Raw genomic sequence first — 144179 nt, 5'->3', positions numbered from 1 at the left:
AAATGTGATGGGCGGCGTGATCCTAATGCAGACCCAAACACTTTGTCCACAAGGCTGTACCCAAGGAGAATACACACCTGTGGGCCATGACAGATCAGAGGAGTTGAAAAGGAGCTCCTGAAGAGCCAGCAACGTGCCTCAGTCATCATTGCAGGGCTAAGCTTCCCACAAAGATTTCCAAAACATTCAGCCTCCCCATAGAATAAAAAAATAGTAAGGCAGAAGAAAACAACCATTCTAAAATACAAGCACTATTAAACATTTAAATTTTCCTTTTAAATACATCTGATTCTGTTTTTGTAGCCAGGACGTGTGTTCTCAGTGCCTAATTTTATCTCAGGAGACTTGGTCGCCTAAATCAATATTTACTGCGGTGATTCAGTGAAACCACTCAATAAGACAGAGCTATAGAATCACAGCATCTTAATATTTTATTTTAAAAGAGGCCAGTTCTAAGAACTGGGATGTAAGAAATGTAACTCTGAAACTGCCCACCCTGATTTAAGTGCACTAGGCAAAGTTTACTACAATAAATGAATGCCAGCAAAGTAATACCACCACAGTATTTTTAGCATTCCTTTAAATCACATTAGATTAACAACATCTTAGGAATCATTCACCACTTGTCATCTAGTAATATGTTTTTTTAGGTTATGTGAAAAAGAGGAGAAATATCACCGACGTTATCCGCATGATGTATGCCTTATGCCATCAGCTCTCCATTATCTAGGACTACCTGGGCCCGAGAGACACCATGGCCAGGAAAACCCAGTGCCAGTTGCAGATCTAAGAGTCACTCTGGCATCTCCATACCACATTCCAGTTTCTGCAAATGCTCATTAGTTGAGCTGGCTCCTCACAGATAAGATACAAAAATATGACTGTACCAGTGACGCAGTCTACTCATGTCTGAATAATCTTCCCACAGGCTTTGGGGAGTGAGTGATCTTAGCAGTTGGACTCTTAATTTTTGAAGTCTTAGTCAATGTTCTTGACAAGGTAGCCTCCTTGTCAACATGTAAGATAAGCCAACCCTTTATTTTCTAATAATTTTCTTTATTTTGCTGCTTTTTCCAGTGTTACATTTTAAATTGGCCTCTAAGTTATGTATACAGCAGCATGTATGCAGCACATATACAGCTGTATAGGGGTTGGCGTGGCAAGGTTTTGGTAGTGGGGAGGCTGCAGTGGGGGTTTGTGTGAGAAGCTGCCAGAAGCTTCCCCCAGGTCTGACAGAGCCCATACCAGCTGGCTCCAAGATGGCCCCGCCACTGCCCAAGGCCGAACAGTGGTAGCGCCACTGGGATAACACAGTTAAGAAGAAAAAAAACACTAGTGGCAGCTTTTTGCCACCAAAGAATGGAGAAGATGTAAAGGACTTTGCAGAGACCAAGATCAGTGAAGAAGGAGGGGCAGGAGGTGCTGGAGTAGAGATTTCCCCGCAGCTCATGGAGAAGACCATGGTGAAGCAGGCTGTCACCATGCATCCCATGGAAGATGATGGAGAGTAGAGGTTCCACCTGCAGCCCATGGGACCCCATGCTCGAGGAGGTGGAGGCACCTAAAGGAGGCTCTGACCACCGTGGGAAGCCTGTGCTATGGCAAGCTCCTGGCAGGACCTGTGGCTCCATAGAGAGAGGAGCCCATGCTGGACCAGGTTTGCTGGCAGGACTTGTGATCCCATGGGGGACTGCACTGGAGAAGTCTGTTCCTGAAGGTCTGCACACCATGGAAGGTCCCACGCTGGGGCAGTTTGTGAAGAACTGCAGCCACTGGGAAGGGCTCAGGTTGGAGAAGTTCATGGAAGACTGTCTCCTGTGGGAGGGACCCCAGACTGGAGCAGGGGAAGACTGTGAAGAGACCTACCCCTGAGAAAGAAGAAGCAGCAGAGATGATGTGTGATGAACTGACCCCAACCCCTATTCCTTGTCCTCCTGTGCTGTTCAGGGGGGAGGAGGTGGAGAAATCAGGAGTGAAGTTGAACCCAGGAAGAACGGACGAGTGAGGGGGTGTTTTAAGATTTGCTTTTATTTCTCATTATCCTTCTCTGTTTTGCTTGGGTAACAGATTAATTTTGTTGTTGAGTCCGTTTTGCCCATGACAGTAACTGGTGAAGGATTTCTCCCTCTCCTTATCTCGACTCATGAGCCTTTTGTTAGATTTTCTCTCCCCTTTCCAGTTGAGGAGGGCAGTGATAGAGCAGCTTCGGTGGGCACCTGGCCTCCAGCCAGCGTCAACCCACCACAAGCTGCTTACATAACTGGCATACAGCAGCCATCCTAGAAGCAAATAATGAATCCAGCCTGCGATTTTTCTTATTTTAATTATTGTTTGATTTTGATTTTCATGATCTGTTTGGTTTACATTTGTTGAGGACCACTTAAATTATTGTTTAAGCTGGAAGGCGTTCCTAACGTGGCATAAAATATTAAAGATGTTTATATTTGCATAACATGATACACATCTCCTTTCCAAGCCAGATTCCATCTGTTAAGATAACTTCTTAGATATTTCAAATACACACCTACTTTCAAATTAGGATAATCAGAAATTGCTAGTCCTACCCCAGCACGAGGAGGCAATGGGCAGCTTCATGTTTTAGTATGGAATTTTTAAAACAATTGAGAGAATTCATGTACTTTGATTTCCCATGGGTTTGTGTCCTTCATCTTTAGGTCCTCTCTCACTGAGATAACCTCAGGTGGGTAGTCCTCTGGTCTATACATCATCTCCTAAAGGGACCCCGTTGATTCACCCTAAAGAAACTGCCACACTCCCCAGCTGATGGCTGAGCAGTGAGCCTGGGTGCAAGCCATCGATGGCCATCATCCAGGCCAGGCATGACATCTCCTTTCCTCCCCTCCCCTCCCCTCCAATGCTGAGCCGGTCACTCCCTCCTACCCAAACATTCATGACATCTGCAGGAACAAGGTATCTTCCTGACCTCTTTGGGCCATGGGTTTCAAACACATCTGAGGGAGCTGGGGACGAACAGAGCAGGTATCTGAGTTCCTTAGAAAATGCAAATAAAATTAATAAAGATGGAAAGGAACTTTGTCACCCTGAAGCCTTAAATCAGAAAAATACAAGAGACCCCCCGCCCCTGGCTGTGCCACTCCTCACAAAATCAGGCAACACGTTAATGATAATCTTACTAACATATGCTTTTCTTTTGGCTTTTCCTGTATTAGTGAAGGTCAAGGAGATTTTAGAACAAATGACTTCTTTTTTGTGTGCTTGTTTGCTATTTGGTTTCTTCCCAGTACGTACATTTTGAGCTTTTATATTTTAAGTGAGGTAATTTTGTCATCTGGAAGCTCATCACATGAATGCTTTCATTAATAAAAAGGCAAAACCTGATGCATTTCCTTTCATGTTTTTTGAAGTGATTTCTCCAGGATGAAACCTTCTTGCTGGTCGCATTAGCAGTATTTACTCTTTGCATTTGTCATTGATTATAACCTTTTCTCCGGCATTATCTCATTTCTTATTAGAAATGCACATTTTTTTTATGATAGATACTGTTCCTCATAACTGCATTTTATTGCTGGCAAAAATATATCAGGAGGGCAGCTGGTAGAATTCTGCTGTCCTGGAGCCACCATTTAGGTTTTTTAATCAAACCTGTTGCTTTTTCTTTCATCCTTCTGCAGAAATAGATTTTTAAAGTAATAACTGTTGTTTGGCAGAGACACTCGAGCACAGAATCACAGAATCACAGAACTGTAGGGGTTGGAAGGGACCTCCAGAGAGCATCGAGTCCAACCCCCCTGCCAAAGCAGGTTCCCTAGGACAGGTCACACAGGGAGGCATCCAGGCGGGTCTTGAGTATCTCCAGAGAAGGAGACTCCACACCCCCCTGGGCAGCCTGTCCCAGGGCTCTGTCACCCTCACTGTGAAAAAGTTCTTCCGTATGTTGGTGCGGAACTTCCTGTGCTCCAACTTGAAGCCATCAGCCCTTGTTCTGTCCCCACTGACCACAGAAAAGAGCACAACGTGGGGAGTTCCTTTTGGTGATACACGTCTGACCGTGGCGTACCATGCTGCCTTGTCCTCCACACAGAATATCGTGAAATCCTTACATTCCACACAGGAGAGGATTTTACTTGGCCAGATGGACAGAGCTGACCATCCTGGCCTGCAAACCATGCTGCAGTCCCACCAAGTCTGTGATCAGAAGCCAACTCCTTGCGGTCTGAAGTATACCTCTCAGGTCTGCAACGCACCTACTCGATGCAAAAGCTGGCAGCTCTTGTCCATCACCACTGCAGAGGAAGTACCGACCACAGCAGAACAACCCCGGACGCTGACGCTGAGTGCCCAGGAATGCAGAATACTTCACACGGTGCGTGACAGCGAGCAAAGGAAAGTAAATAACCACCATGCCCCAGGAAGAATTCACACAAGACACCTCTGGAGGAAGAAACACTTAACTTGCCTGTGGATGAATGTTTCTCACAAAAAGGGCATTTCATCCTAATCCTGCGGTCCTGACCCTCAGGAGAGAGCTCCTGAAGATGAGCCTGGTAATTATGGGCTTCTTCATAACTCTGCACAATCACAGAAGCCAGAGATTTAAGAGACATATATTTTGGACATTTTATAAACTCTCTTCTCCACAGTTAACCTCTCTGCGTTCCACAGGTTATAAAGTATGAGTCTCTCTTTTTCCCTGAGGAGACAGAAAACCATCTCTTATGCATTTCCCCCTCTCCTGCAGAACAGCCCACGCTTCACAGGTAAAAATCACCTTTATTTTAAAGTGATGATCTAATTGGTACATAACCAGCTAAACTCTGAGCAACCATTCTCAATTCATGTTTATTTTATAGACTCATAGAGTCATTGAATCGCTTCAGTTGAAAAGAATCTTTAAAGACCATCCCTTTCAACCCCCAGATCTTTGAAATCTGTTGCTTTTGTTTCAGTCCTGAAGAATGGCTTTGTGTGTCTGAAAGCTCATCTGAATTCTTCAACTGTGACAGTTGGCATGTTAAAAAAAATATTTCCTCTTCCTACAGGCCTCATAGCTGTGGCAAAATATTCTATCATCTTTATTTGATATTCCATGAGCAGTATCTCCATGCATTGTTAGGGTGCTAGAAAAGCCACACTATACTTTTAAATTAGTTTTCTCTTCATAATTAAGCACGCACAGTATGTAACAGTTGTGGAGTCTCCTTCTCTGGAGATATTCAAGACCCGTCTGGATGCCTCCCTGTGTGATCTGTCCTAGGGAGCTGCTTTGGCAGGGGGGTTGGACCCGATGATCTCTGGAGGTCCCTTCCAACCCCTATGATTCTGTGATTCTGTGATTGATACATGACATACACGTGTATGACAGAGATGGTCTTAAGGCCATGTATTTTCACATTTAATCCTGTGAACAGCTGTGTAGTTGTACCATCACATGATACATTATGTATTTATTTAGTACTTCTAATAAAATTGACACTGATAGCTCATATTTTGATTAGCATGGGATAGATCTTTTAATTTGCCTAAGTTAAACACATAACCCATTTTTACTGTACAAAATAATGGGATTTCATCTTGCAGCTCTAGGGATAGCTATGAAATCAAAGGAAGTTCTCTGTGTACATGGAAGGAATAGCAAGTCAAAGCTAATTAGTGTGGTGAGAACCTGGGAGGAGAATTTGCTTACTGTCTTTGAAATTTTCAACATCTTGGGTGAGCTGACCAAGCAATAAGTAGTTTGCGACAAGCTGCAAGGTTGATTATACACTTAAAAAAAAAAAAAAATTAAATACTACTTCCATTATAATATGCAGCAGTTTCCTAAGTGAATATGCAGTCTTTACTTAGGCAGGAATAATATTTTTTTCTTATTTACAAGACAGTTGGTTTTAAAATTTTATGTAATGCACTCAACAGTAAGTAATTTTTTGGCCTTTTACTGTTTTAGGGGGAGAAACTTTCCCTGAGAGATACATATCAGAAGAGATAAAAATGTGCTGGTGTACAATAGCGATGTGGGAAACAATTGGATAGGCTATTGTAATATTTATTAAGCCTAAGCTTTTTTAAAACTAAAACTTTTAGCTTGTATTTTAGCAAGAATAACAGAGCTTTCTTCATGTCCAGCATGTTTCTATCATGTCCAGCATGTTGTGTTCTTCTGTACCAAACAAGACTGTGGGATGACAGAATCCAAGCAATATTAATTGAAAATAAGCAATTTATTCTTCCTGTATGGGTTTTTTTTTTCCTGTCCAGCCAATATGAGAACAAACACTATCAATCCAAAATTTAGATGGGTCTTTTATGAACGCATGAAAGAAAGATGAGGAAAGGGAACAGCACATTTGCTGTTGTTTGTCTGCTTCTGTTGCCCTTTCTCTGCATAAGATGAAGACAATCTGAAGTTTGTAACTGCGCCCCAAGGTAAATTCAATACTGCTACAAAAGTAATCTTAAATTTCTGAGCTACCTTTTTGGTCTTTAACTAGGAGATTATAAAGTTAGAAAACAATATTCCTTCCAGAAAATTAAGAAATGGAGTTTGAGAAAATCTTTTCCAGATGGTTTTGAATTAATCATGTAGTTATCCCAGAAAGTAAGAAGTACTGATATGACTTAAAATAGATGATAATACATTTTTGCTATTGAGGGCATCTATATGGCTTTTGAGGATGACCATTGCTCACCATTAAAAGTAAATGGAAAAAAAGTATCAGCTACATGTAGAAATTGATACACCCCCCCCCCCCAAGTATAATCTTAGTTGATTCTTCATATTTTTGAGACTGAGCTAGCCTGTCGTGTTGGTTCTTGGAAGCACCATCAGCATCTAATTCAGCACCCTTAACGCAACTCCAAGATGCCAGGTCTGAAAAATGTGTATAAACCCCAGATTCCCCGAGCCCAGTTTACAATTTTAAAAGAATTATCTGGAGAATAAACTTATGTGTGGCTCCCAAGAAGTTTTGTATGGACCCAAAGCTTTCAATCCACACATGAAACAATGGTCATCTTGTAATTTCTACTCCCTGATACAATGAATTAAGCCTTTCAAGGAGGGAAATGAGGAATGACGCTTGACTGAAGTCGAACAGCTAGCATCTTCATGTGCAGGACAGATACTCACTTAGAAGTTCATCTGTTTCCTGAAGAGCTGACCAAAGCTTGAATCATACAAATGTCCATGAACACTAAGCAAAGGGCATAAATGTAGTTGAATCAAACAGCTGTTTGCTATTAGAATGAGTGTTCTCGAGTACTACGTAGGTAATATTCGGACAGTGTATCCTATTGTTTAGGACAAGTTAAAGTAACCGTTCTCTGGAAATAATTGTTTCTGGTCAGACTCCCACTATCGCACCTCTTTTCTCACCCTATCTTTCTCTCCCATTAGCTGCCATGGCACCTCATCTATGTCTGGTAAAACAGATAAGCAGTTGTCATCAACCCCGCTACATGAATTACTCATTGTATCTGCACTCTAAATACTTCAGATGCTCTAAGCAGCACATTTCTCTTCCTCTGACCCAGGCAGTTTGTAATCCACTTGCAGACTGTGTGCTGACTCAGGGAAACTGAGTCTCAGTGTTCCTCCTGGCCCCGACCACGGGTGCTGGCTTGTCGGGGGCTCCTTGCTCAGCTGGCTTACAGCTGCAGAACTTGCTTCAGGGTAGGCACCTCCCTGGTTGAGAACCGAAATTTTCAATCACCTAATGCTGGCAGGTAGCCACTCATACCTTCTCCACAGCTATGAGAGAAGGGAAAGCAGCTCTGGAGGGCGATGGTGGAGTGGAGTGAGTCGTGCTAGGGGAGTGCCTGCCTTTCCCATGGGCAGCACAGGGACACCGGGTAGTCACTTCCAACAGGGTGCCCCATTTGTAGGTGGTTACAACCTGGTGAGATGTATCCAGCTGAAAGGACTATTATTTACAATGTTAGGAGCCTCATTCTCCTTTGAAATAGAGATGGGTTTATGATGGATGTAGCCCACAAAGTAGGAGCTAGATCTGTGCTAAACTGAACTTGGCCGCAGTCTTTCACTCACATGTTTTTGATACTCGTAACATTCCTTGAATTAGGGTTCAAGGAAAACTTCAAAGTCTGCTATTGCTTGGTGAAATGAATACTACTAAAGGCATTAATCATAGAATCATAGAATGGTCTGGGTTGGAAGGGACCCCAAGGATCATAGAGTTCCATCCCCCCTGCCACAGGCAGGAACACCAACCTCCAGGCCTGGATCTACACAAGGTTGCCCAGGGCCCCATCCAACCTGGCCTTGAACACCTCCAGGGACGGGGCATCCACCACCTCTCTGGGCAGCCCGTTCCAGCACCTCACCACTCTCTCTGTAAAAAACTTGCCCCTAATATCTAATCTAAACCTTCCCTCCTTTAGATTTAATCCATTCCCCCTTGTCCTGCCATTATCTACCCTTTTAAAAAGTTGATTCCCCTCCTGTTTGTACGCTCCATGGACTTCAGTTGGACTCTCCACTTGAGAAGAGTAAGGAATTAGTCTTCTGTAATCATATATAGTTACAAATTCAAAATCCTAAGAACTGCTCAAATTTAATACAATCATGCAATCACAGAACAGTTTGAGCTGAAGATCATCTAGTTCCACCCTCCTGCCATCGGCAGGGACACCCTCCACTAGCCCAGGTTGCCCAAAGCCCCATCCAGCCTGGCCTTGAACACTGCCAGGGAGGGGGCAGCCACAGCTTCTCTGGGCAGCCTGTGCCAGGGCCTCACCGCCCTCACAGGGAAGAATTTCTTCCTAAAATCTAATCTACATCTACCCTCATTCCATTTAAAGCCACTGACCCTTGTCAATGCCTTGTAAAGGGCATTGTGGTTCACCTACTAAAATTCTTGTTCAAAGAAAAGAAAAGGAACCCAGCACAAAACATGGATGATTTAAGATTTTTTTCCCTGTCATTTTGGAAAATAAGAGTAAGCATTTTTTCTCTGGGAAGTTAAAATATCTTATTTTGTTCATTTTCATTTCGTATTTTCTGTTAAAGATTTAGAAATATAGATGAACATCTAAACATGCATTACTAGGTGTGTATATAAAAGCACAAACATGAAGAGGGGTAAAACAGCTGAAGGGACATCACAATCTGAAATTTTAATATCATCTTAATTTAGGAAATAACACGATAAGTTTAAAAGCAGACAAACTACAGAATTCTAGTAGTTAAGATTACAAAAATTAACTTGTTAGTATCAGATTGGTCCATTTGGCATCAATTTGTAACCGAGAGCAGTGCAAAAGACAGAAGTAATAAGTCAACTGGACTTTTTAAAGTGTGTTCTGCTTAATAGTCAAAAAAGGCAAAATGGAGAAATAAACTTGTGTTTAAAACATAAACTTCAGCTTTTGTCCCTTGATGTTATTTCTGTGTATTTAGATCCTGAATTGTATTTACCTTCCCAAATCAATGGGATAAAAAAACAAATGGAAAAGAATTACTGTGCTGAGAAAAAGCAGATTGCCTCTGGATGACAAAGGATCTAGTTACCTATTGTTTCAATAGACCAACTGATACGTCTAGTAAAAACAGACAAGCTTTGATGCATACAAGCCTGTTTCCAGATCTAATAAAAGATATTACCTCTCCTTACAAGTTCTGGCTTGCTCATCGCTTTGTTCCATTCTGGCTACGAAGACAGTGCTGTTGCTCAAACATTATTACTACTACTAACCTCCCAGCTAAAATAACGCTACTACCACAAAGCATGAGTTACTCTGTATTTATCAAACATACTTTTAATGTATGTAAGCTCTCAGAAAGGCTACAGGGCTACATAAAATACAATGTGGCATAAAGTTGATCTGCGTTATGTTCTGCTGTGACCTGTCACAGTGAGATGATGGAACAGTGGTATAATGGCAGTTATCAAAATTCAGTCTTTAGAAATCAGCAATGTAAACTGACATTTGCTTACTACACCATTTCATGGAGAGAGAAATTATGATTTTATTTTTTACAGAACTTTTTGACAATGAGAATTATTTTTGCAGGTAGCTGGCAATAAAATATAGAGAGCAAAAAAGAAAAGAGTGGAGTGACAAACACGTAACTAAGGATTCCCAAATGCTACTACTCTGCATGCTGCGCTGTTAAATGCTGCTTTAGGCTGAAAAAAATATTAAAAAATATAAATTAATCTGCAATGCCAAACAAGAAGAAGAAAACTGGCTTTACAAAATAACAAACTTCCTTCCTGTACATATTTTAGATTTAAGCCTTTCTGACCAACTCTGTTATAAAGCCTGGATAGAACTATTGATACAAGACCTGAAACAGAGCTACGCTTTTGTTCAAACCATGTTAGCATGTTAGTTTAAAAGTTTTGGTTTACTCTTAAATAGGCTTTAGCTATTGTTTCTTTCTGATCACACCTCTGTCTTTTTTTTTTTCCCCCTTCTCATTTCAAAACTGCGGTAGTAATATTTCTCCTGCAACATCACCCTCTCTTGAAAGGTTCCATGGTTTCTTAATGACACTGGTTTCACACGAGCCTGTCGTCTAGCTGTCCCTATCAGGTCCCCTTGAGCCTCTCAGACAATTTCAGTACATGTTGAGTGAAAGATAAGGGCTTTCAAAGAGATGGTATTTTCTACAGATTTTGAAAGAAATGCCAGAGAAGTGCCCACCATTGGAAAGGCAAGTGCATTTCAGTTATTTTACTTCCTGCTTGCTATTAGCTGATTAAGCTCCTGACCAGTCCAGCATATTTAACATAAAACAAGCACTTTAGCACGTGAGGGATGTAATTCAAGGTTGGAGGCAGATCGGGATTGAAAGGGTGCAAGATGCTCAGCCTTAGGAAAATAAGCTGCTTCGGTTCTTCTGTGCACACTGCAGCTCTTGTGTTTAGAAACCCCATGTAAGTGTAAACTACCATCGCATAATTTACAACAGGTATAATTTGTGAACAACAATCCCCCATCAAGTTTATACTGGTGCGATGACAAACACTTTGCTGCATTCAGAAAAATGGAGGAAATGGCAGCAGTTTGCGAGTCTGCAGAATTTCTTGCAGCTTTCTGACGACGTTCTCATCTCACACCGTGCTTCGGAATAAGAGTAACATCGACAAGTTTTAAGAACAGTTCCCTTCTTCCCTCACTCTACTCCTAAGGCTGGGAAGAAAGTCAGACTTCTTCAAGGTTCATGTGGATGAAGAGGACCATATGGTTGTCAAATCGATTTGTTGAACTCTGTCCAAATCCTACGAGACGGATGCTTTTCACATGGACACCACATGGTTTATCCGAGGACAGTTCAGCAAGGAATGAACTAGACAGGAAAAATAAAGTATTCTGAATTGCTGCTTCTCCAAAAGATGGATGAGATACACTTTTGGGCCTGTAAATAGACATTTTCACAACCAGTCTCTGCGATATCTTCTGAGTATTTGGTAGACATATAATTTCTGTTTATGCTGTTCATTTAGGCCTTATTTGAACAACTAAATGAGTAACAGAATCACAGAATCGTAGGGGTTGGAAGGGACTTCAAGAGATCGTTGGGTCCAACCCCCCTGCCAAAGCAGGCAAAAAAAGAAGAAAAAAGCCACATCGTATTTTACTTATAAAAAATGTTCCTTATCAGATATCATTCTTCCAATGTAAGAGAGCTCAAGCCCCTACAAAATCTTTTTTAAATTGAATTTCTATGATTTGTACCAAAGCACGCATTCTTTTGTACCCCTAATTATGGAGCCTATATTTGGTTTAACTGCTTCTATGAGTCTTTCAATAGTGACATTATGCTCATTCCAACATCACTGTTAACATCTCATACAACCAGAAATCAAAACTGGAAAGACAGAAAACTATGACTACCAAGAAAAGTCTTACATTGATGTGAGGAATGGTAATTAAAGCAGCCATCTCAGGAGAGTCACAGAACAACAGGGGCTAGAAGGGACATCAGGAGATCATCTAGTCCAAACTCCCTGCTAAAGCAGGATCACCTAGAGCATGTTGCACAGGATTGTGTCCAGGTGGGTTTTTTCCAGAGAGGAGACTCCACAACCTCTCTGGGCAGCCTGTTCCAGTGCTCTGTCACCCTCACAATGAAAAAGTTTTTCCCCATATTCAGACAGCGTTTCCTGTGCCTGTTGCCCCTTGTGCTGTCAATGGGCACCATTGAGAAAGAGTCTGGCCCCATCCCCTTGGCACCCACACTTTAGATATTTATACACATTGACAAGATCTCCCCCCAGCCTTCTCCAGCCTAAATAGTCCCAGCTCACTCAGCCTTTCCTTGTATGAGAGATGCTCCAGTCCCCTCATCATCTTCGTAGCCCTTCGCTGGACTCTCCAGTAGTTCCTTGTCTTTCCTGAACTGGGGATCCCAGAACTGGACACAGCACTCCAGATGAGTCCTCACCAGGGCAGAGAGAAGGGGAGGACAACCTCCCTTGACCTGCTGACCTGCTGGCCAGGCTCTTCTTAAATGACACCAAAATGAAATGTCCATACTTGACCATTATTTGTAACGCAGAAGAGATACAGCATCACTCTAGAACAATTTATTTCAACTTATTGATACATTACTTCTAGGGATTTTTTTTTTCCCTAACTTTGAATGTTAATTTACATGTACAGTAAGTACTGGCTGATACCTCATGGCCACCCCCCTGAGTTTATTAAACTCAGGATAGGATGGAAGGCAGAGGTTACAGCTGAGTTTTGGAATACATACACAATAGCTAAATTTCTACATTTACTGCATTTGGACTCTAGCTTTGTTCCATATAGAAAAGTCTAAATATATGGTGTCAGATATAGTAATTATATGCTAAAGACTTTAAACTCATTGCAGTTATCTGTTATTGGAGTAAGGTTATTGTGTTTTGCTTAGCAATTTAAAGGATACAGAGGGCAAAGTTCTCACTGAGCTGCTTGGCATTTTCCCATCAGCTACACTTATCACCTGCCACGTCGGCTAGACAATACAGATGTATCACAGTCCTGAGATCACATCCTGTGATGCCCCTGTGCCCCTGCCCAGGACCCCATTTCAGCCCAGCCAAGTAGGAAGGTGGCCAATGCCCCAATGCTGGGGCTGCTCCCAGCTAGGTGTGGGATGGGCCTAGGCTGCCAGGGCCTCCTTGGACGACCTGGGGAACCCATGGTGCTCCTGGCCCCTGGCGAAAAGCTGGTCCCTGGGGTGCCCTGATGAAACCTTTTTTTCATCAGGAACCTCTTTGCACATCTCTAGAACTGTCTTTCATTTTTGGCAGGCCTGACCCAAACAATGGTACACAACGTGTGCTGAGTATAAAAATGCCAGACACTGTCCACTACTCGTGTGTTGTATTTGGGGATTGTTATTATTCCCAGGATGACAATAGCATTTAATCATCTATGTAATGTTCTAGGATATAATTATGCTTTACATTACAAACGACAATTGTGAGACGTGGGAGTTCTTTTCTGAAAGGGATGACATCCTGCAATTCAACGTTGCACAAAATGACCATTTGGCACACCTTTACTGCCAAAATACTGTCCAAAATACATGCTGCACAAAACAAAGACTCAGGCAAGCGCGAAGTTCTCTTGCCCTTACTGGCACTCAACACTCAGGCTTAAATAAGTCAATGAAAAATTATGTAAACCAAGAGCACTGGTCATGTGCCTAAGTGATTTACTGGACTGGGCCCAGAACTATTGAAAATGTTGCAAGATTGATCCTTGATGTGATCCTTTACAGCAAAACTTAATGTCCAGGTAGTAGCTTGATTGATTTTCAAGCAGTTTAAGCATAGGCTACTCTGTCTTCCTTGTGTTCTGAGGGTTGGCAGATACTATGTAATGCAGCACCTAAGGGGCTGAACCCAAAGGAAAAAATTATCTTCCACGGGTCTGGGGAAAAACTCTGCTTTCTCTCTTCTGTTATTGAGCTTTTATTGCCAGCCAGTTGCAAAGCTCCATAGCATTACTCTGCGTCAGCAACACTAGACATTTCATTTTTGTCTAAAGAACAGAGAAGCATCAATCAGAGTTTAAGAACTGGGGATAAATGCAATGCATCTATTAACACAGAGATTTTCTAAATTCGGAAGCATTCCCTCACCAAAATGTTTCCCTTTTTGGTTGCTTTGGGTTAGTCAAGGAACAACATAATGAGCCAGTTCGCAACCGGTTTCACAAGAGCACGTGAGCTGGGAAGCCTGCAAGGAGAGGCTTCCGTTCACATTTTCACTCTGAATTAAAAACGTTGCTACAGCACTTCTAATCGTACCAGTGCTTGCGTGTGGAGGGGAATTAACCAGGAGGACTGCTGAAGAATAGGTCAGTCTGTCACAGTTCTCTGCGTGGACCCTTGTTTGAGAACAATTACTGAGTTCTGTGGGTGCCTACTGACTTCTGTACCGTACTAGGGATGCTCTTCAATCAGCAACTTCCCTCACTCGTACACCCTTCTGTTCCCACAGCTGCTGCACCAAGACAAACTGGTAATGTGCATTTGTAAATGGGGGGTGTGGGGGAAGGGAGGAAGTGACAACTTTCTCCGAAGTTGCACAAAATGAGCCACGGCAATGTCCCCAGGGAACTCTGGAAGCTGGAGCGAAGAAAGACAGGAATAGATTCTGTGTCTGGGAGAAGAGGAAGAACTCCCCGGCGAGAAGACTGGTGTGTGCACTTTGCTTGCTCAGTAACGACAAAGTGCCGTTGCCGTCCCAATATCTTCTTTTATTCGGTGCCATAAATAGCTGTCTACTTCAGCCTATCGTGACCTTTGATTAGCTCAGCTACAAGCAACTGCTGGTCTGTTAAAGCACTTCAGAATATAGTTCTGAAACTTGAAGGAGGTCAAACATTAAAACAAGAGAATAAACATGAAGCCATGAATTTCCCCCCCCCCCCCAGAAGTGCAAATCTCCTCTTAGATCTCATTATGCTTCTGTAAACTGTACATAAAGTAGAATCTAAAATCAGAAACCACCACCAAAGGTCCCGGAAAGCCGAAAAGGAATGGGTTCTTATTTTGTTCCAAACCTAAGGTTGCAATTAAATTAACCAGAGCTTCCACTCTTACGCTCGGCTGAAGGAACTTGCTACAAGTTGTACCAGTACTGTTTCTACAAGTATTGTTAGTATATTGTTAGTATTTCTTTATGTTGACTTTTATGTGAACTGACAGTCAATTTCTTGGTGGACGATTGCCCACATTATAAAAATCCACTGATGTGTCACTGTTGGGCTCTGCCAAAAAAGCCACAGTAGTTAGAGAGAACGCTGTATTTGGCTCATCATTAAAACAAGGCTCTTTTTAATAAAAATAAATTAAGATCAGTGTAACACAGTAGTTTATAAGGACATGAAGTGTCAAAAACAACGCAGTTGCCTGAGGCACCGTTGTGCCTCTGTCAGTCATCTTACAAACGGCGGAACACTCGGTGCGTCCTAGGTGCAGTGATTTTTAAACACTTTCCCAGGAGAACAAACTGGAGAAATTGGAAACAGGAGGCAAAGCCCCAAGTTAATTGGCAAGGGACAAAAAAAGGAGAAAGGTGGCCACAACAGCATGCTCAGCGGCATGAGAATCACTGAAAGGGCTGCTCTTTCTGTGATTACCTGTACTTCTAACCCAAACGTGAATAGGCTTATGCTTACACAGATTTTTCACCAGGGTTATGGCTTGTTTTTGTTGTTGGTGAAGAAAATGCACATAAAAACCGATTCTTTCGGTAAACAAACTCTTGCATTTGTACAGTGACGAAGCAGCTGCATCCTTTGTTTACTGAGGGGTTTAATGCAGAGACATCCTTCAGATTTCCTTCCCAAACAACGTAACAGCAATTAGCAAAAAAAAAAAAGAAAGAAAAAAAAAGACTCTCAACTCTGTTAAAATAGGAAATAACAGTAGATATCACCACTTGGTTTTAAGCTCCAGCTTTTTACAGAAAAAACACCCACCCACAGCTCCCACAACGAGCAACTGGTATTTTAGTCTTCGTCACTGCACGCGGTCCAAAAGATAAACATTTTGCACAAGAGTTAAGGCTGTTAGCCCTAGCCTCTTGAGCAAATTCCAACCCATGCGACCTAAATTCCTCCTGTGTTTTCAGCTGGATACTGGGTTGGTTTTTTTTTTTTTTTTCACTTCCGGCTCTGAAATTCTTGAATGATGTCGTTAAAAATGAGACTTTGACTTTGGAAGACAGACAAACAAAACAAAAAATTAAGCACCATTCCAGGTACTCTCTTGAGACCCAGGTTCCCCATGTCTGCCAAATTTTTGTCCTTCCATGAGGCGCGCTCCCCCCCCCCGCCCCCCAGCCTGGTCTTAAATGCAAGTTTAAAGCTATATAAAGCGCCCACACCGACTGGGATTCTACTGACTTCGCACCCTGAAGGATCCGTGCACACAGAAGGCGCAGGAACAACAAAAGACCCGCGTGGTTTTTTTATAAAACGCCGGTCTCCCCAAAGCAGCTCCCTGTTCCGCGGGAGGCAGCGGTTCGGTGAGGAACGAAGTCACCCCTGCGTGCACGGACGTCATCTTCCAAGGCCCAGCCCAAAGCCCGCTGCCAGACGGCGGGCCCGCGGCCTAGAGGTGGGTCGGGGCCCGAGGGAAGGCCCGGCTCAACCTGACCGATGCGAGAGCCGCGCACGCACCGGGCAAACCCGCCTCTCCCCGTGCCGGTTCCTGGCCCCCAGCGGTGACGGAGCACGCCGTAACCGGCAGCACCGCCCGCCCCCCTCCGCCAGCTTTGTCCGTCCGTCGGTCCGTCCGTCCGTCGGTCCGCCCGCCCGCCCGGCGACACGAGGGCGGCGCCGCACCGCCCACCGCCGCTCAAAGGCCACCCCCACCCCCGGCACCGTCAGGCCTGAGGGGACGCGCCGCCGGAGCGGACCCCCAGGGCTGCTGCCCCCCGCCCGGCCGCGACGGCGAGCCGGGCCCAGAAGGCAGCGACTGCGCTGACGTCATTATCCGGGCTCTCCGCGCGGTTCGCCCGGCGGGTCACAATAGAACCCGCTGGAGCCCAACCGACGTGAAACGGGCGCGCGCGCGCGCACACGCGCCCCCGCCGCCTTCCTCGCGCGCGCGCTCCTTCGCCGTCACACACTGGGGTGGGGGCAGGCGGGCCGCGGCCCGGGCTCGGTCGCTGCGGCGTGAGTGACGGCCCGGGGAGGGGGAGGGGAGCGCGTCACGCCGCTCGAGTGGCGGAGCCGCCGCCGCCGCTGCGCTGGGTCGGGGCCTGCGGCGCGGGCCGAGCGCGGAAGGCTCTGCCGGGGCCGCCATCTTGCCCAGGGCCCCGCCAGACGGAGGTGCGCCGCCGGGAGCGCGAGGAGCCGCCGCCGCGTCTCGCCTCGCTCCCTCCTCCCTCCCCCGCCCTCCCCTCCCCCCGCACGCACGGAGCCGTCAGCACAGAGCGCTCCAGCCGCCCGGGCCGGCCCCTCCGCTGCCACCTTCCTGCCCGCCTGCCCCCGCACGCAGCGGCCGCTGCCGCCCAGCCGAGCTCCGGGCCCCGGCGAGAGGTGCAGGGTGCGTGTGCGCCCCCCTCCCCCGCGTGCGCCCGGTCCCCGGACGGGGCGGAGCGGAACGCGCAGGCCCCGGCCAAGCCCCAGCCGGAGCTGAAGCCCAGGGCCGCCGGGCAGGAGCTGGTGACGCAGGAAAAACGCCCCGGCGGTGCCGCCGGCACCGGAGAGAGCGGAGCGGCCAGGGCCGGGGTTTGAAGCGCGGGCAGCGGCGGCAGCTTTGCCTTCCCTCTTCCCGTCGCAGTACTGAGGCGCCAGCCCGGGGAGGGGGGGGACAGGGAAAGCGGAGCCGCCCCCTCAGCCGGCTGCACGCTCGGGATCGCGGGGCCTGGCATGAGACTCTGCCCTGCTGGCTGCTTGGGATGAGGCAGTCGCCGGCCGCGCTCCTTCGGCAGCACTCAGGAGGGCACCGGGCCGTCGCAGCAGCAGCCGCGGGACAAGGGGAAGCCGTGCGGGGGTGAGTGGGGGAGCGCTGTGCCCGGGCGGGGCCGGGGCTTGGAGGCCGAGGCCGGGACGCGGCGAGGCGAAGCGGCTGAGCGGGGGCAGCTGTTTGTGCTGCAGCCGGCCGCCGCCGTCCGGAGCGGAGGGAGGCGCTCCCCGGGGATGGGGCTCCCTGGGTCGGGGTGCGGGACGGCGGGGTGCGGCGGGGAAGAGGGGGCGAGCCGGGCCCCGCGGGGCGGGGAGCGTGGGTGGGGGGGTGGGGATAACGGGCGGCGGGTGGCGGCAGCGCCTCCTTCGCAGCCCCCGGCGTGTGGCCCTGCATCGCTGGTGTTTTGGAGGGCAAGGGAAAATGGCTGACGGCTCCTCATCCTCTCGCCGGCTGCCGGGGGGGGTGGAAGTGCTCCGAGCCTCTTGGGGGGCTCTGCCCGCCGCCGGGCGGCCCCTCCCGCCGTCTCCCCCCGGTGCCGCCGGGTGCCCGGTGGCTCCCCGCAGCGCTGCACCCAGCTTTGCCTCCCCTGGTTCTCGCTTCCCTTCGCAGTGAACGCCATTACTGAGGTGGAGTGATTGGAGCCGTGTAGGCCCGGGCGACGCCTGGAAATAAGGCCCTGCCGAGGCGCTTTTCCTACAGTCTCAATGAAAAGCACCAGCTCGTTCATGCCTGCTGTAAACATTATTAACACGTAGGCCACTCCTCTAGTCTCGGCTTCCATCAGCCCTTTTTCGATGCAGAAAAAATGTTTGTGGCTTTTCCCACCTTCTTCCTGTAGTGTACCCTGCTGCTTCGCGAAGTTATGTCTTCGGGCTGGTCTGCTGCGATTTATTTTAGGCAGTGTAAGCCCTCTCCACTTGCCGGAGGTGTGCAGCACGGGTACTTGCGTGCAGTTTGGCCACGGTTATTCTCTGTTATTGTCTTAAAGAAAAGGGAGGATTTCACCAGTGGGGATGGGTTGCTGGGGTTTCTTTCTACGGGTTGGTAATCGCTCGTTTACAGTGTGCTGTCCCACTTTGTGCTGCGTTGTTCGTATACAGAGAGAACAGCTTTTTAAAATTATTTATCTTGTTCTTAAGTGATACCGATCTCATAGAAGCATAGAAAAACGTTGAAGTGGCTTTTGAGATGTCGTATTTCATTTTCAGGTTTCTTCCTCAGAAATTCAGTTAAGTGTTTTGAAGGTGTATAATAGCACACACAACATACAACTGTACAGCGGGGAAAAATCTTCCAAAAAAGAACTGTTCTAATTACATGTTCAAAGAAGTCCCAGGCTCACTGTAGACATATTGTGTCTGTCTTGGCTGTCTTAGTGTTGTCTGTACAGCCTGATTTATATTCCCAGTTTTGCAATTTGTGTTCTTATCACCGGACGTTTGTATCGGCCCAAAGACCATCTGAAGTCACAGGCTCAGAGCTAGTACAAGGCCCACTTTTGCTGACCCAGTTGCAGAACTGGGGCCTGTATTTTTAAAAAGTTGTTGATTTTAGATATTAATATGTAAAGTATACTAGTGGCAACACTTGTTATGACAGACGGACTAGGTAATCGGTGTTTTCCCGCAGGCTTCTCAAATGCCTGACAAATGGATACTAAGATTGTTATGTTTAGGAAGGGACTGTTGATGGGTATTTGGGGGATTGACCTTTATTATGGAATTGAAATGGTGTCTCTAGTCAGAAAGATTTAGGAGTGACTGAAACATGTGGGCAGCTAACTTTTATTCTTGTTCTTTTAAGGTTTTACTTTGAGAAATTGGCAGGACTCCTCACCATAAATGTTCCTGATCAAGTAACATATTTATTTCAGCAAAATATAAGTCATGCATGAGGGTGTTGGGTGGTTTGGTTTCTTTTTGTTTGCATGCTTGTTTGTTGTTGTGGTCTTAGGGTTTCTTTTTTTTGTTTGCTTGTTTAAATAACGCTTTTGATTCTGAAGAATTTAATATTTATTCTTTGAGCTAGCAAAGTATGCTAGCTAATATGAAGAATTTGGGGAAGCAAATAAAATACATGTATTGATTATTCTGTTGCAATACACTGGATAACAGTGATGTTAATGATAGCTTTGAGTGAAAAACATAAACATAATCATAAAGCTGCAGGGGAAGAAACTTAAGTATCAGCATTTTTTTTGGGGAGGATCCAGCTAAAAATAAATATAGGGTTGTATCACAGTAACCTGTTAAGTTTGTTTTTTTTTTTCCCTCTTTCTTTGATATCTTCCATACTTTTGTATAGGTTTTCGTAATGGTATTTCTTTTGGGTAGCCTCTCTCTTAATCTTTCCAGGCTGCCGCTGTCTTACAGAATTTGCCCTTGTGGTGATACTTCTGCCCATTGAATTGACAGGAAGACTGCACCTGGAGGTGGATAAGGATAGTGGTAGCAAAACCATTTACTCCTTCTGTATCCGTGGACCACTGTCACCCTTACATAAACATTTTATTTCCCACATTGTGGTGCATTTTTACTCAGACAGGTGCAACTATTCTCTGCTCTAAATGGGTGCTTTGGGGTTTGTGCATTTTATTATGGAATTCTTACAGGTAGACTCAGGATAAACAAAAATAGTGGATTAGTGTCTAATCAACAAAATTAAATAGAATTTAATAAAGTAAAAGTAACTGTAGTACCTTTGTTCCAAGGCATCTTACATTTTAAATTGAAATTTGTTTAGGAGTTTACAGTATGAATACAATTTTTGGTAAAAATAGGAATTCAGTTATGAGTTGAACACATTACTTCTAAATGGCTTTAAAGTTCTGTTACTGTCAGGTGTGTATTGAAAATATATTAAATTCCATGGGTAATATTACTGTCCTTCCTGCTGCTGTTGAGAAATAAGTTTAGAACTTACTTCAGGTGTTTGAATGGCAGGCACTTTTGTGTTAGGCAGTACTCCTGAGTGTGTGTGGGGGGGTTTTTTTCAGAAATACTATCCTAAGCGACCTAAAAACTCTCATGTTTATTTTGAAAACATCCTAAGTAGGATAACATCATCTGTGAAGTAAACAAATCAAAGGTGTCCCCTACTGTTTTTCACTTAAAACATAATTTTTATTTTTCTTAAATAGCAAGCTGACCCCCAAAACTTTCAAAACCTTTTCCTTGTAATCACTGACATTGTTTAATCAAACCAATAGTCATGCTTATCCAAGACTTGCAGAGAGCAGTGTAAAGCAGCTGTCTGAAGATGTAAGAAACTTTACTGGATTTTCTGTTCGTTTGAGGAGTGGTACATGTGAAGCTGCCTGTGTCCTGTAGAAAATTGTTTCCTGGATGTGTTAGCATTAGTATTAATCTGAATGAGTGGATGTGTTTTTTCTTGGTCAGCTATCCTGAGTTTTTCTTACAACATGGATATGTCTCCTCTTGAAACTCTCCAGTTTTATTATCTATTATCAGCCTTCTTTAAAATCAGAATTCAGAATTGAAAGTTGTACTTGAGGGTATGTTTTGAGAACACAGCTTGATACTGTCTATCTTCATGTTACAGTACCTTGCCTTCTGCTAAGGTAGCAATCCAGTGTGTGCTGTTGCTGTAGGCTTGTCTTATGCCATCCACAATGTTTGTGGTATATAAATATACAACTCTCCCCATCCCACAGTAACTGACTGTTGTTATGCATGCTGTCTCACTGACAAAAAGGTAATGAAAAAAAGAATTTAAAATTCTGCTATACCTGCCCTTTACCATCAGTGTAGAACATTCACCACAATCTTTATTTTGCTTCATTTTTCTTACGAGGTTTTCATCCTGCAGTATCTAGTAGTGAGGAGTGTCAGTTGTTTAGTGGTCATGCCAAGTAGTTGGTTATGTTTAGGAAGAGCAGTTTGGTAAACCTTTGTATTGCAGAATGGTAGTTAAAGGAGACAATCTTTCCATTGCAGAGGCAAGGGATGCAAAGGAGGCGTTTCGTAAGCATATGTTTGTGTGCAGTGAGACTTGAATTTTTCTACCTGGGAAGTTTGAGCTGCTTTGGATTAATGTGTTAGAAAAATGCAGTGACTTTTTTCATGTATTAACTGTAGGCTTTGTTTTTTATTAATGTAGGAACATCTTAAAGTTCTTGCACCATTACAATGAATTACAGTTTCATACTGAGTTGAGATAATTTTTAAAAACAGGTACGTTGTATTGGGTGTCTCTGTTATGCTTAAGGCAGTGTTATGACTTGGGGATATGGTTAGCAGAGTTTCCCTCTGCACTTTGAGAGAATCATGTTTTGACTTAGATTGTCTTGTTTAGAGTCTTGAAGAGACACAGAGCTAGAAAGCTGTTCTGTTGTGACTTTGCACCCTCCCATGTCAATTACTGCATTTCCAAGATAGTACGGTGTCTTCTTGAGCCCATTGTGTGCATTGAGGACTCTCTGTAGACCTGGTTTAGTAAAATCATTTAAAATACTGAGTGCTGGTAAGCTTATGTGAGAGCTGGTAATGCCTTTCCTTACAGTAAAGGAGAGGAGGAAAGTAAGGTCTTTTAAAGTAGCTAGTTGCTATTTAGTGTAATATTTTGCTGCATTTTTTTTTTCTTAAGGGAGCTTACCCACACTGGCAGTTCCTTTTGCATTTTCTGTTGGCAATTTTACGATATTTTCCTCACTTTTATAAGAAGCCATTAGTTACTCATTTTACTTGAGAGTTGAATTATGTCTGCTCGATACCAAAGCTTTTTGTTTGCCAGCTTCTGATTTGTTTTCAAATAAAAAATAAAATGCTGGGAATAAAAACCATTGTGATACATCAGTGTTCACAGGCTTGCTTTCTAAAGGAAATATTACTGATGTTAATATTAACTGTGAAAGTGATTGCTTGCTTTTGGTTAACTACTTTTTGTTAGAACACCTCCAAAAAAGGTTCATGGGATGTAGATTTAACATTTGGTAATGTTTGGAATGTTGGTGTTTTCAACTTTTTTCGTGAAATTTAAATGAAGACTGCTTTAGAAGTAATGGATAGCTATCAGGAATGTTATCATGGGTAACTTCTGTTTGTAGCATCCTTGATCAGCTTATAAACCCAGTATGAACCTTGTTTTGTGATTTAGTTTTCCTTACACATGTAACTGCCAACAGAAAAAATGTGATATTCTTGTGTGTAGATCTTTGCATGGATGTCTTAGCAAATCGTACTGTTTGGTTGTTAGCATTTAGCCATGAATTCACTCATAGGAGGGGAATTCCACATTGCATCATTCCTTAAAGATTTACATCTGTAAATGGAGAACTCTGACAGAAGAAATCTTTTTTTCAAAATTTGCAAGCACAGGAGGGAATTTCAGGGCTAACTTTTCATTAAGCTTTCATGTGAAATATCCAAAGCTCGAGTAATAGAAAATTGTCCCTAGAAGAGCCTTTAAGACAAGTAACACTTTTTTTTTTGGGTAACAGTTAAGTGGTAACATGCAATTAGATGAAAATGTACATTATAAATTCCGTAGGCTTCAATTCTTAAGCCACTCAATTGCTGCTTAACTTTTTGTCTAGCTTTGGTGGGACTAGGGGTGTGTGTGTGGGGGGGGGTGCGGGGGGGGGGGAAGGTAGCGTTTTGCATTAGGGTGGTCTTGTCTATAATGCTCTGAAAGAATGAAAGAAGAAGGGGTTTCAGAAATATGTTTAGTAAAGAAAAAAACAGTAATGATGTAGGCCAGGTAGGGTTGCTCTGTTACCAGGCAGGCTTTTTTGGTTGGAGGGGAGTGTCCTTCCTAGCACTGTGATGTGGGACAGTGGTGACAGGCCTGTATTTGCTGTATAGGTGGAACACAAGTTTCACTGTCCAGAAATGAAATTCGACAGTGAGGGGAAGAGAATTCACTTTGCTGTTATAGGATGGGAATGAGCATTGTTGTCAAAATATATTGGTATTTCAGTAGAGCCTTACATCTTTTGGTGTTTAATATCTCTTCCATCTTAGCAGTGAAGTACTAAAGTGTATTTTGGAGTAAGTTTCAACAGAGTAAGTCCATAGATTTTAAAGTTAAGTAAGAAAGTTGGATCTGCTTAGCTTTTTTTTTTTTAGGTGAATGGGTTGGTGAAAGATCAAAACTCCGATTAACTAAAAGCTTAAGCTATACTTTAAACTATATTTTATATCAGACTTTATATATTACTAATTTAGAAATAAAATACGAATTGTTTTGCAGTTTCTAATGTTTCCTTGTAATGCATTTTCCTGAATCCTTTAGCTGTGAGGATTTCCTTCCTTCCTTTTTTGCAAAGTGTGGCATACATTCTTTGGAGCTTGAATGTGAAAACCAGTAACTTGTTCTGCAGTTTCAGGATCCAGTTTTGCAGAGCCCTCCATATGCCTTGACCTGTCTTCCAGACAGTGCTTTATTAATCACAGCAGGACCTTAAAATTCCAGGTGCTTTTCCTTGCTGCTCATAATTATCTGTGTGTATATATAGATACACACACACGTGCATGCGCACATATGGATGTGCAATGGGACATTCTTATGAGATGATGTACTGACTTCTTTCCCCCCCATGTGAAGTAGTAATGTCAGATTTTTTAAGTGCTTTATAGGTCTCTTGCTGTGTCAGTTTCTTCGTGATAGTTCTGGTTATCAGACAGGAAGATAACTTCCAGATTGCCTGAAAATTCTTTCTGTTCTTATGCTTGTAGCAGTTTGGCCAGATTGCTGTGGTTGACAGTTTGTAACGTGTCTAGTGAATATGTAACTTAAAACATGGATTCTCCTTATGGCATTTGAGAAACCATTAATTCCTTTCCCTTTCCTTCCACGTTGTAGGATTGGGAAAACCAGATAATTTTTCATAAAATGCAAAGCTTTGGGAGGGAAATGAAAAGCCTTGTTGTGATCAGTGACAACAGACACAGTGAGGTTTGCACAGTGGTAGTGAAACCTTGCAGTAAGCTAATGTGTCTTCAGCTGTGCAAAAGCACCCTGTGCGATCAGTATCAGCCTCTGTTTGGCAGGTGTAAGACTGAAGTTTTTCACCTAGCTGCACCATCCTAAGAGTTTGGTAATGCATCCTGTCATTAGTTCTCATTTTTCTGGTAATGCAATGAATATTTAGAACCAGTAGCAACTTCTGGATGTGGTGCCTGGAGACAGCTGGATGAGGATAGTCGGTGACCAACATGATGCTAGTTTAGTTTCGTTGCTGGCAAGTAGTGGCCAAAATGGGAGTTTGATTTGGGGAATCAAATGCACTGTGTTGATCCATCCCTAGTCGGTTCTTCAGGAGGTAGTATCTTTCTGCAGTTGAAGTTGTACTCAATGTGATTTTTATTTACATGCTTCATATTTCCTTAGGTACTGGTATCCCATAGACAGGTTGAGATGTAGACACACGTTATCTGGCCCAGCAGCAAATGACTAAGAGCTGAGAGCAGAGAATCCAGATCTCTCATGTGAAGGCTGCTTCGTGCTTTTAAGTATGCGCTTACACTATGCTACACCTAAAATACACTTTAGAGGGGTTTTCTATGTTGATGTGCTTCTTCATGGATCTGAAAATATGATATATAGTAGTAATTGACACTTAGAATGAAGACTAACCCTTTGGTTCTACTTTTGATTATTCTAACAGCAGAATTTTGCTTTAAATGTGAGTTTATCATAGTATGTTGTTTAACTTCCAAGTGCCAGTTGTCCACTAGAATTCTTTATTCCATGTCTCTTTAACATCATCAGCTTCTCTAGTGTATTTGACAAACTTATTTTCTCAGAACCTCTGTGGCAGAAATGGAGGGGAGAAGTGTTAACAACCATGTTGATAGTTAAACAGTTCAAGTGTATTTTTCCATTTACAGAAATTTTGAAGACATTATTTTGGGGGTACCTTTCTGTAGACTGGTACATAGAAAATAACTTTGCTTCTTTCACAAGCTCTGGAAGTGTTTGTTTTCTCTTAAGATACTTCCATGATTTTTAAGATGTTCTCTCTTAAATTAGGATAATTTTTGTTTAAATTTTTGGAGTTTGCTCCTACTTGCCTGCTTGGTCTGTTGTTGCTAGTCTGCCTTAAATCCTATGGTAGAATTTTACTGCTCTGACAAAATGAGTGTCTCTGAATTTACCTTTTTGATGTTCTTCCCTGAGTATCTTCTGATCAATTAATTCTGTTTTCTCATGCCATTTTTCCTTGAAAATGTTACTTTGAATTTGGAGTGCCCCGTTGTTTTTGTGGCTGTCTTCCTTTACACCCTACCATACCTGCCCACCCCACCCCCCCCCCCCCCCCCCCAGTTTTGTGAAGCCTGTGTTTCTGGATAGCTAATGTTTTGTTTCACCAAAATTGGTGAGGTTAGCTCTATATACTTTCTTGCTGGGAAGAAAGTGTCTTTACAGACAACGACTTGTCACAGGGTGTGAGTATGATGAGTTGGTTTTTCCTTTGCTTTGCTGAACTTGTAAATATGAGGTTGATGTTTGATGTACCTTAGTTTTACTCAAATGCTTGATATGTGCAAGTGAAAAGTTTGATCCCCACCCCCCCCCAAGTTAAAACTTAAATTTAATTTGGATAGTAGCATTACTTACTTTCTCCAGCTGTAGTACCTATTATTTCATCAGGACTTGAGGTTTGTAGTATTGCATAGTGGATTCCTCAGCAGAACTAAAAGCTTGATTTTTAAAATGCTTCAATTATTCTTTTTTTCAGTTGAATTATCAGATGGCTCAATGAAGTTACTTAAAAATTGTGTGCAGTGAAAAATAAATAATGCAAAGAGCCCTGGAAAAAGTGCACAAGTCGTCATGTATTGAAGCATTTTACCATTTAAGGGGGATGTTTTCACTTGAGCCATGGGTAATTTAAGAAGATTCCTCTTAAGTTTACGTAAAAGTGGAAAATGGGGAAATATGACAATTCATAGAATCATAGGGGTTGGAAGGGACCTCAAGAGATCATCGGGTCCAACCCCCCTGCCAAAGCAGCTCCCTAGGACATATCACTCAGATAGGCGTCCAGACGGGTCTTGAATATCTCCAGAGAAGGAGACTCCACACCCCCCTGGGCAGCCTGTCCCAGGGCTCTGTCACCCTCACTGTGAAAAAGTTCTGCCACATGTTGGTGCGGAACTTCCTGTGCTCCAACTTGCAGCCATTGCCCCTTGTCCTGTCCCCACAGACCATTGAAAAGGGGCTGGCTGATTCCCCCTGCATCCTCTGCTTCAGATAATTATAAACTTTGATTAGGTCCCCCCTTAGTCTTCTCTTCTCAAGGCTGAAGAGTCCTAGCTTACTCAGCATATCCTCATAGGGGAGATGCTCCAGGCCCTTAATCATCTTCGTGGCCCTTCTTTGGACTCTCTCCAGGAGATCCCTGTCCTTTCTAAACCAAGGAGCCCAGAACTGGACACAATACTCCAGGTGGGGCCTGACCAGGGCAGAGTAGAGGGGGAGGATCACCTCCTTTGACCTGCTGGCTACACTCCTCCTGATGCACCCCAGGATCCCATTGGCTCTCTTAGCCACCGAGGCACACTGCTGGCTCATGGCCAACCTGTCACCAACCAGGACCCCCAGGTCCTTCTCCACAGAGCTCTTCTCCAGCAGGTCATCCCCCAGCCTGTACTGATACAAATGGTTGTTCCTTCCCAGGTGCAAGACTTTACACTTGCTTTTGTTGAACTTCATCTGGTTTCTAACTGCCCAGCTCTCCAGCCTGTCCAGGTGTCTCTGGATGGCAGCGCAGTGTTCATGCGTGCCAGCCACTCCTCCCAGCTTTGTATCATCAGTGTACTTGCTGAGGGTGGATGCTATTCCCTCATCAAGGTCGCCAATGAAGATATTAAACAGGACTGGACCCAACACTGAGCCCTGGGGAATACCGCTAGTAACAGGCCTTCAACTTGTCATTAAACCACTGGTAGTCCATGTCCATTCCCAACCCAATGCCTCCCAACTACGAACAGTTTGGAAGATGGATTGTATTGGTTTGTCACTCCATATTTTATCTTTGGAATTTTTTTTTTATATGCCTGTGTTCTATCTGTGTAAATGCCATACTGAATGGAAATATTGCTCTGCTGATAAACTTGATAGGTGCTTTTCACTTTCAGCCTGTTTGTTTCCCAAACATTAACATTATTATTTCTTACATCACTGTGAATTAAAAGGCTTGTGTTCTTTTGTTTTATTGAAGAATTGAGACACAGAGGCTGTAAGCTTCAGAAGCACCTCCTGTCATAACTTTTCATTGGCTTTATTTCTTATGTTCAGGTGTTACACACACATCTAGGAAGTTCCGCAGCAACATGCGGAAGAACTTTTTCACAGTGAGGGTGTCAGAGCCCTGGGACAGGCTGCCCAGGGGGGTTGTGGAGTCTCCTCATCTGAGTGATATGTCGTAGGGAGCCTGCTCTGGCAGGGGGGTTGGACCCAATGATCTCTCGAGGTCCCTTTCAACCCTTATGATTCTGTGATTCTATGATCTTAGGTTGGCTTAAGTTGCTGTTGTTCTGTCTCCCTCTTCATCAGTTTTCCCTTTACCTTGTTGCCCAGAAAAACAGGAGGAGAATGTGAAGGTTAATCTGAAAAATCTGATTTCTCCAGCAACATATGTGAACAGAATTAACTCTCTAGGGTTCTAGATAGCTGCTTTATAACCCAGAGACTTCCCATTGACTTAAGCAGTTCTGTTTCTTTCTTTTTTTTTTTTTTTTTTTTTTTTTTGAAACATGATTTAACTTCTGTGACAAATAAGGTATGGACAATTTTTCTTCCTGGTGCCTTAGTTGATTACTGTCTACCCAGGGGACTTAGTTTGATGGAAATGAAATTACAGTGAAAACCAGATAACTTTGAAAATCCCAAATTATGTAGGAGAAAAATGACAAATCGAGCCTTTGACAAATTTAGAGAGCATGTTCTCTCTGTCTTTCACACAGACGCAAAATTCTATGTGAAAATTTATTTTGCTAAAAAGTAGTAAGACATTGACTGTCATAGTGGATACAGCTGTTATGTGCAGTTACTCCTACTCTGTCATTTCTAATTCGAGTTTTTTTGACCTGAATTTCCAGATAATACTTGAGTTTTGCAGTCTTGTTTACCGTTTCATAACTCTGGCTTTTTCTTTTTCTTCCTGTCAGCAGAGCAAAATTTTTGCCAGCTTCTGTTTTACATCATCTGCATTACCTGCTGTAGCTTTGTCGCTGATTTATGTACTTGTGGTCAGGTTATTCCAAGTGTTACTGCTAAATTAATTTTCCCAACTCACTGTGATCTGTTAAGTATTCCCCTGGTTTTATTATCATTTCCAGGGCAAAGACAGTTTTTTGCCTTCACCTTCTTAGACTCCTCACACTTAGCCTTATTTGCTCCAGCTACTTAATATTTCTTTCATGACTGAACTTGTGCTGTTCATGAACTGACATTCCTGGCATTTATCATGTACAAAACTGCTTTCTCTGTGTGCATTTTCCTGTGATTCTCATTATGCTTCAGAAAAATTTTGGTCTTTGTGACACTTCTGTGTTGTCAAGACTAATCTCAGCTCTGATGTATGCGAACCTTGGTTGCTATCGTGGCTAGATATGTGCTAAGTATTATCCACATTCTGCTTGCTTTATTTCTCATCTTTCAGTGTGTATTTCGCAATAGATTTGCACTGAGGTTAAAAGGGTTGGTTCTATCCGTGGTTATATATCCTGCCTGTTTCTCATGCCATTGTTAGTGTTCACATGGCATGTGATGCAGCTGAGAATAAAATGATTTTCATTCCTGTCACCCCTGGTTACCTTTCAGCCAGATCGGCTTCTTGATCTGGCTGACTATGTGGTGATGCAAGGGCTAACACTAGTGGTGAGGAGGTGGTTAGAATGAACATGAGCATGGTCGCTCTCCACAGTGGAGACTTACCTGGTTTCAGACTGGGAAGTTGTGCCTTCAGCTAGGGCTTGTCCACATGCAGAAATACAACGAAAACTTCTGTTCTAAAATTCACCAGGATGTAATAACCTTACCTGGGGAGTAAGATTGCTGAGCTTCCAACAGTGGAAGCAGAAAAGATTCCCATATATGCGGTGGTGGCAAAACTACCTAATGAGAGTTCCATTGCTTCACTTTGTGCTAATTTAGCCCCTGTCCCTAAAAAGAACAGTTACGACATTCTTCTTGTCTCACTGGGCCTTTTGGTGGGTTCAGCTGAAAACCAGTATCTTTACAGTCTGTTTTGTGTACCAGAGGTGCTCTTCAGCAAAGGGGTTTATGGGATTTAGCAGTTACGTTCCTGCACTGAAGATGTTTTAGTAGTAACATGTGTTTTGGGTTGTGTTTTTGTGTGGTGAGTTGTTTCTTTTTCTGAATGACTTTTTGGTTTTTAGACATAGTTGCAACAGAGTTTTTTAAACCCATTTGCAGTTCTTAGGATGTGGTAGTAGTTGATTTTTATCTCCTGTATTTCTCAATAAAGAGGGTTATGATGTGCTTTTTCATAGGTTTTATAGGGATAGGAATATTAAGTCTCTGGGGCAGTGAAGTCAGTTTCTGGTTCTGTGCAAAGTGAGTGTAGCGGAAATAACTCCTGTATCCAACCCTGCTTGGTTCTTAATGTACTTTAAAGGGGCTTCCTTACTTCTTCCTGTGCTATTTACCTGTCTGTATTTCTATCAAACTATGGTCTCTTCTGCTGGCAGAAGGAGCATTAAGACAGAAAACAAAACTTCTGTTCCTTTTGTCACTTCTTATTTCCCTGTGGAGAGGCCAGAAGTTTTAAGGGGAGCCGTTACACAACTTCTGTGGAGCAGATAGATCGCTTTCTTGAGAATTCAGTCTGCTTAGGCATATGGCTTGTATGAGTTTAGCTGGAATGGAGCACGTTCGGAGCAGACAGTCTTAAAAAAAATTTAGCTATCAGCTTATAACACCTCTAGTAAACTTGTGCAAGCATGATTTTTTCAAAGCAAGTATCTTTGAACTAAAACGGTTGTAGGGCAACAGGAAATGGCAAAATGTTTACTTGCAGATAGCTAGCATGGAACTGCAAAAATGTGCAGGCTGAGTTAGGCAGTTGGAACATTGAAAATGAGTTGGAAGTTTGGCTACTTTTGTTAAGCAGCTATGAAGAAGCTTATTGAAACATGAATTTTAATGCAGATAGAACTTTCTTCTGTATCTGAAACATTTAATAATTATGCTTCATGATGATGGTAGTGTCTGAGTTCCTGTGCTTAGTTTGTTCCTTCTGCTTGAACATTGCAAAGAATCATAGAATCATTTATGTTGGAAAAGACCATTGACCAATTGCAAACCTAGCACTGCCAAGTCTACCACTAAACCATGTCCTTAAGCACCACATCTGTACCAGTCTTCTAAATACCTCCAGGGATGGTGACTCAACCACTTCCCTGGGCAGCCTGTTCCGATGATTGCAAACACTTTCGGTGAAGATATTTTTCCTAATGTCCAATTTGAACTTCCCCTGGCAGAATTTGAGGTCATTTCGTTTTGTCCTATTGCTTCTTACTTGGGATAAGAGACCAACACCCACCTGGCTACAGCCTCCTTTGAGGTAGTTGCAGAGAGCCATAAGGTCTCCCCTCAGTCTCCTGTTCTTCTGGCTAAACAACCCCAGTTCCCTCAGCTGCTCCTCATAAGTCTTGTGCTCTAGACCCTTCACCAGCTTCACTGCTGTTCTTCGGATGTGCTCCAGCACCTTAATGTCTTTCGTGTTGGGAGGGACACAAAACTGAACACAGTACTGGAGGTGTGGCCTCACCAGTGCTGAGTACAGGACAGTTAATTCACTAGTCATGCTGGCCACATTGTCTGATACAAGCCAGGATGCCACTGGCCGCCTTGTCCACCTGGGCACACTACTGGCAGAGTCAAGGGAAAAAAAAAAAGTTAAAGCCACTGCAATAATAGGAATTTTTGAAGTATTTCAAAATATCTAGGTATTTGACAAAAGTTAATTTTGTCATAATTCAAAAATGGAACATACTTCCAACTCACCACCTGGTTTAGATGCTGTATCATGCTTTAATTACTTGCAGTTAACCAAGCAGTAAGTTATGCTAATTTTATACTTTGAGGGGATTTTTCTATAATCATAGAATATCAGACTGGTTTGGGTCAGAAGGGACCTCAAAGATCATCTAGTTCCAAGCCCCCTGCTACGGGCAGGGACACCCTTCACCAGACCAGGTTGCCCAAAGCCCCATCCAACCTGGCCTTGAACACTGCCAGGGAGGGGGCAGCCACAGCTTCTCTGAGCAGCCTGTGCCAGGGCCTCAGCACCCTTATAGTAAAGAATATCTTCCTAAAATCTAATCTACATCTACCCTTGTTCCCTTTAAAGCCATTGCCCCTTGTCCTATCACTACAAACCCTGATGAACAGTCCCTTGTGATGATAATATCACAGGTATCAGAAGTGTAGACTTATTTTTTTTTCTTTAGTGTAATGTAATAGTTTAGAGAAGCCTTTAAATTCTCCATAGAAAATTCAGATTCAGATTTTTGCAAGTTCGCTTTAAACTTCATTTTTCTAACAGGGTCTTTCAGTATTGCAATAGTGGCATTGGGTGCTGCACACTATGGTGATAATGTCAGGTGCTGTGTATAAGCATGATTTAACAAAGAATAATGCTCAAGTAAAATGTAGAAATAAGGTAGTAATATGCATAATTCATTGGCTGAATGGCTTTATAGTGCTGATTTTTGCAAAGCCTTAAATGTGGCATCTGGTACATAATTTCATGTTTTAAGGCCACAAGTGGAATGGACCTGGAAGGTGCCATTAAGCTTCCTTTCAGATACTCAAGAAAGAATGAAGGTAGCAGAAGCCATTCAGCACTCAACAGTACGAAACCCAGCAGAAACAACAGCAGCCCACTATGTGTTTCTGTGTCTCTGTGGGAAACCAAGGGTATGGATGCCCCTGAATGTGAGACACGATCATTTGTACGATTTGGTAGGATCTTCCAGGGATGGAGCATTTAACTGTTACTTCCGTTTTTGCTCTGTTCCCTAGGAAGAATTAAAGTTGAGTCGTATTAAATGGCTCTGGTACAGCAGATCAAAGGGAATGCTTTTGATTTAAATGTTGTTCGTTAAGCTTTTAAATTTTTGTCTGCAGTTCACTTTCTCTCTTGTTCTTAGCCAGTTGCACTAGATGATCAGTGTAGGTCCCCTCCAACTGAAAAACTCTCCATTCTTAAATATGCTATCTTATTCATTGGAGGGGCAGATACTTCATAATTTAAGCTTCATCAATCCTGCCTACAAAATTGTGCTAAAAAAGAAAAAAAAAGAGATTTCTTTCTGAGCCCTGCAGCAGCAGAAGAATGCAACATCTAAGGAAGTTTCAAAGGTCAGCAGGGTTAGCTGAACTCAACTCCCCAGATGAAGTGAGAGGTTTTTGGAATGTTTTTTTGAATTTACAAAACTGATGTCCTTCTCTGTTTAACTGTAGGACCTGATTTTAGAGAGAAATTAAGAATCTAATGCAACCTAAAGTAACAGTAAAAACTTCCCACATAAGTTCAAGAACTACAGTTCTGGATATATATCAGTGGTTTCACTGCTGCCCTCACAGTATCAGGTACAAGCCCCAGAACCTCCATGAAGTTAAAAGTCTGAGAATTGAATCGTGAAAGAAGAAAAGATTATCCCATCCTTCCTGGAGGTGGAATTGAAGGAGCTTCTGAAGTGGTTAACACATGGAAGTTAGCAGTTTGGATGAAAAATCTGTGTAGATGCATCTTGGTTTATTTTTGTCAACCTGAATGTGAATATCGCAGACAACTTCTGGCGTATCTGAACAAAACAATGAAAAAATTCTTTGCTGTGAAATGATGTAATGTCCAAACACAAAATCAAGTAGGCTTTCACTACTGCAGAGTGTCATTTTGATGACATTCATCTCACAAAAGGGGAAAAAAAAGCGAGACTGACAGCTTTTTACAAACACAGTTCTTGGCCTTGTTTTAATTTGCTTTACTACTTTAAAAATGGGTACTGCTTGACTCGAAACCAGAAATGTAATAGATCATCTTCTTATGTTAGCTGAGTTGCGTAAAAGGTTACATGTTAACAAAGTCAGTTTTTTTTTGTTTGTTCTAACATTACCTTGGAGAGGCTAGTATTCTTCCTGGGCTGTACAAATGGACTTCCTTGTTGAGCTCTTCCTTTGAGAAAACTAGACTTTGGTAAAAATGGTGTTTACTGGTTTTTCTCTGTCATGATTTAGCTCTTTTAAGTGCATTTTGCTCAATTGCTTTTATGGCTTTGGTTTTTAATGCTGAAGGCGTAGTGGTATTCTTTCTTGTGTGTAGCTGGCTGTAATTTTTTACACCCTGCTATTGTTGATTTTTTTTTCAAAACCTATTAAACCTAGGCCTTCCTCCCCATTTAGTGCTGTATTTTGCCTATATTTTATATCTGCTGTCTGCTTTAATTTCCAGTGCAAAACCCTGACAGTGTCATGGTACTTGGTTCCTCCTGTGTTGGAGCATATCATTCCTAACCTCGCTCAGTGGGAGAATCGCCATGGATGGGAATACTACTACAGTGTTCCCTGGCATTCTGGAAACACATTCGGCATCCTGCCCTTCTTGCTTGATAAAAGGACTGGTGTTACAGAATATATTACTCCTTTTCATTTACACTTTACAAGTTACATTTAAAGGTGGCTTCTGTATGTGGATATTATTTTTAATTGAAAGGGTAGCTATATATAGTTGATAGTGATATCAGCTGGTTGTCTTAGCTCTGTGTGCTATTTCAGACAGCCAAGAAGAGATGTTTTCTTGCATGACTAGCCAAAGATTTGCAAAACACACATTTTAGATGTATTGGTTCTGTTCTTGAAGCTTACAGCTCAAAAGCACTTAGCATGAAATAATACCTTACAATATTTATAACTTCGAGCTACACAACTGAAAAGGAAATACTGTGTTGTATATAGAGAATTGTGCAGCTCTTCTCAAAAGTAGTAGTGAAAAGGCAGGTCCTCTCTGCTTTTACTGGTTTTGTGTGTTTGATTGGCAATGATTGCTTTCTTAGAAAGGAAAATGTCAGAAATACAGTCTGTACAGTACTTGCCTGCTGGCTTCTTGGTTCTTTTTCTCCTTTGATAGGCCCAAAAGTTGAAGGTAGTAGGAATAGTCTTGAAAGGACATCTTTATTCCCTTACTGCAAGGGAATAAGGTAAATAATAGTTGGAAACTCTGGAACAACTAGGCTGCCTTGGAAGTTGGTGGTCTCTGGAGTTCTGAGGCCAGTCCTGTAAATGACATTGGATATTTGATTCATGATTTGACACTTCCATCTCCCTTGGGCAGCTAAATGGTGTGGAGGTGATCTTTGTTGCTATTTAGGTTTTTTCCTAGATGTAAAAGGCGATTCACAAGTTTATCAGTTCTGTGACCAAAACCGTATGGTTCTGTTAAAAAGACAACAGTCCTGAGATTTATTCTTGCTACAAATGTGCAATTGCAGTGTTCATACACAGTTCCTTTACTAGAAAAATCATGCTTTAGAGATGTTTTCCAGTATATGCAAAGCTTTCTCTAGGTCTTCACCCCCTCTGCCCCAGGTAAATGACCAGACGCTTGGCTACATCAGTGCACATTTTAGTGTGCCAAGCTTACTGGATGATCCAAATTACTCTGTGACATGTTCTTACTGTTTATCAGCCCATTAGCTTGTATGCCATGTATAGAATTTATTAGTAACTTTATTGGTTTGTCTGTGTTATTGGTAATGTTGAAAAGTATGGAGTTGGGAATTGATACATGAAGGGTTCAGCTGGGAATGTTGTCCCCATTTGTTAAAATGGTGGTGTTGATTCCAATTTCAGTAAGTGGATTTTTTTTTTTAATAACTGTTTTGTTTATTGTGAACTCATTCATACAACTCTGTAAAAATGCTGTAGAGAAAGTCGTGTAGTCTCTAACATCATTCATATTTACAATAAAAATATAAAATTGATGTTATTTATTAGACTGTAGGAAGTTGCATTAGTAATCATGAGTTTCACCAAATAAGTTTATGTCCAGAGGTGGTAGTTTGATTTCTTCTCTCCATTCCCACTGCTCCTCCCCCACTTCTTCCCTTTCTGTGCTATTTTGAACTGCATCCTGTTTTTCATGATCTACTAGAAGCTGTGTCTGTAGATTTCTCTGGATTCTTGATTATCTTGTAAAACTCTCGGATTTTCTTTATTTTTTTCTTCTTATTTTCTTATTTTAAAATGTTTAGTATAAGTTGTTATATTATAAATATTGGAAACAGTTTTTTGTTATGGCATTGGTGGATCCTTTGTGTTTAGATTCAGAGTAGAAATATGACAATATCATGGCAGAAGAGGCGGAGGTGTTTAATGACCTTCGGTGGTGGCTGTTGGGGTGTTTTAAATGTATTAATTGGATAAATAAGGATAATCAATTAGAATAAATTTGGAGACCATGTATTAAATTAATTGCATCAAGAAAAATATTTTATGATACATCATTCTGTGTTGTTAATAGATTGCAGTATGTTTATTCAAAACTAAAATTTAAGTGTAAGAAAAATCAGGTGTCTTTTACCTGCATTAGTATACAAAGCTAGATGTTCTCCTGAAACAGCTTCAACAACTCATTCCACTAGAAAAGTGAACCTGGTGCTATCACTTCCCTCTTCACTGAATCACTGCTAGGTACTGATATAACTAAAAACTTCCAATGCCAGCACAGAAACACAGTTCACGTCTGTGTGCTCTTAGGAAGAATATGAATTGGCAAGAATTGTAGGCTGTATTGTGTGTGTCCTCATTCAGAGAAAACATGGAGAGGAGACACTGCTGTGTAAACTTAGGTGTCTGATCTGTTGCCTCTTACAGGCTTTGTAATAGATCCCATTCTGTACATTCCCAAAGCTTTTCATTCCCCTTTTTACAGTGTACCTCAGCGACTAGTAGTAAGCCATTGATGCTCAGGAATTTTAAATTTTCCTCAATACCCTAGTGCTTTGCTGTAAAAAATCATGTCTTGCTGAGAAAAGCCTTTATTACCTAAGTGAAATGAAGCCTGTATTTGTTGCTACCCATAATACTGAGAACATACTTTGATTTTTTTTTTCCATTGGCTTTTGAGCATCTGCTAATAATGCCCTATGTAGCAAATAGGCAGAACAGTTAAGTTGAATATCAAATAACATTAAAAGTTAATTATTCCTTTCTAAAAATGAAGTAAAATAAAAATCTTTCTTATGAAGTCTAATAGTGCAACATCTTGCTGTTACTAGCATTTTGATTAATGCTTTCAGGAACAAACGAGGTTCTTGAAGTGTTCTGGACAGTGAACTTTGCAACATAGCTTGGAGAGGTGTAATTATTGCATGCATTTTAGAATTGGTGATGGAAATACAGATTTGATAATCAGAAATAAGGAACCAACATCATTTAATCAGTCTTTGCTGCAAACATTAGGCATACTGTTTCCTTGAAGTAGTGATAAGTAGATATGATGTAGTAGTAATTACTCCATAGATGATAGAGCATCAACTGTGAATGTGTGCATTCCTTTTAATCTAGAAAATTATGTAGATGTAAACACTAGACTATGATTTGTCTTTGCTTGTAGTGTTCTACTGCTTCCTGTAAAGGACTGAGGTTGCAGTTTGACCTACAGTATCAACCTAATCCTAATTTGCTCTGTTGCCAAAAACACATCTTCTGGGTTGCAGAAGAGCAGCCTCCTCCGCAAATAATCTGTAGCATAATTGGAAAAAATATACTACTATAGCACAGTGTTGCTTAGCAATGAGATTATATCTGAGTCCGTCTGAAAAAATGTGTATACTAAAATTATTGGATTTGTTTTTGTCTTTTAACTTTAGTTTTGAGGCTCTTTTAGTGCAAGGGGAAAGGAAGTCTTGCCCATGTCTTTGCATGTTCATTCTAAAAGCAAGAAAAGGGCTGCATAGTAAGTGAAAGTCATAGTTCAGAATACTTAAGCAGTTTTAAAAATGGATTATAGTTTTCCAGGTAGAAGGGACTTGGTAAGTTTTCTGATCTTAGGTTATAATGCATGTATATACTGGTGCTTTTTTTGTATTCACTTGACTTTACTCCATTCTTGGAAAGTCTGGTTTGTTTTACTGTTGTGAACAACATCCTCATCTCCAGCATAAAACCCCACATTATCTGTCTACTTAACAGCACCTTCGATGTAGTTTCCTAATCACTTGAAAATGTTTAAAACAAGAATTTAAATAACAAATCAGAGGTGCTATAAATTGTATGTCCCACCTCCTTCAGTCGTTCAGGTAGATTGAATATCATCGAGGGTGCAGCTTCGCACCAGTGGAACTAGTGTAACTCCCACTGAAAGCTCCCGAGAGCGAAGGAGTGGTTGTACGTAGGGGTAAGAGGGGTGAGAGGCCGGGTCTGGCTCAGCACTCCATCCCTGACAGCAGCCTGAAGCCTGTGCCTGCAGAACAGCCCGGCAGCAAAGGGGCAGCTCGGGGAAGGCAGCACGGCTCATTGGCTGCGTTTGCTTGTTCTGTGCGCGAAGTGTTGACCGGTTGCTTTCTTGGGGCTGTGTCTTTGGCCTTCTCCTCTATTTACTGTCACGTGAGCAGAATGGGAACTGAAGTTGGCTTTTCTTGGTCTGGTTTGGTAGCCAGAACTAAGCATATGACCTGACCTCTTGTTACATTATTTGGGAAAACACATCATGTACCTTAAGTAACCAGTGGCATGCTACTTAACCCTTAAGTGCATCAGGAATTGCTGGCAAGTGAAATGTCCTCTGAAAGACACTTGCTGCTGTCCAGCTCGCTTTCAGAGCCTTCATCAATTACTGCCTTGAAGATGGGCAGTCTTTTGATGGGTGTAAAGGATTTCTTTGGCTTTTTTGTTAAAGTGGGATTTTGGGGGGAAGTTATTCCATGTGGAAACAAGAAGTTAAATATGTTTTGAGTATGTCTGGGTTCTCATCCTTAGCTTGAATACAGTTCACTTTGGTTTAGGATTTCTTGGGCTCCAACCGTAGCATTTCAGCGAGAATTTTGTATTAAGACTGAAAAGCTTTTTTTGGGGGGAGGTTGTGGTGGTGTGTGTGTCAGCTTCAGCCAGAGAAGCCTGGGAATTGAGGCTTTAGTTCTAAATACCTGGAAAGGGAATCTGAGAACCGTAAGCTTAGGCTACGTGTTACACCTGAAACAGTTAAATGTAGTCAGATTCTGATCTTCATCAGTATGTCTCAGTGACGGTTATATGAGAAACCAGTACCATTGTCTGTGTTTTCTGCTTAGAATTTTTTTCAAAAAGTAAGTAATCCCGTGTGGTTTTGCTGTAACAACTATATTTTTAAAAAGTGCTCTCTGTATCACTAAGTCTTCCATGTCTAGCTGTTTGGGTTTGTTTTGGTGGGTTTTTTTTAATAGTGATGAGAGAAATACTGAGTTTTCTGTCCCTGTTCTTGAATTATGCCATATGTTATGAGTATTTTAGTTCTCTTAAGACAGGGTATAAATAAGGAATTTTCCTTTCTTGGAGGAGGAAGGATTGGCATTAAGGCATTAATTGCTCGTTTGGCATTGGCATTAAGTCTTCAGTTTTTGTCCTCAGAACTTTAATTTTTAACTAAATATCTGTGTAAGTTCCCTGGTTCTCTAAAATATGGAAAACAATAGGATCAGTCTGTCACACCTGTAAGTGTATAATACAGGTGATACTCATGTATGTTGCTCAGGGAGGAGGATGCATCATTGCTTAAAACTACCATTGTTGGCAAGGTTCCTTTGCAGCCTCTTTAGCATCATGTAGCTGGTACTTGAAGGTTTGAATGCGTTTAGATTACACCTTTGAGGTCGTATTTCTGGGATTGAGACTTGTGGTCCCTCTGCCTTGCCCTTGACCTGACAATAAGTGATAAGGCTTTCTTTCTGGAACTACACTTTCTATACTTGTTTTGCTTGCTTAAACTTACATGAATGGTGTGTGTCATTAAGTAGATGTAGCTCAGCTGCACTTAGTCTCAACACTAAGCTTTGAAATAAAAAAAAACCCAAAACAAAACCTGAAAGAACTGAAGTGTGTTTCAGGTCATCCCTCTTCATTTTGTTACATGATATTGAGGGAAACAGAATTGTGTGTTTGCATGGTAGGTTTCCTAGAAACTTAGGCTGCCATGTATATTAAGTTCAGACAAGTGATGTGGAAATAGCAACAAAAACTATGTGAAGCAAAGTGTTCTGCAGTGAGAACGGTTTTGGTCTGTAGCAATTGTAGTTACTCAAAATCTGTCTTCTACTGTGTCACTCCAGAAATTTATTGCTTTGAAATAACATATTGGAGCCGTACAGTTGACATTCCCATGTGCCCTCACTTCTTTACTGGGAGAAGGAATCCAAATTAATTGTCTTTATTTCAAATAGTTTCTATTACAACCTTTTCTCTGGTTGTTACATACCAGATATTCTTGAAATATTCAAAGTTAGACACTTTTTGCTGTACTGAATAGTAGCTTAATGTCAAGTTTTTCAGTAATCATTGAACACATTTCAATTTTACTGAATGTCAGTGTTAATGAGCAAATTGCTGGGACCACCAGTTTTCTATTCTGATTGTATAAATAATTTCCTCCTTCCTAAAAGACACAAGGCAGAGAAGAGAGAAAATGATAAGTGTGTGGGGGTGTGTATAGATTGTAACTACTGAATTAGGTCAGTGTTACAGTTTTGGGGGAAGTGTTTCTAGAGAAGAAGGCGTTTTGATTGAAATAAAGTAATAGGGTAGAAGGTTAGATTCTTGAGAATTTTTAGACTAGAATCATGTCATAATGCTTGTGATGAGTCAGTACTTATTAGGGTTTTAAGCAGGCAGTCTTTAGAATCCTGAATGAAACAATCCTGTGATACCTTTCTTCCTGAAACCTGAATTGCTGCAGCTAGGCTTTTTTGCAGTACAGCACTTACGATGAAAAAAAATGGAAATCTCGTTAAGATAGGAACATAATTCTGTAACTTTCTGGGTTCATTTTCTTAGCATAGCTGATTTTTGTAAAGCCCTGCTCTTCTGTGTTGAATAGACTAATATCCTGGCATATATTATCACCACGCTGTGGGGTGGGTTTTGTGGCTTGTTATCCTCACTTGTATAGAACCAGAAAACTGTATTTAAAGGGAAAGCAGGTCTGTGTCCCTAGGTAGGACTTAGGCAATGTATGTGAACAATAAGTTGTATTTTGAGGTCTGCTGCTGTCATCTGTCACCTTGTATTTGCTTCTTTTTCTTTTTTTTGAGAGTCTATATTATAAGTAGCTAATTTAGGAGTTATGCTGGATGTATTTGGGTATTTCGGTTACTTTTGAGGAGGTGACTTTGAGAAACTTAGATGAAAGCTGTTCTAGAAATCAGCTGTCTTAGAAAATTACATATGTTCCTTGACCATTATAGGCTAAAATGCCATCCTTTGTATTTGCTATTACATGCTATCCTCTAACTAATATGTATATATAAGTACATTTGTTTCTTATCTAGCATCTATGCAAGAACCGATATCTGATGTCTTTTTCCTGATTGTTTTGAAAAGGTGCTTGCTTTGGTCCCGTGTCGTCGTTGTGTCCGTCCCCGTCCGTCCCCCCCCAAAAAAAAAACCCAACCTATTCTGCCACACAGGTGAGGTTGCTGGCTGAAGAAGTTGAGGTGTGAGGCTCAGGTGTGCAGCTATACTCAGTGTCTGAGCCTGGAAGCAGAGGCCCTTCCTGGAGGACAGTATGGTGGCCATGGCTGGCATCCTCTGTGCAGTCTGCTGGAATGCTACTTGCAGTGGGCAGTGTCATTTTCTAAATGGGGGAGCATGCAGAGTCAAAAATCTTATAGCTGTCTCTTACTGGTGTTGGTGACAAGGAGGCAGGTGAAACAAAAGTTGACTTTCACCTATAATTTAGTGATAGATCAGGGTGACAAGGAGATGGAAAAAGCATGGCAAGATGGAATTTGCTTAGTTGACAATCAAAAGGAGATGTCAGGGGGGTTCATTTGACTCAGTCTTCATAGTTTTGTACATTGCGTGATTAACAATGGAGTAGTGAGTTTGTCATTTAATAGACGTCTGTCTCCACCTTGACACTGCATCAAAACACCCATTCAGAGCTTTGGGGGAAGGGTGATAATCTTTTTTTTAACATGGCTTAGTGTGCCGAATCCAAAGTCAGATACAATAGAAATGAGACACATAAAAATTGATATAGAGTCTCTGTTAGAATTCAGCTGGATGCAGCAGTTGGAATTGTTTCTGTCGGGCTGCGTGCATACTTAAACCCAAAGTGTCACTGCATCAGTTCGCACTTGTTTATAAATAATCAAATTAATTCTAAATAGGTGTAAAAGCTACTCTTGAGCTGAGTCAAACCGGGCCTCCGTGAGTTTTAACTCTAGAAAGTAGTGATGGGAATTTGAAATTTCATGGCTAATGAGTTCTAGAGAGATTAAAGCAGTAGTGTGTTCTCTGTGGGCATGCAGTTGGATTTCTCTAAAATGTAAATGGTTACATCAGTGACTGAAACAAGGACTGGTAAATTACTTTCTTCTAAAACTGTTTCAAATGCAGAAATTGGGTGATGATTGTGCTTATAAAAATATTTTTGTATACTCTCTGTAATTAGAAGGAAAATACCTGAACAAGGATACCCTTGCAATTTAGAATATGCAAATACTACAAGAGGCAATCAGACCATTTATTGGAGATGGAGTGGTTTTAGTTAGCTTCAGCATGATTTGAAGTTACTTTTCTATCTCTGAGGACATCACACAAATGGCATGGGTGGAAGCAGTGAATGTGCTTAATACGTTGGCCTTGTCTTATGCACATGGCCAAGCCGGGTGAAGTTCTCTGGGGGTCCTGGAATACACTTTTCTGGGAATATAATTTAAGTAATATACATAGAGTATCGTGATTAAAGTCTTAAGCAAACGGTCACTAAGTAAAAGGAAGAAAAATATATTTAAGTGGTCTGTATTTATTACTGTCTACCATATTCTGTATAATTTGTTACAGTCTGTGTTTTTTGTCTGAATTTATAGGATTTGGAATAGCTTGGTTATTTCAGTAGTAATTTTCTTATAAATCCTAGTTAAATTATGTTGCCTTGAGCAGAAATGAGTTTAAAAGAATGATCTGTCAGGACCCTTCAGCTAAACACAGAGGCAAAATCTGAGGGCAAATGTGTTCTAGCATGAGCCGGTGTCACAGGAGAGCTGCTCCTGGCTCCCTGTCCGGCATTAGGATGAATACTCTGTGGCCCTGCAGAATGCCAGTTCAGGTAATTCAAGAAACTAAAAAAATAATCACAGTCTTTGCAAGATTTGGGATTTCTTTATTGTTCTTTCCTTCAGTGAACTGGCTCACCTCATAATAGTTCAGCTGAAAGCTGAATTAAGTTGAGGAAGAGGATGAAGCAGTTTGCCCTTATTCTAAGTTAGTGTGGACCCACAGCTGCCAGTGGCCACATCTTTCTGCAGTTCAAGCCAGCCCTGATCAGGATTGCTGCTGAGAGGAGCTGTTTCAGCATTTTCCTGCTTCTTTGCTACCTCTCTCCTTGTGCCAGCACAAGTGTTTGTGAGACCATATTATGAACCAGGCCTGTTAAGGAATAATGGTGGTGATCAAGGAAAGTGCATTGTATTGGTGGAGTTTAGGGCTGTTGTAACGTACCTTTTTAAGTTGGCAGAACTTGAATTTCATTGGTTTATGCAAGCGGTTGGAAGCCTCAGTCAGGCTGTGCTGGGGGACTGACTGTGTTGACTGCTGTAGACTATGGGGCGGGGGTGTGTGTGTGGAGTATATATATGGTAGGAAACTTGGTCTTGCTAACAATTTCTGTTTAGTGATCTTGCTATATGTAAGTAGAAAACAATTAAATATGCAATGAGGATGGCATTTAAAAAGAGCACCAAGTAAGTAAGGCAGTTTTAGAAATTGCATTTTTTCATAAAGAAAATTTGAGTTGTTAATGCCTTTGTTATGAACTTAGAGGCTTGATAAACCTGATGGATGTGAGTCCTAAAGGGTGGGGATGGATTACAACTGACTATGCAGAGAATACGGTTTGTTCAAAAGTGAACGTTACATTGGTTGTCAGTATTAGAGATCTCTGTATTTGTTGGTGCTGTTGATATTGGAGACGGGGAAGGGGAGGAATAGCATATTAAGTCAAAATTTTCATTGTATTTATAATTAGGCTTGCAAGTTTGCACAATTAAGGAAAGGATGTTAAAGTATCTTGGAGGAAGATAGCATTGGAAGTGAATTTGAGATGAGGCAGCATAATAAACCAGTTGCAGATATGCATAGTGTTACAGCAGAAATTTCACTCTAATTTGTTAACTTGAAGCTTTTGCTGATGGAATCAGGAACTTAGCACTGTGAAATGAATCTTGCTGAAAGCTCATACAATTCCTTCTGCCACCCTACTTGGCTTTTGAACTTTCTGAGCATTGTTGTTTGTTTCTGTAGTGCTTGGAAGACTGAGTTGTTCTGGAAAATTATGTTTCATCTTCTGTGGTTATACTGTGCCCTGTGGTACAGAGTGGAATTGCTGGTATAACTTAATGCAACTCCCTATTTCTGTGTTTAATGGTCTCAAGTTGTGCTGGGGAGGTTCAGATTGGATATGAGGAAAAATTTCTTCACTAAAAAGAGTGGGGAAGCATTGGAATAGGCTGCCCAGGGAAGTGGTGGAGTCGCCAGCCCTGGGGGCATTTAAACGGGTAGATGAAGCACTCTGGGAGATGGTTTAGCGGTTACGGTGGTGTAGGGCTGATGATTGGACTTATCTTGAAGGTCTTTTCAGAGCTCGCTGATTCTGTGATTCTATTAACTGAATCACAGTAAAGCTGAAATGCGTAGTAATTACTGGACTGTTGGTATATTGTGATTACAGGGTCAGCAAATAAATGTAGTGTTGCAATTTTCTTCATATAGTCCATTACAATACTTGGTTGCAGATGTTATGACCTTTGTAATGGGCCTGAAACACCAGCGGATCCAGGCTTTCATAGGCATGTGCTGGGAGAAGGGAATGCAGGTCAGATCCCTTGGGTAAATACTGATGTACTAATAGAAGTTTGGCTGCAGGGTTTCTGTTAGTCTTAGCTGAGGTAGAAACAATCTCTAAATCCCTCTTCAACGCCTGCAGTCGGACAGAGTTAAGAGAAGAGTATTGGAAAAAATGACAAATTTGGCTGTTTATGCTCTTAACAAGGTCATTTCTACATGAAAATTAATCAGTACCTTGAATTTGATTAGAAAAGCTACTGTAGCAATTCAGGTGCAATAAGGTCAGAGTAAAGAGCTGCATTTTGGAAGTATGTCAGTTTCTCAGTGGTACAGAGGTGGTTATCAGTGTGATTTTTTTACTTGAAACATTAAAATCATGTTTATCATTTTAAATGTTTCCTTCTTCTGATATCAGTAGTACTCAATAAAAAGAATAGTTGAAAAGTGTCTTTGTATCAGTGCATTTGTTTTTGTGGAGTTTTTTCCAGGTATGAATTACCTTTATAAACATGTGTCAATATAACACATTTTTTCTTCCTTTTTTTTTTTTTCCTCCAGGTTATGCAATGGTCTCTGCAAGATGTCATGTTCTTGAGTTGGAGCTTTTTAAGGCAAGCATATGCTGGTACTTCAACTTTACTAAGCGGACTATAATTTCTTCTCTTACAACAACTACATAAGCAGACAAAATTGCAAAGATCTGCCCTGTGTCGAGTATGACAGCCACGACTCGTGGCTCTCCGGTAGGAGGGAATGATAGCCAGGGCCAGGCTCCTGATGGACAGTCCCAGCCTCCCCTCCAGCAGAATCAGGTATGATATTAACAACCAAATTGTCTAAAAAGAAAGGGTTTAGTTGTTTAGAAATAATGTTTCTGAAATATTTGAGTGTAAATATTCCTAGAGATGTCTAGTTAAGTTTAGGTGTGTTTTTTGGATGTGTCTGGAAGTATAAAAATATTTTGAGGGATGAAGGCAGTGCTGTTGGCAAAGTAGATGCTGTTAGGGAGCGTTACTGCATTGCAAAATATGCTCCCCTTTCAAGCAGTGGCATAGTTCTTTCGGATAACAAACCTTCTTGGAATAATATCAGAAACTTTTTCAGAACTACACTGTAGACTTCCCTGCTGCAGATTGGTGGGCGAGTTCTCTGAGTTCAGTTTATGCTCGGTTCTGCAAAAGCACTTTTTGGATAAAACTGCTTAGAGGTGGATGTCATCTCTCTTAAGACCAGCTTCATCTAGGTCTCCGTTCATTGTACTAGACTTCTGGCACTTCCTTAGCATGTTTCTGTTAAACAGGTGTTGTGCTTCCAGAAGACAAGCAAAAACTTAGAAATACTACATCTTTATGTGATGATTTTCTTTTGTTGGGGGAAAAATAGAAAAAAAAAAAAAGGAAGCTTTTAAACACTGCAGCCAAAACCATTTAAAAGAAAAGCCACACTTTGTCCTGTAATTCAGATGATGGTATTTGTTTAATACCATAAGGCTTAATGGTTGTTACTTCCTGAGAATGAATTTTTCTTTGGAACTTGTGTGGTGGGCTGACCCTGGCTGCCAGGTGAGCTCCCAGCCACTTGCTCATTCCTTCCCCTTCATGGGATGAGGGACATAATTGGCAGGGGGAAATGAGAAATGGTATGCATTGAGTTAAAGACATTTTAGTAAGTGAAGGGGGAAACACGTGGTGCAAACAGTCACTCACAACAGCTGATGGATGCCCAGCTAGTCCCCAAGCAACAGCTGTCTTGTTAAAAAGCGTGTGTCCCTCAACCTTGTTTTATTGCTGAGTCTGGCATTACATGATTTGGAGTGTCGCTTTGGTCAGCCCAGGTCAGCCCTCCTGCCTGTGTGCCCTACCAGCCACTTGCCTACCCCCAGCCTACTTACTGTGGAGAAGCAAAGTGATAAACACAAAGATCTGAATCTCTGCAAGTGCTATTCAGCAACTGCCAAAACACTGGTGTGCTATTAGTGCTGTTTTGGTCACAAATCCAAAACCCAGCACCTTACAGGGCACTATGAAGAAAGTTAACAGATGCAGTACAATATGTGAAACATGTTCTCGAGGTTTTGGTCCTCCCTTGTCCTCCTCAGTACTGCTGTTCTGATTTGAATCTTTATTATTGTCAATTCCTACTACTTCTGTATACAAATAAGCTTGCATCTACAAAATGCAATGTATTCTGTGTGGCCTATCAAAACGGGCTTAACTAGGCATTGTGAAGGTTGGTTAGTAGCCAGCAATAGGAGCATGTTACTAATTCTTAGGAAACTTTTTTCAAAAATGTTTTTCATGATCATCTTCTGTGCTGTTGCTGAAGTTTGTCTTTCTACATAAAATAGTCACATTTTCTGCAGAAGATCTGTAAAAAGCAGAGCATCCCTACAGTCTCTATTCTCACCTTGTAGATTGGTGGTCTGTTGAAAGTAATAGTCTGTTACAGAAAACCTCCACTTTTCTCACTGGAAAAAGTGCTCACTTTTAAAACTGTTGTGATAGAAAGCATATACTATGTTTTTATGCTCTAGTTTTTGTTAGAAATTCTGAAATCAAATGATTCTATTATATTTTTATGATGGCAGGTAGTTAGTTCAAGTGATACTTTGAAACACAGCTTGAAGGAAAAATGCCAAAAATAAGTGGCACATAAGTGTAGGCTGTATTTAAAGTATTTCCCATACCAATTTTAGACTTCTTCACCTGATTCTTCCAATGAGAACTCCCCAGCTACCCCGCCTGATGAGCAGGGCCAAGGAGATGCTCCACCCCAGCTTGAAGATGAGGAGCCTGCGTTTCCACACACAGACCTGGCAAAGTTGGATGACATGATCAACAGGTACTGTCACGCTTCTTTCAGAGGGCATAGATTATTTGTGCAAATATCTTGATAGTGGAATTTGGGTTCTTGCACCTTTATTTCACTTTGAAACGCTTCTTTTGTTGGGTAAGAGTTGTAAAGAGAAAGAGAATCGTAGGGGTTGGAAGGGACCTCGAGAGATCATCGGGTCCAACGCCCCATTCAAAGAGACTCAAATCAGACTGGTGGTTTGTTGTATGGGGTTTTTGGTTTGGTTTTTTTGAGTGCACCTCAGGGCCTTAAAAAAAAGTATGTTTTTACCCTATATCAAAAGCATTACAAAGGGGCAAGGATTCTTGGTTTCTAAGATGCACAGTTGAAATACAGGAGAATTTGTTTTGGTTTTGAATATAGGCCTCGATGGGTTGTTCCTGTATTGCCGAAAGGGGAATTAGAAGTTCTTCTAGAAGCTGCTATTGACCTAAGTAAAAAAGGTAAGCTGAAAAGACAATTAATGATTATTGGGCCAATGCATAATGTCTGTCTTAGTTCAGTTGAATCCCTGGTGAAGGCTTAAAATGGCTTCTTAACTATTTCCATTATAACCCTGGTTGTGAAGATTGTGTTAGTGGTACGCAGAACCTTTATAGATCAGAAATTTTAGAAAGCTGTCAATATAGTTAGAAATTAGGTGCCTTAACATGAGTAGGGAAGTTGAATAAGCTCACAGCAATGAAAATCCTGTTGTTCCTGTCCTACCTGTTTTCTGTATTCGCTTTGGTATCAGGCCTAGTGGGATTGGTCTTTATAACAGATACTAAAACTCAAAGACTTGTCATTTTTAAGAGAGCTAGCTTTCTGAATGTCTTGCAGTAAATTTTTGTTCATTTTTTGCGTGTATATGGTTTGGAGAACATTAGAGAAAAGTTAGAGCTTTCAACAGCATGACTTAGACTGGTAGTGTACCATGTTGCTTGCTGTGCCTGACTGGTTGGAAGTAGGAGGGTTCTGTATCAGTGTTTGCTAAATTACACTAGTCAGATTGACAAGTTCATCATGTGCTCTGGAAAACTCTGATCCCTTGGAAAGCTGCTTTAGTCTCCTGTTTTGGTCAGTATTTGCCCCAGTATTTGAGTAATACCAGAAGTCAGATCAAACTATTTTTCTAGGAAATCCACACTTACCAGTTCTGTTTTAATTACAGTGATGTAGAAAGTGCTTGGTCCTTACTTTTACAATATCTGCACCAGGACAAGTTCATTTCCATATTAATAAAGCTTTTTCTTAGGCAGTTTTAAGAAGAAAAAAAAAGCAGCTGATTGTGGTGGTGATATTCTGTGTTGTCTTGATTGTTTCTTCAAGTCATTTTGCTTTGGAGCACTCTTGGAGAAACAAAGGTTAGGCACTCTTGTGATCCAAACTTAAGATAATGACATCTTGTTGCCGTAGTTGCACTTGGAATTGGCTTCTTTGCATGTAGCTAGATCTGGCAGGAATCTGAAGGTGAGTGTACAACTTTCAAGCGATCACATCTGTTCAGGAGAAATAAAATATAGCCATCTCTGTCTGAGCTGTTGGAGCAGTGCAGTAAAAAGAATTTCTCAGCTTGTGATTTGTGAGAGGGGAGGTGTGTGTGCTGCCAGCTGTTAAGTCATCGTTAGAAAAAAGCCAAACCCAAAACTGAACCAAAAAAGCTGTCAGTGCAATGAAGTAATAAGAGCAGAATGAGATTTTTTGGCTACTCCTAACATCAACATGCTTCTCCAGAGGATCAGACCTAGTTGAAAGTTCCCAAACAAAAATTCTCTTTTCCTTGTTGAAGTTGTGAAAAAAAAAAAAAACCAAAACACAAAAATAGAGGAAATCTATTTATACGCACTATGTACTTAGATTTTTCTTAAGTTATTGTTCAGTTCTGGAAAGGGTTTCCATGTTGCTGTTTTTCTTCCTCTTGCCCTCTAGATGAATTCCTATGTGTGTGTGCATGTGTACACAAGGAGTATTGGTGAAAGAGGGAACAAGGAAAGCTGTTAAATGTAGTTGTTTAGCTGTGTTATCTTTACAGGTCCATCCTACGTTTATTTTTCTTCCTTGCTACTTGAAGTTAACATGATGGCTGAGATGGTTCTTTATTTAAATAACTTCCAGTGCTCAAGGAATATGATAGGGTGCTCACTTGGTGTAACTGACACTGGGTAGCTCAAACCTTGGCGGACACTGTTTCAGAGCTGTGTATATATAGAGAAGTAATATAAATTAGTCTGTGTTGTACGTTTTTAATAGATATGGAATGTGTTCTGTTGTATCAGTAGGATCTAAATTGGACACCTTGTTACAAGTCTGTGGGCATTTTTCTTTACCTGGGGAGTTCTGCTTCAAAAGGAAAGAATTGAAAGGACAAATTGAAGAATAAACAGCTGTTGAATTACTTAAGTTTTATATTGCAGTCTGTAACTCATTTAGATTGCGAAGTAACAAAACCTAAAAAGCCCCCCACTAAATTTTTTAATTGGTTTTATATTGAGCATAATTTTCTAGTAGTTAGGGTTCTTAAGTAGCTTTACTTCTAGCACTGCCATGGCTATTGGCATTCTGGAATGACTGGGGTAATGGCTGTCTTTGTGACCTTGTCTATAAAATAAGAGTGATTATTTGCATTCTCTTTAATTGTTTTTCAGGAACTAAAATTGAAAGGGGCATAGCTGAAGTGAACTGAAATTACTCACAAGAATTAAATGTATTACCACTTTCCAAGTGCAAGGAGCTGGGCTGTGACTTGTGTTATGCCTACCAGATGCACTAATTTTGGAAGGTTATATTTTCATGTGTAGGCATCTGTGTATTATTCTTTGTTATGCAAGCCACGAGACTGTCAAATGGGAGCGGGCAGTTACTAGTGCAGTTACTTGTGAGTGGAAGAAAAACTATCTGAAAAATAGTGTTTAATAGCAAGACTGGTGTTTATCTTCACTGTAGTTCTGGAATGCTTATAAGAGGTTCTGAGTGTTGAGATTTGCTCCAGAAGTGTCATAGGGAGTTAGATGCTATAAATTTAGAAGTAAAGGGAAAAAAAAAAGTTGTGTTTTTATGTTGTGTTGGTTTTTTAATATCTTAGAGTATTCTCCACTATTTCTTTCAAATTGTCCCTTAAGAGCTCTGCACTGCTCCCTGCTTTTGTTGTGGATTTTATTGCTCTTAATATTTACATTAATTTTTTAACATACTGCCAAAACTTTCCAGTGTGACACACACACAAGCAAGATGCAAGGCAGTTTTTAGAATTCGTAGCTTATTTAAACTGAAGTGAGATTTTGTTTCACAACTTAAGCGTTCAGCTTTGATTCCAAATCTTCGTTTTTGATGAATTACAAAGGCTTACAGAGTGGAAAAGAGAAGAGGGGCAGGGCAGGCCCTAGACCCTAAAAAAATTTTTTTTAAAAAAGGGTATGTGCATAATCACATATGCCTCCAAAATCTAGGCTGCCCCATACTGGGGCTTGTTTCCAGCATCCTTTCTGAAGACTGTCTCTGAGTGATACACCTGCATTTCTGTAGGACCATTCTTGAGTTTCTTTCTGAAGCTGTATCTTCTGCATTTTCTTGAAATGGCTATTTTTAGCCTTCTGTGACTAAAATCTAAAGCAAGTACATCAGGTTTGTGTTATGTTCCAGACTTTGTTAGCCTGGTATTTTAGCTAGAATCAATTCAGTGAAATGAACTGTAGCAGGGCCAGTGTAGCAGGCCAGGGTCTTGGTGTAGGTGGTGACTCATACTTCTGATGATTAAGAGTTGTTCAGAGTCTGTCAGGATCTGAGTGTGACCTGTACCCACCATCCCCATGGGCAACTGTGGGTTTCCCTAGAGCTGATTAGCTCCAGGTCGCTGTCAGTACTGCAGGGACTGAGCCAACCCTTGCCAAGCTACTGAAAGGATTCTGTGCTGCACTTCCTGAGGCTCCAGGTGTGGGGAGGCTTCGCTGGCACAGTGCCACATGCCACAGTGTGTGGAGCCAGCTCTGCTCTGGGGTTGCAGTTACAAAGTCGTGTGGTCCAGAGTCTTGGAGAAGAGGAGCTGGGTGATTTTGGTTGAGGCCTCTGTGCTCCAAGCCAGTGATGTTGAATACCCAACACATGCGGCAGAGTTATTCACCTGCAGTTGCATCCAGACTGATATGTTTTGTGGACCCAGAGTGTTTCTGCTCTTGTAGCAGGGTTAATACACTCTGCATAGTTAATCTCTCAAATTGACCACTTCTTAAGTGCAAGTATGGGAATCATATGGCCCTCTCTTCTTCCCCTAGTCCCCAAATTGCAGCTCCCATATACTGTATGTTGCACATCACCTTTTCCTTTCATATTCACTTTTTTCTCTCTGTGTAATCCCTACTTTTCTCTGTACATTTAATTCAGGGCTGCATGCACTTAGTCATGTATTTTTCCTTACCCTTCTCTGCTTTCACAATTTGGACAACAGGGAGAAAAATGGCTGCTGGTGGTCTTACATGAGAGTTAGTGATACTGAATCTGATTCAAGCAGTAGGTGCCAGGTGGCTAGTGTAATTGCTGTTTCTCTTCTCACTCTCTTTCGATTTCTCTTACCGTTCTCAACCTGCTGTCCTGTGGGACTCCTGAATCCTGCTTTTGATGATACTCTGGTTCTTCTAGACATTGTGGGAGAAGGTAGAGGGTCATTGTGTGTCTGTGAGTCATACAAGTATCTTTATGGTTCTACGCCTTCCCTTTCTTTCCAACTTCAGTCAAGTACAGAAAGGCCAATGTATTTTGAAATACACTCTGTATTGGCATTCCTGAACTTGATTTGAAATGTCTGTCTGACTGAAGCTGGCTATTGTGGGTGAAGATGGTCAAGAATTACTTGAAAGTTTGACAGAGAAAGTTTCCATGTAGTATAGTGACACTCTTAAGGAGCATTAGTAGCCCTCAAGGGACGTGCTTTTAAATTGGTATTCAAGAACAAAATTCAGTGTTACATTTGGATTCAGAAAGGAGCCTATTCCCTAGGTCAGGTTGTGGCCTCATTGGATGCCCTTCCCTGTCCACTGTTTCGTGTAGGATGAAGTTGTCATCTAGTACCTCTTTGAGGAGTTAGTTTAATACAGTCCTTTGTTTATGGGAAATGCCTGAGGTGTAGGCAGTGCCCATCACTCTTCTCTTACAGAGCCATGTTGGCATTGCTGTGGCTTGTGGCCTTTTGTTACTGGTCCTGGGCAATTAGTGTAGGGATGTCTCCTATCCAGACTGAAAGCTACATAGGAAGATGCAGTGCAGTTTATTATACTTGTCCCCATAGCATATATCATGTACCTCTGGAAGTGATAAAGAAGGAACGCTGGAGTAGTTGTCAAGAAGGTGACAGGGGCTTTCTCCAATGATTTCTGATTATCTCAAGTTACCCAAGAGCTGTGGACACTGTAAGAGAATAGGCTGGCAAGCCCTGGTAGAGGGTTTGGAAAGGCTTTGTAGTATGTACCGACAAGCAGCAACCTCTGCTGCACAGTTGTTTGTGACTCTGAGGAACTTTTGATAATCCAAATCAACCATTCCTTAAACAGTGGAAGCTACTGTCAGGACACTGGGTGAAGGAGGTTGTGGGGATGGGTGTGTGGTGGTGGCAATATTTTTTGTGAGTCTGGATGCTGTAAGCTTGTTGAATGATAAGATTCTGATTGAAAATTAAACTGTGCAGGCAGGTTAGTTTTGTGATGTGCCCAATGACTTGCAGTGTTTCCAGTGTGTACTGATACAAGTTCAATATGTATTTCTGTTGACTTCTTAGCCTTATTTAGATTTTCTAACAACCTTTGAAGGGGAGATACAGAGTTCTTGAAATACTGGTCCAGTGTTAGGGTCTAGGTATGTAAGGTCCTGGCAGTAGAATGACAAGAAACTATACTTCAAGTAGGGTGAGAGACAGAAGGATTCATGTTTATTTTTGCAGGATTCTGAAGTTGAGCAGGTCTCATAATTTCTTCACTCAGAGTTTTATTGGTAGCAACTGAAGAGAAGAACATGAATGTGTAAATACCAGAATAATGGAAGATCAAGACTGTACTTACTGTTATTTTTGCTGCTGTATTTTTAAGTGATACTGGGGTGGAACAACCCTCCTATCATGTTTTTTAAAATAATTTTAAAATGCCATTTTTGAGGTGGCTTTACTAGAACGTTAATACATCAGATTTATGTAGATTCAAGCTTGTTTGTCTTTGTCCAAGGCTTCTCCTTTTAAAAGAATTCTGAAACTTTGAACATCATACCTTTGAAGTCCAAATGACTACTTTCAATATTTAAAAATTTAGCTTAACTAATGAAACTGCATAACTAATGGGTTGCTTTTTTCTATTCTGTTTTAAAATAGGCCTTGATGTCAAAAGTGAAGCATGCCAGCGATTTTTTCGAGATGGGTTAACAATATCTTTCACAAAAATCCTTACAGATGAGGCAGTGAGCGGCTGGAAGTTTGAGATCCATGTGAGTTTCTCAAGTTGTGTTTCTGAAAAGCGTAGTAATTTAAATGAAGGAGGAGACTGAGTCTCACTGAAACTCACCTCGACAGAGAACTGGGAGAACTCCTGTACGCATGGTTCTTGGTGGGGGCCAGAAGTCACACTTCTATCATTGTTTCATCTTCCTTGCCTCTGGTGTTTTTGGAAGGAAATACAAGTTGGGAGATAGGAAACTGAACCTTGTGTGTGCAGTAGTGCAGCTCTTGTTCAGCAGACTGTCTTTGGCCAGATGTCTGGAGACCTGCTGGTTTTTTGTGCGTGCCAGGACATGAGAACTTTTTTTGTAAAAGTTTTTTTGTAAAAGCTTTTAGCAACCTGCTAACTTCTGAATGTTTGTAGGAGCTGTGTGAATATAGAAACTACCTGTTGGATTGCTAGTCATATGCCAAATTAGAAACTTAAGCAAATTAAGATCTGCAAGAGAAATGAGTGAAGGAATGAAGGAAAAGTTAATAGTTCAGTGATGGCTCATGAATATCTCAACCAAAACTATTTGTTTCTTTTTCCTAAACTTGATCTTAACTGAAATCAGTTTGAAATTTGTTTAAAGCCTTTGTTGTAAGAAGTACAGATTAAAATGCAGTTTTGTACAATCTTCATGCAATTCTGCAGGCTAGGTACAGATGGTTCAGAGTTTGTAGCTCATACTCATTATACAGTCACCTGCAATAATCTTGGTTGGTTGTTGCTTTTTCTTAATAGAGATGTATAATTAACAACACTCATCGACTAGTGGAACTATGTGTGGCCAAGCTGTCCCAAGATTGGTTTCCCCTTCTTGAACTTCTTGCCATGGCCTTAAATCCTCACTGCAAATTCCATCTCTACAATGGTACTCGTCCCTCAGAAACAGTTCCTGCAGGAGTCCAGCTCGCAGAAGATGAACTTTACGCCCGTCCTCCTGACCCACGATCACCAAAGGTATGGGAGCATCTTCAGACTTTTAATTTTATGTTGTGTTAACCTGATTACTCAGAGGGGGGAAACAACCAACAACCCCGTCATTCTCTCTATCACTAAGGTGGCATGCTGCTTTTGACTTGCACGTGAAATTATGAATGGTTAAATTTCCCCTTCTAACTCTTTCAGTCTTTGGTCCACAATCAGTGTGTTGTGTGTTTCTGTGGCAAGCTGGCACGACTCTCTTGGAATGCCACTTGTACTGTATTAATTGGCTTGCTTGTATTTGCTAGTTGATGGATTTACTTTCTTGCTCAACGTGATTTTGTAGATGACATATTTTGAGGGAGAGATTATGTGATAAAGTAAGAATTTTCTCTCCCTTTTCTGAAAGTTCCCAGTGATGGGAAAACGCTTTGATTGGGCATGGGATGCTAGAGTCAGTGTGGGCTTGGGGGTTGATTTTGGTTTGGATTTTTTGAAGGGTTGGTGGGAGGGTGTTTTTGGCGGTCTTGGTGATGTTTTCAGGAGGGGTTTTTGTGTTCTGTTTGTTTTTGAACTGGCAGTGTGGATTTGCTAATGTGTTCTGGTTCTTGGGTTTGATACCGTCCCCCCAATCCCCTGAATTGTGCTAGAAATAGCTTTGGTACAGTTTCAGTAGCTAACCCAATTGTATTGTTGTTGATTTTCCTCATTTTTTTTTCCTTTTTAATTTTAGTAGAATGGCTAGCTATTGATATCTAAGAACGAGAGATAAATAACTTGGTGTCCTTGGACTTCCTTGCATTGCTAACCGCGTTTAGAAGAATGCTGTTTTGCATTCTTACTGTCTTCATATGTATCATTATCACCTGCAGGACTAGAAGAAAACACCAGAATCAATTGTGCTTTCTGTAGTAATTTAGCAGCCAAAGATGAAGCAAAGATGTTTATTCCTATGTATTTGATAAAATTCTTTTAATAACTAATATGCAACATCTGTTTTAATGTAACAGGAAAGATTGTGTTGCCTAAGCATTTCCTTAAAACTGAATTAAACTACGTAGGCAAGTTCACTGTGAATTCTGTTACTTTCTAGCAGCTGATTGTGTAAGGACTTCTTTTAAAGCAATTTTTTTTTTACTAACAAGTACTTGAAAGTTGCTAGATGATGATCTGTAAATGTCAGAAAATAACTTTGTATTATCTTGCAGGGTTGGCTAGTAGATCTCATCAACAAGTTTGGCACATTAAATGGATTTCAGATCTTGCATGATCGCTTCATGAGTGGATCAGCATTGAATGTTCAGATAATTGCAGCTCTCATCAAGTAAGTTTTAAAAACAATAATTTACATATTTTGAGAAGTAGAAGAAAAATTTTATATAATTGCAAAGCCTAATCTTTCTTTGAAGCACTTTCCTTCACTCCATTTTTTAAATAATTGTGTTTACTTTCAATATGTCATGTGCTTGGAAGTAGACTTGAGTTTCTTGAATGAATTGCTCTTTACTATCTTAATACTATACAAATGCCAATTATGGCTTTTTGTTCCCTTTTCTCTTTTCAGGCCATTTGGACAATGTTACGAATTTCTAACATTGCATACAGTGAAGAAATATTTCCTTCCAATTATAGAAATGGTACCACAATTTTTAGAAAATTTAACAGATGATGAACTGAAAAAAGAAGCGAAGAATGAAGCCAAAAATGATGCTCTGTCAATGATAATCAAATCTCTAAAGAACTTAGCTTCAAGAGTTCCAGGACAAGAAGAAACTGTAAAAAACTTAGAAATATTTAGGTTAAAAATGATACTTAGGTAAGATGCTACTCCTTGATCTGAGATGTTATTGCTGACTTTTTTTCCACACTTCTCATATTTAATATCTCTTTCAGGTTGTTACAAATTTCTTCTTTCAATGGTAAAATGAATGCACTAAATGAAGTTAACAAAGTAATATCCAGTGTCTCATATTATACTCATCGGCATGGAAATCCTGAAGAGGAAGAATGGCTTACAGCTGAAAGAATGGCAGTAAGTTCTCCTCTTCACCAGAATTCATTTCAATAGATTTTCTTCCTCCTTATTACTACTTGTAGAAATGGCTATATATTATGGATCCTACACACACTGCTAATTTTCAGACCTAGTGTTATAAACAGTAGGTATCACATTGTGGTAGTAAGTAATTTTAATAGTCTCCCTGTGAAAAATTGCTGTACTTCGAAGCTGTTATTTTCAGTGCTGCCAAAAACATGCTTTTAAAAGGGATCCCTGAATAGTATATGGTATTTAGATAGTGTCTTTAAAAAAATACCTGGGTAAAACAGGTGTGATGCATTTAAATGTTAGTGCCACTGAACCTAAAACATGAATGTTAAATAAGAATCTGGGTTTTGTGCTTTAAGTCATTTTTTCTCATGAGAGTTCTAAGTGATGACAACTGCTTTTCATGTTTCAGAAGCTGGATTGTTAGGTACAGAAAGTTCTAGATACCACATTTTTATTTTATATAATGTTACAGACTTTGTCTACTGTTTCATGCTTAAGTGCAAATGTAGGGAAGCATTGAAATGAACACTTGAAAAGTGGAAGTAAGGACAATTTTAATCTTTGTGAAATTTTGTTGTGTTGAAGTGGTTTTTGCAGTGCTCTGCCCCTTCTTTGTGACTGGCTACCTGTTCTGAGGTTTATAGTCTTCAGAAGGACTTCTGACAAAAAAAGGAAGACCACAGTTTGACTTTTTATAAGCAATAGGAGGAAATAAGTATCTCTCTTTTACATACTGCCTCTAGTTCAGCATCTCAGCCAAGATCTCTGCTTTTAAAATGAAAACTTTTGGTTTTCAGTATTTCACAAGACTAGCTTGTGTACTGCGAGTCTGTAATCAGGGATGCTGTTGGAAGGTACGGTGTCGTGTACGTTTGTTTTCTCAGTCAGTGCTCAAAGCACTCGCTGCTGTGCTTCAGTCAGAGGAGAAAATATATGACCCTCGTCTGACCATGTCAATGGTCAATGAAAAAAAATGCAGCTACTTAAATAAGGCCTTAAAATTTGCCTTTAATACAATTAAAGCATTTTGTAAAAATCCTCTTCAGTGGCAGTATGTAAATAATGTAACCTTTTTGTATTTCAGTCCTTGCTTATGCCCATTTTCTGATATGCTGTAGGCATACCAGTAAAGCCAGAAGTGTCTTAAACAATTTGGTTTTGATATTTAATGATTGTGAAATGAAAGAGAAAACAAATGTTTTTCAGATAAAGCTAACTGTACTTCCCACTGGCTTTTTATGTTTGAAGTTGCTGAAATGTTTTTATGCTTTGAGTTCATGATTTCAGTATGCCTGAAAAAAATACTTCCCCTTAACATATCACAGTGACTAGCATACTGGATTATTTTAAATGATGTGGTTTTTTTAAACAAGGAAGTGAAAGTTACAGATACTTTCCTCTTATACGGCATATTTCTCACTTTTCACAATTAGAATACCGTATATGAAAGCATTAATCTGTAATGGGTTGGAATTTTTCTTTTGAGCTGAAATACCAGTGACAACACTTTAATAATTTGAGATGGCATTCATTTCTTTTTCTATTCAGGAATGGATACAGCAGAATAATATTCTATCAATTGTCTTGAGAGACAGTCTTCATCAACCTCAATATGTAGAGAAGTTAGAGAAAATTCTTCGTTTTGTCATCAAAGAGAAAGCTCTCACTTTGCAGGATCTTGACAACATTTGGGCTGCACAGGTAAAGAATTCAACTGCTTGTCTGCTGCTGTCCAGGAGTGATCTTGTTTCTTCATGTTTTGAGAAGATGACTTGTGCTTATGCTTGGTGCTAGACAGAACTGAAGAAAACTTTAAAATTTTAAAATGTGAAATTGTTCTTTTTTGGGGTTCTGGTCTCAGAATTGTCTTCTCAAATGGCCTGTTTTTGTAGGAGTCAACTACACGTGTATCTAAAGTCTAACAGGACAAATTCAGAACATGGTGCAAAAGAGCCCTCATCATTGAACAAAGTCTAGATCATAAAACAACATGATACTTAGTGTTTTAAAATTCATTAAGAGTATGAACTGCTAATATCGAAGTTCTCCACAGTTGTATAATTCTTCCCTGGGCAGAGTGCTATTACTAAGGCTTATAATAATGCCTGGTCTAGAGGCTGTTTAACAACTTAGTGTTTTAATGATTATTTTTGAAAAACTAGAAATGATCGGTGAAGCTGGGCTTCCTAGCTGTGGGCTGCGTGAGTTTAGCACACACAAAGGGCAGCTGAAGAGAAAATCATTATTAATTATCGAGTAGACAGAAAATGAAAGGTCATTTTAGGATAGAAAAAAGCATGAGTACATATATCCTTGCTCATAAGTGATTGGTGGTGAAACCAACTTAATTGTACAAGTCAAACCCTTAGGCCAGTCTTTCAAGTGTGGGAAGCTAAATCTGGTTTCCACGGTAGAGAACTGTGCTGGTTTTGGCAGGGATAGAGTTAAATTTCCCTATAGAAGCTTATATGGGCCTGTGTAGGCAAAACAAAAGATTTACCTGTTAAACTCCTAACCTTCAACTTTTTTCACTTTCACCTTTCATGTTCTCTCCCTCCTACTGCTGTGGGGTGGGGAGTTGCCAACTGGGTTTAAGATGCAAGGGCTACTATAGGAGTTGGGTAGTAGTATTTCCCTAGCTTGCATGTGTTCGTTTCTGAAACTGTAACAGTTTGACCTGAGTGGACTTACAGAGGTGACCCTATTTTCAGGCAGGCTATTTTCAGGTTATATTTAAAGCACTTGGGACTAAAGGTGATGTAGTAGAGGGTTGATTCAAGATCTTCAGTGTTTTTTTAGACTAATTTCATAATCTATAAACTTCAGTCCCACCATGGTGGTAACTATACAGGTTAAAATTCAAGAAAGCCTTTGTTTTCTCATTAATCCCTAAGTCCTGTTTAGAAATTTGCGTCATGTAAGAGTAACACACCGATTGCTTGAATTAAAGTCTGTGATCATACTGTTAGTTTTCAGCATGTGGTCCTTAGCCCTTTCCAGACTGTCAGCTAAGAAGCCTGTGGAGAAAAAAAAATTAAGAAGTTAACTTGCTGTTAGAAGGCTTGTATTAGCTATATTAGAGCCTCACCTTCTGTAAGAAAAAAATCTGAAACTTGGAGAAAAGTCTTCCAATAATAATGCCCGGAAATGGGACACGTGGATAAGCTGGTTTAAGTCAAGTGTTTTTACTCTCCCAGAAAATGAACGAGTGGTGCAGCCCTTAAAAGATAGGGACAGTCCAGCCTGGCAGTGGCCAAAAAAAAAAGTTTAGGAATAAATCTCCCATATTCTTAACCTGGCTTTCAGTTAGGTAGTTGCCACAGTGCGCTTGCTACAGCTCTTCCATGGGTTGGGATTTTTTCTGATTGTTCGGGGTTTGTTTTTTCTTTGAGTGTGGTGGTTTTGATTTGGGTTTTTGAGTGTATGAAAGTTGAATTCAGTAAGTATTGTTCAGGTAGATGATTTCTCTGTGGCTTTGACCATGGAATTAAAATGGACTAAAAGGCAAGAATGCCAAAATCTGCTAATACAGACCAGTTTTTGCCAACTCCACTACTCCCCATGTTTAGTAGTTTTTAGAAGTTCTTATTAAATGACTGCTTCTAAGAGCAGCTGGAGCATGAAATTCAGTAGCGAGGCGTTGATTTACTGTGTAGCTTTATATAACTAGCAGGCTATTTTAGCTCTGGCTCAGTGCAGCAATGGTGTGGTTTTGCTTTCAGGCTAGAACTGTTATGTTGCTGCCTGGGTTCCGAAGGTGAGCGTGCACAGATCTACAGTTGATATGGAAGTGTTCTGAGAATCTCAGTATACACCTAGAATAAAAATCAGTAGTTTATGAAAAGTACTAAAATAATGCTGTTTCTGCCTTTAGAAGGCCGTGTAAGTTTCATCAAAGTGCTTGTGTCTTGCAAAGTGAGTCCTTGCAAAATCAAGGTGTGTTTGATTCAAGGAATAAGGTTGGAAGTCTCTAAAGGCAAGCTTTAAGTTGTGGCCTGTTGAGCTGCCAGGAAAGATCAAGCTAGACAAGAAATAAAACTGCAGATGTTTGTGTCGGAGCCTCCTTAGTGATATTCTGAAAGCATTTAACTGGAACTTGACATGTGGAGCACGGCAAGCTTACAGTTCACACACCAGGTTCCTTACCTCCTCCTACTGTCTTGTACAGCTTCCCCAGCCTTTTCTGTTCTTCAGAGCTTCCCCATGTCTGCTTAAAAACCTTGCAAGACAGGAGTGTTGTATGCCTGACCCCACCCCTAAGTAGCTGGGCTCCTTTAATTTTTTATATTGTAGATGCACTTTTTGCTCTGTGTGCTCTCAGTTTTTCTTTCTATCCAGGAAATGGACTAGTTAGAGAAGAAAATTACGTAGTATTTTGCAAAATCAAGTGGAGTAAGTGGTTTAGTAATTCTGTCTCTCATAATCTGACCGATAACATGGAGATAAATGTTACTATTTAAATTCACTGTTTCAACAGACATATTTATGGCACCCTGTAAAGAAGTTGTGGCACAGCACGTAGGAAAGCTATTAGTATCTCCTTTTGTTTTTAAGTGAACTACTGATACAAGCTTTTAGAAGGAAATGAATTTCAGAACTGCTCATGCATGCATTATTAATACTGTGCAAGATTAATTACATCAGAGTTTGATTTCTAGATAGTTGTTTGGCATTCTTTTAGTCTACACTTACAGGAAATTTTACTAAAGTAAACTAGCTATTGATTGACATCATCCAAAATTCTTGGTTTTGAGTGCAAAATTACAGTATGGGATGCATTTTCCATGGGAAGGAAATTTCCTTCTTGCCCACAGTTAAAACTGAGCTACCTGTTTTATCCGAATTTCTTCCTTCTGAAATGTTATATACCAAACTCTAATGTAAAACAGTATCTAGTATGTAACTCAACATCTTGCCATTAGTTGTGTGATTGTTACTTCAGCATCTTATAAGCTGCTGGACTTGAAAATGTTGTCTGCCAACAAGCTGTTTGTAATAAAAGTCTTTAGTTTCCTGTGAATCCACTAGCACAAAGGAAGTTCTTCAGCCTGAGAAACTATGTGGAAAAACTAAAAATTGGTTTACAGCTTGAAGCATCTCATAAAAATTAATTCAGGAAGTGAATTTAGAGTCCTTTCTTAAAAATCCCCCCACCCCCCAAAAAAACCCAAACCCAAAGCGAAACAAAAAACAAACACCACCCAGCAAAAAACCCCACCACCAAACAGAAAACACAACTCTTAACTACATTAAATTAAAATACTTGTTTCTAAGTTAAAATTTTTTAGACTCTGTGGTCTACTGTCCCATCGTGATTTTGTTAAAAAATAAATGTATCTTATTATTTTTACTATAAAAAGAAATTTAGAACATAAATACTGCAATATTAATATTCTAAATAAATAGTTGTGTACATCCTTAGACATACAAGGGAAATTGAGATACTGTGACTTTCCAGTGAAGTAAGTGTTGAGTTTGCCATGCTGCTCCCGCAGCATCAGCTTTATTCTCTGGTCACTTCAAACAGTTGTCTTGTAAAAATGATGTAGGATGTCTTGCTGCTTGGATTAATACGGATTGTAACAAATGGTGGTGGATTCTTTTTGTTGTCTTGACAGGCAGGAAAGCACGAAGCCATTGTAAAAAACGTGCATGATCTCCTTGCAAAATTAGCTTGGGATTTCTCTCCTGAACAGCTTGATCACCTGTTTGATTGTTTTAAGGTAACTATGACACATTGTTCTGGAAATGGGTTGAGAAGTTGGATTAGATTTGTGACTCCTCAGTGTCTACTTCCTCCTTATTTTAGATATGGACAATTCTCTTCCGTTAAAAGACTTCTTAATGTGTATAGCAAGAGCTCCTAGTATTTAATATTAGAAATGCTAGACTGTGCTATTCTTTAATGAATGTTCATCGCGAGATTTTCGATTTGCATCCTGTCTAAAGCAAAGACCAATTATGCTAGTTAATTGACAGTTTTGTTTTCTGGTTTAAGCGCATTTGGATAATGCACATCTGTTGAGGCCTGTAGTACTAGAGACATTTAGCAATCCTAGGAATATTGGATTTTTAAATAAAATAACTTACTTGTACTAAATACCTTTTGGCAGTCGATCCAGATCATTAAGCGTGGGTAGTTCAGTGAATAATGTTTTTCTACTCACATTAGAGTAGGTTTCATCAAGGTTACCGGGCATTGCTGCTTTTGATCTCAAAGTAGAGGAGGAGATCAAGGACTTCGTTTTCCCACTCCCCCAGCTTCCTCTTTATCATCTAATAATTTTTTGTCTGGGTAACAACAGCTATAGAGCCAAACTGTCTCAGGAAGGTAACGTCGAATGTTTATCATCTCAAAGTGATTTAATTGAAATTGCGAAACAAATTCTTGGTGAAAGTTTGTTGTTATTCACTGGATTTTTTTATGTGGGCTAACATTAACATTTGGAGCTTCCAGTAGTGGTGGTACTCAGCTTATTTTCCTGTTTCACTTCTAGGAAGTGGCCTGTTGTACTAGGAAAATGCAAGCCAGCTTTGTAGACTGTTCCCTGGTTTTAGAAACCAGGTTTTCTCTTACCAGCAATTTGTGCTCCCAGTAATGGAGGTGTCCTAGTTTGGTAAATTTGGGTCTAAATCCACATACTGAAATAAATGCTGAGGAGTTTGACGTGTAAACTGTCAGAAGCTGTGTCTGACCTCAAGAGGTGGTTATGAAGTAATGTTGTATTAGAAGCTTACCCAGAAAAAGGTTAAATTAATGCAGAGGATTTTCGTTTCAGTAAGATTCAGAGGCACCAGTGATGTTAAAATTTTATTCATTCAGTGGTTTTAGGTAATTTAAGTCTATTAAGTGTAAGTGCAGGAGTTTTGAGAGAGTATTTGCAAGAAACAGCTGAGTCCACTCTGCTTTCACTGTTGGTTACTTTGTCAGTGGTAATACTAACTTACAAGCACATTTGTGATCTGTCTTTTTAAAGTCTAAAGTTTGAATACATTTTAATTGTAAAAACACTAGGAGAGCTGTTCAGTTGTCTGACGTGTATTGATCTAATGTGCTATTCATTTTTAATGAGAAGTTAATGTGAAAGTTCTTCATATAGTTGCATCATTTCATTGTTGCATCACTTGTTAATGGTGCGGGTTGTGTGTGGGATTAAAAAGACGACTAGTTTTCATATCACAATCTTTTCTTAGGCAAGTTGGACAAATGCAAGCAAAAAACAGCGGGAGAAACTACTTGAGTTAATTCGTCGTCTTGCAGAGGATGACAAGGATGGTGTGATGGCTCACAAAGTGCTGAACCTTTTGTGGAATTTGGCTCACAGTGATGATGTGCCAGTTGATATCATGGACCAGGCTCTTAGTGCCCATATTAAAATCTTAGATTACAGCTGTTCACAGGTGAGTTTCTGGTATGTTCTGTGGCAAAATCACTCTGTTTCCTTCTACTTCCCATGAAAAATAGAAGGGATTTTGTAATTTCATAAAAGTGTTCCTTATAGATTTGTATTATTCTCCCAACATTTGGGTATTTCAAAAACGTTAAGGAACATATTTTAAATAACAGTTTGTACTTGAGTTGAAGATTATGAAATGTGTCAGTTTACCTGCGGTGGATGACATACCATAATGACCACATTGGAGGAACTGGAAAAGAACCAAACCAAAGCTCCTGTCCTTGCTTTTTTCTGAATTAGATTATGCTAATTTGTTTGGGTGTTTTGGGGTTTTTGTTACGGGTTTTTTGTGTGCTTCTTGGTTGTTGGTTTTGTTTGTTGGTTTTTTTAGAAAGTCCTTATATGTCTGATTAGAAAGGTCCTAGCAAAGCACAGTGAAAATTGTTACACACTCTTCCTTCCCCACCCAGGCTTCTGTGGAATTCCTCCAGAATAGTAATTCACTGTGCTTCAAAATTAATCCCTTATCTGTTTTGACAGCCACCGGCATGTTCTGTTTCTTAATTGTTAAGAAACAGTTTCTCATTGTGCATTGCTATTTTATAGCTGTTTACTCTGAATACAGGTGAGCAGAAAGAAATGAAAGCGGGAAAAGAGCAAATTATTTAAGCACCCAGGGTGCTGCCTAGCTACAGCTTTTCTTAACTACGTACTGAATGCCTCAGTGCATGCAGGCAGAGTTTGCAAGGCACTGCTAGCTTCTGCCAATCTATCTGGCTGGTCAGATAATTTTGTTAGGCTCCTGTGCTTCAGAACTCGGTTGATCTGGTATTTATGTGGCTTTGTGTGTTGCGCCTTGGGAACAAAGGGAGCGGGGATAGTTTCTGCAGCGTAGGTGGTTTTGATTGTGGACGTTTGTTCCCTAAGGATCGAGACACGCAGAAGATCCAGTGGATAGATCGCTTCATAGAAGAGCTTCGCACAAATGACAAGTGGGTCATTCCTGCACTGAAACAGATCAGAGAAATCTGCAGTTTGTTTGGGGAAGCACCACAGAACTTGAGGTAAAGTTTTGTCTGTTAAAAGTTAAATGGGTTGGAATGAGGCAAATTTTACTTTGTTTTATTTTTTTTACAAGAGGCAGGGAATGCTTAGGTGAAATCATAACGTGTATCTGAAGATGTTCTTCAGTTTGTTTTTAATGTGTATAAATTGCTTCTAAAAATTCAGACACCTAGGTTCAATGAGAGAGCACTGTTTCCTCAAACATGCTTTTAATAATAATCTTTAGAATAGTAATCAGGTTTGTGGAAGATCTGGGTTTGGTCTTGTTACGCATGGACTTCCTTGCGTAGCAGTAGAACTAGCTTACTAAATATATTTCATGTGCATATGTGTATGTATGCACATGCATACACACACACAAAGATACCCACCCATCCCTGCTCTTTGACAAAAATGTATACGTGTCATGTAGTCTATTTATTTGCAAATACAGGTGACGCTTTTTTTTTTTTGTCTGGGGTAAAATACTCTACTGATACTTTCTCCTGAAAGGAAGAGATTAGAAATATGTTGGGTTTGTTTTATTGTGGTTTACATATGTTTGGTTTTGTGGGTTTTCTGGGGAATTTTTAGGTTTTGGGTTTTTTTTTAAAGGAAGAAAAAACCTCCATCACTTGGTCCATTTGGACTTGTTAAAAAATATATGTTTATTTTCATTATTGTAAATGTCTTCTCAGTACAGAAATATCTGATATTATTTGCCCCAATGGTTTTTTTTTTTGTATTCACATCAGAATTTTTGCAGGTTTCACAAAACTCTTGTTTGCGTATCAGTGTTGCATAATTGCTTTGTTTTAATTCTTGTACTGAAGTAAGCTCTTCAAATCAGTATTGCTGTTAGTCTCCTAACAAGAAGGATCAAGGCAGGGAAAGTTGAAAAAAATAAGCCTTCAGTTTACACAATGCTATCTTTTTGCTGATAACTGTTTTAAGAAGCTGTTATAATAGTACATTCCTAGCTTTTGGAGATTTCCTTATTCACTTAGTTTACAACATTTCTCTCATATTTCATGACATTTTAATCCTTTACAGTTTCACATTACTGATTGAGGTTTTTCCAACAAGATTACAAAGTGACCTGCTTGTTAGCAAATAAGACTGTTTTCTATGTCTTGGAGTCCTCGACCCTTTTACATGCTGTGAGATCCAGCTACCTGGTTATTTGTGGCAGTTGTTCAAATTGGGTGCTCTTTTGAGCTCAGTGTCTTAACAAAGAGGCTTTGCTTTAAATAATTATTGAAGCAGAGCTCATTCAAGGCACTGATTAAGTTTCTGCTCGGAATTAATCTTGGGAGGACCCTAACTTCTTCTGATTGTGGAAATTTAGGTTCCTTGTCTGATACATTTTAAGTTCCTTGTGTAGTATATGTACAGTTAGATGGCTTGAATACCTCTCCTTTTTTTGGTGGGGGGGAATTGGTTTGGTTTTTTTTTTTGAGATCATCTCTTCCATCCCTCAGATTTCAGGGAAGTCTGCATTGCAGTATGTGATAATACCTAGTTTTTATGCAAAATTCAAAAATGCATTTAGCAGGAAAATAAACTTTGAAGGTTTTCTTCAAGGGGCTTAAAGACCTCTTCCTATGGAGAAACATTTGTTAGCAAGATACTGTTGGGAGGGTTTTTTTCAGTCAGGTGGTATTACTGCCCAGCTGACTGAGAAACCTAGTGAGTGAAAACACAATTTTCAAGTTATCAGTGACTTTCCAGCCCTTTGAGTTTTCTGATAACTCTGAACATTGATACAGTTTGGAAATTGCATTGCCTGTCTAATACGTGTTCCTGTCAGCTTCCTTATCTGACTTGATGCTTAAACTCTTAGCATCCTTCTATAATTTGGATTACAAAATACATAAAAAAATGTTTGTGACAGCTGCCTCAACAACATTTCCCAGAGCTGCTTGCGTGCAACATGCATCTCATAATCTATATACTACTCTTCTGAGGTGGTTCAGTTGATTGGCTTCAGCAATTAAAAGTTTGGTCCAAAACAACTAAGGCTGCTGATTCTTGGCAGAAATAACTATAAGTTATCTTATGCCACTGGCTCCTCCATTGAGGAGGAGGATTTAATTGTTGCTCTTTATTCATGCATTTGAGCAGAGTGACAAATTAGTAATACAGTTGCTTTGGCAAAATCTAACTCCCTGACCACAAGTAAAAGCTACATGTGTCAGGGAGTTTAACCAGAATTGCAACAGCATGAGAAAATGATACATGGATACTTATTAAGGAATAGTTGACTTTATTACTCACCATACAGACTTTTGGTGTATAGGTAATTAGCCATCCTAATTTTCAATGTGTTGGTTGATAGAGGTAGAGCCTCCTATAGGCTCATTTCAAGCACTTAAGCCTGACCTATATCTACTTGAGCAGTCTAAGATTGGTCTCCTAAATTACTTGCCCAGAGGAATTAACTAAACTTTGGGAGTACCTGCTGTAAGAGCTTAGGGCCTTTGTTAGTGCTTTAAGGCAATAATTCCAGTCAATTTTTGGCCTAAATAGGATTTGGGGGTCTAGTCACTGCTATTTGGACCTTCAATGTCTACTTCTATTGGTGCATAGCATTTGTCTAGAGGAACAACTCTCAACTTTAAAAGGTGAATTAATGTGCAGTATTACATTGGGTGAGTTACAAGTGCAGAAAAATATTTTTTCAAAATCCATTTAAATAAAATTGTTGAGAATTTTGCCTTTGTCACTTTGCCAATATTTTTCTAGTAAATAAGCATGAATTACAACTATTAAATGTCTTTTTTTAGTATTTCCAAAGTCCTTTTACACCTATTTAAAAACACTTAATTTTTTTTCTTGAACATTGGCTTTTTAGTTAGAAACACGATGAAAAGAAGAAAAGTTTTTGCCGTTAACTTCAGTTCTTCATGTTCCTCAGTTATTACTAAAGGCAACTAAAGGCAAGAGTCCTTATTGGCAACGTCATTATTTAACGTAATCTCAGATGCTTAGGGAATAATTCTGTAGTTGCATGTGGAGTTTGCTTTCATTCTAGAAAGCGTGCTAGAATGTCTTGTCAGATCAGCTTTTTTCTGTGTATAAAGACAGCCTTTGACTCCGTCCTAGCAGATGATCAAAGTAACATCTTATATATTGCTCATAAATGCTGCATAACAACTCACAACTCGTAGCTGATAACTAGTTCTTAATACTATTCAACTTTTAGAAGTGTTTGCTAATCACTAAGAATCCATGTGGCTAAATTTACTATTGGTGCTTCTGCTTAAGAAAAGTAAGAAATGTCTAGTGAAGATGTGTTTAATCTTCTGCCAGTAATGCTTTCCTTTTGTGATTCTGGGTCAGACTGATACAAGCATGTAGTGGTAAAAGTATATAAATACGCATACCAGTAGCTTGATTCAGCAAAATACCCTGACTTGCTTCTGCTTATACCTTAGTTGTTTCAGCATATGTATTTCCCAAATAGTCAGTGTTCTCACTTACCATGATGCTTTGTAAACGCATCTCTCTAGAGGTAGCCACTGAAACAGACACATCCAATCTTTTGCTGGTTTTGCTGACAGTTTATGCTAAGCAAAGGGGGGTTGCTGGAGCTGAAATGAAGTCTAATTGGGAAGTTTCTCAAAGGGAAGCAGACTTCTGGGTAAATGAAATCCTGTATGTTTTCTTCCTCCATGCTTCCATCTCCAACAAATGTCTGTTTCTCTGTTTTTTTTTTTTAACACAATTTGTTTTTAAGTGCCTCTTTCAAGCTCTTTTGGAAAGCTCTGCATTTTATGAACTTTAATCTTTTGAAGACCTCTGCATAGCAGGCCAAATTCTCTTGCAGATAACAAAATTATTGGAAAGGTGCTGGTAGTTGCTGTAGATTAAACCCTGATTGGCACTGGTCTCTGGCCCTGGTGAATCAGTTAATCTGTTAGTGAAATCTGTTGTTAGCCACCAGATCATAGTGGCTGATGCTGGAACTGGGATTTCTTGCCTTCCCTACAGTCCTTAAAAGGGGTTGTGATACCCTAGAGTGCTGTAGGCCGTCTAGTATGATGACCTGCTTTCCTGGAAGGAGCGAGCAATGCTACCTGTAATCCATTCAGCTAATTCTGGGCTCTATTTTCTGAAGCATTGAAGGAAAGGAGAACAGTTCTGAAATGTCATTTATATTTGTTCAGGGCAGGCTGAAGGTCAGCTGAGTGGTAACACAATGAGGAACACCTTTTTTCTTTCCTACACGCTCCCTCCTCTCCTCCCCCTTTTTTTTTTCCTTCTTATTACCATGGAGGAGCAGTGCAAGTCTGCGTTGTTTATGTAGCCAAAATCAGTGCTCTGATCTACAGCAGTTGAGACTTTTGAGTCCATTCTGTGGGTGTGATTCGTCCACAAGTTCTGGAGTTTGGTAGTGTTCATGGCATGTGGATTTTGGACTGAAGCTCGGTATTTTCCCTTGCAGTTTACGTAGGTAATCTAAGTATATCTAGTACCATTTCAGAGAACCTTTTTCAATCAGATCTTAATATTAGACTTAAATTATCATCTAATCACCTGAACTTTTATGTTTTTCCTTAGATTCTGCATAACTGTGATTTTTTATGTACTTTTTAAACTTTTTTTTCAGATAGATAACGTTAGAAAAAACAGTGCAGAGCTGTGCAGGTTTTTTAAGTATCAAAAGAATTGGGGTGTGTGATCATTGGTCAGTGCTCTTCACTATAGTTAAGACTGTGAACTTTCATTATGATTATTGACCTAGTTTTACTTAGTGTTTTAGTATCAGAAGAAACTGGGGTCATGCATATTGTAGTTATACTACAGTTGAGGATCTCTATCTTCACTACGCAGTTTGTGGGCAGGTATTTCTTTTCCTGTCATGCTGCAGATGTTTTCCATGCAGCATACTGAGCTCTCAGAGTGCTTTGATATTTTTCATGCATACTGTAACTGTATAATTCTTGTTAATTAACTGCTTTTAATATCTGGTAAGAACTGTTGATGTTTCAGAAGAACAAAAAATACTTTCGGTGACTTAATGTGCTTCTATTAGAAATCTTTTAGGAAACCCTGGAACTTGCATCAAAGATGAGTTCCTTAAATGGATTTCTGAACTGTTAGGTGCAAAATATCTCTGCTTTTCTTCTAACACTTGTATTTTAATTTCAGTCAAACTCAGCGAAGTCCACATGTGTTTTACCGACATGACTTAATCAATCAACTTCAGCACAATCATGCCCTAGTTACGTTGGTTGCAGAAAATCTCTCTGCCTATATGGAAAGCATGAGGCAGTATGCTAAAGGTAAGTTTTTTTAAATAAAAATTGCCTCATAAATAGGGTATATGAAAACTCCAGTTGAAAATGGATTCTAAAGTAAGTTCTTCTAATTAAATAATTATTAAATTTGCTTCATTTATAAGCATTTGTGGGGCTGATAGTCTTTGTGGTGTCTGATTGGACAAGAAATGGTTAGAGTCTAGACATTTTGTTTCATAATGGAAAAAGTGTTGTTTCTTGCATCAGAATATGGGGAAGTGACACCTGTGGATTGATAAACGTCATCTCATCTACTTAAGGTGGTTATTTTTGTGGAAAGTCCTAATAACTAATTTTTGTCCCACCTCTAGATTAGAAATTTTTGTAGGTTGTTAAGTCACCTGTATTGGAAGGCAGTGTTTAGAATTTGTCATGGAGAAGGATGTTAAACCACAGCGATACTGTTTATCATGCAACTCCCATTTCTGTTTAGTTGCTTTCTTGTGGCATTTGTTAGCAGTGACACCTCAGCAGTGCATAATGTTAGTATTATTCCAGGCTAAAGTCAGCCTTCACTGACGAGTTGACTCTCTTGTTCTGTATTAGCTTTCTAGCTAATAGGCAGAAGTAGGGACATGAAGAAGAACGATGGATCAGGAAACTCCTCGTTACACCAGACTGCGTTACTTACTTTATTAAGTTAAGCAGGAGATTTACATCTGTCCCTTCCTCACCCCCATCTACGTTACTGAATGGAACTAGGGACTGTTCTGCCTCAACATCGTAACACCCTACCAGCCTTTCAGTTACATCTCAAAAATGCCACGTTATGTGTGTCACAGTGCCGATTGTTCAGAGAGGACAGGGTATCTGCACATTATAAAGTGTATGTGTGTGTCTTCCAATGCTTGGTATGTAGTTCCCTAGATACCATTAACTTGTGGATTCATTTAATTTTGGAGTATCTTACATCCAAAATACATCCATGAAGACTTGTTTGAATAATGGTGCTATGTGAACATGATAGCTTCAGCCAGGTATGGGTCAGTGTGAATAATGTTTAAGCTAAATCTGCGTTCTTGCATTCTGCAGCTCTGTTTCTCTATTCAGGAATACATGATTGGGGTAGTACTCTTAAAGTTCTGTAATGATTGCATTGTACTAATTAATGTTAAAAGAATACTAAATACTTTTTCTGTTCTGAAGATCTACTGTCTTAGGCTTAGCCTTCTTCAGGAAGGTGAAATAGAACAAGTACTACTTAATATAACTTCTGTAAGCTGTTGGAATGCTCTTTAACTTTGCTAAAGTGATAGAAAAATGCAATTTCATTTATAACAAACTTTGCATCCTAACTATGTGGATAACTTAGAATCTGTTATTCTTTCTTTTACTTGGGCTTTGGACAGCTATAGAGTCTGGGGTTTGGCCTCAGGGTTTGAAAGGAAACATAAACAACTATATTCTAATGCAGTGTTGCCTTTGTCTAAAAATATCCCACATGTATTATTAATGCATGAACTGTTATTCATTAATTTCAATTATTTTTGAACTCTGAAGCCAAAAGGTCATTTTTGACAATATCTTTTAATACCAAATTGTTGATGACTTTGGTAGAAAAATTAGGTTGATGTCTTGCATGATTCTTAGTTTGTGCCAAAAAAATGCATCCCGTTGCTTTGCCCCTCCCCAACTATAATAACTCAGTACAGCAGTGATAGAGACACCTTCAGCACGGTAGGAATTATGAGTGTGCAAAGAGTTGAAATTTAATCTAATTACCAAGTGATTAAATCCTGCATTTTGAGATGAAGCTGCTGCAGAGCTTACACTCGTTTGCATCAGAACACAAAACCAGATGAACAACAGTGTGGATTTTTTATTATTAGAGGCTTTATTGCATGATTAAGGGCAGCCAGAAAATACCTTGTAATGTTCCAGATACTGCACTAGGACTGCAATACCCAGTTCTTGTGCAACTTCTCTTTCAGTTTCATTTTTATATACGAAGTAGAGCAGAATGCAGAGAGCACTGTGAAGTTTGCCTTCCTGGAGGGGGAGAAAAGATGCAGGGGGATGAGAGGGAGTCAGGGAAGGAAATAAATGAAAGGAGAAGGAAGATGATGTTTGTGAGGACAGAAAAAGAACTGGACAGCTATAGAATTAAGGTGATTGAAACAGAAAAGTCAAGGCAAACAACCAAACAGCACAAGTCAAATGACATATGAAAAGTTGCCCACAGATCTTTTTGGCAGTTATCACCACAATTACTGTGTGATTTGTGATTATTTTTTATTAATTTTGAATTTGCCATATTTTTTATGTTTTTTGAAGGCTTCCGTAGTTGTATTCTGTGATGGAGATCAGTGTTCCTATTCTTCTGTTACTTGCTAAAGCATATTCTTTTCTATCATACTCCCTGTTACATGTTTACATTTTTTAGGTTAAAGAAAAGCCTAACCTGTGTTTCAGAATTTTTTCCCTGATCTATGATTTTCTCTTCTACTGAACTCAACCTTGTTATCATGAACAAGTGTCATGAAATAAGAATGTGTAAGGCTGAAAGGGAACTTTAAAGGCCATCTAGTCCAACCCCCCCTGCAGTAAGCAGGAACAGCTTCACTAGATCAGGTTCCTCAGAGCCCCACCAAGCTTGACCTTGAATACCTCCAGGGATGGGACCTCCACTACTCTCTGGGCAACCTGTTCCAGTGATCTGCCCATCCTCATAATGAAGAACTTTTTCCTAATATCCAACCTAAATCTCCCCTTTTTTTATTCTAAAACTATTGCTCCTTGTCCTACTGCTCCATGTCCTTGTAAGCAATTTTTCCCCAGCTTTCTTATAGGCACCTTCAAGGTACTGGAAGGCTGCTATAAGGTCCCCCCAGAACCTTCTCTTCTCCAAGCTGAACAAGCTGAACTCTTCTCAGCCTGCCATCACAGCAGAGGTGCTCCAGCCCTCTGATTTTTTTTGTGGCCCTCCTCTGAACATGCTCCAACAGGTCCATGTCCTTCTTGTGTTGAGGGCTCCAAAGCTGGAACACAGTACTCCAGATGAGGTCTCACCAGAGCAGAGGGGCAGAATCACCTCTCTCAATCTGCTGGCCACACTTCTTCTGATGCAGCCCAGGATGTGGTTGACCTTGTGGGCTGCAGATGCGCAGTGGTGGCTCATGTCCAGCTTCTCATCCATGAGTAACCTCAAGTCCTTTACCTCAGAGCTGCTTTCAAGCACATCTCCTAACCTGTAGCAGATCAAGGTAGTGCAAGTGCAGATCTAGATTGTATCCTGTAATTAAAAATCAACAGAACCCCACCCCACTGAACAGAACCACACCAAAACCAAGTTCCTATGTAGCAATCAGCTGAATGTCACACAAAATAGCATGCTGAAGTTTGCTTGCCTGCCTTTCACATTACTCAGATACTTCTCTTTCACGCTTGCCAGTATTACAGGTGATCATTTTTTTGTAGTTGCAAACTCACAGTAAATGAAGTTATTGTATACTCTCTTCCTCTAAGTGACATCGTGTATGTAGCTACTTAAAAAGGTGCTAAAGAACTGCAGTCATGACTTCCTCTAGAGAGGAAAAACCTTAAGAATAAAAACGTGAAATTTTGGAAACAATGCTCTGTAATGAAATTAAAGCATCCTGAGTGAAAACACTGGGTAATCTGAGTCACGTGCTTGACATATTTTTGTTTTAACTGACTTCTGACTTCAAACCGACTACTTGAAATAAGGAAAAATTGATCCAAGTAAGTGGAATGCAGGTTTTTAATGGTTCTGTAATACTTTCTTTGTACTGAATGGTGAGCACATTTATCTACGTGTGTAGTGTTGTGTTAATTATAAATCTCAGTAGTCTCTGTCTGCACCCATTTTAATGTAGGAGGAAATGCTAACAGGTAGCAGGCTGCTGGAAATTATTTTCATATAAATACTTACTTGAAAACCAATAAATTATCAATGGCTTTAATTATACTCAGCTTAACAAGTCTTCAAAAATGTTGTGTCTCTTAAAGTCAGCGTGTCTTTTCGGAATGTATTGTCTGATAATCTTTTTGTATTTACAGAGCATGGTGAATATGATCCACAAACTGTACGACCAGGAAGCAGATACAGTCACGTGCAGGAAGTACAGGAGCGACTTAACTTCTTACGGTTAGTCCTAACTTGATTCTTTTACTTCTGTAAGAATACTTCAGATACTTTAAAGAAGAATAAACAACTCCGTGTGTCTTACCTAGCTTTAAGTTACTGTATCCCCTTCTTTCAAAACTGTAATGTGAAATACACTGACTGGTTTTGTTTTGTTTCGGATTGCTGTTTTTTCCCAGAGAGCTTCTATGCTAGTACTGGAATATTAAAATAAACTTTATTAGGATCATTATTATTATTAACATTTATTAGGCTCTGATTCTGCACTAAGATTTGTATGGGCTTTGTCTGTCTGTGTACAGAACCCTGCTTACTTGAATCCAGTGTACATACAGATAGAGTTACATACATATTGGGGTAACTTAGCTGAAAATTTAAAATAATTTATGTAGGGATATGTTCTTATGTCCTTATTTGTTATACCACACCAGATTTAAATCTGTGATGGTAAACTGACATCTACTTGTCAGACACATTAGGTTGTCACTAACTGATAAAAATAAACAAAAAAGTCACTTGGATTACGTTTGACCAGCTATTGCTTGAGTAAAATAAGAACATGAAGTATCTGTGCTCATTCCAGAGCTGTAAGATGTTGATGCTTTTTAGGCAGTGCCTCTCTTGGTTTTTTCTTAACTTGCTTTTAACCTTTTTCTTTGTGTATTTTTACTTGGGGGGAAAAAATGCCAATCTGTCAAGCTCTGAAGCATTTTTATTTGTTTTCTAAGGGAGATGTAGGGAGTTTTTACTTTTTAACATTTTACCAGGAATTTGTATGGTAGCATGTAGATTGCAGTCACTCCCGAATATTAAAAATTCTCACTTCTTTCAATTTAAGTTAATTAGTTGTTCATATGAAGTAATTTATGAAGTCCCATGGCTATCAAATTTAGACTAGGTAACAGTGCCATAACTTCATATATATAAAAGATTTTTAATCAGAAAAAATACTTTTAAGAACTTTCCTGAAATATTCTTAATGTTAGCTCTCAGAATTGAAATTCTTAGTAATACTTTAATAGTAGTTTAACTAAAATGAAAAACTTAAGGGAACCTTTCCAGTTTGTTGACTTCTGCTTGTTCTGTTCCATGGAATTGATACCTTACCTTGTGATTTTGCTAAAGTGAATGATGAAACATAGTGAATGATTACTCAATTAATTTAATCTAGTATGTTGTGACCTGACTTTTAAGCTAAATGGTTTGCATTAGGGAATGTGCATTTGGTTGTATATAATACGTAAACAGTACTTGATATTTTTGTATAAAACTTCTTTTGCCAAATTTTACTCCCTTTTTGTTTGGACTGTGAGGTCTTGCTCAATTCAAACTTACTAAGAAATGGTGGGACTAATTATGAGTGGGCTGATGATGTAAATAAATTTTTCAGGGTTATACTTACAATCTGTATATGTGTTATGTGCATATTTTACATCTTTGCCTGTACTTTTTACTGAATTGTAACTCTAGATGTCTATTAGACAGTGCTGTTAATTGTCTTTTTGTTTTGCTCAAGATTTTTGTTGAAGGATGGTCAGCTGTGGCTCTGTGCCCCTCAGGCGAAGCAAATATGGAAGTGTTTAGCTGAAAATGCAGTTTATCTTTGTGATCGCGAAGCCTGTTTTAAATGGTATTCCAAACTAATGGGGGATGAACCAGACTTAGACCCTGACATTAATAAGGACTTCTTTGAAAATAATGTGCTTCAGCTGGATCCTTCCCTATTAACAGAAAATGGAATGAAATGTTTTGAACGTTTCTTCAAAGCTGTGAACTGTCGAGAAGGAAAGCTAGTAGCAAAGAGGCGAGCCTATATGATGGATGATCTGGAATTAATAGGATTAGACTACCTTTGGAGGGTAAGTTAATTGGAGGAAACATCTGAAAAGTTAACTGCAAAGTCTTTCTCAGTCTCCTTTTACATTTTTAGGAATGTGTAATTTATTACAGACTGGGATTACAAAAGCTGTGTTTTCAGGCTAAATGCATGGATACTGATTCTGCTGTCTTCCCAGCAAGTATGCAAGTTGGTAAATTTGCAGACTGATGTTTAGTTGAAAGTTTTTTGAAACATCATCTACGTTTGTGTATTCACATGAAATTAAAAATTGCCTAAAGGAAGAATTGTTCCAAGTGAACTATCTGTAGGGTTTCTATCTCTCACATGCACACTAGAATTAAACTTTGTTTTGTACACTTCATGAGCAGGTTCATGTCATTCATTCTGGTATGCTAAACGGAATAATTCTAGATCAGAACAAATGATTGCTGGTCTGATTCTTTCTCTTAAATCCACCACCTTTTGCTTAAGCATGGTTCTGGTTTTTCAGTGAGAAGATTGTAGCTTTCTGAAGCCTGCCAGATCTATTGGTGAAAAGCACCAGCATCTAATTTACTGATTAATTTTTTCAGAGTGTTTGTAGTTTCCAAGAGCTGTGTTAGAACCCCCAGTAGCATGCCCTGACATGATTGTTGTGGCCGTGTGTTGTAAAATGTGCCACAGATAAAGCAGCAGCCTTCAGTCAGCTTGGCTGGGGCCGAGATACGGAGAGGTTTTCACACGGTGCTTTGTAAGAAGCGCCCGCATAATGTTGAAGAGCTTGTGGTGGGAATCAGCTTCCCTGGATGTGCCCAGCCAACGAAGCTTCAGCTCAGCATCGTTCTGGGGTTGTCTTTAAGGGCTGCTTTCAGACCTGGTGCCTAGTAATTAAAGTTTAGATTATCAGGTTAGAACCAGAACTTGTTTCCCTGTCCCCTTTCCACCCACTCACATCCATTTAAATACTTTAAAATTCTGGTTTTAAATCTTTGACGTAGGTTGTTCAAGCATCTGAAAAAATAGCTGTCTGACTCTCTGAAACTAGTGAAATGTGAAGTTCGAAACATAAACACAACTTCTATGTGGTTCATAAAGCTTTGGGGTTTTTTTGCTAACTCTGAACTTCTTTAAATCAGTTAATTCTTAATTTTGACTTTTAGATAATTAACCTTAGTGTAAGTTGTATTGATTCTACTTTGCAACAGCATTTTAGTCACTTTGACCTCAAAATAATTAGACATACTGTTGTGTCAAAATACTTAAGTAGTTGTTCTGTCACTAAACTTTATACCAGAAAGTTTTAAGGTGTTCTAATGCTGCTTCTTTCTTTTTTTTTTTTCTTTTTTTTACTATGCTAGGTTGTGATTCAGGGAAATGACGACATTGCAAACAGAGCAATAGATCTTCTTAAAGAGATCTATACTAATCTTGGCCCAAGGTTACAAGTTAATCAGGTAAAAAGCCAACCAAGCAACAAGAAAACTGGGACATAATATGGCAGTAAAACAGTGATAAAATTGAATTTGGTGATATTTTTATATTTGAGAGCTTCTAGAACAGGAAATAGTTTTTGTGGTTTAGAGGGTATTCTCCTGACTTCAGCCATCACGTTCTGGGGAGATACAGGATTAAGAGTTTTTTCTGGTATTTGCAAACTGAATGTTGATAAATTCATATTAAAGTGATGTGCTCTGTGGTACTTCCTTGTTCTAGTATGTTCACTGGATGAATGAGTCTGAGTGTTGTCACATGCTAATCTAATCTTTTTTTTATGTCATGTCCCTTACAAAGGGTCACAGAGTTTCCATATAATGGTCAAGCTGAGCTTTAGCAAACCAGCTATTTTCTCCCTACGTTAATATTTGCTGGGAGCTGTGTTTCAGAGGACTGAGGGAAGAGATAATGAGTTTCTAAAAGGTCAGAGGAAGTGAGCTGTTGAGATTTCATAAATTTGAGGGGAATGTTGTCCCCCAAACAATCTCTCAGTTGGTAGCTTGCCACTTGTAGTTCTTAAAATTCTGATTTTCATACTTGTCCTCAGAAACATGTAGGGTCTTCAGAGCTGTCAGTCTGCTAAATACAGCACAGCTGCTCTAGGTAGTACATTTACAGCCATTCAAGTAATATCATACTGTAGCAGCAGATGGGCTGTGCTTTGCTTTCTTACTCTAGGTCTGGGCTTACTCAGCATGCATAGATCGGTCCATCTGTACGTGGTTAGATTCGATACTTCAGGATGTGTTGGGTTTATTGAACATGCACACAAGTATTTTGTTTGTCTGCTGGTAACTCCTCTGCTCCTGAGCTGCCTCTGAGAAAAGCCAAGTGGCTACTGGACTGTGCTTTACTGCTATAGCTGTGGCTGCCTCTGTTGCACACTACTACCTGGAGACACGGCAGCAGACGGTGTACAGTGATGCTACAGGTTGTGCATTAGTGTAGGTCAGGAGCAAGGAGATGTTGGGTACCAGGCAGAAGGAAGAGATTCGCTGCAGCTGGTACTATACTGAGTCTGGTATTTTTATATGCATTTCTGAGTTCATGCAGGAAAAAAGTGCATATGGAACTGAGTTCTGTGATTGGCAGAGAGGCATGAGGAATAGTTGTTCTGTAAGTGTTCTCTGTGTAAAGTAAGTTAACCTGTAGCTAATTAACCTGTAGTCTAGCTAATGATTCTTTAAAATAGTTTGAGGAAATGAAGAAGAGAGAGTCGAATCTACTATTCTCTGTGCAAACTTTCACTTTTTCTATTGGAGGAACAGTTTCCACTGTACAGATACAGCTACTGATGACATGTAAGATTTTAAGGTGCATGCCAAATTAGATCAATTTATCAATTGGAGTTTATGCAGAAGTGGAATAAAAGAGCTATGTAGAGTAACTTAACTTGATTTTGTTTTGGTTTACTTCTACCATTGGATTGTCCTTCTGAAACTTTAATATTTCTTGTAATTGCACCATTTTTTTAATGTAATTAGGTAGTGATTCATGAAGACTTCATTCAGTCCTGTTTTGATCGTCTAAAAGCCTCCTATGATACGTTATGTGTGTTGGATGGAGATAAAGATAGTATCAACTGTGCAAGACAAGAAGCAATACGAATGGTGAGAGTGTTGACTGTATTAAGAGAGTACATAAACGAATGTGACAGTGATTACCATGAAGAGAGAACTATTCTACCTATGTCGAGGTAAGTGTAAAGATGCACTGCTGTGATACTGATTGCTGTTAACTAAAATACTGCTACTGTCTCTGTGACTTTTACATTATGAAAAATTTCTATTTAGGGAATGTATTTACAGTTTCAAATTTCTGTTTTGTCTGCTAATATATGAAACAGTAAGGAAAAAACCAAATAGTGCTTTGAACTATCAGACAACTACAAGCATGTGTGATAGGTGAGGAGACCTGAGGATAAACTTGCTTCTGTTGCTTTGTTCTATATCTAGCACAACATACCTTGTGGCTAGGTGGTTTTGGATTTGTTTCTGGTTTTGCTCAATAGTTATTTAAAAGCAATGCCTTCCTTTAAATTAGCATGGGCAAATCTCCTTTGTTGTTCATAGTTCTGTCTCACGAATCCCATGTTGTTAATGTATCTTCCAGAGTTGTTTACAGAGGTTCTAATCTTACTTTGCAAGCTTAAATTTAGAATTATCTCTTACGTTAAATATTCTGTGCAAATAAAAAGGGGAAGAGGAGAACAGCACTTTGAAGTATGTTTATTTTCTGAATGTCTTTAATCCTTCTTATACTTGACCTTGAGTAAAAACTTAGTTTACATCATAGCTGTTCCTTCTTTAACTCTGTATTTGGTACAAAGAAAAAGGAAACACATCCAATGGTGTGTTGATGTTTCCACAAATGAAATGCTTTAATGTCCTGAAGGGAGGAAAGCAGACCAGAAAACTACTTAAATGTTCCAGTATTAGTAGCTGCTCTGTGTGTGAGTGAAAGGTCTCAAAACTGCATGCGGAATACACTGAGGTTGCTACAGATTTATGATGCAGCTACCATTTTTTTAGACAGAGTGGGGTTTGTTGTCTCTTTACTTTAAATGCCCTTTTGGTTGAGAAAATTGAAGAGATCGGTGTTTTCTATGATGTGTCAGTAATTTTCAGTGCTTCTACAACATTTTCGTTGTATATATTGATTGCTTCATCCTCAGTAAGTTTTGTTGATTGCAGGTACATCTTTTTTTACATGGGCTGCTTACTCAATTAGACTTTTTCACAGGTCTTGTTAGTGAGGAGCTTTCGTGAGGAATTTTGGCCTCCTTGTGTTACATGGGATTACTTTGTGGCTCATCTGGGCACATGTTTCCTCATAAGTTCCCTGCCATTGGGTAGAGTGCCATCACTGCTGGTGTGAAAATGCTGCTGCTTTTTTTCCACATCTCTGAATTTTTAAAAAGCATTTTTTATTTTTAAAATTGGAAATCTAATACAAAAGTATTAACGGCTTTTGACAGAAGCCATTAAGATGATATGACCTGATGTTTTTTCCTGATCTCGGTGTATTTAAGAGAGTTGTCTTTTTACTAAAACACAGTTGCCAGTCTGAGCTTCGTTTGTGCGTTTTGCTCAGGAAATCACAAGCAAGAGAAAGGATCCAATAAACTCATAAGAAACTTTTAAAAATTCTGTCAGTGTTCCCAACTTGACTGTAAAGTTGACAGTGTGTTTCATGCACTTGTGGCTTCTTGGAAGTTTCTCTGTGTGCTGTGTTTGCACAGTTGCTGGTGCTTTCACAGAAGTAATCTCATGCTGGAGCATACCACCATACATGAGGATTGGACGTTGAAGTATCTGCAACATAACATGTGTCGGGGGGGGGAAAACCAAAGTGTTTCACAAGGCCAAAGCCAACTTGATGTGGTTTGTTTCTTTTCAGAGCTTTCCGTGGTAAACATATCACACTGGTGGTTCGTTTCCCAAACCAAGGGCGGCAGGTGGAGGATTTGGACATCTGGTCCCACACGAACGACACGATTGGCCAGGTGCGGCGCTGTATTCTCAACCGTATCAAAGCCAACAGCGCGCATACCAAAGTAGAGCTGTTCATCGGCGGCGAGCTGGTGGACCCTGCGGACGACAGAAAGTTAATTGGGCAGTTGAATCTCAAAGATAAAACGGTAAGTGTTGCAGGTGGATTATCTATGGCAGTCCAGATGCTGCTTCCCTTTTGTAAAGGCTTGAAAAATACCATGCATGGGATCACTTATTCTTGTGAAATAGTCCAATTCCTCTCCCTTCTATTATGCCATTAACATTTTATCAGATGCTTATTTAGTAGAGTCCTCATTTTTGCATAGTATTAAAACTATGATTGTGTTTTTCAGCTAATTACAGCTAAGCTTACACAGATAAATTCTAATATGCCCTCAAGTCCAGATAGTTCTTCTGACTCTTCAACTGGTTCTCCGGGCAACCATGGCAATCACTACAGCGATGGTCCAAATCCAGAAGTTGAAAGCTGTTTGCCTGGAGTGGTAAGCATATGCTTTGTTTCTGAAATGAACAGTTTAGAAGCATTTTATCCCTATACTTTGACTTTAACTAACAATTTCTCTGTGGTGGCTTGTTTTTAATTCTCTTAAAGATCATGTCACTGCATCCTCGATACATCTCTTTTCTTTGGCAAGTTGCAGACTTGGGCAGTAGCTTAAATATGCCACCTCTTAGAGATGGAGCACGTGTTCTTATGAAGCTCATGCCACCAGGTAAAATTTAATTTTATTCTGTTTTATCTTGTAATATCCTGTATAAGAATTTCTCCCCTGTTATATAAAAAAAACGAAAGTGGGAAGTATTTTCCACTTTCTGGTTATTTTTTGATACTGTAATCCATGAGTGTTATCCTAGTTAGGATTGTATGCATTTCCCAAATAGTTCTGTGTTGTCTTACAAAGTTGCACAGTTTGAGGTTGGTACTGGGCTCAAGTGCCACAGTGCAGTGAAGTGGGGAGAAGCATCATATTTTGAAGTGAACTGTAATGGAATCTCTTCTGTACTGACAAATAATCATTGCAGAATGCTTCATAGGCCGACTTTGTCTCTCTGTTACATTTTTTGCAGCATTTCAGATACACTTAAAATTTTTCAGATTTATAATTGTAAATATTTCTGTCTTGTTCTGAAGTAGCTGTGTTACAAAATATTTATAAGTTGTGTTTTTATTGCAGATAACACTACGGTTGAGAAACTAAGAGCTATTTGTTTAGATCATGCAAAGCTTGGAGAAAGCAGCCTTAGTCCATCCCTTGATTCTTTATTCTTTGGTCCTTCTGCCTCACAAGTGCTGTATCTAACAGAGGTTTGTGATGCTTTGCCTGTTATTTAAAAATCTTCAACTCTGTCTTTGGCAGTCATTTCTGTAACATTGTGGAACCCTAAAATTAAATTTTGGTTTGAAATTAACAGTTGAAAACATTTGAGAGTTGACTGGAATAAACAAGTGTATGTCCAGTGCTGCCAAAGCATTGCTTAAATAGTATTCCAGCATAGTCTTATGTTCAGTCATCTATATGCAAGTTAGTGCATTTCTGTTGATTAACTCTATATTTTGGTCTACAGGTAGTTTATGCCTTGCTAATGCCTGCCAGTGCACCTCTGGGAGAAGATGCCAGTGACTTCCAATACAACTTCCTAAAAAGTGGTGGCTTGCCTCTTGTATTGAGCATGCTGACTAGAAACAACTTCCTGCCAAATGCAGATATGGAAACTCGAAGGGGTGCCTACCTTAACGCTCTAAAAATAGCCAAGTTATTGCTAACAGCAATTGGATATGGCCATGTTCGAGCTGTGGCAGAAGCTTGTCAGCCAGTTGTGGAAGGCACAAGTACAATTTCACCGGTAATATAACTCTTCCTTGATGCAAATAGCAATGTGCTCTGGTTTTTATATTCTCTGCAGCAACATCTGTCCACTCTCCACTGACAATCTCTTTGAGTGAGTCACATCTCAAGAACTCATGGTAGATAATGTCTGATGACTGTAAAAAGAGAGATCAACTTACTGAACTAATCCTGTTTGGTGTTGGCTGTAGAAAAAGTTAGGTGTGAGATCCACCTGCTCTATAGATGATTTTCAGTGGTTTTCATGACTGTCAGTACAGGTGACTTCTGATTTTCAAGTACATCTATCCTATAGATGTAAATTCTGAGTCTCTTGAGCTACTGAGTCTGAACGATGTGTCTCTGTATTTCTTGTATCTTCTAGTTATGATTAGAGCAGAAAACAACGGGACTTATGTTAAGTCATGCCTGCCCTTTTTCTACATAAAACTATGTCTTTGGCTTGCTAGATTCCTGATTCTGTCCATTGCTTGTAGAGAATTCTTGCAGATAACAGCTGGGTACATTGCAGAGTTAAGTGGTGATAGTTGAAAGGTGTCCTACACTAAGATTTCTTAATTGGGAAAGGAAAATGTACCGTAGGTGTTCTGAGCTGTGATCTCATGTGTATATAGTTGTAGATGTGGTACATGTTCAATATGGCTAGGTAGTTTTTGTACATAGGGGCAAATATGTTGTGGGTCAAGATTTTGTCTGCTCTGTTACAGTCTTAAGTGGGAGTTCTGTAATTTCGCTCCCTGAATCAGGTATCTTGGTGAAGCTGACAAAGCAAAGGGATACAACCAGCACCAGGTGTTACAGAACAGCTTCACAGTGTGTCTTTTGAGCGCCATTTGAGATGGGGCAGGGGGTGTGTTTGGATGAAAATGAAGAAACTCTTCTGTACAAGAAGATGTAACTTCTAATGACGGCACACAGTCTTTTCATGCGAGTTTGTCTGAGAAGAACCATTTCAGATTTGCCCACTCAGCCCACTGAGACGGAACTCCATGTTCAAACCAATATAGGAAAGATTAAAAACTCTTGCTGCTGTTAAAGAAAAGGAGGGATCATCCAGAACAGAATTCTTCAATATTGCTGTAATGCAAATGTTTAAAATGTCCTTAACCATAATCAACACTGCAACTGTGTTCTTTCTGGACACTATTAGCTAATACAGAGGGAGACCTATTGTTTTAGGAAACACTTTCTTTCCATCAACACAAAGGAAAGTGGAGGAGTTGTAAGGCTAAATGTTCTGTTAATTGAAATAGTCTGATCAATAGACAACCCCCCAAGCCTGAGTAGTTTTGAGCAAGTGCCACTCCACTACCTTTACTCTGTGATCATACACTGTATGATACAGTGCCTTCAGATGTGTCGTCTTGCTTTCTTTTTTCCATGTAAAAATAAGCATCCAAAATAACTTTCTTCCAGATAAACCAGGCTACACATGACCAGGCAGTGGTGCTACAGAATGCCCTACAAAACATTCCTAATCCAACTTCAGAATGCATGCTAAGAAATGTAGCAATACGCCTTGCACAGCAAATATCTGATGAGGTTAGTGAATTCCTTTCTGTATCACCTTTTTTTTTCCCTCTAGTATCTCTTTTTTTTAACCCTTAAATTTATTTCTTTCATGGATTTTCCTTCTAAAATGTCAAGAAACATTTTAGGTAATGCTTATGGTTCATAAGCTGTTAACTGACTAAAAGTATTTAATGAATTGTTTCCCTGTGCAGGTATGAAATTCGGTGTCTAGCAGCATAAAGAGGCTTAAGTGAACCTGGCAGTTTCTGTACCAACTCTTTAATGGATTGTGAATATTGTTACACTTAGATGAGAATTTTAGAAACTTGATGTAACAGATTCAAAGAAGTTAATGGGCGTTTTGAAAACATTTTTGTGATACTTTCTTCTTTTTTTGGTCTTAGAAGTTTTGGTTTCTGAGTAACATTCTCTTTCTGAAGAGAAACACAGCAGAGGGGACAACGTTTTTAACTATTGAGTGTAATTTTAAATGCTGAAAGATTTCGAAATGCTTTCAAAAGCTGGAGAGGGACTGTTTACAAGGGCATGTAGTGACAGGGCAAGGGGTAACGGCCTTAAGCTGACAGAGGGTAAGTTTAGATTAGGTATTTGGAAGAAATTCTGTCTCTCTGAGGCCCTGGCACAGGCTGCCCAGAGAAGCTGTGGCTGCCCCCTCCCTGGCAGTGCTCAAGGCCAGGTTGGATGGCTCTAGTGGAGGGTGTCCCTGCCTGTGGTGGGGGTGGAGCTAGATGGGCTTTAAGGTCCCTTCCAACCCAAAATATTCTATGGTAAGGGTCTCAGGTAATTGGTAGAGTATCTTCATATCATGAAAAAGTGTTAATGATATAAGTGAAAAAATTGATTGTGGAACTTGGTAGGGTGTGCAATGTGTTTTGCAAATTTAAGTCTTGTACCCTATGATGCTGTATGGTGTGACCAAACCTAGTTTGGAATTATTCATAATGTTAGTGAATGCATTAGTGAATTCTGCTGAATTCAGCAGAAGCTAAAATCTGAGCTACTGAAATTCCTTCTCCATGGTGAATTGGATCCCTGAGGTTCCAGCATGAAAAAGTGAATTCTGGTTTTCTACATACTATAGAATCTCTACAAAACTATCTGCAAAACATCCTGAGCTATCTAAATATAAGTAGCCTTGTATTATCATAGCAATGTTGAAAAGTACACTACTTCTTCTGAAGAAAGAGCAGTATCTGAAGAAGGTACAAGACTGCAACCCAACAGTCTGCCTTCCATTAGTAGCAGTGTTGCATCTGTAGGTGATTCTATGTGTAAAACCAGACAATTAACTCTGATGTTATTAACTTCCTTCCACAGAGGAAATGTCTTCTGAGGTGAGGTATGGAGAAAGGTTTTTAATTGTGCCTTCCTCCTTTCCAGACGTCTTCTAATAGATACCTTTTTCACCAGACACATCAAAGCAAACAAAATCCGAATCTGTTTTGTAAGAGGATACACAGTATAACTTAAAGTTTTGTCTATAATTTTCTGAAATAAGGAAAACTGCTGTAGATCTAAATTTCAGATGTGTTGTAGTTTGCTTTTGAATATTTTCTTTCAGTGTTTTGATGGTCAAAGACTTTTATTCCAACTGACCTTGCAATTTTTAAAAAAAAATTGATGTGGTTTCTATGGGCCAGACAGAAGATTGCTGCCTGGAAAGAAATCTTGCACCTTTTTAGAAATATTTAGATACATCAAGATTTTAAAACTATAATGTGATTAAAAAAGAAAAGGTTCTTTTTCTGTGACAATTTTTTGTTGTGATGCTGTTACTGTAAGGTTGCTTTGCTTGTGACAAAGGTGAAATACCTATTATTTTTCTTGTAGTGGCTGTTAATCACAGAATTACAAGGTTGAAAAAGACCTATAAAATCGAGTCCAACCGTTCCTGTCCTAAGCTAAACCATATCCCTGAGCACCTCATCTACCCTTTTTTTTAAAAACACACCCAGGGATGGTGACTCAACCCCCTCCCTGGGCAGCCTGTTCCAGGCCCTGACAACTCTTGCAGTGAAAAAATTTTTCCTAACATCCAATCTGAACGTGAGTTCACATCAGTAGAAAAAAATATGCATTGTTCAGATTTTTTGATGCAGCTAGCTCAATTAATGAGCTTCTTAAAGTCTCTTATTTATTTTTTAAAAGTCTGAGCATTAGAAAAGTGTGATTTTAAGTTTTTGAGAACTTTCTACTATCTGCTTTTAAAGAGTGCCCAATTATTGGACAGTTCCACTTGGATTATAGTCTCCAGATAGTTTTGGAGGTTTTTTTGAAAGCATGTTGATGCAGGTTACAAATAAGGGCAGTAATGTGTATGTGTATCAGTAGCAACTATTGGATGTTAACTCAGACCAAAATGCTGAGTAGTAATTCTGCATTTGTAAGGTGTATTGCCTGTGCTCTTACTGATTTTAAACCCTGTGTGCCTTGAATATAGAATGATTCCCTTTATATATTAATCATATACTTGATAAGCATTTGTTCATCTAGCCATCAGGACAATAAGTATCGTGGGGGTACAAAGCCTAAAATAACTTCAACTTGTTACATTATGTAAGAGGCTGGCTGCCTTCTAGGTGCGTGTTTGGGGGTTTGTTGGTTTCTTTTCCACAAATAAAGAATGTTTTAGCATTGAAGTTGGTAGTTTCTGCTAAATCTGACTCTGAATTGCTGAGTTGTTAATTTTTTATCAAAAATGTTTGCTTTCTTGTAATTCCTGGGGCTTGTAGCATTATAAGATTCTGTAATATATTTTAAATGCACACTGCTTTATATATAAAAAAAGAAATACTACATGAAGTACAAATGTTTTTTAGGATACATAATTGTGGTAGAATTCTTTGTTAAATGCTAAACTTTCTATAAAATACATTTGTGAGGATTTGGAATAAATTGTAATGTTATTTGCAACTGCAATTTAATGTTGCCTTGGTTTATTTCTCTTTTTTTTTTTCAGGCTTCAAAATACATCCCTGATATTTGTGTTATTAGGGCAGTACAAAAAATTGTGTGGGCATCAGGTTGTGGGTCAGTTCAACTGGTTTTCAGCTCAAATGAGGAAATAAGTAAAATCTATGAAAAGGTAAGAGTTCCTAAGCAACTTCTTTTCTATAACTGTTCCTTTGTTTACAAAAAGGGCAGTGTCAGCCAAGTCAGGCTGAGAGTTTGATGTGCTTTAGGTAGCTACCATGGTGATGATGTGTTTTGGAGTCTGGTATGATCTGTTATTAGCCATACCACAGTTAAATTTTTTTATTCAATGTTCCTTTTCTTTGTAACTGCTTAATTGTGACTTGAGTCTGGTGTTAGTTCAAGAATGTACCAGTTCTGTAAGCTGCCGTAACGCGTTTTCAGCCTGGTGAAATTCCATATCAACATATAAGAAGTAAGCACTTCTTGCCACACTCATTTTACTAGTCTCCAAGTTTAAAAGGTCTGGTCTACACAAGTTAATTTAAAGCAGATGTGCACTGTAGAATGCGAAGTGAGCTAATTGTTCCAAAATGAGCACTGAAACACTGGCAAATCTAATCCTGTGTGGCTTTTTCTCTCTTATTATGTCGATACATAAACCATCTTCATGGTTTCATGTGTGATTTACAGGTAGTTTGGAGATGGGGGTCATATATTAGTGTGTTGTCACACACCTTGTGTTTAATGAATGTTGTGTATGGTTACAGGAAATAGTAACCTGTATTTTGACAGGGATTTTTTAAATTTTTTCTTTTATTTTGTTGGTTCCTTAAACATCATCTCTTGTTCTTATAAAATCAAGTTTAGTGCTCATCAATACTTGTCAGGCAGTAAAATGGAAAGGAAGGTTTTATCCTTGGTATATTAGCTGTTGTGCTTAAATGATCAATTAGAGGAAAAATATTTACATCAGCAAAATGCAATGGCTTCCCATTTACTTTCTGCAGTGGTATAATGGCCTTTGCTTCTCTTGCTGTGAGAATAGCTTCTTAGTGAAATAAGTTGGGAGTTCTTTGGTTGATTCAGAGTTTTTTAAGGGGTTTGAGGTGGATTTTTAGGTAGTAAAGTTTGCATATATAATGTATTTTAGTATGACAGCCTGAGCACATGAAACTGTGCTCGTATATTGATACATCTGGTGTTCTAAGAACAGTGCTACACTAGAGAAAATATGCCTAAGAGAAAATATACCTAAATCTTTTCTGATATTTTTCTGGGTGAAAATTGCACAGTTAAGTTTCCTAAAAATCTCTCAAACAATTGAATTTTTAAAATGGGTGAGATTTAAGCTGTGCGTTATCAGTCATTCTTCAAAGTTGGTTTGTGTGAGTTTTCTTTATTCTTATTGACACTTATATTGACATTTGTAATAATATTTTTAAGAATTGGCAGGTGCATTTGGCTTAGGCTAGGCAAAAGGGAAATAAAAATTGAAGGGAAATATTGGAAACAAAAAATAGGAAGAAATTGCAGGTGTAATAAGGAGAAATAAAGTACACTGTTAAAATATTAAAAGGTAGGAAAGTATGTCAGAAATAGAGGAATATGATGCAAGAAATGAGGTGTTAATTTAAGGCAATTGTGTTTGGTTATAGATGAGAGGAAGTAGCTCCAGTGGTAGTTTTATAAAGATTGAATGTGCTGGTGGCTGGCAAACACTGGCTTTAAGGGAAAAGTATTTTATGAAAAATGCTTTCAGTTTTTGAAGTTGACCACTAAACCTCAGACTTTTAACTCGTAGATCATAGGAGCATTTTGCTAAGTGCGGGTATAGAGTTATCATTAAATGTTAGTTTAAGAACAAAAGCAGACTGGTTTTTGTGGAATCAGGAACGACACATTAGGACTCCTAAAAACATCAAAGGCAGCTATGGTAAATGGGTTTTTAAGAGGCACTTCAGAGTAGCCCCATCAAGTATGACTTCTGAAAGAATGTTCCGAGCACTTTAAGAAGCTTCTGAACTTAACTGCTGAATTCAATTAAACTTGAAAGTCAAGATAAATTATTTTAGGAGCGTAATATTTATGGAGTTTCTTCTGCCTCCTGCCTTAAAAAATTTGTTTTGGAGTCTCTTAGTGGTTGAAGAAGACTGCACGTGACTTTCAAGGGTGTCAAACCACCATTTCTTTATTAGCTCAGATGAGGCCCTTAGCCCTCTGAAGAGCTGCAAGTCTGCTGCTTGCACAGATCTGGCTGCTCTTGGGTGTCTGAGTGTAGGGAACTATTTTGTTGAGTGTAAAATGTACATTGCCTTTCTACTGGATCCCTGCATCCATGCAGAAATAACTTCCCTTTTGTAAACAGCTTCAGTGCAGAGCAGGTGCAGTCCTGAACTTGTTGGAAGCCTTCTGCTTCTGCTTTCTTATCTCAAGATGTGTCAGAATTACCATATCCTCCCGCTGCCATGATAGTGCCTGTCTCTGATTTTTAACTGTTGTACAAAGACAAAATAATGTCTGTTGCCAGGCTGAGACATACATTGTCCTCTGCTGCTGCTGTTTATGATGCAGAAGAGCTAACTAAATTGTAATCTGCCTAATTATACGTTTCCATGTATAAAACACTGGTTAATGGTGCTAACCTGCAGCCGTGATTGCTGATGACATTCAGTTTCTTCAAGCTAATTTATTTTGGCTTAGATGGAGAAGAGTTGCTTGTATTATCAAAGTAATTGTTTGGGCAAGTGCGAAATCAACTTGCTGGTTTCAAGTGTTTAGTTGAACAGCTAACCTATGTACCAATTAGAAAAACTGTCCTTCCATATTTCAAAAGTCACCATGGGAGTTGTGTTTGCAATCAGGTTCAGTTGTTTCATGTTTCTGAAAAATGGTTGATGTGCTAAATAAATTCTGGAAGCTTTTGGTCAAGTAAGTTGTGGATATCAAAGCTTTGTAAATTTGGACTCTTTTGAGTTACACAGCACTACAGCATTTCTCGGTCTAAATACTGTTTCCAAAGCTTTACACTCCAGGTTCTGAGTAGTTAAACAACTTATTTAAGAATTTAGAAATAAAACCCAAATACAAACCAGCTAAAAAACCCAACAATACTAGTTGATGCAACTTTTGCCTGCGAGCTTCCTATTTAGCTTCTGGCTCCTCAAGCTCATGGTTAGAATTGTCCTTTGAGAAGAACAGCACTGGAAGTTCAGGTCATCCCACATAGTACTTTGAATCACATTTGAGTTGAGTGCATAAAATACTTGGCACTGATAATCACTCAGCATACAAATTTTGGGTTGTGTTTGTATTTAGTGTGTATACCTTGGAGGCAGTTTGGCTTCTTGGGATTTTTCTATACCCACTTTGTACTGTGTTCTTTATTTTCAGACAAATGCAGGAAATGAACCAGACATGGAAGATGAACAAGTTTGCTGTGAAGCATTAGAGGTGATGACACTGTGTTTTGCTTTGATTCCAACGGCACTGGATGCCCTCAGTAAAGAAAAGGCATGGCAGACGTTTATCATTGATTTGCTATTGCACTGTCACAGCAAGTAAGTTTTGGTGGTGGGTTTTTTATCATGTGCATTATTTTACAATTCAAAATGCCCAAATGCAGAGCACTGACTTCTTATTTAGGTGAAGTTTCTGCAGTTGTCTTAATTTATTGTTTAGCAGTATAAATCTGTAATTTGGATGCTTATCATAAAACAGTTCAGGTTAGAAGGGACCTCAAACCCATGTAGTTCCACCCCCCTGCCATGGGCAGGGACACCCTCCACTAGCCCAGGTTGCCCAAAGCCCCATCCAGCCTGGCCTTGGACACTGCCAGGGAGGGGGCAGCCACAGCTTCTCTGGGCAGCCTGTGCCAGGGCCTCACCGCCCTCACAGGGAAGAATTTCTCCCTTATATCTAATCTAAATCTACTCTCTTTCTGTTTAAAGCTAATGCCCTATGTCCTATCGTTACCTGACCTGGTAGAGTCCTCCTCCAGTTTTCTTGTAGTGAGCTCCCCCTACCCCCCACCTGCTCCTTTAGATATTGGAAGGTTGCAATAAGGTCTCCCTGGAGCATTCTCTTCTCCAGGCTGAGAGAGCTGGGTTTGCTAAGCCTGTTCTCATAGGAGAGGTGCTGTAGTCCTCTGGTCATCTCCATGACCCACCTCTGGACTTGCTTCAATTGGTCCATGTTCTTCTTTACTTGTACTGGGGACCTAAGAGCTGGACACAGTACTCCAGGAGAGCAGAGTAGGTGGGGAGAATCATCTCCTAAAGGGGTAGCTGTATCAGTCTCATCTTTGTACTTGCTAGGTTATTGTCAAGCCAGATGGGTGCCTGGTAATGTGTTACTGATGGTTTTAGAACAAATTATTTGGAATAAAATAATACATATGTTACAGTTTTCAGAAATTATATGAATGCTCACTACATTGAATATTTAATTGACTTAGATATAGAAGAAATTTCCTATACTTCTTATAAGCAAAGGCAAGATACAGTGCTAGCAGTTTGAGGAGGAAGTTGAGATTAAATTCTCTGCTTTTCTTACGCTGGAGTGGTATAAACTTGTGACTCTTCACGTAACTCACGAGTTTAACACTGAGCTGTTGCACTGGAGATGTCCTCTGGTGCAGTAGCAGTGTTTTGGAAGAGCCCTTATCACTGTTGGGGGATGGACAGGCAGGAAAGAGTGGTGTGGTGCGGTTGCCCTTTACTGGGGTCCCTTGTTATCTTCAAGCAGTTCCTACAGATCTCTGTAGGCAGCATCTGAGTGATGTGTGTCTTGTGACTTTTAGTTCAGCTGAAACTGAAGTATTGGAGTGTGCATTTTGAGAAGCCATCCAGGCAAAAGGTTTTGTATGTTATTATTGAACTTTGAACTAAAGATGTGATTCTAGCTTTGTAAGCTAGCTCTGCTGAAGTTCCATGAAAATTTTAGCTTTGAGAAACAACAGAGATCAGAAATTACTGAAGTAGTTCAAGCCCTTCAGTACATTTTAAATGGAGTCAGGTGGGGCACTCTCAGATGAATGGGTCAGAGTTTCAGTACCACGTTTTGTGTAAAAGCCCTACATTCAGGAATATTCACTATACCAAAAGGATCAGTAGTATCATCTTTACACTGAACTGTTTGCACACTGGGGTGAAACTGTGGAGTGTGGTTATCAGAATCCCATAAGGTCTATTAGTTTGCAACCTGTGGTATAGGATGCTGAGTTTTTAGCTCGCTTCAGTTAGACAAGTTTAACAAAACATGCTGACAAATGTATGTTGTAATTTTACACATTAAGTGAAACAAGCTGTTTTTCCCTATTTCTGGTAACTTTAAAGGCTGATGAGTAAGAAATCACTAAACTTTATTTTTAAAACTGTCAACAGTTGATACCAAGTTACTGTTTTGACAGTAAATGTATATTGGTCACATGTCAAATTTAAGTAGCAGTACAGATGAATAGCATGACAATGTCAGTGCTGCCCCATACTTTGATTATTTTTTTTTAAATGAGGGCCCAAATATTCCTTAGACTTGAGGCTTTTTTACATTATGTTAATGGTGTAAACATACGTATTGGATGAGGATTTTTATAATGAATTTCACTGTAGTTATCTGACTTTCAGGCATTGTATTTGGAACTTAAGTGATATTTCCCAAGTGTTCACCAGCATTTTTTTATATTTCAGTTAGTGTTTGGTGTCAAAGCGTTTTACCACTCTTTCAGTCTTTGAAAATTGCAGATGCTTTTTGAGAGGATTTTTCTGTTCTGGTCATATTTCCTTGAGGAAGTAAACTATTGGTTCAGATCAGGAACTTGAGAATCTATGAGTCTTAAACTGTTTGGTCTCTGAATTTCATTGTGCAGGTTCCATCCAATACAGTTTGTGACAGAGGGTGAATGTTGTCTTAGCAAAACCTACAGTCTCTGTCATGGTTTTGCCAGTCTTGCCCAGTGGTGGTTATTTTGGCTAATTTGAGCTTTTTTCACAGAATTTGAATCCCAAGTCTTCCTATTGTTGTAGCTGTGTTGTGTTTTAAGCCCCACAGACGTATATCCCATTGCTTGGTTCTCCCCCTCAAGTACCCTCTCAGTGTGATGAGGGGACATGTGCACACACACTTTGAAAGAGTAAAGGCAGAAAACCTCTGGGTTGAGGTAAAGACAATTTAACAGGTAAAGCAAAGGCCCTGTGCACAGGCAAGGCAAACCAAGGAATCCATTCCCCACTCCCTGTGGTCAGACTGGGGTTCAGCCATCCCCAGGAGAGCAGGGCTCCAGCACGCCTGACACTGATGTGGGAAGATAAACACTATTGCTCAATGTCTATTCCCCCCCACCTCCTCCTTCCCCCACCTTTACACACTGAGCCTGATGTCATACAGTATGGGATATCCATTTGGTCAGCTGGGGTCAGCTGTCCCAGCTGTGTCCCCTCCTGATTCCTTGTGCACCCCCAGCCTGCTCGCTGGTGGGGTGGGCTGAGGGGCAGCAAAGGCCTTGGCTCTGTGTGAGCACTGCTCAGCAACAGCTAAAACATCCCTGTGTTACCAGCTCTGTTTGCAGCACATACTCAAATGTAGCCCCATGTGAACTCTACAAAGAATGATACCTTTATCCCATCCAAAACCAATACAGCCTAGTTAACACTTAAGTGATGTACTTTTCTTCCTAAAATATGGAAGAAACTAGATACACCCCCAAGCTGGGGGTTCTCTTTCCACATTTTGTTGGCATGTCAGCCCAGGTCTGTACAGTTTAATTTCCCTGGTATGTTAGCTTTTTGCCCTTTAAAAATAAGAGTAGCATTAATGGATAGGGTTTGTTTGGTGGGTTTTTTTGTCAGGGGATGCTATTACCAGGTTTTATGTTATCCAAGTGGACTGCTGCTCTGCTCCTCATCTCTGTGTTATTTCTCCACCAAAATGAGAAATAATCTGAGTTTATTTTATGGAAAAAGAGTTCATGCTGTCAACACAAGAAACTAACAATTGAGCTTTTATTCTCATACTTGTAAAACATCTGATATACATGATGATACCAGTTAGAAAGCAACTGTCCTTTATTACATGATAGTTAGAACAGCATAAACATGAATAGAAACAGAAGACTGCTTTGAAAATGAAGTTGAACGAAGTCTAAATGAAGTTCCTCTTACGAATTAATGGGGAAACAAATTAGTGTTTGTAGTGCAGAGAAATTTTAGCGAATACAAAACAATTCTGAATACCCTTCCATTTTCAACTATTGTTTTCTAATCTCCTATCCTCAGTTAGACAACAATGGGAGCAAACATGCGCATGTGAGAAAATGGTTTCGGTACACCATAAAAGAGGAAGATGGTCAAGTTCAGATCTCACAAATACGATCTTTCCAGAAAAGATCAGGTGGATTGGTGGGCTTGCTTTGTGGGGTTTGGTTTGGGTTTTTTTCAGAGGTTGAGATTATATGGGACTTTGGGATGGGATTCAGGTTGCCTGCCTTAATGTAGGCTTTTGGCCTTCAGCTGTTGCAAAGTGTGAGCATGAGTTCACACGGGTCTTGTCCTGTCTGCCAGCTCCGCTCTGTTGTCATGGTGCTGGATGAGATGCCTGCATTTGGGCAGCTGCATCCCCCCCGTGGTTCCTTACGAGCACTTGGATTGTTACAACCTCACAAAAATGCAACACTTATGTTCAAATGCTACGCGCTGCTTAAGAGAGCTAACTGTGAAGTATGAGTTACCTTGGTCACATTTCTCACTCAAGGAAAATGCCACCTTTATCCCTTTCATTCTGTCTTTTTGTGCGTGAACTGGAGGGGTGTCTATATGAGGCATCCCAAACAGTTGAAGGGTTAAGTCTTAAAAGAAATTTCTGTGAGAAGTTTTATGAAACTCTCAGCTCAGCAATCGGATCCCATAAAATGTGACAAATTATTAGGAACAAAACAGGACCCCCTCCATCCCACACATTTTGGTAGCTCAAAGCAGTGTAGTAGAACTTGCAAAGATCAGAGAAGGACGACAGGGGAGATCAAAGCTCTGAAATGACTTCCATCTGAGGAACAGCTGAATAGCTTGGGGCACGTCATGTTGGAGAAGAGATAAATGATGGGAGGAGAATACCACAGAGACTTCTTAAAATCAGAAGTGGCAAAGGGAGAATAAATGGAGAACAGTGTTTCTTTATAAAAACGTCTTGAGCATAACATTTAAGCAGTTTAAACCTTCAGTTTTGAAATAGTTTGAGGGTTTCTTTCATGAATGTGTCCAGTGAGGGCTGTGAAATACTGCTTTTGGTAGTCTTTCTGAACCACAGGGTGTTAGAAGCTGAGAGAACATTCAGAGGACGTGTCGCTGTGTGCTCTTCCCGACTCTGCGCTTTCCTAGGTGTGCACCAGGAGCAGGGTGCTCAGCCGGGGTGTCTGTGCTCTGACCTCACGGGCGCCATTCTCGCCTGTCTTTGAAGCGCGGTTAACTGCACATGAAAGAGCCCTGAAGGAAGTGGGATTCTTTCGTGTGCTTTCCACAGTGACCTCATGGGCAGAAAACAATGACAGCCACCCCAAAAAGCACTGTAAAATTTGTTTTTCTTACATGGCGAGATACTTGTGGAAAGCACAGCATTCATTTCTGTTCTCTCCCCACCCGAGCAGTTGTTTCTAACGGTTTTCACAAGAAGTAATGCTCAGACAATAATCTTTACAACTTAAAAGGATTTTTTTTTTTATAAGCTGTCGTGGTTTCACCCGGCTGAGGGCCAAGATCCACGCAGCTGCCTGCTCCTTTAAGGAAAAGGGCAGGTTAAAGGGAAGGGGAAGGGGGGTGAGAAGTAAGGGAAGGGAAAAGGAAGAGAAAGGGGCAAATAACCCCAAAATCAAGAAATTAAGAGGCCCGTGGGTTGGGATAAGGATAGTTTACTAAGATAACAGAAAGATACAATGTAACAATACTAACAGGACTTCAAAACAAAATATATGAAGCTGTTGATACCCAATGCAGTTTCTCACCGAACCACACAACTCAGGCCGTGCCACCCAGAGCCGTCCCAGAACCCGACCGTCCCCCAAGCACCGCGCGTCCCGGAACCGCCCCAGGCCTTCCTCCCGTCAGCCCCTCGATATCCTGGGCAGGACGTAACTGGCGTGGAATACTCTCTTTGGTCAGCTCGGTCACCTGTCCTGGCTTCGCCCCTCCTTTCTCATGAAGAGCTGAGAAAGTCCTTGACTGTCTGACAGCAACTAGAAACATCAGGGTGTTATCAGCAGTACTCCCATTTTACTCTCAAACACAGCATTCATCTGCTGCTACAAATGAAATTAACTCCATCCTGACCAAAACCAGGACATTATCCACCCCTTATTCCATACCATTTACGTCATGACCAAATCCAACCATTTCTTGTTTCAGACACCCATATATGTATGTACACATGTATACGCACACATGTGCATACAGGTATTATTCCCTTAGTCTATGGACCATTCTTCTGAGCGAATGAACATTTAGTCCATGATGATCTTCAGGCTTCATTCGTCGTAACAGTCTCTCATGGTGTCAGTATGCGCCATTGGATCGTTGTATGCTGCATTTCAGGCTCTCGACCGATACAGCTGACATGGTCCATGTTCATAATCTGTGAATCAAAGACGTTCATTTTCAAAGGGAAGGAGGAAAAAGTTCTTGGAATACCAGGTCTTGGTCCCGTCGTCGTGGCACTCTTCCTTCATTGACTTGTATGACTCCGGCTGTAACTCCATTGGTACAACATACAACAACATACAGCAATAATAGTAATAATGAATGTACAGAGCAATTATTATAATACAATCTCCACCTTATTAATTATATTGGCTATTCTCACCTAAAATCAAATCCCTCTGGGGTACACATCGAACTCCTCCATTCTTCTGCATTACCCACCAAGTACAACCAGGTCCTTGAGCAAAAGGAATCCCAGACATGGGTTTACCTTTGCCTGAAGCAGGGATGACCCAAACCGTCTTCCCTAAGATACTCTTCATATGCACCACTGGGACTCTGTCTCCTTCTACAGTACGTGGAGATTTTGACTGGGCAGGACCAGCTCGATTGGTGGATCCTCTAGAGTTAACTAACCACGTGGCTTTGGCTAAATGTGTATCCCAATGTTTGAATGTTCCACCACCCATCGCTTTCAGGGTAGTCTTTAAGAGCCCATTATATCTCTCAATTTTCCCAGAGGCTGGTGCATGATAAGGAATGTGGTACACCCACTCAATGCCATGCTCTTTTGCCCAAGTGTCTATGAGAGCATTTCGGAAATGAGTCCCATTGTCTGACTCAATTCTTTCTGGGGTGCCGTGTCGCCATAGGACTTGCCTTTCCAGACCCAGGATTGTATTCCGGGCAGTGGCATGGGGTACAGGATATGTCTCTAGCCAGCCGGTGGTTGCCTCCACCATCGTAAGCACATAACGCTTGCCATGGCGGGTGCGTGGGAGGGTGATGTAATCAATCTGCCAGGCCTCCCCATATTTATATTTCATCCACCGTCCTCCATACCAAAGTGGCTTTAACCGCTTCGCTTGCTTGATTGCGGCACACGTCTCACATTCATGGATAACTTGTGCAATAGCATCCATGGTTAAGTCCACCCCTCGATCTCGAGCCCATCTATATGTTGCATCTCTCCCTTGATGACCTGAGGAATCATGAGCCCATCGAGCTAGGAATAATTCACCTTTACGTTGCCAGTCTAGATCTACCTGAGCCACTTTAATCCTAGCAGCCTTATCTACCTGATGGTTGTTTTGATATTCCTCCATGGCCCGACTCTTAGGTACATGGGCATCAACATGACGTACCTTTACAACCAGCTTCTCTAACCGGGCAGCAATATCTTGCCATAAGTCAGCAGCCCATATGGGTTTGCCTCTACGCTGCCAGTTGTTCTTTTTCCACTGTTGCAACCAACCCCACAGGGCATTGGCTACCATCCATGAATCAGTATAAAGGTAGAGCATCGGCCACTTTTCTCTCTCAGCAATGTCCAGGGCTAACTGGATGGCCTTCACCTCAGCGAACTGGCTTGATTCACCTTTTCCTTCAGTAGCTTCTGCTACTCGTCTTGTAGGACTCCATACAGCAGCTTTCCATCTTCGTTGCTTTCCCACAAGGCGACAGGAGCCATCAGTGAAAAGGGCATATTGCTTCTCATTCTCTGGCAATTTGTTGTAAGGTGGGGCTTCTTCAGCCCGTGTTACCTCCTCATCCTCTGGTGACATCCCAAAATCTTTGCCTTCTGGCCAGTCTGTGATCACTTCCACGATTCCTGGGCGATTAGGGTTTCCTATTCGAGCCCGCTGAGTAATTAGTGCAACCCACTTGCTCCACGTAGCATCAGTGGCATGATGTGTAGGAGGGACCTTCCCTTTGAACATCCAGCCCAGCACCGGTAGTCGGGGTGCTAGAAGGAGCTGGGCTTCAGTTCCAATCACTTCTGAAGCGGCTCGAACCCCTTCATAGGCGGCCAGTATTTCCTTTTCTGTTGGAGTATAATTGGCCTCAGATCCTTTGTAGGCCCGACTCCAAAACCCCAGCGGTCGACCTCGAGTCTCCCCTTGTGCTTTCTGCCAGAGACTCCAGGTAGGGCCATTCTCTCCGGCCGCAGTGTAAAGCACATTTTTAACATCTGTCCCTGTCCGGACAGGCCCAAGGGCCACTGCATGGACTATCTCGTGTTTGATCTGCTCAAAGGCTTGCTGCTGCTCAGGGCCCCATTGGAAATCATTCTTCTTCCGAGTTACGTGGTAAAGTGGGCTCACAATGAGACTGTAGTTTGGGACATGCATTCGCCAAAAACCTATAACACCTAAGAAAGCTTGTGTTTCCTTTTTGTTGCTTGGTGGAGACATAGCTGCTATTTTATTGATAATGTCCATTGGGATCTGACGACGCCCATCCTGCCATTTTATTCCTAAAAACTGGATTTCTTGCGTAGGCCCCTTGACTTTACTCTGTTTTATAGCAAAACCAGCTTCTAAAAGGATTTGAATTATCCTTTTTCCTTTCTCAAATACTTCCTCTGCTGTATTGCCCCATACAATGATGTCATCAATATACTGCAGGTGTTCTGGGGCTTCACCCTTTTCCAGTGTAGTCTGGATTAGTCCATGGCAGATGGTGGGGCTGTGTTTCCACCCCTGGGGCAGACGATTCCACGTATATTGGATGCCCCTCCAGGTGAAAGCAAACTGTGGCCTGCACTCTGGTGCCAGTGGTATTGAGAAGAAAGCATTTGCAATGTCAATTGTGGCATACCACTTGGCTGTCTTTGACTCCAGTTCATACTGCAGTTCCAGCATGTCCGGTACAGCAGCACTCATACCTGGAGTGACTTCATTTAGGCCACGATAGTCCACTGTCAGCCTCCACTCTCCATCAGACTTCCGCACTGGCCATATGGGACTGTTAAAGGGTGAGCGAGTTCGGCTGATCACCCCTTGACTCTCCAGTTGACGAATCAGTTTATGGATGGGGATCAGGGAATCCCGGTTAGTACGGTATTGTCTTCTGTGCACGGTTGTTGTAGCAATTGGCACTTGCTGTTCTTCGACCTTCAACAACCCCACAACAGAAGGATTGTCCGAGAGTCCAGGCAAGGCACGCAATTGCTCAATTTCTTCTGTCTCCAAAGCAGCTATTCCAAAAGCCCACCGGTACCCTTTTGGGTCTTTAAAATACCCTCTACGGAGATAATCCATACCTAAAATGCACGGAGCTTCTGGGCCAGTCACAATTGGGTGTTTCTCCCAGTCCTTCCCAGTTAAGCTCATTTCAGCCTCTAACACAGTCAACTGTTGGGATCCCCCTGTCACTCCAAAAATGCTAACAGGTTCAGTCCCAACATGATTCGATGGCATTATCGTACACTGGGCACCAGTATCCACCAGAGCCTTGTACTCTTGTGGGTCTGACGTGCCAGGCCATCGGATCCACACAGTCCAATAAACACGGTTATCCCTCTCCTCCACCTGGCTGGAGGCAGGGCACCTCTATTGTTGCTGACTGTGTTGGCTGTTCACTGGTGCAGCGTTCTTCCTGGCAGAACCGCGTTGTGCGATTCTTTTGCCTCGCAGCTCATTTACTCGTGCTTGAAGGGCTGAGGTGGGTTGCATACCCCACTTACTCATGTCCTCACCATGGTCACGCAGGTAAAACCACAGCGTCTCTCGCGGTGTGTACCTACTGTATCCTCCCTTCTGGGATGATGGACGCTTTCTCCCAATAGCTGCAACATGGCTGCATACGGGTTGGGAGATGGACACATTTTCGTCAAGTCGTTTGACCAATTTCTCTACTGCTGCGATCACAGAGAGAGAAACATTGTCCTGATATCTCCGAAGGTGGCTGGACACCTCAGATACGGTTGGTGGATATGTATCACTCCAGTCCATTGTTGCCAATGAATTGGTGTGCCCTGCTGGTGCACTTCGTACAACCTTACGCCACATATCTGGGGTGCATAGGACATCATCAGGATCAGAGGGAAGCTGTGGGTTGTCCAGATCATAATAAATTATCTCCCGTACAGCTAATTCTCTCAGGTGCTGGATAACTGCCTCTAGGTTGTTACACTTGGGTGTTTGACATGTAATGTATTCCTTTATGGGATACCTTTCCCTCACACTTGACAGTAGTCGCCTCCAGAGGCTGAGGATTTCAGGCTTTTCCCCAATTGCCTTATCAATGCCTCCTTCTCTAGCTAGGGATGCCAACTGCTTGGCCTCTCTGCCATCTAATTCCAGACTACTGGCTCCGTGATCCCAGCATCGGAGCAACCAAGTGATGATGTGCTCACCTGGGCGGCGGCTGAAATCTTTTCGAATTTCACGCAGCTCACTCAGGGACAGGGATCGTGTAACAACAACCTCATCCTGAGATGGTTGAGATGGCCCAACCTTATCCCAGGATGGTTGAGATGGCTTTGCCTTATTCTGAGATGGTTTGGATGGCCCTGCCTTATCCTGAGATTCATCAGATGACCCTGCTTTATCCTGACCTTCATCAGATGACCCCGCTTTATCCTGACCTTCATCGGGTGGCCCTGATTCAATTTCATCCTCATCCTCATCCTTCACTACAGGAACAACTTTCTTTGTGTATTTCCTCTTTCGTACAGGAGCAACAGACACTGATGTGGGTTGATTTTTTGTTTTACCGGCAGTATCTGCTGTAGGGGCAGCAGTAGCTGCAGCATCATCTGGGCAGGTTGCAGTAGCCACAGTGCTAGTCACAGAAGTTACAGTGGCCTCAGTGTTAGTCCCAGTGGTTACAGTAGCTGCAGCATCAGTTTGGCAGGTTGCAGTAGCCACAGTTCTAGTCATAGAAGTTACAGTGGCCTCAGTGTTAGTCCCAGTGGTTACAGTAGCTGCAGTTTCTGTTGGGCAGGTTTCCTTCCTTTCCCTCTGACACTGATGACTGCTATCAAGCAGTGTTTGGTAAATAGTGGCCAGGGCCCAGCACAGTGCAGTAAACTGTGCATCTCTGGGAAACTTACGGCAATTTCTTTTCAGATATGCAGCCACTTTATCAGGGTCCTGTAACTGTTCGGGAGTGAAACTCCAAAACATCGGACGTGAGAAAGTGCCTAGGTAGTTGCCCATACTCTGCCACGTACCCTGCCACTCGTGATTATCTGGCCTTGCAGAACACTCTTGAGTGGTATTCATAAACCTTCGCTTAATATTGAACAAAAGCAGAACCATATTCACCAAACATAACGACAGCAAAATGCTAGTTTGAATATCCCAGGGATATTGGAAATTCTCAAAAACTGTTGCCAGAGCTGTTGTATTTAGCCCAAAGGAAGAGAAAACAGCATAGATATTTCTTTCTGTACTCCCACCATACCAGCTGCCATTGTTAATCCCTGTCGGTCTAAAGAATAGACAGAGCAGCAAAATCTTATACACATACCGGAGCATCGTGACCAGAGACTGCTTAAATCAAAGTACTTATCACAACTTTGACTTAATTACAATCCAGTCAGGGTCAAATCTACCGTTATCCCAACCTTTCGAGCCCCACGTTGGGCGCCAAAAAGACTGTCGTGGTTTCACCCGGCTGAGGGCCAAGATCCACGCAGCTGCCTGCTCCTTTAAGGAAAAGGGCAGGTTAAAGGGAAGGGGAAGGGGGGTGAGAAGTAAGGGAAGGGAAAAGGAAGAGAAAGGGGCAAATAACCCCAAAATCAAGAAATTAAGAGGCCCGTGGGTTGGGATAAGGATAGTTTACTAAGATAACAGAAAGATACAATGTAACAATACTAACAGGACTTCAAAACAAAATATATGAAGCTGTTGATACCCAATGCAGTTTCTCACCGAACCACACAACTCAGGCCGTGCCACCCAGAGCCGTCCCAGAACCCGACCGTCCCCCAAGCACCGCGCGTCCCGGAACCGCCCCAGGCCTTCCTCCCGTCAGCCCCTCGATATCCTGGGCAGGACGTAACTGGCGTGGAATACTCTCTTTGGTCAGCTCGGTCACCTGTCCTGGCTTCGCCCCTCCTTTCTCATGAAGAGCTGAGAAAGTCCTTGACTGTCTGACAGCAACTAGAAACATCAGGGTGTTATCAGCAGTACTCCCATTTTACTCTCAAACACAGCATTCATCTGCTGCTACAAATGAAATTAACTCCATCCTGACCAAAACCAGGACATAAGCTTACCTGTTCCCACATTATTCCAGTGGTTAGATTAAGTTCTTAGTTGGAAAACTTCCCTTCATTCTAGCTACTTGAATTTTCAGGGGGTTGTTTTTTTCTCATTCCTTACTAATGATAAATTTTTGATCACTACTTAGATGCTTAGCAAACTGCTGGAGTGATAGGTAAGAGCAGTTCCACCAGGGCAGTTCTGTTTTGCCTTTTAGACACAACTGGTGCTTGATTAGAAAAAACAGATAATTACTTACAGTTGCAAATTGCTTGTTGTGTTATGCAATGTTTGCTGGCAGTTGCAAAGGTTTAGTGGTTAGGTGTTGGTAAGTTTCTTGTTCTTTAGGTTTAAATACTTGATTTATGGAACAGGTTTCATAATAGTAATTCATGTGTCTGAAATTTCACTGCAAGGAGAATCAATATGATGGGTAGTGAATAATTAAAGTATTCCCATTTATTACCTTAGTTGGGAGTAGCATTAAGCAGATAAGCAGAAATTTAATTGGTTTAAGGGTTTTATGTTGTGTTTGGATAGGGGGACTGTATTTAATGTTTCTGTTGAATTATTTCCAGAACTGTTCGTCAGATGGCACAGGAGCAATTCTTTTTAATGGCTACCAGGTGTTGCATGGGACAGAGACCACTCCTTTTCTTCATCACCCTGCTATTTACTGTTCTAGGGGTAAGTTTTTAGAGGTACAGGCTTCAGTACAGTGGGAATTTCTATAAGAAGTATTAGGACAAAATATGTGCAAGAAAAGGCAAACTGCTGTTTGTCGTGGTTTAGCACTAGTAACGACAGTCGCTAAAATACAGATTCCTTTTGACCTATAGGCAAGCAGCACAGGCGATTGCAATTTGAGCTAGAAGTAGGGGAAAGGGATTTGGGGGGGGGCGTTTCTGACAAGAACATGAGCAATAAGCATTCATTTGATCTTCAGTGAATGCTAACCTTCAAGTAAAACTCATGAGCAGATGAAATAGGTACCTGCAGTTATTGCTGCCCTTTTCTCGGCCTTCCAGGGCTGTTCAGTTCTGCATGCTCCTGGCTCTCTTCCTTTGCTCACTCCACTCTAAGTTTCTCATTCAGGTATAGAAATGCTCCTAAAATGGTCCAGAAGTCATTCAGTAACAGTAAATACAATTGTAAAATTCTAAAAGTTTAAGAATTATCTCACACTTTCTTTCATATTAGTTACAATTTTAGGGAAGATATGTTAGTGTTGCACTGTAAGTAGAGGCCTGTGTGATTTGTGTGTTTGTTTTTCATTTACGTAGAGTACCGCAAGAGAGCGAGCTAAGCATTCTGGAGACTACTTCACTCTCCTAAGACATCTTCTTAACTATGCTTACAACAGTAATATTAACGTACCCAATGCTGAAGTTCTTCTCAATAATGAAATTGACTGGCTTAAGAGGATTAGGGTAAGTTTTTTCAATTAATTTATTTCTGATAATTTTTTTACTGCTTTGTTGCAAAGTAGTTTTTAAGTTTGGATGAATATTATTTACAGTATCCTAACTTTCTCTTATATGGCAGGATGAAGTAAAAAGAACAGGGGAAACAGGTGTTGAGGAAACTATCTTAGAAGGTCACCTTGGAGTAACAAAGGAGTTGTTAGCATTCCAGACACCTGAGAAGAAATACCATATTGGTTGTGAAAAAGGAGGTGCTAATCTCATTAAAGTAAGTTCAAGCTTTTTGATTTAGAGTTGTTTTGGAGTTGGGTTTGGGGTGGGAGAGGTTGTTTTGGTTTACTATAAATAGGTATAAAGAAGCTTTGCATCTTGTGGCCTTTAACCATAGGAGGTCCCAATTTAACTGTTTGACAAGGGATTTTAATTGGAATTTAATGTTTTCTTTAATATACATATCAATCATTAGAATACCTAACATTCTTATTCTTTGGAACTGCTGCTTATGGAGCTGCTGTGACCTAGTGAGCTGTCATTCTGACTTGGCAACCATCACATGGGGATAGTGAGCTAGATACAGGACTGCTTTCTTTCATTATCCATGTACTGTTTTTTCTCCATGTGTTCTTAATTAGTGCTGTTAATGTTTATGGCAGGCTTGAACAAATGCATGTCATCTGAGTGTCTCTTTAATCAGACATGTTTTCTTTGTACCTCTGTTATCATATGGCAGCAACACTGAGGGCTTTTTTTAGCACTAATTGTTACAGAGCTTTGTAGATAATGCTGGTTTGGCAAAAGAAATTTTTTACCAATCAGTAATAATAACAGATTTATTTTTAGCTTGCAGCGAGGGGTGTGGGTTTGCAGGGAACCACTCTAGGATGGAGTTACTGTGTTCTAAATTTAAAAGCTTGTTATCGTATTAGTCTCAATTTTAACTCTTGTTTTTAGGCAGTACTCTGGTTCTCAGACATTCATTTATATAAGAGCTCTTATTCTGTTATAAAATAGTGTGTTTCTATGGTAACAAGTGTTTTATTTTCTTTTTTCTTTTTTTACAGGAGTTGATAGATGATTTCATCTTTCCAGCATCCAATGTTTATCTGCAATACATGAGAAATGGAGAATTGCCTGCTGAGCAGGCCATACCAGTCTGTAGTTCACCAGCTACTATTAATGCTGGCTTTGAGCTACTGGTTGCACTAGCAGTGGGATGTGTCCGAAATCTCAAACAGATAGTAGACACCTTGACTGAAATGTATTACATAGGTACAGCAATCACTAGTATGTAATATTTTTAATTACTTATTTCCTACTTTTAATGTATATATTACGTGTAGATTTTGTTTATGCTGTAAACTGAACTAGATGCTGGGTTTATTAGTTTGTGGTTTGTTTGTGGCTGCTTTTAATGTTGCAAAATCAGGCTGTCAGAATCTAGAAAAGTTTGTCAGCGTGGCCTTTATTTATTCTTCTTTATGCAGTAATTGTACTGACTTGCATTACATGGTTGCATCCATGTTCCTGCCCCAGTCACTTACACAGTCTTGACCCTTCCTTCCCTGATCTCTGGCTACTCCCCTTTGTCCCTGCCAGCTCCCAGGAACTTCATTCTGTCTGTATCTTCTACTTTTGTCTCATCGTTTCAGGCTCTGCCTAACCAATCCCAGAACCTCATCAGGTATCTTTGGCTTAGTTTTAGTGCCAGTCCGTTGGTTGCTCACCTAATTTGTCATCGTTGTTCACATGCAGACACAGGTCCACTGTCCTGTTTCCCGTTTTGTACTCATTCTCTGCTTGTCATAGTCTTTTCTCAAGACGTTCTTTCAGTTTTGGCCTTGCCTCAGCACAGCTCTGCACTTAAAGAACTTGCTCCTCACTGGAGAAAGGTTATAGCAGTTGCAGTACGTACAAAAATTTATAAACTCTAGTGTTTCCAGTGCTGGATTTGGCCTAATTTGGATCGCAAAAGGCTTATACTTAAAGATTTTGTTCTCAATAAAAAGAATGACTTTCTTAAAAACAATTAAGACTGACTTAAAAACAAACAGGGTCATATTTTCTGCAGCCCTCCTAGGATAGATAAACCATTTTGGCCATAATACTAACAGGTTGATGGGGGAAAGAAACCAAGCAAACCCAGGCTTATATGGGAAGAAGGTCGGGGTGGTTCACCCTGGATAAGAGGTCTCCAAGGAGAGTTTATTGTGAACCTTCAATACTTAAAGGGGGCTTAGAAGAAATAGGGAGAGATACTTTTTTCTAAGGCCTGAAGTGGCAGGACAAGGAGCCGTGGTTGTAAACTGAAAGAGGGCAGATTTAGATTGGGTGTTAATTATGAGGGTAGCGAGGCCCTGGCACAGGCTGCCCAGAGAAACTGTGGCTGCCCCCTCCCTGGCAGTGTTCAAGACCAGGTGCTTTGGGCAGCCTGGCAAGGGTTTGGACTAGGTGATCTTCTAAGGTCCCTCCCAGCCCAACCCACTTTGTAATTTTAGCGAAACTGTAAGCAACTAGAGATAGTGTCCCACAGTGGGAATTGTCCACTACCTCTCCAGTGGCAGTTCTACTTGCCCAGTTGGTATCAGCAAGTCATTGGAGGTTTTGCAGTCTCTTCCTGTTTGGTTCCATCTCAAATGAAAAGGGAGGCTTTATGGTTTCCACCAACCCGCCTCATCATTTTTCCTTCACCCTTTTCGTTTGGGAAGTAGTGTATTTCTTATCACCTCACAATTAGAAGCATTTTATGGTATTTCCTTCCACTGAAATATATGATAAGCACCACAGAACGCCAGGTCTCCATGGTCTATCAGACAGGACGGAACACATGTATGAACTGTGCATGCTGTGTGTTTCATACACCAAGTAAAACTTGCTTGTAAACATGCATGCTCTCTGGCTCTCTTTACATCAGAGTATTTTGTGCTAAAACCACAGGACACCAGGTTAGCATAGGAAACCTGTGATTCTAAAGGTTTTCTGAAGGGATGAGAGAGGTCTGAGGGAGAAGACTCAGGAGAACAAAATAAGTCATATTGATAACATTATCTGAAACTGTTCCACGTCGTGGCAAGGAAATGTGAGGCATAAGTGAAATATTGTAAATTTAAATTTAAAAGTATTGTAGATTTGTGAAAGACTTATAAATGAGTTGTATATTCTAGATTCATTCAGCTGAATTCTTCAGTTAAACTTGCTGGTATTGGGGGAAGGCTTCTGTTTTATACTTAAACAGACTGAATTTTTGTCTGGCCACCTTTTTATCTATGTAGTAGAAGAAAATGGTGTAATGTTAACATTACAGACTAATACTGATTTTATACAGCTGCCCTTTGTACTGCATTGATGGTGAAATTCCTTTGTAAGAAACTGGTTTCCTTACCAGATTCTCACGTTCTGCTCTTCTCTTTTAGCTTGTGAAGCGCTTACAGAATGGGAATATCTACCACCTGTTGGGCCTCGGCCCCCAAAGGGATTTGTAGGACTAAAAAACGCTGGTGCCACTTGTTACATGAATTCTGTCATTCAGCAGCTGTACATGATTCCAGCCATCAGGAATGGGATTCTTGCAATTGAAGGCACAGGCAGTGATGTAGATGATGACATGTCTGGGGATGAAAAGCAGGACAATGAGGTAAATTTAATTGTGTAGAACTTGCTGATCTTTTCAGAAAAAAGAAGTCTATTTTAAAGATTGTAACAAATTTAAGTTGCTCATCACTTTGCTTTCCACTGCTAGAGTGGGGACAATAGCATGACACTCCTTACTCAGGCTCACTGCCAGAGAGGCAGTTCAGAAGTAGTGGGGTGCACAGAGTTTCTCCTTACGGATTTGTACTTGAAAGCACCATGCACCGCTTCAGTCACCAGAACTCTGTTAATGCAGACAAAGAAATTATTTGTTTCTTCACATGAGTATATGAAACACTGTAGGTGGTTAAATTAAAGAAGGGATACAGCTACATATCAAAGTTAATTGCACACATTTTCTTCTGCTTTTCAGAGCAATGTTGACCCACGAGATGATGTGTTTGGTTATCCACATCAGTATGAAGACAAACCAGCCCTGAGTAAAACAGAAGATAGAAAAGAGTACAATATTGGTGTTCTGAGGCATCTCCAAGTAATTTTTGGTCATTTAGCAGCTTCCAGGCTACAGTACTATGTACCAAGAGGGTTTTGGAAACAGTTTAGGTAAGTAGAAAACTTAGTATTGGTGTCTGTGCACTGACCACTGAAATAAAACAAAATTAATCCTAGCAAAAGAAATGGTAGTGATGTTAAGTGTAAATTAGCAGAGCTTGTGCAGCATTGTATCTGGTGTCTTCCCTTTTAGAAGTCTGTTAATAAACCAAAGTTTAAACCAAGGTGGTTACTTTGAATTCTAGTAGTTCTTAAATATTATATTGATTCTTTGCATTAAATATGGACGTACACACAAAAGCTTGTTTTTACTTACCCAGTGTGTGTGTGTCGGGGACAGAGGACCAGTTGGTATGCTACATCACTAACCAGTAAATAGTTTTGTCCAGTAAGGAGGAGGGACTAACAGCTTGAATATTTTTTAAAACTTTTTATTTTTAAATAAATTGTTGGAGAACAAGAAATATTTGACAAGAACATGCTTTTCTTTTCAGACTTTGGGGTGAACCTGTAAATCTACGTGAACAACATGATGCTTTAGAATTTTTTAATTCCTTGGTGGACAGTTTAGATGAAGCTTTAAAAGCTTTGGGCCATCCAGCAATGTTAAGTAAAGTGTTAGGAGGGTCCTTTGCTGATCAGAAGATTTGTCAAGGATGCCCACATAGGTAAGTGTTAAAAATTCTCCTTTCTTAAAGAAAAAACATCTCTTTGTGTATCATTATAAAAGTGCCCAAAAAGCAAGTTTGGAGGTTCTGTGGGGTTTTGGGTTGTTCCTCTAAAGCTGATAGAATTTGCAACTTTTTTTTTTCTGTAGCCTTAACATTAACTTGTCTTCAAGTGCTCTGAAATACTTGATTACTCTTGGCTTCTGCTTGGCGAGTTGTATGTGAATCACTGTGTATTGGTCAGGGAAAGAAAAGATAAAGCTTTTTCATTTTAAAAGTGAAAACAACTTAGGAACCAAATACCCTGTATGAGATTTGAAGATGGGGCAGCTCTTGCTGTCCTGTGTCTTGCCCAGTTTATGGATAGAGCTGACCCAAATATAAATCTTCAATTCCAACAAGTAAAACCCCATTCATACTTATTGTCTAAGCAGTCATCAAGAGGAATCATGTATAAAACTTACCATTTTCTCAATATTTCTGTTGTATTTTTAATTAATTTTAAATGTAAATACTGAAATTCAGCCTTGTGTAGGGTATGTAAAAGTCCATCCATACCAAATCAGACTGAATGTCTATAGCCCACTGTCTTAATGATGATGATGACAGATGCTTAGTGAGAGACTAGAACTAAGGCATTATACAGTTGTACTTCTCTGGAGGGGTTTTTTTGTATCCCTTTTGATGTGGGTGATTAGAAGTGTGTGCAAGATTCAAGGTGGTCTAATGATGGACTTGGATTTTGTTCAACAGTTGGCATTTTATTATTGCCTTAAAATTTTGTATCACTAATGCTTGGCCCTTCTTACTGTTCACTACATCCTTTGGATCGTGTGTGATTCTTAAACAGATCTTTGCATGTTGCCATTTCAAACTTTTTTTGTTGTGAAAGTTGAACATTTACAGTTATCCTTCAGGTAGCAATTAAAATACTGGAAAAAAACAGATACAAACTGATCTTATTGTGCTAATCTTTCAACTTCAGTTGAGCTCATGTGTGAATTAAAACAATTTTTAAGTGGAACATAGTAAGTTTCATGGATTAAAATGTATGACCAGAAGTAAGTTGAAATATTGCAAGATAACATGAAAGTGCTGGGTTTATTTTATATACAATGGGTAATGAAATAGAAGATATAGATGTGGAGCAATGTGTGTTGTCGTTCATTCCTGATGCTGTGTGTTACCCTGAAGTATATTACTTGTCACTTTGGAAATACTGGATTTGTATAATTGTACTTCTTAATAAAAGTGTAGCTCTGGTTGTAGTTTAGGGAGGAGAAAACTGCTCATTAACTGAAGTATTGGATTGGGGAATGCCAGATCAACAGCCTTTCTAAATGCATATATTATTTCATAGATGAAATAATACTGTTGTTTTGTGCTGAAGTGTTTCAAACTATTCATTGATTCATGGTGATAAAAGTCTTTGTATGCTTGATTGCTTGTCAGAGAAACAAGCTCTGCAGAGTTACCTTGGAGGAGATGCGACTTTTTGAATTTATTGCTTCTTTATCTTTTAAAAATAAAAAAAATTCTAAGATGTCTTAACTGCTTGTCTCAAGTATTGCTGGTTCATCGCTAGGAATTTGGTTAAAGGTTTTGTCAGAACACAGTAAGTCAAAGCAAGTCATAAGTATGCAAATTGATTTTATGAAGACAGCTATTCAACTTTTTTCAGATAGAAAAATTAAAAAGGCTTTTTTAAAATATATTTTGAACTGTTGTGTCTATGTATGATACAATGTCTCGTTCCTGACAGTAGAGATCAGCAATGGAAAAAGTACTCTGCTTTTTGCCATCTGTGCTTCTCTGCTAGCTTAAGTTAGCCAGGAGTCTGTCACGATACTTCAGCTGCTTTTGAAACCAAGATGTGCTGAAAGATTCAACTTACACAGTCTTTTCTGTGAACTTGAGACATACAAGTCACTTCTGTGGCCTTCATAAAATAACTGCAGTTAGTGCAGGTAAAAATATACAATGTGCAGATAGCATAATGTAATTGTAGGAAGAGTGCAATAAAAAGGGAGTTCAGTTCTTTTATTACTGCTTCACTCCTTTTGCTAGAAGTTGCATACAGAATGAAACTTCGGCAGTAAGATGCTGTGTAGCACCTCTAAAACATAAAAACTGAACACGCTTCTTTCTTCTACATCTGTCTGCTCACCGATAGGTACGAGTGTGAGGAATCCTTCACAACTCTGAATGTAGATATAAGAAATCACCAGAACCTTCTTGATTCTTTGGAACAGTATGTCAAAGGAGATTTACTGGAAGGTGCAAATGCATATCATTGTGAAAAATGCAACAAGAAGGTAATAATTCCATATATATAAAATTTGCAGACAACTGGGATGTTATAGCCATACACCGTTCAGTCTTCATATTCAGGGGGGAAAAGTTATCCTTTAGTTACTGAACTGTTGGTAAGGGAACGGAAACTTAGGAGCTGACAACTGTTTATGTCCTTTTTATAGGTCGATACAGTGAAACGCTTGTTGATTAAGAAGTTGCCTCCAGTTCTTGCAATCCAGTTGAAACGATTTGATTATGACTGGGAAAGGGAATGTGCAATCAAGTTCAATGATTATTTTGAATTTCCACGAGAGCTGGACATGGAGCCTTACACGGTGGCAGGTGTAGCTAAGTTGGAAGGAGATGATGTAAATCCCGAAAATCAGATAATACAAAACGAACAGTCTGAAAATGAACACGCTGGGAGCACAAAATACAGGCTTGTTGGTGTACTTGTGCACAGTGGCCAGGCCAGTGGTGGACATTACTACTCTTACATTATCCAGAGGAACGGTGGAGATGGCGAGAAGAACCGGTGGTATAAATTCGATGATGGAGATGTGACAGAGTGTAAAATGGATGATGATGAAGAAATGAAAAATCAGTGTTTTGGTGGAGAGTACATGGGAGAAGTATTTGATCACATGATGAAGCGTATGTCCTACAGACGCCAGAAGAGGTGGTGGAATGCTTATATTCTTTTTTATGAACGTATGGACACGATAGACAAAGACAATGAACTAATAAAATATATTTCAGAACTCGCTATCACCACTAAACCCCATCAGATTAAAATGCCATCAGCCATTGAGCGGAGCGTACGGAAGCAGAACGTGCAGTTCATGCACAACCGTATGCAGTACAGCCTAGAATATTTCCAGTTCATAAAGAAGTTGCTTACTTGTAACAGCGTCTACTTAAATCCTCCTCCAGGTTAGTATGCTAGCACAACGAGCGTGGATTAATTTCTTGCAAGAAAAGTTTTTTGATTTTTGTATTCTCAAGAATTTGTCTACCTGGTGAAAGCTCTGTGTGTTCTGCTTTGAATACTCTCTTTCTGGACTTTGGCAGTTAAACATCTGCTGTGTTGTTCATGATAGCACGCCAGAAGATTTAGCAAAAAATACTTTGATAATCAACTATTATTCAGCCTATGTACTAAATCACATTAAAATGTATTAATTTGTGGGGTGTTCTGCTGAAGACTGTTCTCAGAGGTGAGATCCAGGATTTCTGGAAATCAGACATATATTAGCTTCCAGGTACCTGTTTTAAAACATACATTTTAAAATGTTAAAAGCTGTTCTGATCAAGTTTCCTGTTAAAATTGGAACACAGTGGGAGAGAAAATAGTAATTTGGAATCGGTTAAATTATTAGGACTAAAATGCTTTTACTTTGTCTACATGTGAGTATTCTGATTTTTCTTTAGGACAAGATCATCTGTTGCCTGAAGCAGAAGAAATAACTATGATTAGTATTCAGCTTGCTGCTAGATTTCTCTTCACCACAGGATTTCATACAAAGAAAATAGTCCGTGGCCCTGCTAGTGATTGGTATCTTGTCTTTTAACAACATTTACAGTTTTGGAAGTTTGATGTCTGTTAAAAGATGTTACATACGTATATCAATAAAAGGTGTTAGTGGTCTGTCCCACTTTTCCCCCTTCCCCAAACTTGGGAACAAGGTGTACGTGAAGAGGGGGGGAAATTAGGACAGAAGATACTGGAAAGAAACCAAGCCTTAAGATAAGCTGCTGATCTGAACAGCTGCAAAATTAGTTTTCATACAAAGCGTAAATCAACCTTTGGTCTGTCTTTTTAAAACAGTGAAGGAGTAGAGTCTGTTGCTAGTGCAAAACTAACAGGTTATGTATTCTGACTTGAATTCAGGATGATTTGTTCGTGGTTTGAGTAGTTTTAAACAGAGCTCTTGCAGCTCGTTTTTGCAGCTTGTGTTTGTATCCTGTTTCTGAAACACCTACATAGCAGTCTTTCAGACTGTTAGTGGGGTGTTTGATGTCCATTGTTACAGGGACTGCAATTCAAAACTGTACAAGCAGCACGATCTCATTCGTAGCACCCACAGCATTTTAGTCTCTAAGCTCAGTTATTCAGTGTTGGGGGGAGAGGCATGGATAACTACTGATAGAACTATAGAGAAAACTCTAGTATTCGTGACCAGTAGTTTACCAGCTTCTAGTAAGTGGTTGTGTAATATGTGGCAAATATATACCTCAAGTTTTTCTCCAGCAGCAACTTTCAGAGTAGCTAAGTTACTTTTAAGATGAAGAGGAGTTCAAATATCGCTGCAGGAAGGAAGGCAGTCTTACAAGACCCTCTCTGAAACAGATAATTTACTCTTTGGGGTTTTGGATCTGTAGATGAGAATATAAATTCCAGATGGGTTACATATTTAGTTACCTGTTTTCTACAGAATTCATGAAATTCACCTCAGGTGCTCTCCACCAGTTCCCGTACAGAGGGAACGATGGCTACCAGTTTAGGACTTCCTTTGAGTAGTAGTTTGGGAGTTAAGAGATGTAATCCTGTCTTAGTTCCTTAGAGGTGATAGAAGTAAAATGCTACAGTTAAATGTTAGTTTTTTAATTGAACTTGAACTCTTTTTAATTTGTGTTTGCTAGTAAGGTAGAGTATCACTTATAGGAGCTACAGTTTGTCTGATTGTAAGAATTCTATGAGCAAAACTTTGGGGGATCACCTGTAACATGTATTTTCTTCAAATTCTGCAAAAGAATACAGCTACCAGAATTAATTCATGTCTACATTTGCTCATAGTCATAGAATGGTTTGGGTTGGAAGGGACCTCAAAGGTCGTCTAGTTCTCTGAGTTGCATCATCTTCTATTTCAGGTATGATGCATTATGCATCCTTCTTCGTCACAGCAAGAATGTACGCTTTTGGTTTGCACACAACGTCCTTTTTAATGTTTCAAACCGCTTTTCTGAGTATCTTTTGGAATGCCCTAGTGCTGAAGTGAGGGGTGCATTTGCAAAACTTATAGTATTTATTGCACATTTTTCATTGCAAGACGGACCGTGTCCTTCACCTTTTGCCTCTCCTGGGCCTTCCAGTCAGGTATTTAATTTTCTAATGAAAACCTTTTGAAACTTACTTTTACTCCATCATAGCATTTAACAAAAATTCTGGAGTTGGATACAGGAGTGTTTACAGTAAAGCTGTACAGTCCATTTTGCACTACTTGCGTCATGTTAACTCCACCAGTTTGTGAGAGAGTTGCTGTTGGAGGGGCTTAGTTTCCCCTCATTTGTAAATCTCTTGAGATGACTTATGTAGTGACAAGAGTTTAATTGCAAGTGTGAAATCTGCAAAATAACAGTAGTGGCTTATAGTAATGTAATGAACTCTTGTTTTTAACTTTAAAAATACCACACAAAAAACCAAAGCATGAAAACATACAGGAGTTACCTAATTATTCTTCTTTATCCTGCAATATTGTAACTTTGCATAGAAATACACAGTGAATTGCCTAATTTTAGACGCCTAGAACTGACAAAAAAAAAGCCAAAACCTTGATCTAATACTTGTCATAAGTTACTTGTTTGGAGTGTATTAAAACTTAAGTCAACCTTCTTGAGCCTCTGCTAGATGTATTTTTAATGTCTACAGTAAGACACTTACTTTATTTGCATTTGCCACTTACTTGCTCTGAATGTTTTCATTACTGTATCCAGCAAAAGAATACTTGTTAAGCTAAAGCTGTATATGCTTTGACAGTGCTTTGTTTCACAAGGTGTTTGAGCTATGCATGAAGAGGTGATTGGATTGTCTTAGTCTTTGAAGTCCACAGTGGAATGCATGTGCTTTCCTGAGTATTTAGGCCCAGCTGCTCTTGGAGAAAAAATTCAGGTTAAAGCTTCTGTACTTGCATCTTCTCTTGGACTTAGTTGGTATTTAATGATTGGAGTCTTTACTCCCTGTCTTTGCATAAGATACATAAGGATGACCAGCTGCTATTACTTTTCCCGTCTCTTCACCAATTCTGTTCTCTGCTATAGTAGAAAGTGTAACCTAAATAAAGATTTGGTAGGGTCAGTCACTAATACCAAAACTTTTTTTCTAGGCTTATGATAACTTAAGCTTGAGTGATCACTTACTGAGAGCGGTACTGAATCTTCTAAGAAGGGAAGTATCTGAACATGGGCGCCACTTGCAGCAGTATTTCAATCTGTTTGTGATGTATGCCAATCTAGGTAAGCAAATTGCACACTTTTACTGGTGATACTTTAATGATCTGCTTTTTTATATGAACTGGTTATACAGGTCACAGCAGGGAGATCCAGTTTTTCAGCGTCCAGCACATTGCTGTCATTTAATGCCATGATCTGTAGAGCATCTGTATTCCTCCAGTTTGGAGTTTGGGGCTTTTAGTCCTCTTGCCATCCGTGGAAGATTAACACGAGAAGCTTGGAGCAATAAGTGTGGGTTATTCTGAGAGGGTGAGGGGGTGAAAAAAGGCAAGAGAGATGAATCTTTGCAGGGAGATCACAAGACCCAAGAAGAATGAGGGGCTGTCAACTGGCCTGAGCCTGAAGAAGTTAAAGAAGATGAGAGTTCAAAAAAAGAGATCTGCTTGATTCCCCTTTATGGAAATAAGATAGATGGTCATGCTTTGTATGTTCCAGCTGTGCCCTGTCAATATTACTTTCTTTAGTTTGCCTTTGAAATTCACAGCTGTGAATGCAAAATGCTGACTCTCTATTTATCTTCCTTTTAAAGACACTGGGAGGCTGAGGAAGTAGCTCAGTCTGTAGTGTTCTTAGACATCATTGCTTGCAAGAATGCCTTCATTATAGACATCTTATGAGGTAAAAGAATGCAAGAGTTGAGAAATTCCGCTATAAATGTATCAGGTATTGTAGTTCTCTGAGGTTAACAGACAAGGAAAAAATGGGTTTGCAGTATAGGAAGGCTTAAGTAAACTTAGGCCAAGCTTGAGACTTGATTCTTTTCATAAAGGCCAGAGTCCTGACTTTTCTGATGAAAGATTGAATTAGCGATTGAGTACGATTGCAAATGATTTTTAGTTATAGTGCCTTTGAACACAAGACTAGTAGGACGACCCGTGTTTGCAGGTGCTTTGCTTGAGACCCGTTACACACATGCTACAAGATGAGACAGTTATCAGTTCTGTGGTGATCCACATGAAATGTTGTCTGTTGCACTTCCAGCATCACCCATTTTTAGTCAGGATTTTAATTGTGTCTGGCTTTATGAAAATAGAAATAAGTATAGATTTAGAAGTATATAAAATTGTATTAAATTCTGGACTTTGTGGGGTTTTTTCATAGAAGATCACTATCCTATGTGTACAAAGAGTAGAATAAAGTGGCACTAATAGTACCTGAAGTTACTGTTCTAAACAAAAATAATTTCTGCAGTTAAACCAATTTCAGTCCTGTTCACTTTGAGATGAGCAGCTGGAACTCTGCTTCCTCTTAGCATCGGCATGCAGGAAATCAGTTGATCGATTGAATCAGCCGATTCTCAGGTGGATTTATCCACTACTGCTTTATATATTTGCCCTGGAGAAGAGCAATTAAAAGTAATAAAACACAAGTCAAATGAATAAAGGATTACTTTAGTACTCTGAGGTTGATGAGGGTTGTCAAGGTTCATACCTCATGAAGGGTCAGAGTTCTGTTCTTCCTTTCTCCACTTACTAAGGTCTTGTACTGGGGGCCCGTTTCTCATTCAGCTGCTAGCCTTAGTGACAGCATCTTCTCTACAGCAAGTTCCAAACAAGATGCAACATTCTTCCGTAGCAGAAGAATCCTCTCTCCCTCTTAATCATCTAATACAAGGTATTTTCACCCGTTTATGGGAAGCAGCTGCTGGTTATTGACACAAGCAGGCAAGTTACAAAGGTGGTTTCTGTTAGGTAACTTTGTGGCTAGACTCCAAATGGAGTTATTTCAGTATTTCCACAGAGAATTCACATACACGCATACAGAGTTCTGGAAGCTCTTTAAAGATGTCTGCCCACATGAAAGGAAACTAATTTCCTATCTATACAATTAATCTAAGCAATTGTGTTAATTTAATTTCACTTATAACATTCTTTGTTTTCATATACTTTGTCTACCAAGGCGTTCTCTTGTCAGGCAGAGCTCCATCATCGCCCCTCAGAGCAGATTTCATGTTGTTACGGAGAGATGCAGTGGTTCTGCTCTAACCTACCTTTCCTTCTGTACCAGCTTTTCATAGTCACTGCAATTGAAGCCCCTCCAGTAGGAAAATGCTCAGAAGCCAGATGGGGAAGCATAACTAAATTTTATTCTGGGCCTGATGATTATCACCATCAGCCCCACAAAATTAAGGATGGAAATACTAAGCCGTGGTTGTACTGCTGTTAGCTTAAATCTTCGGTATGGGTGCAGATCATTGGGTGAATCATTCCTGCAACACCCCAAGTTCTGTGAAAAAGATTTAATTATCTGACAGTTTGAAAAATCAGATAATCTATTGTTCATGTCAAAGCAAGTAAGAGATCAGTTCTATAAAGGAAGTAAATACAAAACTAATACATTCAAAAAGATAATATAAAAATGCGCTAATAAGGTGCTGTCTGGATTCCTCCTTATTGGAAAGGTCATAGAATAGCATGAGTTGGAAGGGACCCCAAGAATCATAGAGTTCCAACCCCACTGCCACAGGCAGGGACACCAACCTCTAGCCCTGGATCTACACAAGTTTGTCCAGGGCCCCATCCAACCTGGCCTTGAACACCTCCGGGGATGGAGCATCCACCACTTCTCTGGGCAGCCCGCTCCAGCACCTCACCACACTTTCTGTAATATCTAATCTAAACCTTCCCTCATTTAGCTTTAGTCCATTCCCCCTTGTTCTCCCATTATCTACCCCTGTAAAAAATTGTTTCCCCTCCTGTTTGTATTCTCCCTTCAGGTACTGGAAGGCTGCAGTGTGGTTCTACTGCAGCCTTCTCTTCTCTAGGCTGAACATGCCCAGCTCCCTCAGCCTCTCTTCTTAGGGGAGGTGCTTCAGCCCTCTGATCATCTTTGTGGCCCTCCTCTGGACCCTGTCAAACAGTTCTACATCTTTCTTGTATTGGGGGCCCCAGACCTGGACACAGGACTCCAGATGGGGCCTCACGAGGGCAGAGTAGAGAGGGACAATCACCCCTCTGTCCCTGCTGGCCACCCCTCTTCTGATGGAGCCCAGGTTACCATTGGCCTTGCGAGCTGCAAGAGCACACTGCTGGCTCATGTTAAGTTTCTCATCAACCAAGATGGCAGGTTAGGTCTTGTATTTCAGAATAAGAAAATAAATTGGAAATGTATGAAAAGTTGTTACTTTTAATCAAATTGAGAAACAGCATGTGAGATCAGAAGGGACACAGTGACTTTACTGGTAAGTGCTTGTGTAGTGTATGCAAAGCATTCTTGCAGTGAGACTGGCTGTGTGTTTGGATTTTTTGGTTGATTGAGGGGGTTTTCTAGGTTGTTTATTCTTAAATTGATTTTGTCACTCTTTTATTTACACTTAGTGCATAATATGGCACAGTTGGAAATGTATTAAATTTGTAATTGATGTATTTAAGACATGGCAGAAAAAAAAACCAAAACACACTGCAGGGGGTGTTCATACTGTCTGGGTCCTCACAATAAGAAGATTAATTCTTGTCCAAAAGACTTCTGAGGCTTTACTATCAACACAGATGCTAGACACTGAGGTGCTAATGAGCACTGTAAGCAACTGTAGTCACTTACAACTCTGCTTCAATGTGATTTTTTTTTCAGCTGAACAATTTCTTCTTCATCTTTACTGATTGTATTTTTCCCACAGAAAGTATGAATGAGTGCTATTATAAAAACCCAGCAACTAAAAAGTTATGAGTCATGTAAGCAGTTGTTATTTAAAAAAGAAAAAAGAGGATTGTCAGTGCCAGAAACAAGATCTTTTAATTTTTGGTTTTCTTTCTTCCCCCATAAAGGTGTAGCAGAGAAGACACAACTTCTGAAACTAAATGTTCCTGCAACTTTCATGCTTGTGGCTCTGGATGAAGGTCCAGGTCCTCCAATTAAATACCAGTATGCTGAACTGGGGAAGCTATACACTGTTGTGTCACAGCTCATCCGTTGTTGCAATGTGTCGTCACGGATGCAGTCGTCTATCAATGGTATAGTGAATCTTAGGTTTTCCTTGGATTAGTTGAATAGGACAGTAGCTGTCTCTTGGGCATATTTAGCTGTTACATGTAAACTGGCTAAATGTGAAAAGGAAACAGGTTTCCAGCAACTCTTTTTGTTTAAAACCAGAAATCTTTGACGTGAGCAAACCTAATTTTCTATACCACCACAATAAAAAGCACAAGACAGAAATCTGTTCTCTATTTTATGCTTTTTGGCTTACTCCTTAAAGATACGGAAAAAAACTGAGTATTATGATTACAAAATATTAATGATTTTAAAACAGTTCAAATTTATTATAGAGAGTTGCATAAAGATCTCTTGACTCTGAGTAGACAATAAAATAATAGATTAATGGTACAAAAGAAATCTGTACGGGAAAAGTGCCACAGCAGGTTCTGAAATATGTAATAGTGCTTATCAGTAAAGAGATCTTGCATTGTTGTGGGTGATTTGGTGTTTGTTCACAGTCAGGAAAGCTAACAGAAGCCAGCACTTTGGCTTACAAAAGATAAAGAACTGGCTAGAATTTGGTCACCCACAGTATAAATCCTGAATATTTCCAGGAGTTGAATAGGGTGCAGTTATTTTTTGAGAAATGGTGACAGAATATTGAGCTACGTGGACTTTATAGCCTGTAAATGTACACGTTCTATTAAACATATTTTAGAAAACCTAATTAGCAATCTGTAGAGAAGCAAATTTAATAGCAAACTCATTCCAGCTTGATGTGTCAGGCTATAAAGTCAATAGGCTAGAATGTGCTATAGTAAGATTAATGAACTGAAAATTTTACTGTCTTATAATGAGCTTCAGAACCGTTGGGCAATTTTGATTTGGTTTTGTTTTCAGTGCATTATTTGAGGCTTCCACTAAAAAGATATTCTACCTATGAAAAATAATTGTATATTCAATGTATTAATAATGTTCTACTAAAAAAGAATTCCTTTATAGGAATATTACTGTGACTACTAATTATGATTACTATTTGCAGAGTAGTTATTTTTTGCTTCAGCATATTAAGCTTGAAAAGCTCTCCCTTGGACTTCTGGGCATCTTCAAACACTAAGTAAAAACACTGCTACATTCAGGAACATCAGGAGTAAATTAACCAGTCTCTCCTTACACAAAGTGAAGCTTACTAAACAAGATACATTAATTTTTATTCTTTCAAGAGTGTATGACTTCTCTCTACACTCTGGAGATTCGGATGGGACTGTTTTGAAAGATATTCCTCTGATCCCTTTCCCATTGCCTAGTGAAGTTAATAGATCCTGTGTCCTAAAATATGATAGATTTGGGCTGTGTTACATAAGTGGTGAAGCAGATAAATTCAAGAGATAAGAGGATTTCACTGAGGAAACTCTCAGTAATTTCTCTTCTTGCCTATGAACGTGTCTCCAGCTGTTCCACTTTGATTGTCACGCCGTAATCTTATCTGCCAGGGAGAAGGAGCTTGTTCAGGCAGCAAGTGTCAAACTTTGCAATCAGAAAAGTTAATTATCCCATTTTCTTTTTCAAAGAAAATCAACTGTTAGGAAGGGGGTTGTGTCTGTTGTTTTTTGATGAGTTACACCAATTCATATTTTGTTGTTTCTACGCTGAAAGTACTTCAGTACCTTTTCATCTGTAATAACTGTGTGTTCTAGGTAATCCCCCACTTGCCAACCCTTACGGTGATCCCAACTTATCTCAGCCTATAATGGCACTTCAGCAGAACGTAGCAGACATCTTGTTTGTGAGAACTAGTTATGTGAAGAAAATCATTGAAGATTGCAGCAACTCTGAAGAGACCATCAAGTTACTTCGCTTCTGCTGTTGGGAGAACCCTCAGTTCTCTTCCACTGTCCTCAGTGAACTACTTTGGCAGGTAAAAATAAAAAGCTAGGAGAAAGATGGGAGTATAGAGATGTATATATAGGAATGCTGTATGAAACACTGAATGGGCGCTTGATAAGCCAGGTTACCTTAAGATGGCATCCTCTGTCAGCATTTACACTCTTTAGTACTCCAACATGATGTATAGACCTATGAGAAGTCTTTTTATGAGTTCAGGAAAGCAATTGACCTTTCATGAGTTAGGACCACCATGTTAGAGAAGGAAAGTAAGTACTCTGAGGTGCTCTTTATGTATAGCAAGAGCATTTCCTTCAGCTTTTCTGGCATTATCCACAGAAGAGCTTCTTGCGTTGTGTGGAAAGTTGGAATAATTTCCCAAAGTCTCCCTTGTGGTGTTTTGAGAGTGTTGGTAAGGTTCTTTTTCACGAGTCTGTAAGAACATACTTGGCTTCAGACTCGGGAAAGAATCTTTGCTGCTATCTTGGTTTGTCTTTGCAATCTCTGTAAGGTTAGTCATGCTTCTCCACTCCAAATCATGGTTTTTATGTCTGTTAGCTCATCTTCACATTTACCCTTCCCCCACTCCCCCCAAAGTAAAAGTAACATTTTTCTCTGTTTTTTTTTCCCTTGGCACTTGAAAGAACTGTAATAAAAATAACTTTGCTGGCATTATTACTATCCATGTATTTTATGCTTTAGGATAACCTTTGAATGCACTGTCTAAAAGTAGCAATATCGGTGAAAAACACAGTCTTGTAATTTTGCTTTTCTAAAGTGTTTTTTTTTTAAGGTAGCCCCTTCAGCATTTCATGCCTGGGACTTCAGATCAATTGTATTAGAAAGTGCTATGAAAACATTTTTTCCTTTACAAGTTCTACTATATTTAAAAAAAAAAAAAAACAAACCCAACCCCCCAAAACCCCTGATACGATTCATTATTTTTTTAAATATGTTTTGTATCTTTCAATATCCTTTAAATTAAGTAAATGTTACTTCAGATTGGTTGTGCTCTTGTATTGCACTGTGAAACCTGTATGCTTCAAGGAATGCTTTCTGATGTTCTCTGCATTTTTACTTTTAAGGTTGCATATTCATATACATACGAGCTTCGACCTTATTTGGATCTCCTTCTGCAAATCCTGTTAATTGAGGACTCTTGGCAAACTCACAGGTTGGTAGTTACCTATCTCTTTTGAAATTCAAGATTATTGTTTCATACAGCTTATTTTCCCAATGGTTCTGTTGCTAGTCCTTTCAAGGTGTTTGTTTTTAAATATATATATATCAAATCAAAACACAGGAATAATGGATCTTTTCCACTTTTGTCTCAGTTTTTGAGACAAATCTAGTTTTTCACCTTGGCCTTCCTTAGTTTTGAGAAATTTGCTACTTAGCCCTATGAACTCAAGTTTTTTCACACACAAGAGAATGTGCTGTTTGGGCTGAGCACACTGGTATTTGCTGCAAGGTGCTTAGGTTGATTCTTACATCTTGTTTGAGAGGTGTCAAAGATAGCCTTGGTCTTACCAAGAGGCATGTCGTTGTAGTAGTGATACCAAGACACAGGTGAAGTGTGGACTTGGGAGATCTCATACATAAATACTCTGTGTGATCAGATTTCAGTAGAATTTGAGCTTCAATGTATTAAATATCCAGTTTCAGATCTGATTTTCATACGTCTACAGAGCAAGGCTTTTGAAAGTTGAAGTTTAAAGATGTCATGCTTGCACTAAGTGTATGGGGTAAGGGCACTGGGTCAGTGTGCAGTGAGGGTATTGAAGTGAACTCATGTACGTAACCGGTAGGATTAGACCACGCTCCTAGGATTTTATCAGTTGCCTAGCCTGACTTGAGAAGATGCTGGTCTGGCTTATCACACTCCAAAACATGAAAATGGAGTTGGAGGGATAATTTCTTCTTTTTTAAAAAGGAATTTCAGCTTAGTTAAGGGACAAGAATACCCTTTATACATATGCTTTTCGGTTTTGCATAGGTATCTGCATTTAATGCATATATAATGCAGTTTGTTAATATTGTTTTCCTGATAAATACTTCCCTAGAACTCTGAAGGATGGGTGTGCTTTAATAGATGTGAAGTAAAAATCACCTGGCAGTGTGCATCCTTCAGTGCTCCTTGTATTCTTGGACTGTGTAGTGGCTGCTGCTGTTCTTTGGCATCAGACCCCCTCTCGTAAACTTGCCTTGATTTGACAAGTTGAAGTGCCAAGTTTGGGTTAATAGTGTTACACATACCACTGTGCTGATTCAGCTGAAGTAGAGCTCATCATCACTTTACAGATGGGAGACTAGGTTGCTGACTGCGTGGAGTCTGTGCCTCGCTCTTAACCAGGACCATGGGGAAAGAGGGAAATTGCCTTTCCTACAGCGAGTGCAGGTCTTTGAGACGGCACTTTGTGTAGGTTCTCTGCTCCCCTCTGACTCTTCTTTTCAAAGCCAAAAGTGTGTCAGTTCTCAGTTCTTGCAGTTTCAGGGTGTCAAATAATTCCTCTACCCCCTTGTTGAGAGCAGAAGGCACAGAAAGTGCCTTAGTTCCAGGGAATGCCCAAGTCCTTTCTTATCCCGATGGACCTTTCATTCCTCTTCAGAGGAACTGCATCTGAATGAGTGTTTCTTTGAGAAGTGTAACTATAAAGTAAATAACTCTTGTCTTGAGGATTTAATGGTTCTAATTCTGTAAGGACCTATTGGGTTAACTGGTTTATTTTGTAAATGCAGTTGATTTAAAAATAAGTAATAAAAAATAACCAGTTGGGGTTGATTGCTGTGATATGAATTAATTGTACTGACATGTTCTATATCTCAGTTTAAATGCTACTACACGTGCTGTAGTTGTACATTACATATGTGTCTAGTTAATATTCTGAACTAAAACCAAATCCAACTCTTCACTGAAACCAGAAGTCAGAATAACAGCTATCCCTTTTATAATTACATTTTAAACAAAGCCTTATTTCAAATACTAAACCTCTTAACACTTTGAGTCTCAGTTGTTCTTTGGGTTGGTTTTTTTTTTGTAGGATTCACAACGCACTTAAGGGAATCCCAGATGACAGGGATGGGCTGTTTGACACCATTCAGCGCTCTAAGAATCATTACCAGAAAAGAGCTTACCAGTGTATAAAGTGCATGGTAGCTCTCTTCAGCAACTGTCCTGTAGCCTACCAGATCCTTCAGGTAATACCTTTCTTTCTGTTTCTCCCCCTTGGGTTGTTTTTTTTTTTCCCAATTCTGTGTTTAAAAAGCAAAACCAAACCACCACCAAAAAAACCCACACCCACCGTTACTCGGTTTTCACTGCCTTGGTGAAATTACAACTGCCAAGTCCAATTCATGTGAACCTTCCTATGTCAGAAAGTCAGTGAACGGGATTGAGAGCAGTTTGGATGAACTTGCACTCATGGTTCTGTAATGCAGGTGCAGATCTGTGGACTTCCTTTCCAATTGGCAGCGTTCTTTGTGCAAAAAAAGGTATTGCAGGGAGTCTCTTTAACAAGCAGCCTATGCAGTAGTGGTCCATGCTCTATCACTGATGTATAGGAAAGGGAGAACTGCTTTTGTTTCGAAGAACAGAGAAAATAATTGTGAATTGTTAATCATCTGCCTGCAGAGCAATGGAGATTTGAAGAGAAAATGGACCTGGGCAGTAGAATGGCTTGGAGACGAGCTGGAACGCAGACCATACACTGGCAACCCCCAGTACACCTATAACAACTGGTCTCCACCAATCCAAAGCAACGAAACATCGAACGGCTACTTCCTAGAGAGGTCACACAGTGCTAGAATGACTCTTGCAAAAGCTTGTGAACTCTGCCCAGAGGAGGTAAAGAATTAATTCGTCTTCTGTTCAGAAATTTGAGTGAAGTGCCCCTATAATGTACCTTAGCAACAGTCTCTGGTCCTTATAGAGGCAATGTATTTTATAAATTTTACAGATTTTTCTCCAAGTATCTCTGAAACAGTCACTTGCCTGTGGGGTTGGTTCTGGAGAGAGTAATTGTGATACCTTATTTTATTTCCCTCTGTAAATTGATTATTTTTTTCAAACTTCAGGAACCAGATGATCCTGATGCCCCTGATGAACATGAGTCTTCTCCACCTGAAGATGCCCCGCTGTATCCCCATTCACCTGGTTCCCAGTATCAACAGGTAAAAGCTCAGGCCTGAACCATTTATGCAGAGTTCCAGGTTAGCTTTCTTAAATTATAGCCATTTAGCCAGAAGCATGTTACTGTCAAAGCTCACACTTGGAGAACTAAAGATACAGGCACACCTCTGTTTTGCCAGGATCAGTTTCACCATCAGAGAGGTTCAGGTGAGAATTTCCATGTTATTGATCAGCAATCAGTCATCCATAGAAAGAGCAGGGGGACAGGTGTCATCACAGTCTAGTTCATACTGAACTCAATTCTGTCACACTTGTTGACATCAGCGATACTCTGAGTTGCTTCCTTGATTTTTAAATACGAAACCAAGCCTCAAGGAGCAAATTTCAGTTTGGGTAACTGGAAGGCTTTCAGAAAAATGCAGGTGGCTTTGTTATGTATAATTAGTGCTATGAACACTGATCTCTATATACACATCAAATCTAAAGCCTTTTTTCTGTTTAACGGCTGTTCATTAATATCTTTCTGTGGAAAGCCAGATCTGAAAGAAATCATAACCATGCCTTTTATTGAATTGCCTAGAGCAGTAGATCCCCCACTTCATTGCCATATTTTGTTCCAATTCATTCCATATAGTCCAAACCTGCTAATTTAATTTCCTCTCCTGCCCAAACCCATTTCCCCTCCATCTTGCGTTCCTTACTTGATGTTCTCAGCAGAGCAGTTGGTAAGTCCCAGAGAATTTCCCCACTCCTTTCTGAGCTCCTGAGTTCAGACACATACTGTAACCTCACCGTTACCTGTGTGTTGTGTTCACTTTCTTGCAAGAGATGGCGTTTCTCACTAACACACACACACTCCTCCTAGTCCCAGTTACTCCACAGTTGGTTAAACAGTAGGTAGATGAGATGTTTGCATTTCGCAGATGTGTGTATGACTCTCTAAATTGGGGCAGAGCATCTGGAGAGTAGTACCAGTCTAGATTTTGTTGTTCTGTAACACTTGAAGTTTTCCCTCTTAAAAAAAGTATGATGTATAAATTCAGGTAAACTTTTTCCATTGTCTTTGGGGAAAAAAAGCACAAGCTGTTTGAACCCGCTGATAAAATACCTGCACAGTTAATGTCTGCAGCACATAGGTAGCCTCTCTTCATCCCCCTCCCCCCTTTTATTTTTCCCTCTGTGCTGCTTTGGCTTTGCATGTAAATGCTTGTTCTTCAGAAGCTGAGGTGACTATTTTAACTGACCCTTTTGTCTTTGCAAGTTGAAAGTTTGTTTGCCTCCTGCGTAGATTACAAAGGTGAGTGAAGGAGGGGTCGCAGAGGGATGGAGGAACCGATGTGTGTTGGTGTAGATGTCACTGTCCACCAGAGGTTCAGCCGTGGAGGATACTTGCAGCGGTCTGAACGTAAAAGGGGGTGAGGAAGCGGCCCAGGAGCGTGACGTCCCCTTGAACACCTGTGTGCTTTGTTGCAGAATAACCACGTGCATGGACAGCCCTACACAGGCCCGGCCGCGCACCATATGAACAACCCTCAGCGAACCGGCCAGCGAGCACAAGAGAACTACGAAGGCAGCGAAGAAGTGTCCCCGCCTCAGACAAAAGATTAGTGACATGCACATAATCAATTAACTTGCTCCATCAAGACTGTGCACCCAGGCCTTACAGTCCAACCTTTCTCTGTGTCTGGCTAATATTTAAAACTAGAAAAAAAAAAAAAAAAAACTATTCCTAATCAACATGGAGTGGAGAGTCTATTCACTGTCTTATCTGCAGAAAATTGCTGTCAATATATAACCCGCCTGCAGTGGAAAGTGTATAGTGTTTTGTAATAAATGGCCTGATGCTAATGTGTAAATGGCAAAGGTGTATATAGTATATTAATGTTTGACTGTTAATTCTTGAGCAAGAAACATTTTTTTTGTCTTGATGAGACTCACAGATCTACAAAAAAATAATTTCTTGATATATCTGCTGCGCTCTGCGACCAGTGTTGCCTGCCTCCTGGCAGTCGGATCAACTCCTTGATGAAAAAGCCTATCCATGTCAACCACAAAAATAGTTTCATGTTAATTCTTTGCCACTGGAGTCGATTTTACTATGAGCAACGTAATGGCTGGTAACCTTTTAATTATTTGGTTGATGTGGAAAATTGGTGATGTAACATTGTTTCTAGATCTTTTTTCATTGCCTTTTTCATTCTGGTATTAGGTTAATCACTTTGAAGCTATAGTTATGCTGTAACATTTAGCATGGCTTCACACCAAGTTAGTGTAGCCAACGAGGGGGGAATAAAAACAAACCGTGACAGCAGTTGTCCCAATGTGACAACTGCATTGCTCAGAACTTTTTCTTCTTACACCTAGCGTATAAAAAGGGGAGGGAAAATGTGACAAACAAGTGGTTTTCAGTTTCACATATGTTCCTCACATCTGATGTTTGACAGTTCTGTCTCTGGGTGGGATAAAGAACACTTAGTTTTCAGTAATAGGAATTTAAAAGATTTAAAACAAATATGCAAAAATTTGCTATGCCAGGATGCCTGGAGCATAATAGACTGTATTTGGTGTGCTTGTTTTGTTTCTTTGGTAGAGCTTATTAGATAAAAACTTCTAACACTTTCCTTCTACTGCATCCCAGTGAAGTGGAAGTCAACAAAATCACAGAGTACTTGTGAGTGCCACTGCACCAAGTTAACTTGCTGGTTTTCTGCTCGTTCACAGTTCTACTTGAAGCGAGAATTGTCTTAGCTCTTTATCCATTATACAGGAAATCTTAACGTTAGAAGCAGGGTTTAATTATAAAAGAAACTACTGGTTAGTCAACTACAATTCTGAGGTATCTCTATTCCAGAATAAACATTTGTTTAAAGACTTCAAGAAACGCATCAGTAAATACTGTATTTAAATGAAAATTGGTAACTTGAATGTGTGTAATTTTTTTGGAACCTGTCTAAAAACCAAATACCCCTGCAAAACAGATACAGCCCACCCTATACTATTTAAATATTTTGCTGTTTTATTTTATAGAAATTATTTTGCTGAATTCACAAATAGAATTTGATTTAAGAAGAATGTTTTGTCCTGTGGTGTGTGTTGTTTTGGGGTTTTTTTGTTGGTTTTTTCTCTCTTTTTTTTCTTTTTTCTTTTTTAAATCGGGCTGCACAGAAAGGTGAACGCTGTGCAGTGGCACCCTGCTGAATCCTGGAACAACAGTCACACTGAGATTCTGTGCACACAAAACCAATTGGCCCATAAGAATAAAAGAATCAGGACAAACTACACTGTAAAAGTTTCTTAATGTGATTTATCTTGTACCTTTTTGTATGTTTTTATATATACACATATATATATTTAATGAGCACAAGCTTGATGGTGTTTTTTACAAATGAGTTGATAGAAACAAAGCTGCTTCTCAAATTAAAGGTCTGTAGTTTTGGAACAAACAGAGGGAAGTTGGGTCACAAGCGCATTCTTGTGCATGTGGTGTAACCAGGAAGGGACACGGAAGGTTTGTGAGTACTCTCTGTAGCCATGATCACTCTTAGGCTTCCAGGTGCTCACTAGTGCTCAAGTTTAATTCAGATTTTTTCATAGGTAGGTGGTTGTTTTTTTTTCCCAGTAATACCTTTTTACCTGGACTTTGGATCAGGTGTTCCCATTTGTGCTTGGGAATGCTTGTTGGAGGTTTTAACTCAAAAAAAATTCTAACCCTGCCCAGTACCCAGGTTGAAAATAGTTTCTATTTATTTGGAGCAGTGATTGTTAAACATGCTGCCACAGAGGGGATGGTTGTGTGTTTTTTATGATAGAGGTAACATATAGTTCAGCCTTGCCAAATGTGTTTGCTTTTAATAGTGCAATGATTGTAGAGACGTGTCAGACCTGTGACGCTGTAAGGCTGTGGCTCTCCTCAGGCGCGCACCCCCACCCCTCTCCCTGAATGGAGAGTGACCGCAGTGGCACTTGTTTCTCAGGAGGCAAAGGGAGAGTATCTTGCGTCTTTGTGACTTTGAGGAAGGACAGACAGCCTGTGCCCCTTTTTTTGTTGCAGCTGCTGCGTGCAAAGGGGATAGCGACAGTGAAAGGTGCAATGTTCTCTTTGCTCCGGGCAAAAGGATTGTGAGCTGTACCTAACAGGTGCTGTGCAAGCATAGAAGTTCCATATGCACGTTACTGTCACGGTGTTTGGCAGTGGTCATTTTCAGGCCATACACAGTAGTACCTCATGGTTGATGGCACACTTTAAAATAGTAGTCCTCAAAGTGCCTCAAGGTTTAATTTCCCCACCACTGATTTCAGCTCTGTTTGCCGTGTAGAACAGTTACTAGGGAATCTCTGGTCTTCCATGGAATGAGCCAATAAAACAGTAAAGCATTTGCTCGTGTTCCTGACAACGTAACATCGGATATGTAGAAACTGGAAATTCATAGGTGATGTTGTGGTCAACGTGTAGTTGGACTGGGGGGAATCCATAACCTTACTATGTGGAGATTCTCCCCCTTGTACATTCAGAATGTCGTTCTTTGTGACTAAAATAAGCTTTTAACTCTTTCCATGGGTAGTGCTAAAAATCAGTACAGCCATAGAAAGAAGGAATTCACTTACTCTTTGTGTATCAGTGGACATACCAAGTCTCTGTCACAGAGCTGGTCACCTACACCTGCGTTACCCCATAGACAACAGTGAGGTTGCACAGGGTTCGGTCTGGTGATCAGAAGAGGACTCTGCTTCACTGCGGGGTTTTTTCCTGATTATTTTCCCTGCTAACTACCAGCCCTGAAAATGTTTGGGTCTCTGTTTTTAAAGCTGGTGTATCTTGCTGAAGTTGAGCCAGAAAGACATGAAAATCCATAATGGCAGTTCACCTTATTTTAATTCCACCCCTCACCCAGTGAAGCCTGACTTAGCTGACATGAGAACATTGTGTTACGGTCATTCCTGTTGCGCCTTGTTGTCCGGCCGCTGCGTTATGCCTGGCTGCTGTGTTTTAGCATATGTATCACCAAAAAGCACTTAGGGTTCCCAGACTTTCCTTCTATTTCCTAAGTTTCAGGAGGGGTCGAGCTTAGCCATTTTGCCAAAGCTAAAATGGGCAAAACATCGGCCGCTGTAGCAATTGACTCCGCTTTTGGTTTCGAGAAATGTCGTCTACCTCCGAGTCTTCTGCCAGAAAAGAAAAGGCTGGTAAACTGTGTGTCAAGGCAGAGTGGCTTGCTGTAGTTGTTGGGACGTGTCTCAGTCACTAGGCATTGCAGCAAGTTGTTCAGTGCAATGAGGAGGCTTCAAATGGGAGTTAAAGACTCAAGACTGTGTAAATTAGAGGAAGAAGTGGCATGTTAGGAAGTTCACGGAGTAACCAGGCAAGTGTTTCGGTGTCTTAGTTAAGCCCTGTTAGTCCACACTTGCGAATCCATGTGGAAAGCAAATTCTTCACCCCTGTGGTGAAAGATGCACCCCTTAGTTTTTGGGAGGGCGAGATGCTGCTCCTGACCTTGTGATTGTGAAGGCAGGTGCGGGAGCTTCCATTGGCAAGCCCGCTCCAGCACAGTGTGACCAGGACAGCAGGAGCATTGGCTCCCCCTCTTAACCTCCTGTGTGCTCCATTGCGTTTGTGGTCTCTCTTTTCTCACAGCCATGAGGTCTGGGGAGTAACATTTAACCCTGCCCTTTTGTCTAGAGCAAGATGAGGCTTTCAGGTGGGGAAGTAGGACCCATCCTGTAAATACCACATGCTGCACAGCGGTACCCTGATAAACAGCCAGCAGAGTGAAAGCAACCCTGCTTACCCCCCTCTGCATGCTTTCTGTTCCTCTTCCAAGCAGCCTGGTGAGGAAGACGACAGCAAACTGCTCGTTGAAACTCAGTGCATTGGGGTTTTGGGGTTGGTTGTTGGTCTGGCTTGCAGCTGGAGTCTGTCTGCTGGTGCAGTAACAATGGCTGTGCAGGAGCAGCAGCACAAGCAACACCCCGCTGTGCTCCTGTGGGGTGTGTGTTACCCCTTCCTTTGGTTGGCCTTTGGGGATCGGCGTGCTAACAACACGCTCATTTACACTGAGACTTGCCCTCTGTCGGCAGCTCTACTGCACTAGAAGGGCTTTAACCCAATCTGAGCACTGTCACTTTTTACGATGTGTAGCTTAAGAGTCGTACTAGAAATGTCCTTTTATTTCTAAGGTATAAAAGTTTCCCTTCTTTAAATCTTCTTTAAAATGTCAGAGCCATTCTGTTGCCCTCTCCTCCTTTTTGCAAGAGCGAGTGTTCAGTCCTGCCCCCATAGCGTGTGTTAGAGTAGGCTCTTTGCAGAAACTTGATGTCAGAGATTCTGGCTCTTAAATGCAGCAATCCTTGTCCCACAACCTGTTTCTTCCAGTGCAAGATGTGCTGGATCTGTGGATTTCCGATGCATTTGTGTGAGTCCTGTTGATTTTGGCACCACAAGAGCTGAAGTTTGGTGATGGGTCGCAGGGATCGGGGCAGGTGAGTCAGTGGGTGGCACAAAAACCAGCTTGCTGTAGACAATGAAATTAAAATGGGGATGGGAGAAGCAGTTCCTGAAGGAGAAAAACACTCTCCTGATTAAGGGCTAACTCTTCACCAGTTTTTAAATAGCCAACTCTGTATTTTTTAGCTTTAGAATCCCTCAAAGCCACTTCTTTTGGTATTGAAATGCCCGCAGGCTGTTTCCTTGGGAGAATTAAGTGTAGCCTTAATTTCGTCGGCACAGTTCTGAAACAAGGGATATTCTTCAAGGGTCAAAATACCGTGTGAGTATCTCTTAGTTGTTTGCCATGAGCTGACCTGGGATAATGAAAACAGGATAAGAAAGGAAAACTGGTTTTATGAATTGATCCAAATTATTGCCATAGAGGAACATCCAGTGCAGGAAAACAAAGTCGTTCCTTTCTTTTCTGTCTCTCTACCATTGAAACCCCCTGGTGATCTTGGGTTTTATTCTTCACCTACAACCGCTACCGCAGGAACTGGGGTGATGCTGCAGTCCTTACCAGACCAAAATCGACGTGTGTGGCTTTCCCCACAGAGGCCCGTTCCTTCACCCCACTCCCGTTGCCGCTGTAGCGGTGTGCTGTTTCCTGCACGCTGCCTGGGACTGGATGAATGTGTTTTGAGTGCTGGTGGCACCTGAGCCATGAGGCGGGAGCAGTCCTGTTCCTTTCCTGTGCCGACACCTCTGTGGATGTGGCTTTCCAAGGTGTTGGCCCTTGTTGTAGCTTTATTGATTGAAATGCTGCTCAGCTCTTGTCCACTGCCCCTGAACTCCTGCCCGTCACTTCTTAACGATGCTTTCTTGCCAAGTTTCTCACTCTGGATTCCCAGGATCATTTTATATCTGATATTTTTCTATTATCTTGGAATCAAATCCCTTTGCTTGCCATGGTGTTATTTTTTTACCTCCTTTCCTACTGACGCCTGCTGGTTTGCTGTTCACTGCTGGGAAGGAGCCACGCTTGCCAGGCAGCCCGGCTCTGCCAGCGGGAGCCTTCTACAGCGCGGCGGTGGCAGCAGCCAGAGCCTTGACCAGCTGGGCTTTGTCATCTCCTAAACCTTCTCAGATCTTATGTGTGATCTGAAAGCTTCAGGCTGCTGAGAGCAGTCCTGAGTTGGAATAGCTTGTAGCTCATTCAGTTTTGCTTTGGGTGTTTTGGTTTGGTTTGGGGTTTGGTGGGTTCTTCTGGTTGGTTGAGTTTTGTTTTGGTCATTGATTGGGGTTTTTTTGGGGGGGTGGGGGGATGATACTTAAATTTTTTTTATCCTGAACAGTTAGTTTCCACAGGTGAATACAAATGGTAGGTCTTGCTGGAATCTGCTTTGTAAGGAGAAAAAAAACGAGTCTGATTGGAAACTCGGACACTTCTTAATGTACTTGATTGTATTTAAGTATCTGGTAGGTGCTTTGGAGTCCTTAGGGGGTCTTCTGGAAGCAAATTCAAAAGCTTAGAAACATGAAGACTGCGTCTTCATTACCGATACTCACAAATTCCATCTACCTGTCCTGCTGCGGGATTAAGGATGGTGGAAGGAGCAGAGAAGGAAATAACCGCAGAGGAGGGAGGGAGGGAGAGGTAAGTTGTGCTCCCTGAAGTCCCTGGGGAGGTGGACATGCTGAGCGTGCTGGGCTCAAGCCACTGGTAGCCACAGAGCCCTCCCAGTGTGACCTGACCTGAACCACAGGCTTCCCCGAGCCCTGGAGAGCTGGTTTCCGGCAGAAAGTGGTTTGAGTGGCGTACAAAGCGTTTTCTGTTCCTTTCCTTCCCTGAGATCCGTACCCAGCCGACTCCCCGTGAGTAAATAAAAGACGGGGAGCGGGGCTGAGCTGGAGGCTTCGCGAGCGCTTGTCCTGTTCGTACTTTCTACCTCTTGACGCTCGTTGTCGCGCCGCCGCCGGCTGATCCGCCAGCCAGCGGCTTTCGCAGCGGGACGGTTTCTTCTGGGTCAGGCCGATGCGGGTGCAGCCGTGGGGAATTGTTTGAAAGGCAGTAACTTCTCTTCAGGTGGCACCACGTGAACTCCCAAACACTTCCACTCGGTCCCTCGTGCTACCTCCTGGCCCATGCGAAGTAGCGTGAAGCCCTTTCGCAGCTCACGCTGCTCAGATAATGCAGCTGTGGGGAGACCCGTCGGTTTCTAGCTGGGGTGATGGGGCGAGGGGTTAGAAAGGGGAGGGGGATGTCAGGATGGGAAAAGCCAGTATTCTGCAGGTCAACCCACGTGCTTTATCTAGAAAGAAACGTTACCGATTGCTACTGTGGTCGTGTGTGTAAGACTGAAATGCTCAAAGAACTTTGTGACTCTCCCACCGGAGTCAGAGAGACCTGGCATTGGCTTTCCAAACACCTCGGCAACCTGATCCCAAACAAAACCTGTGGTGGGGATGTAGACTTCCCACGTAGCTGTGGAAGAAAACTTCGGTCATGTCTCTTCTCTCGGTCTTCAGAGCAGTCAACATGATTTTGATGTAGGTTTTAGATTATGTGTATATAAATCTGATTGAAGTACCAACAGCAAAGGTTAAATAAAATGTGGACTTAACTGAAGAACGGGCTACTGGAGGACTCTTGTGTTGAATTTATTAAAATACACAATGTAACGGAGGTGTTGAGGGAAGAGACTCGTGACGAAGGCAGGGAAACAAACCTGGGGTGTCTTCAGCTCGGGGAACAGCAGCACGATTCACTGTTGCCTTTGAATTTGTCATAGTGTAAGGACCGACCCAACTGTGCTGTAGTTGCTAGAGAAGAGTTGGCTGCAGGGGAACGTCCCTGGAGTTGCTCTGGCCTCATGCCTGCTGAGGGCCACAGGCTTCCATAATGTGCTTGACTCTCCTCAGTACCAAGAGGTTACTCCAGGGACAGATGTCCCTTCACCTCCCAGGCTGCCCAAAGCCAATAGTGGCTGCTGGGTAGCTGGTCATGCTCTGGATTCTCCCTACCCCACCCCCCACGCTACCCCCCATGCCAGTGACCTGCTCGCTCTGCTCTACCGGAGGAAGGGCCAGCAGCACATGAAAGGGATTTGAAGTGGGTGTAACGGAAGGCTAGTGCCAGCCTCTGGTTTGCTGTGTTTGGCCTCACCACTGGCCTGGAAGACTTGCAAACGAAGGGACAAAGTGATGGGGAACGCCGGGGGATTCGTAGTGCGGGCAGTAAATACCAGCTGGTTTAAACAAGGCGGCTGTGGAGGCAGGAGCAGCTGAGCTGCTTGTAGCTCGGCTCAGCCGCTGTAACCCCTCAGAGTGGCGGCGTGTGGGATGTCTCCGGATGTCGACCTGTCAGCAAATACAAGAATTCCAGATAAATTTTGGGTGTATCCTGATAGTGTATCACTACCCCCTGGGGCTCGCTTTGGACTGGGAGACGAACACTTTCGATCAAGACGGCACGAACGAGAAGCGACTCCCCTGAGTCTGTTCTGTTGTCCCGTTCCTGAGAATCAATTCATGCCACGGGACCAAAACCAGCCCGTTTTTAATTTAGCTCCTATGGAGCCTGTGAAACACACAACGGTTTATTGATCACCCAACTCCCTGAACCCTTTCAGAATTTGGGCTCCTGTGGTTTCTGCATTAGTTGAAACTGTGGCCCAAAGTGTTTCTGCTGCTTTTGTTACTCACCTGGTAACTTCACCGTAGCAAAGTCAGAGGCATCATTTTGTTGTTGCAGCTTGTTTCCCTCCCTCCTTTTTGCAAAATCTCTGGGTGGATTTGCTCTGGCCTTTTTCTCCCTTATGTGCTTTCCTCACACCTCTCCCTTTGTACCTCCTCCTTCCCTGCACGGGTGTGGGTCCTCCCAGAATGGGTCCTCCCCGCACACCTCCCCCTTCTGATTTATCAAAGGCAGGCAGTTAGTTTGCAGGTGTCCCTGGGAGGCGGCGGTGTGGAAAGCCCCGGAGAGGTGAGCCTGGCCCATCTCTGGGTGAGGGCTTGCTCTGGCCATGCCTGCGTTGGTGCCAGTTGGAACCACGTGCTGTCTGGGGAGCGGTCGTCAGACTGCTGAGGTGTCAGTGAAGCAGTCAGTGGGAAAGGGATCGTGGTGCTGGAGCGTTACGGTGAAAGGATTTGTGATGCGTCTCGATGCTTCGGTGGGGGGTGGTGTTTTGCAATGCACCCTTAAGGAAGTAGAAAGAAGATGCCGTATGGTCCTTTTGTGGGGTGGAAATTTGAAGCCCTGCTAATGGAAGAGGTTTTGGTGCTTCGTGGGCACGTATCTTTGCTTTATCTTTTTTTTTTAATCTTTTTTTTTTTTTCTTTTTACCTTTTAGTAAATGAAGCCTTGTGCTGGAAATAACCAACAAAATTCCTCTGTGAACACTTCAGCTCTGTTTTAAAGAAAGATGTTGCTTCATTTCCAGATTTCTGATGCCCCAGTAGCCATGCTGGTCTGCATGGGAGATTTTTCTATTACTATTATTTTTTACTGAAAGAGTTGTCGGGGCCTGGAACAGGCTGCCCAGGGAGGGGGCTGAGTCACCATCCCTGGATGTGTTTAAGGGTAGATGAGGTACTTAGGGATATGGTTTAGCTTAGGATGGGAATGGTTGGACTTGATGATCTTAAAAGTCTCTTCCAACCTTGAGATTCTGTGATTTTTAATAACAAGCATGGCTGTAGCTTTTGAAGCTTGTGGTAGCTCACATCCTCTCTGCTGGGTTAGGCCTGTGAATTGAGCTGCTCAGCCCTGAACTAACTGCCCTGGATATAAACATTGGAAGCAAATAAGCTGTGTGTTCTGCCATGCTGATGGGAACAGCTGGTTTCACCAAGAGGTTGCTGAACATGATCTAGATTTAAAATATAACTACGAGGATTGAATGCAAAGCCACGCAATAACGACTTCAGTCCCATTTTCTTTTTCCAGTCGTTGCATTTGCAGATCCTCCCAGGCTGAAGTACTCTGGGTGGGAACCCAGCAGTCTATGTCAATGTGTTCGGGTGGATTTTCTTCTTTCCTTGTCAAATTGTCACTGCTCCTGATGTCCCCTATGGTGTCATCTGCTGGTCTTCACCCTCTTGTCTACGGCTTGCCCAAAGTTTGACAAAAGGAATTTCGCTTTATTGAATTTTTTCATTCTAGGTTGGCTTCTTTAGAGCCCCAGAGTTTTTAGCTATTCACTGTATGTAATTCCCTCTTTCTTCCCATTTCGTTTCATAAACTTTTATTACCCACAGTGCTTGTGCTGGGGGGGGGGGGGAGGGGAGGTAATTTTGCCTTTGGAGAAGGTTTGTCTTGTGCTGTGGTCACTTGCTACTATTGCAATATGGTATCCAGCAACACAGGGCTCACTCATTTGCACGCTTACTCCGTGCCTATAGATGTAGCACACCGGTATTCCAGCTGTTGGCTGCCAGCAGCTGGCAGCTGGAGCTCCCTGACAGAGCCTGGGCTCGGTGACAAAGGCAGCGAGAATCTCCTCTTCCCTAGGAAAACACATCGAGGCAATGTATCCAAGCATGGTTGGAACCACAGCTCCTGAGAGTGCTTTGGGCATGTTGAATGGCTGCAAATTGTTCCAAAGTTCTCTGTAGCAGCAGCCTGAAAGGAAACTTCTCCTGTACTGGATGTCTGGCGAAAGCGCCCTTAACTAGGCCCTTAGCACGACAATCGCTTGCACAGTCAACACTTCCACGGTTTTTAATGCTGCTACTGAACATTCCATTTAGATCTGTGTCAGGAGACTGTGGGCACACAAGCAAAAGCTCCTGACCTCAAGGCAGGAGGAGCATGAGACGTGACCTTCCCCAGACTCAGGTGGCGTGGGGGGGGGGGGGGCGAAGCATGAAGGAACAAAAGAAACGGCTTTTTAAATGTTGAGAGCTGGTGTGTGCCTGGGGTCGTTTGCTTTAACAAGATCACCTTTTCCTCTCTTAACAGTGTGACCAGCTACAGTGTTTCTCTGGGTGGATGTAGGAAATCACCTCTTTCTCCTTGCTTTGCTTTCCTCTGGATTTGCATTGATGTAAGACCGCACTCCCCCAGGGGGGTCTGGCGCTGGTGTTTCGGGACTGGGGACATTGATGCCTGAACTACCCTGCCCCTTGAGGCAAAGCTGCTTTGGCTCTGAAAAGCAAAAAGAGTTTTGCATTCCACGTATCTTCTTGTTGTCTTTCTCCCAAAGGATCGTTGCTCTGCTGTGCTTGGGATCCCCTAGCTCACGGAGGAGTCTCCTCTTCCCTTCCGATAGCGCTTCCAGCTGTGCCGGGGTTAATCACAGTGGAGTGGAGGATACAACTACAGGAAGCCCACAAGGTCACAGAAACAGGACCAGGGCCGCTTGCCCTGCAGTTGGCTCCCAGCAGAGCTGGTACTGAAGTCAAGACAGCAGGTGGGGAGCTGTTCTCACCCCTGGATGAGTACCTGGGCACCAGCCCACAGAGCTGTAACCCCCAGCCCCATGCAGGCTCCAGCACTGCAGGCCTCAGCTGAGCAAGCAGCCTGCTGCTGCGGTGCCCTCAGCACCAAACAGGAGCTCCTGCTCCTTTGGGCACGCTCAGAAGCTTGGACACTTTTGCTTTTCCAAAGGCCAAATGAAGAGGGCTGCAAGTTACAGCAAAATAGCCTCACAGCCCCAACTTCCCCCTTTCCTGTGCCCCTCAAAAGCTGGCTTTTCCCTTGAGTCCAGCACCCTCGTGGGAGCATTAGTGCTGTGACTGTATCACCATGGCAGCCAGGCATAGCCAGCCATGGCAGGCCAGCTGGGCCTGCCCAGCAGCCAGCAAAGGGCACCATGATGGTCACTTTGTCCTTCCTAAACACAGCAGAGTGAAGGAGGCCAGTGGTGGGGCACTTCAGACTTTTCTTGTGCTCAGAGGGAAGCGCCTTTGGTTTGTCAGCAGCCTGGTGACTCGGAAAGGAAGCCTGAGCCTGAGAGCAAGAGCAGCTGAAGGGGTCTGCGGCTTCCTTGAAAGGGGGAGGTGAAGGGGCAGGCACCACGCTCCTCCTTTGATGACCAGTGATAGAACCTGAGGGAACAGCATGAAGCTGAGACAGGGGCAGTTTAGGGTGGATGTTAGGAAGAGGTTCTTTACTGAGAGGGTGGTGGAGCATTAGAACAGGCTCCCCAGGGAAGTGGTCACAGCCCCAAGTTTGGCCGATTTCAAGAAACATCTGGACAATGCGCTAAGTCACCTGCTCTGACTTGGCCGGCCCTGTGTGGAGCCAGGGATTGGAGTTGATGGTCCTTATGGGTCCCTTACAGCTCAGGAGACTCTGTGATAGGGTTCTGTGGAGCACTTGCTCTCCATGGCGTTCTGCCACTCTCACAAGCTTTTCCTCTGAAGAAATGGACAACAATTTGCTAGAGCCTGTGAACTTTGCAGCACCCTTTAACTGTTCCTGCTGCATTCACAGCTTAGACCAGGTAACCCAGCAGTTGTGTGTTGGCCTTCGTGTGGCCTTGGCAGCCCTGTCCCTAGGCCTGTGTTAACATCACACAGGGGGGCAACAAGAGCACCTCCACCTTGTCCCAGCCTGTGGTACCAGCTCAGAGAGACCATGAAGTGCTAGCTGAAACAATTCCTGCTCTGGAAGGCAGGGAAAAACCCACCTCATCTCCACCCAGAACTCCCCTCGCCTGAAGCTGAGAATTATCCCCGTTTCAGCCTTGCTTTGAGAACAGATCACTGGAACTTTAAAACACACACACACTAAGTTTTAAAAGTTTATTCTGCAGACTCCCCAGTGGGCCTTTAGTTCTCCTTTTCCTGCACAGTCTTTGTTCCACGCAGTCTACCCGTCCGACGGGCAGCGATGAGACCGACTTTACGCCCAGCAGGAGCATCTCTCCTGATGGTGGAAGGCTTGCCAATGTGCTGATGGTTACCACCACCAAAGGGATGTTCTACAGGCTGTGGAAAAGGAAAGCGAGTGGTCAATATAATTGATATAACTGAATAATGCCGTTCAACAGCAACAATCTGATTTAAGGGAACAAGAAACTGAAAACACAGCACAGGAACTACCAGTGCTGCCAACTGCCTTAGTGGAATGTGCAATCGCAGGGCACCCCATGAAGCTCTCTCCAGGCAGGTGTCAGGCTTTTCCCTCTACCAAACCAACCCTTGCTACACTGTACACATGGAAAAGAAGGTCTGGGAAGAGACTCACGTTCATGGCCACACCCCGGACACGTGGCCAGCAGTTCCTCTTGGCCTTGTATTTGTGGTAGGCACGGCCGGCCTTCAGGATGGGCTTGTCGATACGGCCTCCGCCAGCAACGATTCCTGGGGGAAAAACGCCGGAATGGAGACATGTGGATTTAACAGGGAAAGGCACAGCAGAAAGCATATGAGAACAAGACTAATTCCTAACAATTTCCAAGTTCAAGGCCGAGCTTCTAAAGATGCATCTCTAACAATCCCAGCTGTGTGATCTCAAACCCGTGTTTCCCAGCTCCCGGCCCCGGCCAGGGGACACGGGCTGCAACCCCTCTCTGCAGTCCATAGGTACAGGGTTAACACTTCCTAAAGCATTTACCAGTCTTACTGCCACAACACTTTGGGTACCGTTAACAACAGCTTTATAACTGAAGCAAGTCAGAACTGAAAGAGCTCAGGGGACTTCCACAGATCCCTTGAGGTTGGATACCTGCCCACCTCCTGATTTAGCCAGTTTTAATACGGGAACACACCACTGGCTCTGCTGGCTCCTGTTACGAGGCAGGCAAGTGTCTGTCGCTTGATGACTGAGTAGAGCAGCCACCTCAGCTGTCAGTCAGGCGTACAACAAACCTGGCAAAGCCTTGGCTACTTTCATTCCTTGTTAGACCCCCCCCAGAACCCCTCACCCAACTGATGACTTTGACACAGCCACTGAGCCTGGTAGGGGTCATGAGGTACCTGAGGTGTCGAGGTACCTCATGCATGACTCCTATCAGGCTCAGCTGCTGCATCAAAAGCAGGATCCCGTCAATGCTACTTCCTGCAGAAGTTCTTCCCCAAGGACAGCTGTGCAGCTCCATTACAGCTTGAGGACAATCAGCACCCACTTTTCTGTACCCTCACTAGGCGCAACCACCTCCCAGTTGAGGTTCCCACTACCAAAAGCGGCGCAGGCTGAGTGTCCGAGTTCAGTGTGCACACACGGATTGAACCTGCAGATACTCCTGAGCCCAGCCCACAAACTCCTCTCCCTTCTGGAGACCACTGGAAGCTGGGGCCCTGGGTGAAAGCCCAGCGACGAGTTCACAGCTGTCACCCCTTACCGACAACGGCTCTGTTTGCAGAGGAAATCACTTTCTTGGAGCCAGAAGGCAGCTTCACTCTGGTTTTCTTTGTCTCAGGGTTATGAGAGATGACAGTGGCGTAGTTCCCAGAAGCACGGGCCAGCTTTCCACGGTCCCCCGGCTTCTCCTCGAGGCAGCACACAATGGTGCCTTCCGGCATGGTGCCAACAGGCAGGACATTGCCAATGTTCAGCTGGGCTGCAAAGAGCAAGCAGAGCGTCAGCAGCTTCGTCCAGGCTCCTGCAGATCTCACAGATCTGTTTAACACAGGCCTCTGAACAGAGAGGGGCACCACGTAAGCGCTTCGGTACAACGGGCAGGGGCACGTGCCACTGGCTGGAAACACGGGTTTCCCATTTGGAGTAACGGGAAGGGAGGCAAAATGGGACTCTAGACAGAACAACCCCATCCGTTGATGAAAACCGGGGTTAGGCTTGTTACTCACAACAGGCTGTCCAGGAGACCACTCTCTCCAAAAAGGAAACCTGGGTTTGCTTGAAGCTAGTGGAAGCTACTGCTCTGCAGCAGCAGCAGCGTGACACCCCCAAGGTGCCCTGGTGACACCTCTGACAGTGCCCGGGCCGGGCACCTCCCCGCACTGACCTTTCTTGCCGCAGTACACGAACTGCCCGGTGTGAATCCCCTCGGCAGCGATGAACAGCTCCGTCCTCTTCTTAAACCTGTAGGGGTCGCGGAAGGCGATCTTGGCCAGGGGCGCGCCGCGGCCGGGGTCGTGGATGATGTCCTGTGCGGGAGGGGACGGGCTTTACCACAGGTCACAGCCCTGCACCCTGGGCTCCACTGAAACCAGAGAGCTGAGCGAGCCACCGACGGTTATTATTCCTGAGGTAATTCTCACTGGGATCCCCCCCTTCTCAGAGGGATCTCGATTTCTCCTGACACCGTGAGCTGACGATTCCCATTTCTAAGAACACAACCTCGTGTGTCTCCACCACAGGACCAGGTCTCTGGTTAACCCCGCTGCTCGAAACTGAGAGTTTCTGAGGTGGTTTATTCCTGACACTCCGCAGGCATCAGAGCTCCCCACGCTTTGAGATTCACTGCCACTAGCTGCACCATCACCTGTGGGCAGGGGTGAAGCTGGACAGGAGCTGCAATTTCTCCAGCTGCCTTCTGAGAACAGCAGTTGTCTGTGACCACCAGGCATGAAGTACCCCAAGTTACCCGAACCCCCAAAATGAGGAGGCACAGACTAATATTCTTTCCCCAAGAGAAAAAGAAACGTGCCAGTTCTGCTCCTGAAGTCCAGACGTGTCTATTTAGAGCACAGCTAAACTATCAAAGCTCTCTGAAAAGCATCTGTTTTCCAGGAAAGCTCAGAGGTTGGTGGTGCCCAGTATCAGCACTTTCTCTGCTGTTTCTAACAAAAGGGCAATGCTGCCCCCCACCCCATGCATTACGTAAGTGAAAGATACCCACTTCTTACCCTCAAAATCAATTACGATGAGGGTGAAGCAAGTTCATTTCACAGCCAGAAGATAACCTTGCCCTGAAAGGCTGAGGTGGCCAGATGTTCAGGACCTGCAACTAGGTACCTAATGACACCATCTGCAGCCTAAGTCTCTGACACCCAAAACATACCTACAGCAACCCCTAAAGACCCTATCTCTCATACCTCAAATAAAAGTGCTGCCTCCCCCCTGCTGTTCAGGATGAAGATGATGGATATGACTTGGTGTTTATGAAGGCTCAGTATTGCTATAGAAGATGCAATGAACTGTGCAGACACCTCCCCCACAGATTTCCTGAGTTCCAGGGAGTCGTTATGCGATACAAAAGCACGTCGACAGTCCCACACTAGCCAAGTTTTAACAGAAAACTCTGCTTCTGCCCACGTGCACCAGCTTCTTCACTGCCATCAATCCCAACAAGTGGTGTTATGGCTCAAGGAACGCGAGGCAGGAGAAGCCTGAAGCAGCAGCAGCAGCA

General features: G+C 41.2%; 2 protein-coding genes across 2 annotated transcripts in view; one reads left to right on the top strand and one right to left on the bottom strand.

The window, feature by feature from the left end:
* Positions 1-45618: 45618 nt before the first annotated feature.
* USP9X (ubiquitin specific peptidase 9 X-linked) lies at positions 45619-129852 on the top strand (the record flags this gene model as incomplete). The annotated part of the gene is made up of 44 exons (XM_084264237.1): positions 45619-45714; positions 47598-47743; positions 48119-48198; positions 54084-54196; positions 54934-55152; positions 56325-56440; positions 56681-56932; positions 57010-57148; positions 58715-58867; positions 62785-62889; positions 64361-64567; positions 65491-65627; positions 70762-70895; positions 74931-75018; positions 76532-76874; positions 78193-78288; positions 79813-80024; positions 81728-81968; positions 82176-82325; positions 82436-82556; positions 83019-83153; positions 83414-83688; positions 85107-85232; positions 88183-88308; positions 91530-91696; positions 104391-104499; positions 105096-105242; positions 105358-105504; positions 106298-106520; positions 108647-108867; positions 109237-109427; positions 109871-110044; positions 112218-112359; positions 112522-113272; positions 113771-113894; positions 115211-115436; positions 116443-116572; positions 120334-120519; positions 122179-122399; positions 123451-123539; positions 125407-125563; positions 125997-126209; positions 126440-126535; positions 127968-129852. 44 exons carry the CDS (start codon positions 45619-45621, stop codon positions 128100-128102), a joined length of 7659 nt encoding a protein of 2552 aa, XP_084120363.1. The 3' UTR covers positions 128103-129852.
* A 10801-nt stretch (positions 129853-140653) lies between these two features.
* Positions 140654-144179, bottom strand: part of RPL8 (ribosomal protein L8) — a 4197-nt gene continuing 671 nt past the window's right edge. The window contains exons 3-6 of the mRNA XM_084272778.1: positions 142833-142974; positions 142209-142427; positions 141113-141228; positions 140654-140853 (exon numbers count right to left, since the gene is read on the bottom strand). Coding sequence (XP_084128904.1) covers positions 140695-140853; positions 141113-141228; positions 142209-142427; positions 142833-142974 — 636 coding nt within the window. The 3' untranslated portion in view covers positions 140654-140694. The remainder of the gene's footprint in view (positions 140854-141112; positions 141229-142208; positions 142428-142832; positions 142975-144179) is intronic.

This window comes from Gallinula chloropus, assembly GCF_964237585.1.
Source record: "Gallinula chloropus genome assembly, chromosome: 1".
Taxonomy (NCBI): domain Eukaryota; kingdom Metazoa; phylum Chordata; class Aves; order Gruiformes; family Rallidae; genus Gallinula; species Gallinula chloropus.
The sequence above is the reverse complement of the archived record's forward strand: the minus strand, read 5'-3'. Positions and strand labels throughout refer to the sequence as shown.